Source organism: Rutidosis leptorrhynchoides, chromosome 6 (assembly GCF_046630445.1).
Source record: "Rutidosis leptorrhynchoides isolate AG116_Rl617_1_P2 chromosome 6, CSIRO_AGI_Rlap_v1, whole genome shotgun sequence".
Taxonomy (NCBI): domain Eukaryota; kingdom Viridiplantae; phylum Streptophyta; class Magnoliopsida; order Asterales; family Asteraceae; genus Rutidosis; species Rutidosis leptorrhynchoides.
In genome coordinates this window covers 414,786,721-414,930,899 of record NC_092338.1, presented here as the reverse complement: position 1 = coordinate 414,930,899, position 144,179 = coordinate 414,786,721, and the positions used below count along the sequence as shown (strand labels likewise).

The 144,179-nt window shown below is 35.0% G+C and overlaps 2 protein-coding genes across 2 annotated transcripts; both read right to left on the bottom strand.

Moving 5' to 3' along the window:
* Nucleotides 1–32,079: 32,079 nt before the first annotated feature.
* LOC139855124 (cysteine-rich receptor-like protein kinase 25) lies at nucleotides 32,080–41,338 on the bottom strand. The gene is made up of 7 exons (XM_071844373.1): nucleotides 40,531–41,338; nucleotides 33,872–34,056; nucleotides 33,271–33,469; nucleotides 33,066–33,175; nucleotides 32,721–32,947; nucleotides 32,492–32,641; nucleotides 32,080–32,308 (listed from the first exon to the last, which is right to left on the bottom strand). The coding sequence occupies exons 1-7, from the start codon at nucleotides 41,336–41,338 to the stop codon at nucleotides 32,080–32,082; spliced, it is 1,908 nt and encodes a 635-aa protein (XP_071700474.1).
* Nucleotides 41,339–42,438: 1,100 nt separating this feature from the next.
* Nucleotides 42,439–94,306, bottom strand: LOC139855123 (cysteine-rich receptor-like protein kinase 15). Its single transcript, XM_071844372.1, has 7 exons — nucleotides 93,496–94,306; nucleotides 92,502–92,621; nucleotides 44,672–44,856; nucleotides 44,356–44,566; nucleotides 44,010–44,247; nucleotides 42,875–43,025; nucleotides 42,439–42,765 (listed from the first exon to the last, which is right to left on the bottom strand). Exons 1-7 carry the CDS (start codon nucleotides 94,304–94,306, stop codon nucleotides 42,439–42,441), a joined length of 2,043 nt encoding a protein of 680 aa, XP_071700473.1.
* Nucleotides 94,307–144,179: the final 49,873 nt, after the last annotated feature.

Below are 144,179 nucleotides of genomic sequence, written 5' to 3'. Positions count from 1 at the left end.
AATTGCCATTCTTCAATACTTTGAAGAATTGCTTAAAGAAAAAAGACTTTGTATGGACTCAGGAGGCGAAATCAGCTTTTCAGGAGATGAAGAGGGTGCTTGCAGAATTACCAACACTCACCGCACCAGTAACAGGAGAAACGCTTACGCTGTACCTTGCGGCATCAAAAGAAGCAATCAGCTCAGTCCTTATCGCAGACCGCGGAAAGGTAATCTACTTTTATTTACATTATTTATTTCGCAGAAATTTAACACTGAGGTTTTCTCAGACGCAAATGCCGGTCTACTTCGTGAGCAAGACGCTGACATCAAGCGAAGTAAACTATTCACTAATAGAAAAGCTAGTATATGCGCTGGTCCATACGGCGCGGCGTTTGCGCCGATATTTTCAAGCACATCCAATTGTGGTTCTAACTGATCAACCAATCAAACAGGTTGGTACATGCAAATTTTGCGGCAATGTTCGAGGTTACCACATTGATTAACGCAATCATTTTTCTTTCAGGTGTTGTACAAGCCTGAGATTTCTAGCCGAATGGCTAAATGGGCAGTCGAGTTAGGAGAGCATGAAATAAATTTTTCTTCGCGAAGCGCAGTTAAGGGTCAAATACTTGCGGATTACCTTGCAGAGTTACCTGCGGATGTCGAGGCATCAGCAGAACATCAAGATACGCCTGCGTCAACTTTGTCACCATGGGAATTATATACCGATGGTGCTCGCAGTGCAGCTGGCACGGGTGCGGGTGTAATTTTAACTGGTCCAGACAGTGAAGAGCATACATATGCGCTACGGTTTAATTTTGCTGTTACGAACAACGAAGCAGAATACGAAGCTCTGTTAGCGGGTATGCGTATTGCGCATAAATTGAATGTTAAAATTCTGCACGCTTATTTGGACTCAAAGATGGTATGTAGTCAAGTCAGCGGGGACTTTGAAGCACACGACATTGCCATGCAGAAATATTTATCGCTTGTTCATAACCTCGCTGACCAGTTTGAAGCTTTTCAAATCACCCACGTAATGCGGGGGCAAAATAAGAAAGCGGATGCGCTTAGCAAATTGGCTGCTTTGGCTTTTGATCATCTGGGGAAGAAAGTTCTTATAGAAGAACTGCATGCAAAATCCATTGTTATGATGCCTTTGGTAGCACCTGTTGAGGAATCCAGCTCAACATGGATGACACCTATTATTGCTTTCCTGCGGGACGGCACATCACCTGCGGATTCCGTTGATGCGAAGAAGGTCCGCATCAAAGCACCACTGTATGCCCTTGAGGGTGATGTCCTATATCAAAAAAATTATTTAGGGCCGCACTTAAGATGTATTGGTCCGAAAGAGGCAGAAGAGGTTATACGCGAGGTGCATGAGGGTGCATGTGCTCTTCATTCGGGGCACAGGTCTATTGTGTCAAAAATTATGCGGCTAGGTTATATTGGCCCACAATGTACGCAAATACTGCACGAATAGTTAAGCAATGCGAATCCTGCCAAATACATGCACCTATCAGCAGGGCACCTGCGCATCCAATGATACCAGTCTCCTCACCATGGCCATTCTGCAAATGGCCAATTGACATAGTCGGACCATTTCCAAAAGGCCGAGGTAATATTATCATTTATTTTATACCATATGCTATTTACGTCAGTATCTTACGCATACTCTGCACACGCAGGAATCATCAAATTCTTGATTGTTGCAATAGATTATTTCACGAAGTGGGTTGAAGTGCGACCGCTGGCAACAATTTCGGGAAAAAGGGTGCGAAACTTTGTATGGGAAGACATTGTTTGTCGATTCGGCATACCAAACGAAATCGTTAGTGATAACGGTACATAGTTTGCGGGGGATCCTTTTCGTAGTTGGTGCGCAGAGCTTAATATTAAGCAAACTTTTACTTCCGTTGCACATCCGCAGGCGAATGGCCAGTGCGAAGTCACCAACCGGGATATAGTGGCCGGAATCAAAGCTAGATTGGGCCATGGCAGAGTTGGTTGGGTGGATGAACTACCAAAAGTTTTGTGGGCACATAGAACAACGCCGAAAGCAAGCACTGGTGAAACTCCGTTCAGTTTGGTTTACGGGTCTGAAGCTGTTGAGCCCGCAGAGATTGGGGTACCAACATTCCGCATACAGAATTTTGACGAACAAAATAACTCAGAAGCTTTGCGGGAAAATCTTAATCTGCTTGAAGAACGCAGACTCTCTGCGGCGGTAAACGAAGCCAATAACAAGCAGAAAATTGCAAAGTACTACAATCAGCGTGTGTGTTCGTGCTCTTATAAGTGCGGGGACTTAGTTTGGCGTCAGAATGATGCAAGTCATGCGGAGGATACTGGGAATTTGGGCCCCCGCTGGGAAGGTCCGTATAGGGTAGTGAAGGCAAGCAACACCGGGGCATACCATCTCGAGACATTAGATGGAAAACCAGTGAAACGCACTTGGCACGCGACATTATTGAAAAAATGTTATATGTAGCTGGATGGACTTGATCACTCCAATTTATTTTAGCGCATTATTTTTTCTATGTATTTTCCGTCCATTTGGATGTGTCGCGGTTGTAATCATGATTAATGCCAATTGAATATTTACTCGCACATACTTTTATTGTTTATTTCTTTTTGTATGCGGTTCCTGCCTACTTAAGGGGTGTCCTCTAGCCCCCGTGTGGCAGAAGCCTGTTTGGTTACAAGGCTAGACATTAACGGCAGGCGAAGGGAATTGGTTTTCCCCTAGCCAAGCGCCACGCAGACTAGATGGCTGCCAAGTCGACTTAAAAATATAAGCATTGGTTTGCTTGTGCGTAATTACTCTCGCATTGGTTTGCGTGAGGAACTCTTAAGTGTAAAAACATTGGTTTGTTTTTAGTTGCGTTGCTTACCATACAGCTAAAGTGCACCTCTAGCACATGACAAAGCAATAACGCAGTAGCTTTTGAGTCTAAAATGTTAAAGGTAAAATTGCTAAAGTATTGGTTTTTTTTTACGCAGTACCTGCGCATACGCATAAGTTTTGGTTAACTATGCGCATGGGCGTGCGGTTAGTTCTTTGTTTTGATTCGCAATATATAAACAATTAATACATACCGCTTGCAAAAAATAATATCATATATACAAAATTAAGATATTACATATCTTTTTCATATTGCCTGCCTGAACATAGGACTTACGGCGCAAACAATTACAAGCTATCACTAGTAATCCTCCTTGAGGAACCCGTCAACTGACATATTCGGGTCCGCAGCAAAAGCATTGATCAGGGGGATTGGGATGGCTGTGATGGCTTCTTCCGCCTCCATTACCACCACGGCCGTACCCTCCTTTAGCTTCTTTTGTACGGTGTCAGGGTACGGCGGTGTCAGACCGCAAGCTTGATTCACCTCCAGCACTGCCTTATTGATTTCGTGGTCCTTCACTGCATCAACGTAGGCGTTAAACTTGTCGGATACTGGCCCGGAATCCATCACCTTCAGCACAATGGTAGGAAGAGCGGTGCGAAGTTTTGTTAAGTCCGCTTCTGCCAATTCACGGCAAGTCACCGCGTCATCCTTCTCCCTGTTCACCCTTTCCAGCTCTACCCGCAGACGCTCAGTCTCCCCCTTAGCTTGGTCAACCGCACCAACCAGCTCGCGGTTTTTCTTCCTCTCCTCAATCAGGGCAGCTTTGGTTTCGGCCGCAGTCGCCTCCGCCGTTTTGCGCGCCTCCTCTGTGGCATCCCTGTCTTTTTTGACCTGGTCGGCGCCCGCTTGCAGCAGTCTTAGCTCTGTTTCTTTACGCACGGCCACTTGATATAAGTTAGAGGACCGGTGGGCTTGATCCGCAAACATGCCAAAAAAGACGAGGCCATTTTGGATGAAAGCGTTGTGCGCTTGATTAAAGGGCAGTAAGGCTAGTTGGTTGCGGAACTCAGCCGGGAAGATTTGTTGAAGGAAAGTGGATTGCTCTGCGGCGTTTTCCGCTGATGACTGGGTGAGCTGTGCCAAGTTTTCCAAACGGAAGCTACCGTGTGGCGGGGTTGGTGTGGACTCGGAGTCCAGGTGTATCGTCTTGTCTTTTGACTCGGCAGTAGCTTCGAGCTCCGGATTGACTCGCGGTGGGGTGTGATGCCTGGTCGACGGGGACAAAGTTGCGCAAGGAAAGATAGCACGAGGTAAATCGTAAGATGTTGCGCAAGGAAAGAGATGCTTACCGGTGATAGGAGGAGGGAGATCTGCGGATGCCTGGTCGACGGGGACAAAGTTGTCATTCCGCATGTCCTCCGCCTGTTTGGGAGTAAGCCTCTTCTTTTTCTGGTTGGCTTGGGTAGTGTCGACAGCTTTGCGTTTGTTGCCCGAGGTGGCAGGTGTTGGCTCCTCATTCTCACCGGTCTTTTCCTGCTCAAGCGGCTCATTGACATTTTGCATGCAGAATGAAATGGCTGCAATATCCTCCACCGTGAGCACTTTCTTCATCTTCATCTCTGTAAACATGTATGCAATATTAGAACCTGTCCGAATGCGCTAGTGGTTTTATATTTATATGCATTTGTACTATTCCTACCCTTGCCATTCAGTGCGACTATGGCCGGACGCAGGTTCTTCCATGGCCAATGCGCGGATATGTTTCCTAACCACAGCATCACATTCCCATACGAACGGTGCACCAGTTGTGCGTTGGCACACTCCGCCAACAGCTTTCTTTCGTCATCATCAAGGGTGGGGGTTTTGTTCACATCCTTTGCCATATTTTCGCACCAGATAAGAGTTTGTGGAAAACTGGCCACAACAACAGTTTGGTCAATGAAAAAGAAAGTTTCTTTCCATTGACCCGCATTCGATTTGGGGGTTTTTGTGAAATTTTGACGGGCGAAGAAGGTAAACCACAATTTGTGGTGGTTGGCTAGACGGTATAAATGGCAGAAGACCTTCACTAAGGGAACCTTGTTAAGTGCAGCGCACCACATTTCAAACAGCACAATCTTTCCTATCGCATAAGGGTGTAGTTGCCCTAACCCTACGCCGAAGTGATCTAAAACGCCTAGAAAGAAATCTGACGGGGCACCTTAAAATTACCATGCTTAAACGCATGCTCGTATATGGCTACCATCTTTTCTGGTGGTGAATGAGCACGTTGGTTAGGCAACGGTGGCACCGGATTATACTGTGCTAGTGGTGGGTATTGTTTCACTAACGAATCAATGTGCCTCTGCTCTATAATGGACTCTACACTATCTACATAAGTCTCGCTAGCCTTAGTCATTTTCTATTGAGTGTTTGGAGAATTACTAACCTTCGGGAGTAGGCCGGAGTATTCGAGATTTGATCGGAATTGACAAAGGCAGCGTATTGGAGAAGCAAATGGCAAGAGAGTATAAATGAAGGTAAAGGGCGTCTATTTATAGTGTGGATTGGAAGTCTTGGGGTAACAAGGTCTCATCCTGGCTGTACACGTGTTACGCGATCAACGGGTGGCATTTTAAGTGCGCGCGTGGATGTCAGTTGGGTAAGGTTACCTATGAGCGCGTGGCTGACACGAGCCTGCCAACTGCCACTTTACGTCTTGTCAGCCGAATGGTCTTCTGCGACAGTGACAGGCAATAAATGACCTCGAAACGCACGCGGAACATTAAATGCTAGCGGTTTTCTTGTTTTTTCCGCTTAATAGTTTGATGTCATATGTCTTACGTCATATAACATCAAACTGGGGGGACATAATGATACCACAACCCGGATGCACACCTCATATGTATGTGGACGCTTAATAGTGTGCGTATGCGTGTGCTTGTGTGCGCTATGCGGTATGCGGATTTGTATCTGATGCATTTGTTCTCGGTACATCAATTGCTTGGCTAACAAGTAAATATCTTTTCCATAATTACATCCGTGATTCGGGGGAGTTCGTTATGGAAAGGATTGCCATTATCTCGGATGGTTTTAGAATTAGGGTTTGCCTATATATACAAACCCTAACTATCATTCTAAACATCATCACATTACGTAACTACCATCTGCCACACGTCTTACGTAATTAAGCATCATTCTCCGTCTCTTCAAGGTTAACAGGTTAGTTCTTCATTAAGCTAGCACCTACAACCTTATTTGGGGCCTTCTGATCAGTGACCGCTATCGAAGGTGGACTTAATCACTTGGCCACCCCGCCGACATCGTCATGTCAGCCAGGGTTATTTACGGTAGCCGGACCGGAGAGCCTTGTTCTAAGATCCTTAAACCCCACCAACGTATTGAGCAGGCATGTTAAGCCCTATGGTGAAAACATGCATGATCAGTTACAAGTCATTTACTAAAGAGGTAGTCATTTCCATCGTAAGAACGACATCTTGATGACCATTTTGAAAAACATACTTCCACTTTGAGTTTAACCATGATTTTTGGATATAGTTTCATGTTCATAAGAAAAATCATTTTCTCAGAAGAACAACTTTTAAATCAAAGTTTATCATAGTTTTTAATTATCAAACCCAAAACAGCCCGCGGTGTTACTATGACGGCGTATGTCCGGTTTTACGATGTTCTTCGTGTTTCCAGATTTTAAATCATTAAGTTAGCATATCATATAGATATAGAACATGTGTTTAGTTGATTTTAAAAGTCAAGTTAGAAGGATTAACTTTATTTGCAAACAAGTTTAGAATTAACTAAACTATGTTCTAGTGATTACAAGTTTTAATCTTCGAATAAGATAGCTTTATATGTATGAATCGAATGATGTTATGAACATCATTACTACCTTAAGTTTAGTAGGTAAACCTACTGGAAGTTACAAGAAATGATCTAGCTTTAAAAGATTCTTGGATGGCTTAAAAGTTCTTGAAGTAGAATCATGACACGAAAACAAGTTCAAGTAAGATTTCTGCTCGAATTAAGATTGTTATAGTTATAGAAATTGAATCAAAGTTTGAATATGAGTATTACCTTGAATAGAGAGATAAACTACTATAAGTAACAAATGTTTCTTGATCTTGGATGATTACTTAGAATGGATTAGAAAGCTTGGAAGTAATCTTGCAAACTTGAAAGTGTTCTTGATTTTATGAAACTAGAACTTATAGAATATATGAAGAACACTTAGAACTTGAAGATAGAACTTGAGAGAGATCAATTAGATGAAAAAAATTGAAGAATGAAAGTATTTGTAGGTGTTTTTGATCGTTGGTATATGGATTAGATATAAAGGATGTGTAAGTTTGTTTTCATGTAAATAATTCATGAATGATTTATAGTATTTTTTGTAATTTTGTGAGATATTTCATGCTAGTTGCCAAATGATGGTTCCCACATATTTAATGACTCACGTAGGCTGCTAAAGAGCTGACCATTGAAGTGTATATACTAATAGTATATACATCTAGAAGCTGTGTATTGTACGAGTACGAATACGGGTGCATACGAGTAGAATTGTTGATGAAAATGAATGAGGATGTAATTGTAAGCATTTTTGTTAAGTAGAAGTACTTTGATATGTATCTTGAAGTCTTTCAAAAGTGTACTAATACATCTAAATACACTACATGTATATACATTTTAACTGAGTCGTTAAGTCATCATTAGTCGTTACATGTAAGTGTTGTTTTGAAACCTTTAAGTTAACGATCTTGTTAAATGTAATTAATTCATTGTTATTATACTTAAATGAGATGTTAAATTGTTATGTTAACATGGTGTATGAATATATCTTAACATCATATATATATGTTAAAATACTATTACAACGATAATCGTTACGTATATATATATTGTTTCAAATTCTTAAGTTAGTAGTCTTGTTTTACATATGTAGTTCATTATTAATATACTTAATGATATATATAATTATCATTTTATCATGTTAAATATAGTGTAACAATATCTTAATCTGATACATATGTATTTAGTAAGACGTTGTTATAACGATAATCGTTATATATATCGTTTCGAGTTTCTTAACTTAGTAGTCTCATTTTTATGTAAATAACTCATTGTTAATATACCATAATATCATGTTAACTATATATATATATATATATATATATCCATATATATATATATATATATATATATATATATCATATAGTTTTTACAAGTTTTAACGTTCGTGAATCGCCGGTCAACTTGGGTGGTCAATTGTCTACATGACACTCATTTCAAATAATAAAGTCTTAACAAGTTTGATTGCTTAACATGTTGGAAACATTTAATCATGTAAATATCAATTTCATTTAATATATATAAACATGGAAAAGTTCGGGTCACTACAGAAAAGATGCATATAGAATATCCCCATCATTCCGGGACAACTTCGGACATGATAAATTCGTAGTACTAAAGCATCCGCGACATGGATGGGGCTTGTTGGACCCGATAGATCTATCTTTAGGATTCGCGTCAATTAGGGTGTTTGTTCCCTAATTCTTAGATTACCAGACTAAAAGGGGCATATTTGGTTTAATAATTTAACCATAGAATGTAGTTTCACGTACTTGTGTCTATTTCGTAAAACATTTATAAAAGTAGCGCATGTATTCTCAGTCCCAAAATATATATTGCAAAAGCATTTAAAAAGGGAGCAAATGAAACTCACAATACGATATTTTGTGGCAAAATATGCATACGACGAAATTGTACAATGCAAGGTTGGCTTCGGATTCACGAACCTATACCATTTGTATATTTATTAATATACATAATTGTAATCGAACACATAAATATATATATAAATTTATTAGTTATATCCTTTCTATTTTAATAGTTTATATATATGTTTCACATATTCATTTTGTATATAAAAATATTAATTTTTGTTATGTTATATGTATTAAATACACCATTTTTGTATTAATAATAATAATTATAATAATACTGAAATAATATTAATAGTAGTAAAAATGATAATAATACGTAATATTATTAATAAGATAATAATGTTAGTAATTCTATTAATAATAATAATAATAATGATATTAATGATAATAAATGTAAATATATCAATTTTATTATTAATGATAATTATGATAATGATTTTAGTATCTACATAATAATACTGATAACAATAATAATGATAGCTTTAGTGATATCAAAATAATAATTTTAGTAAAAATGATAATAGTAATAATAATAATAATAATAATAATAATAATAATAATAATAATAATAATAATAATAATAATAATAATAATAGTAGTAGTATTTTTTAATAATAACAATACTAATAATTGTAATCATATTAATAATAATGTTAATATTTATAATAATACATATATTAATAATAAAAATAATAATAACTGTAATATTTATATAATGCTACTAATACTAATGTTTATGAAAATAAAAAGTAAATTTTATTATATTCCTAATAATAATAATAATAATAACCATAATTGTAGTAATGATAATAATACTAAAATGATAGATTAATAATGATAACATTAATAATACTTATAATAATAATAATAATTGTTATAATACTTATAACTATGATAATAATAATAATTCTTACAATAACAATAATAATAACAACACAATAATAATAATCATGGTAACAACAACAATAATAATAATAATAATAATAATAATAATAATAATAATAATAATAATAATAATAATAATAATAATAATAATAATAATAATAATAATAATAATAATAATAATAATAATAAGAATAATAATAATAATAATAAGAATAATAATAATAATAATAATAATAATAATAATAATAATAATAATAATAATAATAATAATAATAATAATAATAATAATAATGATAATAATAGAAATAAAAGTAAGAATGTATACCCTTCAAAAGCTTTTTCTAAAAAATTTTTTTGCCCCAGACCGGGCTCGAACCCTCAACCTCTCGCTCACACTTCCAACACCCAACCATTCGTCCAGTTCAATTTTTCTGAGATTATATCCCCCTAATTATTTATGACACGTATACCTCCTCCTTCTTATTCCTTCTTCTTCTACATCTTAATCAATTCAACCATGATCTAACATACTTAATAATCAATTATCTAGATGATTTTAGACTTTAAAATAATTTAAAAACCAATAATAAGTGATTAAATAGATTGAAAAAAAATATGGAAGAACTCCCCTGCTGCCGTCGCTGTATACTTTTAAAAAAAATGATTTTGCAATTGAGAACATTTTGGACAAAGTTTATAACACGAATTGTGTTTCAAATGATCCATAAAAGCTTTCTCAATCATTAATTTCAACAAAAACGATCTATAAAACTTCAATTTGATTGATGAACACAGGTTTGACTTTTGTCAAAATAACTTTGACTCGCAAATTCGAATTCGTTTTGAAGAATTGGATCGTAAAACTTTGCAGAAAGATTGAGTAAAAGATTCCTAACACTTCTGCATTTATAGTTTTTGAAAATTCGATCGGATTCGAGTTATGGTGAAAAAGATCAACAAACAGGTGTCGTGCTTTTTTTTTTTATCTGTTTGTTTTATTTTTCCATCTGAAATGAAGGTTTATATAAATAATGTATCAATGACCAATTATGTATCAATCAAGAATCAATTGTATATGGATTCATTATAATATATATGTATATATATATATATATATATATATATATATATATATATATATATATATTCATTTTAATAGTAACTTTTTTTATTCTAATTATTATTTTACATTTTAATTCCAAATAACTATATTATATTTTTATTATTTCAATTTATAATATACATATATATATATATATATATATATATATATATATATATATATATATATATATATATATATATATATATATATATATATCTACACACATTGTTCGTGAATCGTCAGGAATAGTTCAAGGTTAAAAGATTCCATATAAATAATTCAAAAAAAAAAATTTGAGACTCAACTACAGACTTTGATTATCGTGTCGAAATCATATAAGAATAAAGTTTAAATTTGGTCGGAAATTTTCGGGTCGTCACAGTACCTACCCGTTAAAGAAATTTTGTCCCGAAATTTGATTGGGATCGTCATGACTGACAATAAATATGTTTTCATGACTCATATGAGTTGGAAATTAGAGTTTTATCATCAATAAGTAATATGAATAAAACAATTCGATTATTCGAAGAGTACGAATGAAGCTATCACAAAAGAGTGAAATGTGGAGGATAAAGATTCGTCTTACTTTTGACGTAGTCACTGTTGAATTCCAGAATTCAAGGAATTTAAAGAAAATCTTCGTAATCTATAAAAGATTTGATTCTTCGATAATTAAGGAAATTAAGATTCTCTTATTAAATACGATGATCTGCCTTGATTACTCTATCTGATATTTCCATTATAAATTAAACCTTTTTCGTTCCATTATTTTCACCATTCATATACTTTCTTTCTTAGTTCATACATCCAAAAGATTGTGAAAATGCTTAATCCAGTTCTAATCCTTGATATTTTCCTAATTATCATTTCTGTCATCCTTCTTTTCAATCTTCCACTAGAAAAATCTGTTTACTTCTACTATTACCTTGGGGTGATACTATTCTTAATTATACCGTGTCTTTATATTGCTATTCGTATTAATATCCACGGTTTGTAACCTCGGTGTTGTTATTAGGCTTTATATTTTCTCTTATAATTTGGAGCTCTTTGCCTTTTTATTCTCTTCTCGACCTCTAGTAAAGCGAGTAATGGTTCAGAATTCGTAGGTATAGAGTTTCGAATGACTATAATATTCTAAGCAGAGAGAAACGTATTAGCACTATTTGATTTGTCAAATTACCAGAATATCCGGGAAAGATAGAACTATCAGGAAGATATGTTCTCGATATGTTTGGAGATTAGGTAGAATATAAGAGTTGTGTAACATGGCACATGATGACGTTATAATCTGTGAATCATCACGTTCCACTAGAAACTCAGCATGACTTACTGTAATATAATCACGTTGATCAAGTGTCATTATATTATACTAACTCATGCTTCAGTTCCCAACACTACTTCAAAAACATTCAAATTTTAAATTCGAATTTTTCAGAATTTAGAAACTAAAATAGTTTCCTTTCTGATATAACACTGATATCGCGAAGAGATAAATGATTTCAGATAAGAATAGTTATGAAAATATCTTCAGAAATTTCGAGGATATTTATAATGAAAGATATGATGATATTTTAGAATTTCTAATATCGATGGATGATGAAGAAAATTTATCCGTAAAGGTTTAGAATCAGGAGTAAGGTATTCGTTAACGACTTTAGCAGATACTGAATCATTTGGCTTCTCTGAAGGTAGGTTTAGTCTCTGTGATTTGTTCACAGCCTCCCTCGTGGTTTGCTCAATCCGTTTTCGAGTTCTAACATTTCTGGACTTTGTCAACATACAATTCTTTATCATCAAACTTTTGGCTGTTAAGTTCGTTAACAGTTTTTGTTGCTTCATTCAACTTTTCAAAATTCAGAGTATTAATTCGCAGACTGGGTGCTTTTCAGAATTTTAGAATGGAAGATCATAATTCTAAGAGATAACTGTTATATGTATACATATAACTGTTGATGTAGAAACGTTGTGAGATTCAAAATACTGATTGCAAATTCTCTATAATTGGTATGGTAATTATCATTACAAGATGCCGATGAGTTCATGATAAGACTTCAATAGATAAATATAGTGATTTGTCGGAGAGACTTAAGCCAAAAAGCAACGAGGTTGCTGGTACGTCTGCTGGTAATATGGTGGAATATAAAAGGTTCTCCGGTAACAATAAAAGAGCACGCGTATATATTAAGGTTATAATAAGGTTGTTTCGAAGGAAAAGTCGAAGTTGACTTGCCTGAGTTGTGACAAAACTGGCTATCTCGAACAGGAGTTGCAAAGTTATTTTCGGTAATAATAACGCTAAAGGAATTAGCACAGCTACGTGTTAAACGTTTACTCAGTTTCTGAGAGTTTTTCAGGTGCATAACTATATGCATAATTCTTTCCTTCCGTAGATGAAGTGCGGTTGGTTCATCCTCTAGATTGTGGTATTTTCAAGAATCATGAAAGGTTTGAACGCAGTTTGTAATCATCCAGATATAAATGAGGTTTAAGATGAAGTCAAGTGGCAAACTTGAAGAAATATTTAGTTTCATATGTTATAATCAATATTTTAATTCATTTTAATTGTCCAATGTTGGTAGTCCACAGTTAGTAGTCCACAGTTAGTAATTCAATAATTCATATATATATAATATTCGAATTAATTAATACGTATCGTGACCCATTTTATACATGTCTCAGACTTGATCACAACTCAAAGTATATATATTATTTTAGAATCAACCTCAGCCCTGTATAGCTAACTCGAACATTACCGCATATAGAGTGTCTATGGTTATTCCAAATAATATATATAGATGCGTCGATATGATATGTCAAAACCTTGTATACGTGTCCCGATATATAAAATGCGTAAATAACAGTATTTAAATAACGATAAATAAAGTGCGTAAAATAAATAACAGAAATTAAATGAACATAAATAAAATTGCGAGAATTAAAATTGCGATAAATAAATGTAATAAGGAATTAACAGTTAGCTAGGAACAATTAGCTAAGATTTTGTTAGCGTAGATTCTTAACAAAATTTCTAATAGTTAATTTATTTGTTTCTAACAACTTGTAACAACCCAACCCGATAACCGACCATAAACAGTCCCAAAAAAAAAATTTAAAAGCTGCTGGACAGGGGAGTGCGCGGCGCGTATCCCCTGTAGTGCGCTACGCACACAGAGCACTCCAGCTTCTGTCCGAACTGTTTTTAACACACAAAAAGATGGACCACTTCCCGACATTTTTAGACCGAACGCTTTTCACAACAAACTTATATATGTAAAACTAACACGAATCAAACATAAAAATGATGTTTTACAAGCGGGGCCCACACGACCCAAAATACAAGTTTAATACAAGTTTAGAGTTTCGACCACCAAAAAGTTTAAGTTCCAAACTACACAATGAGCATGGCGTTTGGGATTAAACTACCCAACTACCGGTCAAACTCCAAGAGCTACTAAAGCCAAAAGCGTCCCCTAGCATCAAGCGGGATCTCTAGTCCAATACGATGCCCTTACCCTTGTCCAAAACCGAACCTATAAAATGGTAAACAACGAGAGGGTAAGCAAAGCTTAGTGAATGCAATAATTATATGAATACATATATAATTATACCTACTTGCATACACTTACACAAACCGCAAACATGCTAGCAACACAATTAGCTTATCGTCACATTAACAAGCTATAATCTCCAATACCACAAGCTAGCAACAACCGCATAATAATATAACTCGAAATGATATAATATGCTTACAACACAAGTAACCATGGTCGACCAATAGTACAAGGGAACGGCGCTCGCGAAAACGCCATCGGTGTTCATAACATCCATTAGGGCACTTAACACCTCGCACCACTAACCCCTAGGGTGGCACCTTAACACCTCGGCACATCACCCCGAGTGGCATCTTAACACCTCGATGCAACACTCATTATTTTACGGAGTGGTGTCTTAACACCTCGACACTACACTCCTAGGTGGCATCTTAACACCTCGATGCTACACCCGAGTGGTATCTTAACACTTCGATGCTACACCCTTCACGTGAAACGTGGTGTCTTAACACCTCGACACTACACCTTTCACGCTACAACAAATAGATACATTATATACATACGCATATAATTATTCCACTCACCTTAACAATTAGATGACGATTTCAACCTCCACAAGCTTCAAAGCAAAGTACCTAATATAATAAGTACTTGATCAACACACAAGCTAAGTAGACTCAATACTAACACTTACACATGAGCATTTAATGACTTAATGTATTAAATCGCCCATTTATACCAAAACCGCCCAATTAAAGTCAAGACCACCACTAATCATTTAAAAGCTAGTGATTAAGGTCCAACAACACCAACTAATACATAATTAGGGTAATTCATACCCATCTTTCCAAACTAGGTCAATTTATTACCCAAATAACCATTTTAAGACAACACACCCATTTCGGGTCATCCACTAACTAACCAACACCCATTTACTAAATAACTAGGTGTGTTAGCAATTAACTCACCAATTAGGGTTCATAAACATCATTTAATACTTTGAAACCCTAGACTAGTCACCAATTAGTATTCAAGACTCAATTTTACCCAAGAACACCCAAAATCACCAATAATGGGTTTTGTGTTCATCATTTACTCAAACCCAAACCCTTACACTAAATCAAAGTAAGGAAAATAAAATTAGAACATACCACAACTACCACAACGAAGCTAGAGATAAGATGAAGGACTTTAATGCTTGAACTTTAACCCAAAACAAGCTCCTTCCTCTTGGATTTAAGCTTTCTCTCTCAAAAATCACAATCTCTCTCTAGAATTAAAGTTAAAGTGATAAGGTTGTTGATAATGGAGTAATGGTGCTCCACAAACTGACCTATCTGTCTTTAACCCATCCATAAGTGAATTTACCAAAATGCCCATCAAAATATCTGATTTAAAAAGCTGGAACCCTGCTACAGTAAGGGTGCGCGGCACGCTCCCTTTAGTGTGCGCGGTGCGTACTAGGCTCAGCTCACTCAGTGACTCCTGTTTAACTGCACAACATCACCCACACTCTATGTAACATATTTACACTGCTGTACAAACTGATTAGGGTCTTACACAAATTTTATTTTGTCCAATGTTTTCTTCATTATGCCACTTGTTGGATTCTGATAGGTCAAAATCCAAATATGAAATTGAATGAAACTGGTTATTCTGCGGTGAACGGATACGTATATCTGTGGATGTAAGTAGGATAGTAAATGACTGTTGAATCAGATTGGAAGGATGTACAGTGTAACTTATTAATGTGAAATCTAAACATTCCTCGGGTATTACCTACCCGTTAAAATATTTTCACCATTAACAGTTTGTACAAAAGAATTTTTTATTACAATCTTTATGAAAATATACTTACATATATATATTTTCTTCAGATGTAATCGTGGATTTAATGAGTCAATATGATATTAAACTCATTTGATTTGCGGTTAAATCTAGAGTACATAATCTTTAAAACATTAGAGATTACATAATCATCATGTCGAACGGAGATAAATGATGTAGATCGATTCGTAGAAAGATGATTATGGTCGAGATACATAATGAGATGTTGAGGCGTGTGATGTTGAAAATTGGGTTGTTGGTGGTGCTGGTATTGATGTTGGTGGTACTGTTGGTGCCGGTGATGTTGCTGAAGCTGGTACGTTTTGCACCATATTTTCCAAGGCTACAACTCGGGCGCGAAGCTCGTTGACTTCTTCTATTACTCCGGGATGATTGGCGGTTGGAACGAGCGAATGAATAAGATTCAGAATTTGAGATAGTATATAATCATGACGAGATATCCGGGGAATGAGGGTGAAAATGGTGTTTCGAATTGGTTCGCCGGTGAGTGCTTCAGGTTCTTCACCAAGAGGTGAATTTGGTTGGTGGATGGGATCGCCTTCTTCACGTCTCCATTGATTAATTCGACTATGAACTCATCCCTAATTCATCCAGAATTGGTGATGACTGATTTGTTGATCCATTCCGGTTATACTGCTTTCGGAGCTCAAGTGTGTTTCCATGTCTAAATAGCTGTCGGAATCCGAGGGACTTGAACTAGTGACGAGTTCCATTTCGTACAAGTGAATAAAGGATTTTTCGATATGAAATGATTTTCGAATATTAAGTGATATTCTAACTTCATAGAATATCTATATATATCTATATATATATATATATATATATATATATATATATATATATATATATATATATATATATAGTACTAAAGATTTCGTATATTACGGAGGAATTTACGGAATATGCCAAGCAAAGTTTACAGTAACAGATACGCTAAAACATGAATTAGCAGATACGCTAAAATATGAATTTTGTCTATACACTATTCATGCAATCAATGCAGTAAGATGTGTCTAGACTAAGAATGATAAGCAAGTAATTTTTGACACGAAATGATAAGCAAAACTTTTGACATGCTGATACGGTCGAAGTCCAGACTCACTAATGCATCTAAACAACTATCAGTTAGACACACTAATGCAAGACCTGGTTCGCTAAGACCACCGCTCTGATACCAACTGAAAAACAGTTGGGGACAACCACTGTCTCACCCAGTACCTTAACTATCCGAAGACCACTGAGTGTACCTCAGATACTAATTTTAGGGCCTTCCTCTCGGCTACTACCAACCCTCGTAAGGGATCGCGAGGAGTAAGAGCCAATTCTTCACCACATGTCACACTGTGAGAACCTCCTTTACGACTAACCCGCACCAACGGCATTAAACTAGCTCTGATACCAACTGAAAGGACCCGTTCATATACATTATAAATGATTCACAATAGTTGATTACATCGCGAGGTATTTGACCTCTATATGATACATTTTACAAACATTGCATTCGTTTTTAAAAGACAAACTTTCATTATATCGAAAGTTGACAGGCATGCATACCATTTCATAATATATCAAACTATCAATGACTTAATAATAATCTTGTTGAACTCAACGACTCGAATGCAACGTCTTTTGAAATATGTCATGAATGACTCCAAGTAATATCTCTAAAATGAGTAAATGCACATCGGAAGATTTCTTTCATACCTGAGAATAAACATGCTTTAAAGTGTCAACCAAATGGTTGGTAAGTTCATTAGTTTATCATAAATAATCATTTCATAATTTTAATAGACCACGAGATTTTCATTTCCATTTTTCATAAACATCATCTCATATCAAGCATTTCGCAAAAACTGTATAGAGATAAAAATCATTCATATGGTGAACACCTGGTAACCGACCTTAACAAGATGCATATAGAATATCCCCATCATTCCGAGATAACTTCGGACATGATAAATTCGAAGTACTAAAGCATCCGCGATATGGATGGGGCTTGTTGGGCCTGAGAGATCTATCTTTAGGATTCACGTCAATTAGGGTGTCTGTTCCCTAATTCTTAGATTACCAGACTAAAAGGGGCATATTCGGTTTAATAATTCAACCATAGAATGTAGTTTCACGTACTTGTGTCTATTTCGTAAAACATTTATAAAAGCAGCGCATGTATTCTCAATCCCAAAATATATATTGCAAAAGCATTTAAAAGGGGAGCAAATGAAACTCACAATACGATATTTTGTGGCAAAATATGCATACGACGAAACTGTATAATGCAAGGTTGGCTTCGGATTCACGAACCTATACCATTTGTATATTTATTAATATACATAATTGTAATCGATCACATAAATATATATATAAATTTATTAGTTATATCCTTTATATTTTAATAGTATAAATATATGTTTCATATATTTATTTTGTATATAAAAATATTAATTTTTGTTATGTTATATGTATTAAATACAACATTTTTGTATTAATAATAATAATTATAATAATACTGAAATAATATTAATAGTGGTAAAAATGATTATAATACGTAATATTATTAATAAGATAATAATGTTAGTAATTCTATTAATAATAATAATAATAATAATGATATTAATGATAATAAATGTAAATATATCAATTTTATTGTTAATGATAATTATGATAATGATTTTAGTATCTACATAATAATACCGATAACAATAATAATGATAGCTTTAGTGATATCAAAATAATAATTCTAGTAAAAATGATGATGATAATAATAATAATAATAATAATAATAGTATTTTTTAATAATAACAATACTAATAATTGTAATCACATTAATAATAATGTTAATATTTATAATAATACATATATTAATAATAATAATAATAATAATAATAACCGTAATATTTATATAATGCTACTAATACTAATGTTTATGAAAATAAAAAGTAAATTTTATTATATTCCTAATAATAATAATAATAACCATAATTGTAGTAATGATAATAATACTAAAATGATAGATTAATAATGATAACATTAATAATACTTATAATAATAATAACAACACAATAATAATAATCATGGTAACAATAATAATAATAATAATAATAATAATAATAATAATAATAATAATAATAATAATAATAATAATAATAATAATAATAATAATAATAATAATATAATAATAATAATAATAATAATAAAAATAATAATAATAATAATAATAGAAATAAAAGTAAGAATGTATACCCTTCAAAAGCTTTTTCTAAAAAAAAATTTGCCCCAGACCGGGCTCGAACCCTCAACTTCTCGCTCACATTTCCAAAACCTAACCATTCGTCCAGTTCAATTTTTCTGAGATTATATCCCCCTAATTATTTATGACCCGTATACCTCCTCCTTCTTATTCCTTCTTCTTCTACATCTTAATCAATTCAACCATGATCTAACATACTTAATAATCAATTATCTAGATGATTTTAGACTTTAAAACAATTTAAAAACCAATAATAAGTGATTAAATAGATTGAAAAAAAATGGAAGAACTCCCCTGCTGCCGTCGCTGTATACTTTAAAAAAAAAATGATTTTGCAATTGAGAACGTTTTGGACAAAGTTTATAACACGAATTGTGTTTCAAATGATCCATAAAAGCTTTCTCAATCATTAATTTCAATAAAAACGATCTATAAAACTTCAATTTGATTGATGAACACAGGTTTGACTTTTGACAAAATAACTTTGACTCGCAAATTCGAATTCGTTTTGAAGATTTGGATCGTAAAACTTTGCAGAAAGATTGAGTAAAAGATTCCTAACACTTCTGCCTTTATAGTTTTTGAAAATTTGATCGGATTCGAGTTATGGTGAAAAAGATCAACAAACAGGTGTCGTGCTTTTTTTTTATCTGTATGTTTTATTTTTCCATCTGAAATGAAGGTTTATATAAATAATGTATCAATGACCAATTATGTATCAATCAAGAATCAATTTGAAGTTGTTTTGTAGCTAGGATTCGTCGACAGAGAATATATCAAGAGCAAGAAGTTAAGAAAAAAAATTAAAGCTGATTATGACCTACAACAGAATTTGTATTTGTATGCTTAATTTTATAAGTAATTAATAAATATAAATATATATTAATAATTAAAATACTAAAATATAAATATATATTAATAATTAAAATACTAGTAATATTAATAATTAATAATAGAATTTATAATAATAACATTAATATTGTCAAAAAAAAAACTAATAATAATGATAATAATATGGATAAGAAAATAATATAGTAATATTATTAATAACAAGAATGATAACTTTTGATAAGTTTGATAATAATTAATAATAAAAATGATAATAATATTATTAATGATAATAATATTATTTTATTAATGATAATAATAATATTAATAATATTAGTGTTAATATAACAATCAAATTTTATGTGTGTGTGTGTATATATATATATATATATATATATATAATAATATTAATAATACTGATGTTAATATTAATAATAATAATGAAAGTAATAACATTAGTATAACATTTATATTTTAACTTATAATTACATATAATATATTAATTTTAAACTATATTACATAATAACTTTTATTAAATATTTAATATTTATATATCACAATATGTTAATAACTATTAATAGAAATTGTATATGGATTCATTATAATATATATGTAGTTACATATATATATATATATATATATATATATATATATATATATATATATATATATATATATATATATATATATATATATATATATATATATATTCATTTTAATAGTAACTTTTTTTTATTCTAATTATTATTTTACATTTTAATTCCAAATAACTATATTATATTTTTATTATTTCAATTTATAATTATATATATATATATATATATATATATATATATATATATATATATATATATACATGTTATCTACACACAATGTTCGTGAATCGTCAGGAATAGTTCAAGGTTAAAAGATTCCATATAAATAATTCAAAAAAAATTTTGAGACTCAACTACAGACTTTGCTTATCGTGTCGAAATCATATAAAAATAAAGTTTAAATTCGGTCGGAAATTTTCGGGTCGTCACACGTATGTTATTTGAGTTTATGACACGTTGGTTTGCGTGTATTAAAACGAATAGGGTAATTATCTAGCGTTAAGTTTAGTTACCAGGGTGCTCTGTTACGTAGAATCTATTGATAAACTTTTGATAAAATCTTGTGGTCTATCTTTATATACTTATGACTCGAGCAATTAAACCTATAACTCACCAACATTCGTGTTGACCTTTTTAGCATGTTTTATTCTCAGGTCATTAGACTGCTTCCGCTGTGATGTGCTTGTTGCCTGCATGGAGTCTCTCATGCTTTGTATAAAGTTTATTGCATTCGAAACAAAACCACATTGTGTAATAAATAAATTGACTGTGATGTCAACCTGTAAAATAAAGACTTATGTATTTTGGGGATTTGCTTATACCTAAGCACTCGCCCACATGCTTATAACTTTCTATGTTTAGAAAGTCACTTATTTTAATGAATGCAATATTTTATCAAAACGTATCATATTGAGGTCAAAACCTCACTGTGGAATCAATGATTAACGTGCCGCGTCAATAGCGATTTTGACGGGTCGTTACACTTAAGAAAAAATATGCTAAAGAATTGGCACCTCCCGACGACGACGCGTAGTTTATAGTTTTATAGTATTTTATTATAATGTATGTCGCATTTTAATTATCGTCGTAATGTTTTCTATTTTAATTATTGTATTTTTTAATTATCAATGAAATTTTAGTTTTATATTATTAAATACTCCGTATTTATTATTTATAATATATGTAATTAAATTAATTTAATTTTTGAAAAAATAAAATTTAAAATAAAAAGGGAAGGAAAGAGTACATGGTTGAGAGTGTTTAGTACATGGTTGAGAGTGTTTAGTCCTGTGTTTAGTCAGGAGAAGAAAGTGTTGATGTGGCGCTGATGTGGCACTGAATGACTAAGATGGAGGAACTTCTCCATTGGGAGCACTCTTACTACACCATGCATTAACTTAGGGGTATAGACCTATAGTTGGTTCTCATTTTTACCAAAAATGATTTTATTTTATTTATTATTATTTTTATCAGCATGACATTTGTATAAATTAATAATCGATAACGTTAATATTGATATTATCAAATGTATAATACAATTACAATAATTTTTTATTACTGATAACATTTGTATCGACAACATTAGTATTGAATACTAACACATAGATTATGAACTCGTACGTTGAAATCAACTTCAATTGACAAATAATTGATAAAACATCAAACCCCTAATAAGTTTTAAAACCGATACTTAAGAATAATATTTTATGTGCATCTCTAATTATATATGTTTTTAGTACCAACTAATTGTATTATGTCAGAATTTTAAACGAATCAGAGTATGCATACATCTAAATATCTATAAGAATTATCAAATAAGTAATTTAATTTTAATTTACAAACATGAGCCTGTGCATTTATATAATATTATACATATATTATATTGACATAATTTTTAAATTTATGTGCAAAGTGTATATATATATATATATATATATATATATATATATATATATATATATATATATATATATATATATATATATATATATATATATATATATATATATATATTTATATTTATATTTATATTTTAAAAGCAAATAATTAATTTTATATTATAAAATATCATTCATAAATAATATTGTAATGTCAAAAAATAAAGAAATATCTGTTTTAAAATTTTTTATAATAATAATATAATAAATATTATTAATAAAATTATTATAATATTTATTGTTGTTAACATTAATATAATATTTTATGGTAATATTATATAATATTTTAGGTAACGAATTCTATACATTAAATTAAATTTAAAAAATCTACTAATTCACTTAATATATGGAAATAATTGATAGACTGACATGTAGTAGAAATAAAGGAGGTGTGACATGTGGTAAGAATTAATCGGGAGTTGACATGTATGATTATTGCCACGTATTTAATATAATGTAATAGATTGTAGAAAACAACGAGTGTTGTAAGGTCTATGGATAAAAAATGAAAATAAAATATAAAATAATGAATGTTTATCTTTATTTATTATAAGAAATTTTTTAATGCATTATCTTCATAAATTTTACATTGCATACCACTACCCTTTGGATAAAAGAATACTTTTAATCCTAATAATTCCTTCCATCTATACGTAATTAAATGTGCTTAAACGTCATCGGCAAATGCAAATTACTTTAATAACCCTACTATACCAAAACATAATCTGTAATCTTTTCGACATTTCACATCCCCTAAATCCTTGAAAAACGATGAACCACATATTCCTTATAGAAGGAACCCTAACCATAAGACCATTTCCAACCCTCCGTTAGTTTCCCCCGTCAGATGACGTGTAAAAGATTGACGAAAACTGACGGCCCTTGACAGAGCGTCAATTAGTTTTGTCTCTATCCGTCAGTCACCAAAGTGACACAAATGTGAAGGTGCGTTTGTTTTCTCCCAACCAATCACAATTTTTCATTAATTATATTTTTATTATAAATTAATTATTTTTCAATCAATTTTCAATCAGATTTTACCACATCACCCTACTCAATGTTTGACAAAAAAAAAACAAAAAACAAAAAAAAACTGACACTGTTATAATTCAGTAGGCTTATAACTACCTTTAGTGGTTTGATTCTTGATTAAGAATACTAATAATGAAGTGTAAGAACAAAGATGATAATGGAGAGAAAGAAATATAATACTTGTTGTAAGTATATTAGAATGGTGTGTTTATCTTGTACATATTGATGCATATTTATACTACAAATAGTGTTACATATTTGACTTTTGTGAATTATATAAAATTGTTAGCCACCATTTCTTGACTTCTACTTTAACAATTGATGTATTATAACACTTCCCCTTGGATGACAATTTTAGTAGCGAACAACTTGTACTGCCTCGTTAAAAACCTTGCTAAAGAAAAACCCAGTGGGATAAAAACTTTAGCTAAGGGAAAAAGAGTGCAGTATAAGGTTGACTCCCCCTCAAGTAGACATCAATGAGTCGTCACATCTTTTGAACTTGACTCATGTCAATATTGTGAACGTGTGTTCTGGAAATAGCAGTTGACAGTGCTTTGGTATAAAGATCAGCAGAGTTGTTGATTGAACGTATCTCATTTCAATCTGGTTGGCCTTAATGAGATTTTGAGTGTATGAGAAGAATCTAGGAGGTATGTGTTTTGTTCGGTCACTTTTGATATACCCTTCTTTCATCTGTGCTATGCAAGCTGCATTATCTTCATAGATAGTTGTTGGACTTTTATCGCGTTCTAGTCCACAAGAATCAGTAATGAGTTGTCTCATTGATCTCAATCAAAAACATTCCCGAGTAGCTTCATGTAATGCAATCACTTCGGCATGATTCGATGATGTTGCAACAAGTGTTTGTTTTTGAGAACGCCATGATATTGCAGTACCTCCATTTAGGAATACATATCCATTTTGAGATTTAGCTTTATGTGTATCAGATAAATAACCTGCATATGCATAACCAACCAAAACTTGTCTTGATTCGTTAAAATAAAATAATCCTAAATCAGTAGTTCCTCGAAGGTATCGAAATATGTGTTTGATCTTATTCAAGTATCTTTTGGTAGGAGCAGAGCTGAACCTTGCCAATAAATTAACTGTAAAAGAAATGTCAGGTCTTGTACAATTTATAAGATACATAAGAGCTACAATTGCACTAAGATATGGTACTTCTGGTCCTAGAATATCTTCATGATCTTCACAGGGACGAAATGGATCAGTTTCAACATTGAGTGATCTAACAACCATAGGAGTACTTAATGGTTTTGCCTTGTCCATATTGAAACGTTTCAAAATCTTTTCAGTATATGTTGTTTGATGTACAAGTAAACCATTAGGCATATGCTCAATTTGTAAACCAAGGCAATACTTGGTTTTTCCGAGATCTTTCATTTCAAATTCTTTCTTTAGAAGTTGAATGGCTTCATAGATCTCTTTATTTGTACCTATGATGTTAAGATCATCAACATAAACAGCTATGATCACATATCCGGATGTTGTTTTCTTAATGAAAACACAAGGGCAAGTAAGGTTATTTGTATACCCTTTGCTTATCAAGTAATCACTTAATCGGTTATACCACATACGTCCCGATTGTTTTAGCCCATATAAAATCTTTGTAATTTAATCGAATACATTTCTTTGGGTTTTGCATTTGATGCTTCTGGTACCTTAAATCCTTCAGGTATCTTCATATATATATCACTATCAAGTGATCCATATAGGTAAGCAGTCACAACATCCATGAGATGCATTTCTAAATTTTTAGAAACTGCCATACTGATTAAGTACCTAAAAGTAATTGCATCCATAACATGGGAATAAGTTTCTTCATAATCAATTCCCGGTCTTTGAGAAAAACCTTGAGCTACAAGTCTAGCTTTATACCTTGTAACTTCATTTTTCTCATTTCTTTTTCGGACAAAAATCCATCTGTATCCTACAGGTTTCACATCTTTAGGAGTGAAAATGATGGATCCGAAAACTTTTCTTTTATTGAGTGATTCTAATTCAGCTCGTATTGCTTCTTTCCATTGAGCCCAATCATGTCTATTTTGACATTCAACCATAGATGTTGGTTCTGGATCATCATCATTATTCATGATGTCATATGCAACATTAAATGAAAATTTCTCATCAAGATTTTTCATTTCATTTCGGTTCCATAATATTTTTGAATATGCATAATTGATTGCAATTTCTGTATTGACATCATCAATCTCCTCTGCAGTAGGAGTACTGATTTGTGGTTCTTCTTGAACACTTTCTTTTACTTCATTATCAGCTGATTTTCTTTTTCGAGGATTTTTATCCTTTGAACCAATTGGTCTTCCACGTTTCTGACGTGGCAAAGATTCATGAGTGACGTTATTGCCAACTTTTAGAATTTCAATTCGAGCTGGAGTATTTACTGCTGGTATATATGATTTTGTCACCGTTTTTGTATCTGTAAATGCATCAGGCAATTGATTTGCAAGTTCTTGTATATGCATTATCTTTTGAACTTCTCTCTCGCATTCTTTTGTGCGAGGATCAAGATACTTTAATTGAGGTTCACACCATGAAATATCATTTTCTTTATTTTTCATTTCTCCCCCTAATCTAGGGAACAATGTTTCATTAAAATGACAATCAGCAAAACGTGCTGTAAAAACGTCACCTGTCATAGGTTCAATATACTTTAATATTGACGATGTTTCATATCCAACATATATTCCCAACCTCTTTTGAGGACCCATTTTTGTACGTTGTGGTGTCGCAATTGGAACATACACTGCACAACCAAATGTTCTAAGATGGGAAATATTTGGCTCTTGACCAAAAGCAAGTTGTAGGGGGAATATTTTATGACTTGCACTTGGTCTGATGCGAAATAATATCGCAGCATGTAAATTTGCATGTCCTCATATATATCATCTTGAATTCTTTCAAGAAACATTGGTGATTCTTTCTCAATGTGTTTTTCATTAATCACCATATGTGCTTTTTCATTAATCACTATATGTGCTTTTTCATTAATCACCGTATGTGCTTTTCATTAATCACCATATGTGCTTTTTCATCATATGCACTTTTTTTTATCATATGCACTTTTAATCATATGCGCTGCGCTTTTCATCATATGCGCTTTTTATCATATGCACTTTTAATCATATGCGCTGCGCTTTTCATCATATGCGCTTTTTATCATATATCATTTTAATCATATGTGCTGCGCTTTTCATCATATGCGCTTTTCATCATATGTACTTTTAATCATATGCGCTGCGCTTTTCGGTGCTACATAGATATTTTTCATTTCCGGTTATCATTGACTGATAATCATATCCATTATGATATATATCAGAGAAACTTAACAAATTTCTCTTTGATTTGGGAGAAAACAAGGCATTGTTTATCAGAAAATTCGTACCATTTGATAATATGAATTTTTGCCTTTTTCGTTCTTTATATCAAGTTTGCAAGACATGATATAGTATTTATAATTCCTTCATTTGATTTAAATCAATGAAATATTTCTTAGATTTGATCATAGTGTGTATGTTATCACTATCTATAATACATAGATCTTTACCATTTAATTGATGTTGTATTTCAGAAGGATTCATACTAAAACATTTAAATAAGATAAACAAATAATGAGTTATATTTCAGCAAGATAATCAAATTATATTACCTGCAAACAAGTTACAATTTGAAGTACATAAAAGATAACACTTAATAAACATATGCGTTATGGTCTAAAATTATTTATTTATGAGTGATACATAACAAGCTAGGCATCTTAGAAAATTCAAACCATTCAAGTCTCAAGGTAGCTCATGGTTTATTTAATCAAGATTTTTCAACAAATTCACTCTCGTTTTCTTTTCTTTTGGGACTTATTTGTAAAGCTAAATAAGATGTTTATGTATTCAAGAAATAGTTACGCACAAAGAATTCAAATGATTCCAAACTTTAATTGCGCTCACAATTTGAGTATCATCTTCCCTTTCATTTAACTTGGGGAGTGGTTCAACCAAGAACCTCGCAAGGTTCAGTCAAGTACCTCACTAGGTTCAGCGTAGTCAGACAAAAGAACATCTTTTGATGCCAACACTTAAAGTTTACATAAGTGAACTTCTCAGGTTTTTCAGCTTGAGTAAGAACCGCATCATGAAGCGGTTTTAGTTAAGAACCTCGCAAGGTTCAATGTGGTTAGGCAAAAGAACGTCTTTTCCAAGATTCTCAACATGAGAAAGAACCACGTTATGAAGTAGAAGAAAATTAGTGAAACAACATTGAACTTTGAAAGAACTTGATGAATCACAAATTATTTCAGTCCACAAATTAAATCCACAAATATGTTAATCAATCAGAACATTAGGTTTCACAATTCAGTCCATAAATTAAATACGGTAACCCGTATGTAATATGCAAACAGTAAAATACAAATTTTAAATTGAAAATAGATCAATTCTATTTACAACCACTAATAGGTTTTTACATATGCCTCACGTATACCTATTCAATAAATTTGTGCCAAATTCTGTTGACAACATTTATCATCAAACGGATTTTACTATATAAATCGTTAAATAATCGAAAATATTAACAAAATATAAAAGCAAGCAATTATGTTAATTTAGAACCATGGAGAAAGTAACATGTTTTAATACGGAGTATATAATACAAACATGTCAACAATTAGATAAGGAACAACACCATATATAAGTAGTATACTCGAACTATAATTAAAACAGACATATGGATCAGATCGCAATGAAGACGCATCAGTTTATATAATCAATTATGTTGACAGATGGCAGCAGATTAATCAAACATATAATTAACATTTATATGCAGAAAATCAGCATAAGTATATATATATATATATATATATATATATATATATATATATATATATATATATATATATATATATATATATATATATATATATGTAATTCAATTCAGATTATAATAATCAGTAAAGGTATTCGACGATTAAAATAATTAAAGGTCCTATATTTCTCATAGTAATCATGATCATGTCATATAATAAACTAATAACCATATATGTGTTAAAGCATCGGTTATTTAATTAACCAATCGAATCAAACAGTTTTAAATAATTCTGTCCATTTATCAAATTATACACAAATTATATAGAAGTCACGGATTATATTGAAAGTTACATAAACGTGTTAGTTTATTTCAACTTTTATTGTAACTTATATAAACGATTTAGTTTACTTTAATAACATATACGTAGTATTACAAGTAGCAACAAAATATATGAATCAATAATACATAAACATATAAATTTGTACGAAGAATATGCGTAATCAAAAGTACGGTCAACATATCATATGCAGAGTAATATATTAAAAATCTAGAACTCATCATAACATATTATGTTGGAGTAATATAATATGCTAAAACAATTTAATAGGACTAATAGCCTATCAGTTACAGTTCCTATAATTTAATAGTCCGTAATGCAATTTTTAATCCTCAACGAATCAATCAAACAAATTAAATTAATCACTTACCACATTTAAATTTAAACACACTCTGTTACGAATTCATCAGCATATTAACATTCAGTTTCGTACAAGAATATGTTTAAGTTTGTACTAAAATATATACGAAACTGAAACGAGTATATAAAATCATAACAGATTACTCAATAAAATAATCAGATCATAAACATAAATAATAAATAATCTGAATAATAACGGAAAAAGATAGAATGATCTAACCGATTTGAAGGTTGAACCGGGCTTGTGTTTGACACAATTCCCTTAAACAGATTATGCGTCTGTTCTCAGGGTACACCGGTCCGAAACAGCGTACTGCCGGACTTGAACACTTGCCTTGATTAGTGACTCGTGCTTACTTAGATAAACCTTGATTATACGGAGCACTTCGTGCTGATAACGTGTTATAATTCAGTAGGCTTATAACTACCTTTAGTGGTTTGATTCTTGATTAAGAATACTAATAATGAAGTGTAAGAACAAAGATGATAATGGAGAGAAAGAAATATAATACTTGTTGTAAGTATATTAGAATGGTGTGTTTATCTTGTACATATTGATGCATATTTATACTACAAATAGTGTTACATATTTGACTTTTGTGAATTATATAAAATTGTTAGCCACCATTTCTTGACTTGTACTTTAACAATTGATGTATTATAACAGACACAATAGTTATAAAATGACATTGCTAAATCACAGTTGCACTTTTTGACTACCACTTGACTGTTAGAAATGGTCTAACAATGAAACATTTAGCGCGCGAAACTCTATTCCCCATCTTGTGCATCCCCTAATACTCTTTCAATACCAGTCATGTAACAACGATGAACCCTAACCCTAATACTCTTTCATCTTCCATTGAAACGATATGAATTTTGCGTCAATTTTTTTGAAGCATCTCGTGCCCTATATTTTTAATTGAAACGCTGTTCGTGTTTCATATCAGTGTTATAAATCTGAATTTTTCGTCTCGAATTTGAATCCTTTTATTATATTCATTAGTTAGGGTTTATAATTTTGAAATGTTTGTATCCATTTTAATTCTTTTACTATATTCGATTTCAACATCGTTTGTTGTATTATGATTCATGTACAAGTTCTCTGTATATATATGTTGTTCAGTTTAATCGTCTGTTATTACAACTATTATTTCTATATGATTGATGCTAAACAGATTTAGTCAAATAATGACTTCTAACCAAGAAGGTCCATTGAAACTGTATGGATTTTCAAATAGTGATAGTAATGTATATTTTTTGCAGGTACAATATGTGTGCCATCCATTGATATTTGTTGCCATCTTTTCATTGAAATAGCCTCCAGATATTGAAAAATAGCGGGTTATGTGTATTATCGACATTCTCTCTATTATGGTAAGAATTTCATGTTATCTTCATTCAGGTTAAAGTATTTGATACATTTCATTGCATATTAATGACTTAATATCTTAGTGCCTAAATTGCAGCCCTTTAATTTTAGCTGCAAACAGTTAGACAGTATCACTAAAAAAATGCTCAGTGGATAGTCACTTTATGTGTCACTAACAGTAGTCAGCTTTAAGAATTCGTGTTGATAATGGAGGACGTTCTTAAAAAGGTTTCGAGGATCTTACATGAACCGAGGTAATTGGATTATTATTCATGTTTATCTTATTTAACCGTGTCTTCGTTTTATGTCTTCTAATGATACTTTTAAACTCCAATTTAAACAGTTATTTATTATTTATCGTTATTTCTTATGATTATCAATTAAATTTTAGTTTGGTATTTAGTTGACAATTTTGAGTAGGTATTATAAAGATGTCAATATGATCAATGAAACTAACAATGACAAATGCACTTAAAAGTGCCAATTTGCTTTCAACTAAAATTCTTCACGTCATTGCATCTTAAAATTCACCATTCGAGGATTGTACTAATGTTGACCAGTTAACCCTTTCATTTAGCTACTTTGTTTATACTTTATACCTCAACTGTTTTATTCGTTGTCATACAAAAACAGCCTGTTATGATGTTTTTTTCTCCATATAAATGGGTTGAAGTAGTTACCTTTTGTTATGTGCTTTTTTGAATGGTATGCTGTTATGCACTTAATTGTGTTTGAAAAGATTGTATGCTGCTATGCACTTAATAATAAGTATTACAGACAAGTATTTAACTGTATTATGTTGAAACTGTAATGTGTTGAAACTGTAATGGTTACAACTTTTTTATATGACCTGCTAGTGTTGCTACTGCTTATTATATGCTGCTTTTGCTACTGCATAAAAGAGAGTAAACATAAACTATACATGTAGCATGTTTATTGCTACTGCTTATATGCTAGTGTTGCTACTGCTTTTATATAACATTGATGTTTATTGTTTATATTGCTTATATATGTTTATAATCTGTGTTTATATATGTTTCTGGATTTAAACAACAATATTGAAAACAACTCTATTGACTCTGGAGATGAAAGAGATGATGATTTTGACAACAATATTGACTTTGGAGATGAAAGAGATGAGAATGAATTTGATGGTATTGATCTTGAATTAGATCTAGAAGAACCAAATGGAACTAGAGGCATAACCACTTTAACCAAGCGAAAGGAGTAAGGGCAATTGAGTTCAATGACATAGGTCAACCAATTGGACCTAACCAAACTACCTTTGTGAATTACTGCGGTGTGGTGACAAAGAGAAAGGTTTCAATTGGTAAGAGTACTTGGAAGCAATTGTTGAATAATGAAAGAGATGAACTTTGGGTCGTGATCGAGGTATAATATATAAACAATTATTGTAGTGTTTATTATATTAGTTTATAAATTTAGTTTCATCAATTCAATCAACAAAGGGCCAATTCAATTACTTATTATTTGTTACAATTTTCAAACATTTTAACGTTGAATAAAATACACAGAAAGTAAAATAATCTCACGAATCAAAAAGCATATGTTGTTTACTTAACAAAAACTAGTGGTCGAACCACCTAGTTAGATTGATAGATACGTGTTCACTTGCACTACCTGTGGTTGTGGAATTAGTTTGTTCAGAAGCTGTAGATCTGGCAAAGGACGTCGGAGGTTCTGATGGTGTGGGGAGTTTCGCAGACCACAGACCTTCGAGCATGACAACAACTGCTGACATGGGTGGACGGTCTTGAGGGTCTTCTTGAACACATAACAACGCGATATTAATCCATCTAAGAGCGTTGTTAATTGGACACTCTTGAATTAGGAAATGATCTATCAACTCTACTCCTTTGTTATCTTGCCACAAGCACCAAGCCTTTCAATAATCAGACTATTAAAAAAAATTTAAATGTTCTATAGACAACATACTCTAAAAGTTATATAAATCTATGTAGAAATCGTGATATGCTTACTGTTGTGAGGAAGTTTGGGGCTGCTCATTGTAAATAAATTTGTTGTTACGTTGCCCTGAAATGATTTCTAACAATAACACACCGAAACTGTAGACATCTGATGCGGTCAAGAATAGTCCTTCCATTGCATACTCTGGTGCCATGTATCCACTGTCGCAAGCGTTAAGTGACCTCAGAAATTAGTAGTAAAAAGGGTTAATTTACATGCTTAAACATATTTGTAACTTACTGTGTTCCAACAATTCTCATGGTAGCGGCTTCCATCTGTTTGCCTTCAAAAATTCTAGCAGTGCCAAAATCTGAAATTCTTGAGTTCATCTCATCGTCCAAAAGAATATTGCCCGCCTTCATGTCCCGATGAATGATTTTGAGCCGCGAGTCTTCATGTAGGTAACGCAGTCCCTTTGCAATGCCAGTGACAATATTGGTTCGCTTACGCCAGTCCAACTCTTTACTCTATCTATGACATTATAGTTATAACGATTGAATTAAGTAAAGCTCTAATATGTAAGTTGTGACATTTTTCTTGTTCAGGTTATCCAGGAGGGCGAGTATTTTGAATTCTGATTTGTACACGACCTATCAAGAATAATCCGTAATTGTTTCTCAAACCTTCACTGGCCACCCCAACATTTGAACTTGCAACCTCCCTCAAGGAGTTCAAGGGCCCAACCGCCAAGCTATCTTTTGGTGGTTTAAGTAAACTCTATGGTTTAATTAAAGCTCTATGAGAGACATATATAACGAAATATTCTTGTGATGAAAGAACAAAGACTAACCAAAAAGAAAGGTATCGAGACTACTGTTAACCACATACTCGTAGATGAGAAGCCGTTCGGATCCTTTTTCACAGTAACCCAAAAGGCGAACCAAATTCTTGTGCTGAAGTTTTATAATTAATTGTACTTCGGTCTTAAACTCCGCAAGACCTTGCCAAGAGTTTCCAGATAGCCGTTTTACAGCTATTTCATTTCCATCCTATTAATAATAATGAAATTGTGCAAAATGAGTGGCAAATCCAGAATCTCAAAATTCAAAGGGTCCTAAAATAAATTTCACAACTAATTATAACTGAAAGGTACTTTAAAGGTTGTTTACCTCCAAAAAACTAAAATCCTAAAATTATATGGGGTCATGTGGTCAAATTTGTTGGTGTCATATACACTGAAAAGTACTTCGTTAAAAAATTTCCAAACTAGTGGGGTCACCGGACCCCATTCGTTATAATGTAGACTCGCTACTAAAATCCAGTCTAGCGGGGTCATGAAACCCCACAGGTTATATTGTAGACTCGTCACTGTGCAAAATCTACATTGTTTATAGAATGAAGTAATATAAGTTATATTTAATGATCGTGTTTAGTTATAGTCTGTTTGTTACCTTGTAAACGGGACCAAAACCACCTTCTCCGAGCTTATTATCTATTGAAAAGTTGTTGGTAGCAGCCAATATTGTTCTTAGATTGAATGAATTCATCTCCCCCGTGTCGTCATCTTCCCGATCATACTTACTTACTTCGGGTGAATTGTCACCGGACCCTACTTGAATCTCTGGTACAATCGAACCTACTGTTCACATTCAACCTATCAGATTAACTATTTCACACTCAAAAAAAGGTTGGGAAGAAAGCCCAGAATTCTGGGCGCGCAGATGCAAATGCAGCAAAATGTTGTTTGCTTACAGTACCTTTTTGCGGCGAGTCTCGCCTCAAAAGGTTGACGCAAGAACAATGGTTTTCGTCACTAAAGAACGACGCCCAAAATTGGTCCGAGCAAAACATAAAAAAGTTGGTTTTTTATTTCCGACGCAAAGCGCCTCCAAAAAGTGACGCCGAAAGTGTTAAGAGCAAAAAATAAAAAAATAGTTTTTTATATGCGACGCAAAGCGCCGCCATAAAGCGACGCGCAAAGTGTTTTTTACTTTGTTTTTCCTTTTCAAAGAACAAGTGTGACCCACTCAAACACGCCGCAAAAACTGTGGCAAAAGAGTTATGACGGCAAACTTTTGGAGTCAACCTTCAGGTGGCCATATCTTGCCGCAACAACTTACGGCGAGATAGGGGGGTTTATAAGGAGAAAAATCTCGCCACAAAAGGCAGTATTCTTTGTAGTGTGAATCATCACCAAACCCCAGTTGAATGTCCGGTACAAATGGACCTATTGTTTAGAGTATTTGTGGGATTTTTCCTAGGAACGGGTGGCTGCTTCATAATTTTCACCATCACAACTTTATTCTTACTTTAAGTCCAACCTATCAGATTAACTAGTTCGTATGCAATAAAAACAATTAGTTAAATCCTATATATAGACGTAGATTTGTTTAACTTATCATATTCATAAAACTCTTTGATCATTAAGTACTCGGGTTTAAATGATCACGTCGTATATTCTTTGTCTGCAGTTGATGCGATTTACATGTATATCTATAAGATTAATCGATAAAATAATAGCAAAAGGATAATATGTTGACCTGTATCCCGCTTCAATTTATGGCGTGGTCGCAAAATAAAGTAGAGGATTATCATTGAGATCACAGCTAACACAACTAATACTGGACCAACTATGAATCCGATATTGATTCTTTTCGTATTTCCTGAAAACACGAATGGTAGAGCTTGAAACATTTTGTAACCGGGTGAACATGACATGTTTTATGGTGAAGATCAAATGATTTCAGCCTAAAAATATAAATGTGTAATGTGTTAGAAGTCATATATATATATATATATATATAGGGGGCAGGATCAATGGGGAAGTAACCAATCGGGGGAAGCGGGGGAAGCAAAAAAAATTTTTTTTTCGTTTTTTTTTTAATTTTTTTTTTCCGGCATCAAGATCACACAAAAATATGAACATTTTGAAGAGACACTTCGTGATGAATGTTATTATTTAGGCGGGAAAACGATCGTCAAAAATAACATTCAAGATAATATTGTTCGTGAAGAATATGAACGTTTTTTTTCTTCATGTTTTGTGAAGTAAAATTTAGCCCGGTTTAGAGTTTAGGGTTTAGGGTTTAGGGTTTGGTCCCTAAACCCTAAACCCTAAACCCTAAACTCTAAACCGTTCGTGTTAAAAACTCAATCTAAATCCTAAATCTAAACCCTAAACCCTAAATTTCTAAACCCTAATATCTAAACCATATAAACCCTAATATCTAAACCCAAATATCTAAACCCCTATAGCTAAAATCTCAAAATACGCTCGAAAAACACGATAATTGTTATATATTACTTCTTCGAGCGTTTTCCCGCCAAAATAAAAACATTTATCACAAAGTGTCTCTACTAAATGTTTATATTTTCATCTCATCTATAATGTTCGTGAACAAAGTTTTTTCAAAAAACGAAAAAAAAAAAGTTTTTGCTTCCCCCCGTTTCCCCCCGAATGGTTACTTCCCTCTTGATCCTACCACTATATATATATATATATATATATATATATATATATATATATATATATATATATATATATATATATATATATATATATATATATATATATATATATATGGAGAGGATCCAGTGAGAACTTTTTTAGTGTGAGAACTCTAGGAACTCCAAAAAACACCTAAATACACTTAAATTCGAGAAAAATACAAAACACGGACGAACAAAAAATTAATTGTCGAACAAATTTTTTTTTTTTTCCAAAAAAAACCATTTTTTGTTCGAATATCAAATTTTTTGTTCGACTACCTATATGTTCTACATTTTTTTGTTCGAATACAAAAATGTAGAACACTTTTTTTGTTCTAATTCAAAAATTTTTGTTCGAATTTCTTTTTTTTGTTCGGCCGTGTTTTTTTTTCGTTCGACTTTCCCATTTTTTGTTCGACTACCCCATTTTTTGCTCGAATTCCCCCTTTTTTGTTCGGCCGTGTCTCATTTTTGCCCGAATTTCCCTTTTTTGCTCTAATTTCAGTGTATTTTTGAGTTCTCAGGGTTCTCACACCAAAAAGTTCTCATTTGATCCCTCTACTATATATATATATATATATATATATATATATATATATATATATATATATAGTAATGTAAAAAACCCGATTACTCGCCGATTGATCCCCGATTAATCATTTTTAAGAGCAATCCGTTCCGAATTCCGAAAATCCGTTTAATTTAACGGTCAACGTCAATTGATGGGTCAAAATCAAATTTGATAATCAAAGTCGGTCAAAGTAAAAAATGATTAATATTTTAACATGAATTTAAACTAGAACTTTATAGTTTTGAGCAAAATGAGTAATTTTAGACAATTATGTTAAATTTTATTTTTATATTTATGAATTTTTTCTATATTACACATATAATTTTTAAAATTTAATACTTAAATGTATAAAGTACAATCCGATTAATCTTCGATTAATCCCCGAATTACCGATTAATCTTTTTAAAGTCCCGACCGATTAATCCCCGAATAGCAAATTTTGCAACCTTGTATATATATATATATACATATTTATATATACATATTTATATATATATGTATATATGTATGTATGTATGTATGTATATATATATATATATATATATATATATATATATATATATATATATATATATATATATATATATATATATATATATATATATATTAGAGGGACCAAATGAGAACGTTTTTGTGTGAGAACCCCGAGAACTCAAAAATACACTGAAATTCGAGCAAAAAAGAGAAATTCGAGCAAAAAAAGGAAATTCGAGCAAAAATGGGACACGGACGAACAAAAAAAAGCAATTCGAGCAAAAAATGGGACAAGGGCGAACAAAAAAAGTGATATTCGAACAAAAAAAGGTGGGCGAACAATTTTTGTATTTTACATTTTGATATTCGAATAAAAAAAATGTAGAACACACTGATATTCGAACAAAAATACTGATATTCGAACAAAAAAGTGTTCTACATTTTGAAAATTTTTTTTTTGCTAGACTATGAATTTTTGTTCGTCCGTGTTTTTGATTTTTGCTCGAATTTCTTTTTTTTGCTCGCCCATGCACCTTTTTTGCTCGAATTTCAGTGTATTTGGAGTGTTTTTGAAGTTCCTAGCGTTCTCATACTAAAAAAAGTTCTCACTGGATCCTCTCCATATATATATATATATATATATATATATATATATATATATATATATATATATATATATATATATATATATATATATATAGTGAGAGGATCCAGTGAGAACTCAAATTGAGTGAGAACTCTGAGAACTCAAATTAGAGCGAAAAAGTGGCGGACGAGCAAAAACAAGGGAAGTCGAACAAAAAAACACGCGGGCGAACAAAAAAAGGTATTCGAGCAAAAATTTAGGTTCATTTTATCACATGTTCTACATTTTTTGTTTGGTTCTACAAAATTGTAGAACGAAAATGTGTTCGAATAGGGGCAAAATTCAGAAGGGCGAACAAAAATTCGGGCGGGCGAACAAAAATTCGGGCGGGCGAACAAAGAAAAGGTATTCGAGCAAAAACAACATGGGCTACATGTTGTTCTACAAAATTATAAAGCATGCATTCAAAATTTTCGTACGTCGGCCCCTATATTCTTGTTCGCCCGCGTCTGTTTTTCGATCGTCCGGCTGTTTTTTTTGCTTGCCCGCGTGAGTTCTCAGGGTTCTCACACAAAAAGGTTCTCATTTGATCCCTCTACTATATATATATATATATATATATATATATATATATATATATATATATATATATATATATATATATATATATATATATAGTAGAGAAATCAAATGAGAATCCTGAGAACTCCAAAATACACTGAAATTCGAGAAAAAAGTGGCGAGCGAGCAAAAAACAAGGAATTCGAGCAAAAATGGAGAAATTTGAACAAAAAAAAAAAGGCGGGCGAACAAAAAAATGGCGGGCGAACAAAAATTATGAAATACGAACAAAAATGTGTTCTACACTTTTGAAATTCAAACAAAAAATGTAGAACACATGATAGTCGAACAAAAATGTGTTCTACATTTTTGAAATTCGAACAAAAAAAAGGCGGGCGAACAAAAATTGTGAAATTCGAACAAAAATGTGTTCTACATTTTTGAAATTCGAACAAAAAAATGTAGAACACATGATGGTCGAACAAAAATGTGTTCTACATTTTTGAAATTCGAAAAAAAAAATTGCTCGACTATGAATTTTTGTTCGTCTGTGTTTTTTATTTTTTGCTCGAATTTCCTTTTTTTTGCTCGCCCGCCACTTTTTTGCTCGAATTTTAGTGTATTTGGAGTTCCTAGAGTTCTCACACTAAAAAAGTTCTCACTGGATCCTATATATATATAGGGGCAGGATTAATGGGGAAGTAACCAATCGGGGAGAAGCGGGGGGGGGGGGGGGGGGGGAGCAAATTTTTTATTTTTTTCGTTTTTTTGGAATTTTTTTTAGGCATCAAGATCACACGAAAATATGAACATTTAGAAAAGACATTTCGTGATGAATGTTATTATTTAGGCGGGAAAACAATCGACAAAAATAACATTCAAGATAATGTTGTTCGTGAAGAATGTTAACGTTTTTTTTCTTCATGTTTTGTGAAGTAAAATTTAGCCCGATTTAGAGTTTAGGGTTTAGGGTTTGGTGTTTTGGGTTTATTCCATAAACTTAAAACACCAAACCCTAAACCATAAACTCTAAACCGTTCGTGTTAAAAACTTAATCTAAATCCTAAATCTAAATCCTAAACCCTAAATTTCTAAACCTTAATATCTAAACCCTATAAACCCTAATATCTAAAACCTCAACATACGCTCGAAAAACACGATATTTGTTATATATTAGTTCTTCGAGCGTTTTCCCGCCAAAATAAAAACATTTATCACAAAGTGTCTTTATTAAATGTTTATATTTTCATCCAATCTATAATGTTCGTGAACAAAGTTTTTTCAAAAAACGAAAAGAAAAAAAAAGATTTTGCTTCCCCCCGATTGGTTACTTCCCTCTTGATATATAAAATTAGGGAAGCACTTTTTTGGGGGGAAGTAAATTTTTTTTAAAAAATTTTGGTTTTTTTCGAAATTTTTTCAGACATTAAAATTAGGTAAAAATATGAACATTTAAAAAAGACACTTTGTGACGAATATTATTATTTTGGCGGTAAAATGCTCGAAGAAAAAACATGAAAACATTAAATGCATTGAATGTTTTGATTCTGAGTTTATTTGCATCGTTTTGTTTTCATCTTGTGTGAAGTGTTTTATTCGAAATTTAGGCCGATTTAGAGTTTAGGGTTTAGGGTTTAGAGTTTAGTGTATTGTGTTTAGTCCCTAAACCCAAAACCCTTTACCCTAAACTCTAAACCCTAAAGCTTACACTATAAACCATTCGTGTTAAAATATTCAATTTAAACCATAATTTATAAACCGAAACCCTAATTTCTAAACCCTAATAGCTAAACCCTAATTTTTAACTCCCTAATTTCTAACCCCTTAAAAAAAAACTCGGAATTAAAACATTCAATGCATTGAATATTTTCATTTTTTTCTTCGAGCGTTTTACCGCCAAAATAATAACATTCATCACAAAGTGTCTTTTTTAAATATTCATATTTTCATGTGATCTTGATGTCTGAAAAAAAAATTCGAAAAAAACGAAAAAAAATTACTTCCCCCCTAAAAAAATATATATTGGACGGGAGGCTGTGAATTTCAAAAAAAGCATAAACTAAAAATCTGTAGGCCTCTGAGTTACGAGCGCTTAGACTTTTAAATCAACTAAATCAGAGTTCGTACATATAAGATATGACTAATACGGTGACAGATTACAAATTCTGCTAACTTTCAATATTTTGATCATATCTCTTTTATACGAACTCGAATTTAACTGATACAAAAGCCCAAACGTGTTTAACCAAAGGGATACAAACCACATTAATTACTCAAACTTTGGGGGGGCAAGGCTCCTCCATGCATATATAAAGCCCTCCATGCATATATAAAGCTCCGCCATGAGTACATGATAGTATGCATGACATTTCTAGGATTTTCATTCCAAAGAAAACAAATAAAAAGAAGATAGAAAGAAAGGTACTCGCCTGAAGGTACTGCAGAGAAAACATCTGTATCACTCGAAGGTGACAAAGCTAGAAAAGGTGTGGTGCCCGGACTCTGTACCCGAGCCGGTGGAAACCATGTTGAATTGAAAAACGGCTCAATTTGGTAATCAATAATACAATTAGGCGTGTAAAATGATACTCCTAAACTTTTAGGGTACTCTCGAACCAAGCTTGTACCATATACTAAGCACTGATCACAATCTGTCTCTGAAAAGTCAGGAGTACATTGCATGAACCCATATATTGTTATCAATATAGATTCCGTTACGTTTGCAGACGCGTATTTCCGTAGCTGTCCACCACGTGCAGCTTCCATTCGTAACGTTTCAAGAAACATCACCACGGTTTGATTCCATCGATCATAACCCGCATCCACTATATCTTCTAAATTGTAGTAGTATATACCTCTGTTTGGCATAATTCGATTTGAGTACCTAATGAAACATTTAGGGTACCATCCCACAGCCTCCATTTGATTTGGACAAACTTTTCTTATCTCACGAGTAGCATCATCCACGCATCTCCAACAACTTTCTGGCTCGATATCTCCACGACAAAATGCAGCCGCCTTAACTTGTCCAAAAGAGGAGTTGTAGAACCCGAACCCGTTGTTTGTTAAAAGGAATGAAGAGCTAAGTACGGAGTCCAGAGCTAGTTTGTAGTCGGAATCAGGTGTGTAGTCGCCGGTGAAACCACATTGGTAGTCCCAGAAGTCGGTTTGGCAGGTGATAATATGAATATTGCAGATTAATATTGAAAGAAATAAACTTGATAGAGGAAAATTCATTTTATGATAGTATTAAATTTGAACTACTACATGATTTGGAAGAACTGAATTAATGAAATTTATGGGAGCGATGAAAGCAAGTAAAATGGTCGTTGTTGTTAGGAGGAGAACGTGGGTTTAATATAGATTATAGTTAGTTTTTAGCATGTTGTTAGTAGTGGGTTAGTAGTTAGTTATTTATTGTTTAGTATTTAAGCAAGTTGTAATTGGAAAATATGCATAAGCAGAGAATTAGAAATAGTCTGTTCTTTTTACTCTCTATATTTTGTTCTTTGTATACTTTTCATATTTTGAGTATGGTGGGCATGTTCCAACAAGGCCAAACAGGCTGAGCATAAACCACCACAGAATGTACTCAACAACCAAGTGAACCGAATCACCAATATTAAAATAGTTGTCGGTTTCGCTCCTTTCCATATGCCATACGAATTCATAATTGTGACTTGACTTTGACCGGCCACATCGGATAACTTTCTAGGGTCAAAGTCATAACTTGATATCATATCGAGTCTCCTTCCATTGCTTGTTCCATACATCCTCCTCTTGCTAGCTCCAACTAGTTCGATCAGACTTGTTCCAATAGCCATTTTCACTGACCCGAAAAAAATGGAATTGATTTCTTCGAAATTCAAGATCTTGTCTTATCTCAATTGAGATTTCGTGAACATAAATAATAGCCTATTACTTTGTATGGCATATGGGTTTCATAGTATAGAACTTAACTTTAACATAATGACTTATATAACTAACCCTTTTGGGACTTCCATATTGCCTAATTGTGTGGCGGATTTATAGTTATTGCTTTTAGTTATAAGGCAGATATTGTATAACTGTACGTGCTTTTTACAATTTTTTCCATACCTCCGAGTAATTATCCCAATATTGATTGATATTAAAAAAAAAACTGAAACTAACCTATATACGAGTAATATGCTAATACTTCGTTTCAAATACACTGACCAAGTCACTAACATGAAATGATGTGTACAAATAAAAACTCAAAAATACAATTCTACAAATTTTCATATATTTTAACGTTACATAATATACACGAAAGTAAAATTATCACACCAATCGAACTACATATATGTGCTGCTTACTTAACAAGAACTACTAGTAGAAATAGCTAGATGGACAGAAAGGTGTTCACTTACATCACCTGTAGCTGTAGATGAGGAAGTAGTTTGTTCGGACGCTTTAAATATAGCATAGGATGTTGGAGGTTCTGATGGTCTGGGAAGTTCTGTAGACCATTGGCCTTCAAGCATGAAAACAACCGCTGACATTGTTGGACGGTCTTGAGGGTCTTCTTGGACACATAACAACGCAATATTAATCCATCTAACAATGTCGTTAACTGGACACTCTTGAATTAGGAAACGATCAATCAACTCTTCTCCATTATTTTCATTCCATAAGTGCCATGCCTTTAACAATCAGATTCAATAATATAAAAAAATTGTTTAAACATTCAATAGACAACATAAACAGTACTATAAGTTACCCAAATTATAGTAGAAGACGTGATACGCTTACCGTAGTGACGAAGTTTCTGGGCTTGTCATTGTAAATAAACTTGTTGTTACGTTGTCCAGAAATGATTTCTAACATTAACACACCGAAACTGTAGACATCCGATTTTGCCGAGAATAGTCCTTCCATTGCGTACTCAGGTGCCATGTATCCACTGTTGCGATAAAAGAAATTTAATGGAACTTACAATGAGTATGTGTTAAGTGACTTCAACGATTTGTAGTAAAAAATGGTTAATTCAAATTAGGGTACTATTAGACCAAAACACCTTTGCATTGCTAACGCTTTAGAATTTAGAAACACAAAATACACCAAACAGATAAGGTTTTCCCTGTTATGCTACGTAGTCTAACCGAGTTATCTCGTGTCAGAAACCCTTTTCAGGCACCACATGTTGGATGTGCAAAGAAGATCAAAACAATGAAACAGGTATCTGGTCGCGTTCGGGTGTGGTTTGTCGCGATACGCGACAGTTTCGAACGCGACACATGAAGCTGGAACGCGACAAATGAGGCAGTGGTCAGACTCGATGGCTATCGCATTTTGATCAAGTTGGTCGCGTGTGGATGCAGTCTGTCGCGAAACGCGATGGGGTGTCGCGAAACGCGACATTGTTCGTGGCCAGCAAGTTATTTAATTTGTTTCCTAATTTTGATTAGCACTATAAATATACCCATTGTATTCTGTAAACTCATGTACGAAAAATCAATAAAAAAGCTCTCTAGTTGCCCGTGGACTAAAGCAATCATACCGATTGCATATAACCACGTAAATTCTTGTGTCTTTTACTTTTCTTGCATTTATTCTGTCCGTTTGTCGTTTGTGAGATCACAATCTATTGATTGGTGATCGTTGTTGGGTCCATAAATTCCTAACACCACAAAATATGCCAGTGAGGGTTGAACCTCAGAACTATGATGAGGATACACAAAACACACTATATATCTCACTACGGAGAATAGAAAAAAATATATGCGTTCGCAGAGGAAACCTCCCTAGCGACAACTCCATTGGGCCCCCACTAGCGAGTACAACCCCTGGGTGACGAGCCCCCGAGCGACGAGACCCGTAACCGGGTGAAGTGCGCATAATTCTAGCGGTGCGCATAATTACATGCTAAAACACATTTGTAACTTACTAAGTTCCAATAATTCTCATGGTTGTGGCTTCCATCTGTTTGCCTTTGAAAATTCTAGCAGTGCCAAAATCTGAAATTTTTGGGTTCATCTCGTCGTCCAAAAGAATATTGCCCGTTTTCAAGTCCCGATGAATAATTTTGAGCCGTGAGTCTTCATGTAGGTATCGTAGTCCCTTTGCAATTCCAATGACAATATTGGCACGCTTAGGCCAGTCTAACTCTTTACTCTTGTTTGGATCTGTATCATTAGTTCATTAACGATCCAATTAATTAAGTAAAGCTCAAGCTATGAGAGACAAATGTGACAATATATATTCTTGTGATGGAAGAACAAACTAAGACTAACCAAAAAGAAAGGTGTCGAGACTATTGTTAACCAAAAACTCGTAGATGAGAATTCGTTCGAGCCCTTTTACACAGTAACCCAAAAGCCGAACCAAATTCTTGTGCTGAAGTTTTATAATTAACTTTACTTCGTTCTTGAACTCTACAAGACCTTGCCCAGAGTTACAAGACAGCCGTTTTACAGCTATTTCTTTTCCATCCTCTAGTATACCCTATTAATAATATCCAAATTGTGCAAACATATACATATACTTGGTTCAAAAATTGAAGTGAAGTAATATAAGTTATGTATAAAGATCGAAAATATAGTATGTTACCTTGTAAACGGGACCAAAACCACCTTCACCGAGCTTATTATCCAGTGAAAAGTTGTTGGTAGCTGCCAATATTTTACTTAGATCGAAAGAATTCATCTCCCCTGTGTTGTCATCTTCACTATCATGTTTACTTCCTTCGAATGAGTTGTCACCAAACCCCACTTGAAACTCGGGTACAAATGGACCTATAATATGACAAAATAAACCGCTAACAAAATTGATTTCCTTGTAATGAGGATTTTGTTGTATATATGCGTTTCAATTAATCTGTCAACTGAAATTCTTCAAATGAACCACAATGGCGGCGGCAGAGAAAGACCGGGCACTCAGGCGAGCCGCCCGGTGGTGTCGTACGGTAGTGGGTTTATGCTTTGCTCCATTTCTCTGAACATTTTCATCATCATTTTTCTTTCCTCTCTGCTGTTATTTTACTTTACGTTATCAGGTACTATTGTTTACACTTTATTTTTAGCGTTTCACTTCACCATTTTATTTATTTCGATTTTGATGATCTATATTTTGTAAATTTTGGTTGTTTTTGTTTCTTTAAGTCGGTATTTGCAGATTAAGAAACTGAATCGTAAGGAAATTTTCAGGTTAAACATTTTTTTGTTCTGTTTTTACATTAACTATGAACATCTTATTTTATATAGATTTCTTTTGTAATGTTGAGGTTATACAGATTCGGAACTGCAAATAAGAAATGGGCTAATAGAGGTTTGCATATTTATGTTGTATTTGTTACTTTGGTTTCGGCTCTATTATTTGAGTCAACAACCATCGCCGATCGATTTATTGGCGACTTGACTACAACTTAGAGCCTAAATTGAATCCAGGCATGATTTAAGACCCATGAAAATTTGATTCTACCATTTTCACGGCATCTCTTTTTTTTTATATATTTTATTTTATCTTACAAAATTTTTTCCTACTTATTGGTCGTAGGTCCTCTTTGAAGCAATTTCTTTATCAGTCAAACAGAAAAAAGTGAGAACTTTCTCTACTCTTAGAGTGTTTCACTCTTGTTGGTGCATTATAAGTCCCTAGTTCATGTAATGTCGAGAATAAGTTAAATTGTAATGAACATTTGTGATTACTTATGGTTTGTATTGCGTTAATGTTAATATCACAAGTTCTGAGCATCCGCAGGGATGCAGGAAGCATCCGTACAGATACAAGTGTAACTGCACGGTTACATAGTGTAACCGCAAGGATGCAGAATGCATCCGTACGGATACATCAGCTGGGTGTATATATAGTCCATTACGGGTTTCTTGTTAGGGTTACGTACTATAAACCCTTTGAGCCGTATCCAATCGATGCTAGCAGTTCCCTACATGTTCTAAACGATCTAACACTTATTCTAAGTCATTCATACGACTAGATCATCATTAGGGTTATTTGTTTTGACATAAAAACCCAATATCGAGATTTTCGCACTCGATATTGTTGATATTGATCAATTAATACTGGTTAATCGATCCTACAAGTGGTATCAGAGCGTTGCGTTAGGTGTCTGTTAATCGGATTAATTTTGTGTCAAAATTGTTTTTGGTTGGTGGGTTTTTGGTTTGGGTAATAAATCATCAAAATTGCAATTTTTTGTATGATAAGATTGTGTTTTTGGATTTGGTTGGTGTTACAGAAGGTCTAAACGGTGTCTTGAACATAAAGCATTAAAGGTTTAGGTTTGGATTGACTACTGGATCGAATAAACCCCAAAACCCTATTTTTCGTGCTATTTTCTGACATGCAACCTTAAGAACTTCAACCGTACGGATACACTTTGTAACCGTACGGACACAACCACCCGGATACTCAAACCGCAAAGATACCACATCCGGACACTGCAACCGGAAGACCCTGCATCCGTGAACCCTAACCGTACGGATAACGCATCCGTACAGTGTAACCGTGAACTTTAAGTAACCGTGAACCTTAAGATACCCTATCCGCGCATTGCAACCGGACTACTTTGCAATCGTGCATTGTAACCGTATTTCTTTTGTAACCGGGCTCCTTAACCGTACGGATACTTTAACCGTGTGATATAACTGTACGGATGTAATGTCAGACAACGAATTATCATAAACTCAATCAGCCATGGTTGGTGCTTCAGTCTCGGGTTTACATAAGCTGTTGAAATCAGAAAATGAGTTAGGGACTATTTCTAGGGTTCCGAGATTAAACAATTTAGATGATTACGCAGAATGGAAGCCTAGATTCCTTATCACACTTGATGGAATCAACACCAAGATGTTTAACTGTCTTAAAACTGAGTATAAGTTTCCAGAAAAGGAAGGTGGATAGGTTAAAACACCGGAGGAACTTGGTGAAGGCGAAAGGGATGATTATGCCATAGAATGCAAAACTTACAGTCACATAACACAAGGTCTTAGCAAGGATATTTTCCACCAATTTGAGCTTCACACTACTTCATATGGAATATGGACCGCTATAGAATCTGAGTTTGAGGGTAGTAAGGAGTACAAGAAAAGAAAAGGGAAAGTTGCTAAGAAAGAATGGAAAGATTTTGCAGTTCTTGCTGATGAGAGTTTGGCGTCTGCAGTTGCTAGATATAGGCATTTGTTGACTAAGATGAAGAGATTTGATATTGTCCATCCGAATAAGAAGGTTGTTCAATGTTTTAGAGAAGGTTTACCGATTGAAGCCACGTGTTCAATATTAGATAAATCATTCAGCAGCATTGTCACTATGCTGCAAGATAAGGAATTAGAGTTACATGAACGAATGAAGAGACTCGAGGCACCACAAAAGACCCCTTCTTCGGGAAATTCTAAGACCCATGCTCCTCTTCAAACTGCATTTACGACTACTAATAAATCTAAGACATTCAGTGATTCTCCTCAAAGAGTTGTTGCACATTCAACTTCCAGCAAAGATGATAGTGCTGAGTTACTTAGAACAGATAATATTCGGACAAGAACACTTAAGGGAGTTGAATAAAATATGGCTTTAGTAGCTATGATGGTTAATTCTTACAATGATATGCTGAGTGGACATATTGGTAATAGTCATTTGAATGCACAAGATTATGAACAGATTGATAAGGATGAAATAGAGAAGATGGATATTCTTTTGGCCATGGGCAGTGTGATTAGGAGAGCCAATAAATATCTTCAAAAAACGGGAGAGAAAACCTTGGGTATTAACAAGGAAACAAAATTTGGGTTTGATATGAATAAGGTGAGGTGTTTCAACTGTGATGAGCTGGGTCATTTCAAGAAAAATTGCACTACGCCTAAAAAATCAGGTTATAAGAATCCGTTTCCCAACCAGAATAGAGAACCCAAGAACAAGGTTAATATCCCGATAGTGGATGAATCTTCAAAAGCTATGGCCGCTTCTTACGAGGAGGAAGCTTTTGATTGGTCTATCGGTGTGACATATGCCTTTGATCTTCATGCTAATGTGACCATTGCTAGGAAATATGAGGAGGAGTCTGAAAAGATGAAAGCAGAAAGAGAGAGAGTAGGTTGTACGAGTGATTTAAAGAGCTGCAAGTGTTATGTTTGTATCATGGATAGAAGGATTGATCGTGCATGGTATTGGACAAATTACTTGCGACGTGGGTATGTGAACAAGAGGGTTACCCAGAAATTCATGTGGGCAAATCATAATGATGGTGAAGTATGGAATGATGAAAGTGGTTCTTCTTCTTCAGATGATGAATCAACTTCTAAGTTCGACTGGTGCTCGTATGGAAAGGGTAGTTCGTCGTGTGGTAGTGATTCAGAGAGTCAGGAAGTTTCTAATGTCGTTGCTGGTCTGGATAAGAAAGTGAACTGTGTGATGGTAAGGTCAGATAGCTCTAGTTCAGAATCGAAATCAAATGGTGAACCGTCTCATCATTATGCATTTATGGCTGGATCTTCTGACAAACCTAAGGTACGAACTGATTTGAATTCTAATCTTAATACTGTTTGTTAGTACTGTGTTAGTTTAGAACAAGAACTGAAGTATCTTATGCATTCTACCCCTGTATGTGATAAGTGTGCTGCCTTAGAAGAACAGGTTAGAGAGTTAACTAGTATTTGCCTTAAATGTGATAAATGTGTTGCCCTAGAAGAGAATAATGCTTTCCTTAAGAAAAATTGTGCAACTCTTAAGCAACAATATGAGGATAACATGTACTATAGGATTAGAGAGAAAAAGCTTAGGGGTATCATCCATACTTTAGAGAATCAGGTGATAGATTTGAAATCTACTGTAATCTTAAACACCTAGACCAATATGAGACACATTGCAAAGATAGACTCCCTGAAAAGAGAAAAAGAATCCCTTAGGATAGACTTTGAAACTGAGAGGGAAAAGGTAGTTATGTTTAAAAGATCTGCATTTGTGCTAGAGTATTATCAACCAAAGGTGGAAAAGGTGGGCAGGGTTGGGTACAATGAATGTCCTCCTCCGTTTAATAATGATTACATAGTTGTGCCTCCTGAGAATCCTTTTGATGAGGATTTCCTCAAGGAACCCCAACCTGTGACTAATAAGGATAAGGGAAAAGATGTGGTTGAGCCTAAGACTTCTAAGAGTGTTAAAGAAGATGTGAATAGTACTGGTAGTTCAACTCCTAAGCCTGTTACAATCTTGAAAAACCCACTGAATAAGAAACCTGTTAGGATTTTTAATAAGTCCCCAATTAAGTTTACTAAAGGACCTAACCTAGAGGATGATGATTACATGAAACCACCTAGTGAACCTAAACCTGGGAATGATGATTCTCCTCCTAGGTATGTTCCTCCTGTACGCAGGTCACCAGTTAAGGCTCCTGCTAGGACTAGGACACCCCCTACGGTGGATAGACCTAGACCTCCGAATAAAAGGAATCTTAGATTTGATTATAACTGTAATAATGGCTCTCATACGTGCTTGCATTGTGGGGAAAAGGATCACTGGGCTTGGCATTGTTCTAAAAGGTTTTCAGTACCCCGTAGGGGAATTGAACTGAGTCCACCTAAACGTTTTCAAAACAAAAGGTCAGTTTCTCCTAAGAGAAATCAAATGTTTTTTAAACCTGCGTCTAGTAAGTCTGAAAAACAAGTGAGTACTCCCATGTCTGATAAGAATAAGGTTGCTCAAACTAGCTTTTATTATAGGAGACTTATGAATAAAAATCAGATATGGAAAACCAAAGGGGATGTGAATGGTGCTAGCAGTTCTGGAACTGCTGAGGGTTCTAAGGGATGTTGGAAGGATGAGGGCATTACTAACATTAACGGGAAACCCATTGCTGCTAAAGCATGGGTATCCCATGAAAACTAATCTTTTCAATTTATTTTGCAGGTCGCCTAAAGTCCACACAACAATACCTGGATTGTTTACAGTGGGGCGTCCCGACGCATGACAGGGAATATGACTTTTCTTTTACAGGTGATCAAGGTGGTCATATTACAGCTCAAGGCATGATTACTAACAATTCAGTTAGTTTTGACAAAGTGAATTACGTGAAAGAGATGTCGAATAACTTGCTGTCTGTTTCACAAGTTTGTGATAAAAAAGCATAAATTGTTGTTCGATGATCATCTGTGTTACATTTTGAAGAAAGAATATGAAATCCCGGAGAATATGATTCTTATGACAGCACCAAGAAGTCAAGACCTTTATATTCTGGATATGTCAAAGGCTTACGTTAATGCTGCTACAGGGCATCAAGCATCTGTGACCAAAGTAACTGAGCAAGAGTCTGTGTTATGGCATAAACGAATGGGTCATTTGAGCTTCAGGAAGATGAACCATTTAGTTCACAATGGGTTGGTTGAAGGTAATAATGTAAAAGGTTTTCATGTTCCAGAAGGGTGTTTGTGATGACCCGGAAATTTCGACTAAATTTAAACTTAATCTTAAATGATTAATGATTTCGACACGATAAGCAAAGCGTATGAAGTTGAATCTCAAAATTTTGAACTATTCAATTACCCTTCGGTTGTTCTCAACGATTCGCGAACCATTATATGTAAATAGATACATATATATACTATAACTTGAAAACGTAACAAAGTTTTAATTGCATGATACCATACATTAAACTTATTGGTTTATATATCTATTTGAATATATATGATTTCAAGTTATTTAGTAAACGATAGTAACATTCGTTTATTGATTCGATTGATATTTAGATAAGTTAACTAAAGCGTTTAAGATGAACCAGTAAAACACTAATTTGCTACAGTGTTTTCAAATTGCCACATTACTCAAAATGGAACAGTGTTTTCGAAAATCACTATTTGCTACAGTGAAATTGACTTTGCTACAGTGAATTGCTACAGTAAAAATTGACTTTGCTACAGTAACTTTGCTACAGTAAAACACTATTTTAAAATGTATTTTAACAAATAGCGAGACGATGATTTATAGAAGTAAATGACCAAAACACTCAAATGTATAAGTTATAATTTGAGTGATATAATTTAGGGATAATTTAAGTTTATATTGTGACAAAGGTACGAGTCACAAAACGAAAAGTACTAGTTTCCTAAGCGTACGAAAATGCGTTCGAGAAACCGGAACCGGGACATAAGTCGAGTGATGACGTACCACTTATCGGAACGAAAATTTCAAATCAACTATGCACGTGAATTTAATATAATATATAATTAATTATATAAATTATATATATTATATTAATATTTAATTATGTCGACGAACTACAAAACAAATCAAATTTGAGCTGTCATTTAAGCTCATGCGATCGCATGAGCATACCAAAGAAACTCCATGCGATCGCATGGAAGCTGGATCCAGAAAACATCTATAAATTCAGTCGAATTCGTTCCATTTTTTTCACATATATTACTCCGTATAATATTTATTATTATTATTATTATTATTATTATTATTATTATTATTATTATTATTATTATTATAATTATTATTATTATATTATTATTATTATTATTATTAATCTTATTATTTTTATTATTAGTGTTATTATTTTTGCGATACAAAAATAATAATGTACATAAAATATTACGACGGAGTGCTGTCCAAGTAATTTTCAAAACGAGTTTCCAAGCGAGCTAGAGCTAGGGAAAATATGGGTTATTACCAAGGAGGTTATGGGTAATGTTCGGGGGTATTTTTGTGAAGCAAACCTCGTGTTTATCATCTCCGATGCGTCTACGTGCTTTCCTACAATATTGTATATCAATATTAAACAGTGAGTTTCATTGATCCCTTTTTAATTGCTTTTACAATATATATTTTTGGGCTGAGAATACACGCACTTTATTTTAAACGCAATGGATACAAGTACATACTAAATTCTACACTGAGTTTGAACCGAAAATCCCTTAGCTTTGGTAACTAGTAACTGCCGGTTATAAAAACTGGTGGGCGCGAGTAGTTATATATGGATCCATAGGGCTTGATATCCCCGTCCGAGCTAGAGCACTAGCCTTTTAACGAACGTATGCTATTTGAGAAGCGTACACGTTGGTTTGCGTGTATTATTAAGATGATTATACAAAGGGTACAAATTATATAAATATTAAAGTTTAGTTACCAGGGTGCTCAACTTTGTAGAACCGATTGATAAACGTTTCGGATGAAACAACTGAAATCTTGTGGTCCACCTTTTATTTAAAACATATTGATAAACGTTTTGAATGAAACAACTGAACTTTTGTAATCCACATTGATATACGGATTATGTGTAATATTAAAACTATGGACTCACCAACCTTTGTGTTGACACTTGAAGCATGTTTATTCTCAGGTTTCTAGAAGTCTTCCGCTGTTTGCTGATACGTGATACAAGTTATGTGCTTGGAGTCATACATGCTATATACAAGAAACTTGCATTCACCAAACCATTACCATGTACCTTATTTTGACTGTATTGTCAATAGATGTATTATTGTAAACCATTTAAATGGTGATTGTCTATACGTAAAAATCATCAGATGTTAAAAACCTAGAATTTATATATTCATTTATGAAATACCTTTTCAAACGAATGCAATGTTACAAAACGTATCACATAGAGGTCAAAACCTCGCAATGGGACCAGATGTTGATGTATTCGTCCAGGTGGATTAGGACGGGTCATCACAGTGTTTGTAGTGCAAGCAAGGAAAAAAGTCAAAGAAATCACACAAAGCTAAGAAACATCATTCCATTGATATTCCTCTTGAGCTTCTTCATATGGATCTCTTTGATCCAATTAACAAGAAGAGTATAACTGGTCACTCATATTGCTTGGTGGTTACGGATGAATACTCGCGTTTCATGTAAGACCCGAATATTTATCTTGCTTGTTTGTGTATTAAGACGTTCGAGATTGGGTTTCGCGGATTATTTATATAAAGTTTAAAATGCAAAAGAATCTGTTTCTGTTATGTCGCGCGCCGCGCGGGGATTCGGCGCGCCGCGCCATTTGCTGCTGACAGAATCCCTTGTTTTCTTAATTGGTTTAAATGAAGGGCAAATGGGTAATTTCACTTGAGGCCGGATTTGTGAGGCTTATGAGCTAGTTTGGATCAGTTTTGGATCCCATTCACATCCACTCATCATCTTCATCCATTTTAGAGAGAGAGTAAGAGTTTAGAGAGAGATTGGAGGTTTTGGTGAGGAAGAAGCTCGAATCGTTCAAAGTCTCGGGTTTTAAAGTTGTTCCTTTCGTTCTCGGCTACACGGTGATAGTATTGGTAAGCTCAAACTCCGAATTTCATTTGTTTAAATTGATATAAAGTTAGGGTTTTGAGTTAATTAGTTGTAAAACCCTTTTATGTGATGAAATGGATTTATGGTGACTAGTTATTCTTGTCACTTGGCGGGTTTTGGGTTGATTGACGATTTGGCCTTGATTAGGCTTTAATCTTGGGATTTATCACTTGGATTAGTGATTATGGAAGTGTTGAAACCTATTTAGGGTTATTTGATTTACTAACTTTGACTTTGGGTCAAATTAGGGTTTGGTGGTGATTATGACCCATTTGGTGACTTAATGAGGTTTACGAACTTAAAATGGATTAAGTTGAAGTATAAGTCCGAGTTAAATGTGTTTTGGTGTCAAAACTTATAAAGGACGAGATTTTGACCTTTATGGGTCAAAATTAGGGTTTAAGTGTCAAAATGGGTATGACACGTGTTTGGCACTTGTGTCCGGGTTTAATTGGCTTATTAGGACCATTCTCACTTGTGTTAGTGATTTTTGGTTAGTTCGGGCACGGTTTGTGCTTGGAAGTGCAATTGGGTCGAAATTGCACTAAGTGTTGAATTGGGTTGGTTTGTAAATCCATCCTAATTGTATTGTTGTAATTGTGATAATGGAATAGGTATTTTCCATTGGCAAGTTGCGGATTACTTGGAAGCATTCTTCAAGACTTCAAGGTGAGTGATATTATCCTATGTACATATGTATGTGTAGGATGGGTGCGGGTCGGGTGAAGTGATTCTCGGCTATAGAGCTCACTTCACATGTAGGTGGACTTGATGGACTTTTGTATAAGTCCAATTGGCACGGTTGTGCGTTTTGGTTGACCATCTTTGGCGAAGTACACGTTCGTGTGTACATTATCACACGTGATTGTGATTTGGATGTTGTGGCCCCGATGTGGTGGATTTTATAATCCCGTGACCGTGGGTTTGAGTTGGAGAAGTGAATCGCGTGTGGTTTCGGATTCACGATGACGCGTGTGGTTTCGGTCATCTTATCAAATGAATCTCGTGTAGTTCGGATTCATGGTGACTCGTGTAGTTCGGTCATCTTATTGAGGTAGTAATCTCGTGTGGTTTCGGATTCCTAAGGCTCGTGTAGTTCGGCCAACCTCGATGTTGTGAAGATAGTAATCTCGTGTGGTTCGGATTACTAAGGCTCGTGTAGTTCGGCCAATCTTCATTGTGGTATTTGGTTCTCGGTATGGGGTTAAGGTGTTAACCTTGTTCGTTTAAATTGTTATATATATTAATGTATTGTTGTGTTGTAGCTAACCCTCCGGGTGTAGCCATTTGGAGATGTTCACTTTGTCGTTGGTGGACTCATATTTGTTGTTGTACCTTTAGCTTGATGCTTAGAGATTGTACGGTATGCTTAGTGTAGTTGCTTTATATTTGGATGCTACGGTATGCGGTATTTGTTTGTGTGGCGTATTCATTTTATACATATATATGTATGTAGTATATTATCATTCACTAAGCGTTAGCTTACCCTCTCGTTGTTGACTCTTTTTATAGATTGCATGCGGATGGTGGCTCGGGTAAGCGCGAGGATTAGAGGACTTGCATAGTTTGCGTAGAAGGCTTGCTTTTGGATTTATTAGGATTGGGTAGTGTATCCCCAATTGCCATGCTCGGCTTTGTTTTGTATTAAGAGTTTTATGGTCTAAAATTGTATTTTTATACTTAAAGGGTAATTTGGGCACGTGTGGGCCCCACTTTGTAAAACTCGCTCAAACCTTAGTTATGTGCTAGTTTTACATATATTAATGTACGGTTAAAAGCGTTTTGGCTAAATGTGTCGGGAACTAGTCAAACATTTTCGTTAAATTGACTTCCGGGGACAGCGGGCTGTCCAGGTGATTTGGCGCGCCGCGCGCCCACCTGGCGCGCCGCGCGAGTGAACTGCACCAGAAAATTTTTTTTTTGTTGTGAAATTTAACGGGAATCGTCGTGGTTTGGTTTGGGTCGTTACAAGTGGTATCAGAGCATGGTCTAAGGGATTTAGGTGACTTGAGATAGGTGCCTAGACTTAGACTTGTGTGTGCTTAAATTGTTGCGGGACTTGTAGGATTACGGGTCGGAATGGGTTTGGTTAGTGCCTTGGCTATAGGTTGACTAACGTTTATATTAGTAATGCGGATATTATTAATATGTTGTTGTGTTGTGATAATAATTCTCGCGTGTGTTTGTACCGCGTAGAATTTTGGTTGTGTTTGTGTATATCATCGAGCGAGACGGTCGTTGTACTAACGAGTCGATGCGGCATGTGTGCGTAATAAGAACTTGCAAACCTTATTACGGGTGCAAATCGTGTCTAACAAGTGATGTACGATGAGTGTTTAGCAAGATAGGGCTGTGTCGTGCGTACGGTTTTACACGTTCGTGGACTAATCGTTTTGCATTCTTTAGAATGACGACGCGAAACGAGACCGAGGCGAATGACGTGGAGTTTAACGCTAGGGTTGCGGCCGCCGTTGCGGAGCGAATAAGTGCGTTAGAAGAAAGAATGGAAAGGAGGTATTCCGAACTTCAAAGTAGTAGTGAAATGGAGCGTTATCTTAAAAGCTTCATGAGGACTAAACCCCCGATGTACGACGGAAAACCGGATCCTTTGGTGAGCACAACTTGGATTTCGGATGTCGAAGGGTGTTTTCGTACTATTGATTGCCCTCCCGAGAGGAAGACGAGACTCGCTACGAGTTTGTTGCGTGGTAGGGCAAGGGATTGGTTGGATGGTAAGATTGATCTTGTCGGTGGCGAGACGTTTATGGCCTTATCGTGGGACGAGTTTAAGGAGGAATTCTTTGAGGAGTTCCGGACTTCGGCCGATTTGTGGGAATTGCGTAATGAGTTGCGAAATTTGCGACAAGGATCTATGGAATTGAGTACTCTTAAGGCGACCTTTATGGCAAAGGCTCGTTTTTGTCCGGAGTATTTGGGGAATGATCGTTTGTTAATGGGGGATTTCTATCGGACCTTGAATGATGACTTGAAAAGTAAGATTAGTCGGGGTCAAGCGAAATCGTTTTCGGAATTATTCGACTTGGCTAGAGGTTTCGAGTCGTATTCACGATCGAATAGGGGTGAATCTTCAAGTGAGAGAAGAGTTGTTTCTTATGGTGCTCCGAGTAAGAGGACTAAGGGTCCGAGTGTGAGCACGGGTGGTACGCGAACGGGTATATCGGATTCTAGTACGGCTAGATGTTACAATTGTGGCGTGAGGGGTCACAAGTCTTGGGAATGTTCGGTACCAAAGGGTGGTAGTATGGTGTGCTTCAATTGCCAAAAGGAAGGACATCGTAAGTCGGAATGTCCCAAGTTAGCGGGGACGGGTGCGGCGAGGAGACGTTAAGGTACGTTTAATTTTGATAAATATGTCTTTCGATTATTTATTAAATGCCGTTTGAGTTTGAGTTGCATGCCTTTGTTGTGTATGTTATGCTATGGGTGACGTTCCTAATGGAAGTACCCTAAGGTGATGTTTGATTGTCGGGTGAAGGGCGTAAGACTTGGTGCAACCAAGCATTCCTTAGTATTTGGGGTATGTTTCTACCAAGCCACGGAAATGGTTTTGGTGTTCGATTGTTAAGCGCGTGTTCACTTGTGTGTTGAAGTTGATGAACCACGAGGTTCGTCGGTTGATTGGAACCTTTGAGTTCGAGTGTTTAAAATCTCGATGTGTGTTGGTAATGGAGTCTTTATGACGCGACATTAGGTGCCTCTTTTATACCTACTAGCGTGGTGTCGACTCCGATTGTGTTGTGGTTACATTGTACTTAGGGTCCCGGGAGAAACCCTTAGGTACATGAGTGACTAGGTGAAACTTGACAAACTAAGCAATTGGATGATTGCGAGAGTATGGTTTGCGAAATCGTGGTACACTTTTCGTTTGAAGTGTCTAAGGATCATTTGAAATCCTTTGTGTGCTCGAGGTTAGAGCAAGATGTAGGATGGGTCGCGTGTACCCAATTGTTGGTAAAGTCTACCTTCGGTAGCATTGTACGGTTGTACGAATTGTGTTATAGGAACGTGGTTCCAAGTGGAGGAGTCGCACTCCCGCATGAGGAAGTTTTAGTGTGATATTTCGGATGATGCTTTTGGTAGATCCGGAAATTTCGTCGAGACCTAGTTTTGGTCAACTTGTGGTAGAGTACAATTTTGGTTAAATTGTACTTATGATATTGGATTGGAATTACCACTGAGGTGGTAATGTGGTAAATCTCGTTGAGAGATAATGGACGTGTTTGGTGAGCAAGGTGAAATCCTTCGGTTAAGGGAGGTGTGTGTCGGATTCTCTTTTGGGGAATCATTGTTTGGTACCTATGTTTGATATAGGTGGTTCTTGCTCGATTGTGGGGATGGTTAGTGGTATCCGTTAGGATTCACTATAGTGTAGCAGGGCGCGATGTTGCACTACTCGTTGTTTGAGGCCGAAAGTGCGTATGTGATCGATGAAGCATGATCTTTAGGGTCCGCTGACTTCATCGTGGTATTGATGATTTATGAAGCATGACCTTCGGGGTCCGCTGACTTCATTATGGTACGGTTGAGTGATGGAGCATGATCTTTAGGGTCCGCTGACTTCATCACGGGAGTACGTGATCGGTGAAGCATGATCTTCGGGTCCGCTGACTTTATCCGGTGTTGAGATTTGGTGAAGCATGATCTTCGGGTCCGCTGACTTCGCCATAGTAGTGGATCGCGTGTGGTTTCGGATTCACGATGACGCGTGTGGTTTCGGTCATCATATTGTGGAAGTGGATCGCGTGTGGTTTCGGATTCACAAATGACTCGTGTGGTTTCGGTCATTGTATTGAGGAGTGAGTCTCGTGTAGTTCGGATTCACAATTGACTCGTGTAGTTCGGTCATTCCTCCGGGATAGTGACTCTCGTGTAGTTCGGATTCACTATGGCGCGTGTAGTTCGGCCATTCCCGATTGTTGTTGTGTTGAAGGTAGTGAGTCGCGTGTAGTTCGGATTCACTAAGGCGCGTGTGTTTTCGGCCAGCCTTCATGTGTTGTGTGATCCATTGGTTGTTTGATACACCGATGGTGGGGTCGTAAGGACCGTATTGTTTGATCTATCGGTTGTTTGATACACCGATGGTGGGGTCGTAAGGACCATGTTGTGTGATTAGTGATGCGATAGCCGTGTTTCGCTCACGTGTTGTTACGGGTGTGACAATAGTCGATTTTGTACACCTTGGGTTCTAGCGTTGCCATGATTGTTTTGGGCGTTATCGGTTTTAACCGTTGGATTACAATGTTACGGTAGTTGCGTATTGGTCGTATTGCGCACTACAATGGACGTTATCGATTGGTGTTATCCGTAAGGATTAGTTTGGTTCGGTCTTCATCGTTTTGGGTTGTCGACCATAGGTTGAGACTTGGTTACTTTTAGCATGGTACTCGGTAACAGTACGCTGAGGGATTGATATCTCGGTACGAGATTGGATGAGTTTTCCCGATGTTAGGGAATGAGCATGGTTTTAGTGCTCGGATGGTGATTTGAATAAATCGCGGGTGACGATTTAGTTGTGGAAGGCGATTCGTTGGAAAGGAATTGCTTAGGAAAGTCGGATTGGGACTTATGTCGAGGACCGTAGGGTGAGGTCCACTTGGTTAAGTGACGAGGATCACGAGGACGTGATCGAGTTTAAGTGGGGGAGAGTTGTAAGACCCGAATATTTATCTTGCTTGTTTGTGTATTAAGACGTTCGAGATTGGGTTTCGCGGATTATTTATATAAAGTTTAAAATGCAAAAGAATCTGTTTCTGTTATGTCGCGCGCCGCGCGGGGATTCGGCGCGCCGCGCCGTTTGCTGCTGACAGAATCCCTTGTTTTCTTAATTGGTTTAAATGAAGGGCAAATGGGTAATTTCACTTGAGGCCGGATTTGTGAGGCTTATGAGCTAGTTTGGATCAGTTTTGGATCCCATTCACATCCACTCATCATCTTCATCCATTTTAGAGAGAGAGTAAGAGTTTAGAGAGAGATTGGAGGTTTTGGTGAGGAAGAAGCTCGAATCGTTCAAAGTCTCGGGTTTTAAAGTTGTTCCTTTCGTTCTCGGCTACACGGTGATAGTATTGGTAAGCTCAAACTCCGAATTTCATTTGTTTAAATTGATATAAAGTTAGGGTTTTGAGTTAATTAGTTGTAAAACCCTTTTATGTGATGAAATGGATTTATGGTGACTAGTTATTCTTGTCACTTGGCGGGTTTTGGGTTGATTGACGATTTGGCCTTGATTAGGCTTTAATCTTGGGATTTATCACTTGGATTAGTGATTATGGAAGTGTTGAAACCTATTTAGGGTTATTTGATTTACTAACTTTGACTTTGGGTCAAATTAGGGTTTGGTGGTGATTATGACCCATTTGGTGACTTAATGAGGTTTACGAACTTAAAATGGATTAAGTTGAAGTATAAGTCCGAGTTAAATGTGTTTTGGTGTCAAAACTTATAAAGGACGAGATTTTGACCTTTATGGGTCAAAATTAGGGTTTAAGTGTCAAAATGGGTATGACACGTGTTTGGCACTTGTGTCCGGGTTTAATTGGCTTATTAGGACCATTCTCACTTGTGTTAGTGATTTTTGGTTAGTTCGGGCACGGTTTGTGCTTGGAAGTGCAATTGGGTCGAAATTGCACTAAGTGTTGAATTGGGTTGGTTTGTAAATCCATCCTAATTGTATTGTTGTAATTGTGATAATGGAATAGGTATTTTCCATTGGCAAGTTGCGGATTACTTGGAAGCATTCTTCAAGACTTCAAGGTGAGTGATATTATCCTATGTACATATGTATGTGTAGGATGGGTGCGGGTCGGGTGAAGTGATTCTCGGCTATAGAGCTCACTTCACATGTAGGTGGACTTGATGGACTTTTGTATAAGTCCAATTGGCACGGTTGTGCGTTTTGGTTGACCATCTTTGGCGAAGTACACGTTCGTGTGTACATTATCACACGTGATTGTGATTTGGATGTTGTGGCCCCGATGTGGTGGATTTTATAATCCCGTGACCGTGGGTTTGAGTTGGAGAAGTGAATCGCGTGTGGTTTCGGATTCACGATGACGCGTGTGGTTTCGGTCATCTTATCAAATGAATCTCGTGTAGTTCGGATTCATGGTGACTCGTGTAGTTCGGTCATCTTATTGAGGTAGTAATCTCGTGTGGTTTCGGATTCCTAAGGCTCGTGTAGTTCGGCCAACCTCGATGTTGTGAAGATAGTAATCTCGTGTGGTTCGGATTACTAAGGCTCGTGTAGTTCGGCCAATCTTCATTGTGGTATTTGGTTCTCGGTATGGGGTAAAGGTGTTAACCTTGTTCGTTTAAATTGTTATATATATTAATGTATTGTTGTGTTGTAGCTAACCCTCCGGGTGTAGCCATTTGGAGATGTTCACTTTGTCGTTGGTGGACTCATATTTGTTGTTGTACCTTTAGCTTGATGCTTAGAGATTGTACGGTATGCTTAGTGTAGTTGCTTTATATTTGGATGCTACGGTATGCGGTATTTGTTTGTGTGGCGTATTCATTTTATACATATATATGTATGTAGTATATTATCATTCACTAAGCGTTAGCTTACCCTCTCGTTGTTGACTCTTTTTATAGATTGCATGCGGATGGTGGCTCGGGTAAGCGCGAGGATTAGAGGACTTGCATAGTTTGCGTAGAAGGCTTGCTTTTGGATTTATTAGGATTGGGTAGTGTATCCCCAATTGCCATGCTCGGCTTTGTTTTGTATTAAGAGTTTTATGGTCTAAAATTGTATTTTTATACTTAAAGGGTAATTTGGGCACGTGTGGGCCCCACTTTGTAAAACTCGCTCAAACCTTAGTTATGTGCTAGTTTTACATATATTAATGTACGGTTAAAAGCGTTTTGGCTAAATGTGTCGGGAACTAGTCAAACATTTTCGTTAAATTGACTTCCGGGGACAGCGGGCTGTCCAGGTGATTTGGCGCGCCGCGCGCCCACCTGGCGCGCCGCGCGAGTGAACTGCACCAGAAAATTTTTTTTTTTGTTGTGAAATTTAACGGGAATCGTCGTGGTTTGGTTTGGGTCGTTACATTTCACGTGGGTAGTAATGTTAAAAAATAAAGCTGATATGTTCGAGCAGATTAAGTTATTGATCGCTAGACTAGAAACTTTATATAAGTTGAAGGTTAGAATAATTCGAACAGATAACAGGACAGAGTTTAAGAATTGGTTTTGTAACGAAAGCGGGATTCAACAACAGTTTAGTTCTTCTTATACTCAACAGATGAAAGGAGTGGCTGAGAGAAAGAACAGAACTTTAATTGAAATGGCCAGAACTATGCTGGCTCAGAATTGCCTGTTACATTTTGGAGTGAAGCGATTTCTAATGCATGCTACACAATGAATAGAGTTCTTGTTGTTAGACGACACGGCAAGACAAGTTATGAGCTTTTAGTAAGAAGGAAACCGAATATCCAGCATCTTAAACCTTTTGGTGTGATTTGTACAATTATGGTCACGGATACTGGTGGTAAATTTGGTCCAAAGGCAATTTTAGGTAGATTTTTGGGTTATGGGAATGCGTGTAAGCGGGTTTTAAATCTTGATTCTAAATATGTTGAAGAGCATACTAATGTAGATGTCTAGAGACATGCTCGTATTCCGGCTAGCAAAGGTTATTCTTGGTAATTTGATTATGACGGATTGGTTGATTCATTCCACCTTCCTGATGAAGACTCTGAGGATGAGATTGTTGCACAAATGATGTATAACATGCGTATTTTGTCAGAAAACGCATCTGATGTGTATGTGCAAACTAATATTCCTTTTGAATCTGAGACCGTTACTCCTACTGCAGAAATCAATAATAATGACTCAGATTCTGATATTTCTATTCAAAATCTAGAGGAAACTGCTAGTCTGAGGGGGAGGAAGAATTGTTAGAGGATGTAGTGGTCAACCAACCCACGGTGACCGTTACAGAAGAACCTACTGAAACTGGGGAACCGAGAAGTTCCAGTAGAACTGTGTCCCTCCCTAAGCGGCTTGAAGATTATGTGATAGATCCTGCAGGCGTTTCAGGTGCTTCAGTTGAAAAGGCTTCTACTTCAGATGAAAGAGTCACACCCTCTGCAAACGTTGTTGTTGCATATTATACTCAGTTGAATAAGACCGGAACTATCTTCAGAAATGCGTATTCGTGCTTTGTTTTGCAAATTGAACCTGAAGATGTCAAAGAGGCTCTGCAGTATAGTGAGTGGGCTACAATTTCATCATTTGGGTGTATGGCGTTTTGTTAATCCACCAAAAGGCTATAAACCGTATGGCCTAAAGTGGGTTTTAAAAAATAAGAGAGATGATCAAGGTATAGTGATTCGTAATAAAGCTCGTTTGGTTGTAAAGGGTTATCAGCAGATTCTGGATATTGATTATGATGAAGTGTTTGCTCCAGTAGCTAGACTGGAAGCGATTCGAATGTTTTTGGCGTTTGTCTCACATAGAGGTTTTCGGGTTTTTTAGATGGATGTAAAGAGTGCATTCTTGTATGGTACTCTCAAAGAGAAATCAATATATGTTACGCAGCCATCGATTTTTACTGATCCTCATCATCGATTTTTACTCTCAAAGAGAAATCAATATACCTGTTGACTGTGTTAGGTGTGAAAGATAGAGTTGAAGTCGTGTCTGAAAATGAGCTTTTGAAGTAAACTAAGTTTCTGTAATTTTCTGTATATTTCTGCATCTGCATGTTAAGTTAGATTTGCATGTTTACTTATTTTTGTTTGCATGTTAGTTAGATTTATTTTCTGCTTTGCATGATAAAATCCAAAAAGCTAAAAAGATTTTCGGTTTTAGAATTTTAGGGGGAGAAAAAGGCTACATCAGAAAATACAAAAACATTAGAAAAACAAAAAAAATACAAAAACATTATAAAATCAAAAAAATCATAAAAAGTAGAAAAACATAAAAACGAGTAGTTGATATGTGAAATGGGAAATGACTGTATTACTGAGCTTGCATGTTTACTGTTCGACGCATACAGTAAGTAGTACTTACAGCTTAATTTGACGATTATTTATATGATGAACTGTTATACCTTGTTGACTTAATCATGGAATGAGATGATCACATTCACAATAAGTAAAAATCTTGATAAGGAAATCATGGAAAGATTTACAGCGGTTAAGGGTAATCACTTAACTACCACATGTGCATATTCTAGAGTAAGTTGTTGAGGAAATCGACAGGAGGTGAGGGTATCCCCTATCTGGACGTATACTCTAGAGAAAGTTGGTGTTGGATATCCCCAAGAAAGAATCAAAATTGTTGCACCATTGAGTCTTACGACTAATTGGGATATTCAATTGATCAATAATAAGTTGAGGATGTTCTAACTGATTGTACACACCAACTTCTATCAGCTTTTAATGCCATAATTGTAACTAAACCCCAAAAAATAGGATTATGTCAAGGGGAACGTCTTTTCTGTGAACGGGTTGAAAAGTACAGTTTTGTATCACAGTCCATGAATAAATGATTTGAGTTACACGTTATACAACTGAAGATAAAAGATCTTCAACGTGAGGAAGTTAATTCGAGATATCAGACAAAATCAAGACAGCGGTGTGTTGCCATGAAAGAATGAAAAATGAAATAATAAAATGAAAAAGAATGAAAAAATGGAGAAAGGTGGCACATTGCATATCTAATTTATCATGAAATCAGGAGTGAGATCGTGAAACACGAAGATATCAAAGTCAAGATGTTGATTGAATCAAGAAGAAGTTTTTTCCAGTATGATGTTAAATTGTGAAGATTCCAGAGAAGAACTTAAATCATTCATATTACATCGATATCATTTATATGGACTCATCAATATTTGTAGTATGGGATTATGCCTATTAAGACTTAGACAGCGAAAGAGGTTTTCTGCGAGATATTCTGAACACTCACTCCAAAGAAAGCTTCGACTTTCACTTTCCGTTTACTCCAATAACTTTAAGATAAAGGGAGTATGGGGTTGATAGCGGTTGGTATCCAAAAAGGTTGCGCAATTGTCAGAATGTTCAAAATACTATGAGATCCACCAGAGCCATCAAGATTGAAAAGTATACGTCTACGGTAGACGCTTATGGCTGCCAGGGATATTCCAAAATTACTATGAGAATTTCCTGATCAATGGAGTCTAAAGTATGAGCTCGTGGTAACGGAAAGTGTCAATAGAAATAAATCGTGCAATCTGAAGTGAAGACCAAGTCTATGATCTAATCTAGCACAGCAATGTGTTAAAGTAATTAATTAGCGTGATCATCAAAAAGTCTTAAATAAATCGGCAGCGGCGCCAAGAAAGTGTGATGCGTACGTGACAATACATCTTTTACCCTCAAAAATTTATATATGATTCAAACACTAACAAATAAGTGCACACAACTAACGAGCACTTAGAACCTGATTTTTATAGCACTTCAATGTAAGTATTCTTATCAAGTTCATCCCAAGAGAGCGGTCTAAGTCGGATATTTGAAACTATCAATTGTTCTAGGATTTGTTTGATTAGGGGTTTTGTAAGACCCGAATATTCGTAGTGTACATATGTGTATATGAGTTACTCAAGTTTGGGGTTTTGTTGCACATAATTAAAAAGACAAAAGATGCTGAACTGGGAGGGTCGCGCGCCGCGAGGCTAGGTGGCGCGCCGCGCCATCTGTCTGTGACAGATTCTCTCTTTCTTTTAAATTGGATATTTTGAGGGTATTTTGGTAAAATCACTTGGAGGCCGAATTTATTACCCTAGATCAGTTTTGGGGAGCTCATTTACTACTCCCACAACAACCCCATCTTCTCCAATTAAACTCTAGAGTGAGAGTGCAATCCTTGAGAGAGAAAGCTCCATCAAAGGGTGAAAGGGGTTGAATCGGGTCTTAGTGCGAGTTCTAAAGTCGTTCATCTAGTCGCTAGCTACGTAGTGATTGTGTTGGTAAGTTCTAAAACCTAGATTCTTACTTTAATTGCATTAAGGGTTAGGGTTTGGGTTAGTGATGCACACAAAACCCACTTGCTAGTAATTTGGGGGTTTTGGGTGAATTTGGGTCATGTAGACTCAAAGGTAACTAATTAGGGTTCCAAAGTGTTAATTTATGTTTATGAACCTAATTAGTTAGTGAAAGTACTAGAACACTTCAATGATATGTAAATGGGTGTTAATTGGGCATGGATGACCCAAATGGGTGTGTTGACCTTGAAATGGGTCAAATGGGTCTTTAATGACCTAAGTGGCCTAGCAATTATGAAAATGAGTTAGCCTTGTGACCTAAATGTGTTTTAAACCCATCTTGACGAATGATTAGGGTTTTGGTGTGTGTTGACCCAATTTAGGGTTAAGGGTGCAAATGGGTTGAAATTGCACCTTGGGTCAAAATGGCTTAGAATGGTGAAAGGGATGGTTGACCGACTTGAGTTTGCATTTGATAATATGTATAATGTGATAGGTACGTTACTTTGAGGTTTTGCAAGCTCGGGTATCTTTTCACAAGACTTTGAGGTGAGTGGAATAATTATATGCGTATGTATATAATGTATCTATTTGTTGTAGCGTGAAAGGTGTAGTGTCGAGGTGTTAAGACACCACGTTTCACGTGAAGAGTGTAGCATCGAGGTGTTAAGATGCCACTCGGGTGTAGCATCGAGGTGTTAAGATGCCACCTAGGAGTGTAGTGTCGAGGTGTTAAGACACCACTCCGTAAAATAATGAGTGAAGCATCGAGGTGTTAAGATGCCACTCGGGGTGAAGTGCCGAGGTGTTAAGGTGCCACCCTAGGGGTTAGTGGTGCGAGGTGTTAAGTGCCCTAACGGATGTTATGAACACCGATGGCGTTTTTGCGAGCGCCGTTCCCTTGTACTATTGGTTAACCATGGTTATTTGTGTTGTAAGCATATTATATTATTCGAGTTATATTTATATGCGGTTGTTATGCTAGCTTGTGGTATGGGAGAATTATAGCTTGATATTGCGACGATAAGCTAATGTTGTTTGCTAGCATGTTTGCGGTTGTGTAAGTGTATGCAAGTAGGTATAATTATATATGTATTCGTATAATTATTGCATTCACTAAGCTTTGCTTACCCTCTCGTTGTTTACCATTTTATAGGTTCGGTTTTGGACAAGGGTAAGGGCATCGTTTTGGACTAAAGATCCCGCTTGATGCTAGGGGACGCTTTTGGCTTTAGTAGCTCTTGGAGTTTGACCGATAGTTGGGTAGTTTAATCCCAAACGCCATGCTCATGGTGTAGTTTGGAACTTAAACTTTTTGGTGGTCGAAACTCGTAAATTGTATTAAACTCGTAAAACGGCCGATGTGGGCCCCGCTTGTAAAACTTTAATTTTATGTTTGAAACATGTTAGTTTTACATATTTGGTTGTATGGTAAAAAGCGTTTTGTCTAAAAGTGCCGGGAACTAGTCAATCTTTTCGCGGTTAAAAGTCCCGGGGACAGCCAGATATGGCGCGGCGCGCGGGCCATATGGCGCGGCGCGCCGATGGTCTGCAACAGAAAAATTTTTTTATTTCGTATTTTTCACAAGGTTTTGTCGGGTGTTGGTTTGGGTTGTTACAAGTGGTATCAGAGCATGGTCTAAGGGATTTAGGTGACTTGAGATAGGCGCCTAGACTTAGACTTTTTGTGTGCGCGTTTATGCGAGACTTGTAGGACTTTGGGTCGGATCGGGATTGGTTTGTGCATAAGTTTATGTAAACTAATCATGTGCTATTTGTTATGTATGTTTAGCGAGCATCGAGCGAGATGGACGTTGTACTAGCAAGTTAATGCGACGTGCTCGCGTAACAATGATTAGCTACCATTGTTACGGGCGCAAATCGTGTCGAACGAGCAATGTACGACGATTGTTGAGCAAGATGGGGTAGTGTGGTGTATATGTATATACTTATGTGTTAAATCCTTTTCGTCTCGTTGTTTAATCTATTCCGTCTTATAGAATGAAGATGAGAAACGGGCATGATATCAACGGCGGAGGTACTAGTGAAGAAGCCGAGTTTACGGCCAAGGTTGAGGCCATTTTGAAAAGGCATCATGAAGCTTTTCTCGAGGACGTTAAGAAGATGTTCCTAGATACGATTGACGAGCAATTAGTCAATGTGGTAAAGGAGCAAGTTAAGGCCGTTCTTCGCGAAGATAATGTGGGAAGACGGGACTTTTTCTATAAGAATTTCAAAGACTCTCAACCTCCCTCTTTTGATGGTGAAAGAGTTCCTCTTAAGAGCGCCCGTTGGATCTCCGATATGGAGGGGGCCTTCCGTACTTGTGAATGTCCTCTCGATAAGAGGACAAGGTACGGGTGTAGTATGTTGAGGGGCGATGCCAAGTTGTGGTGGGACGCAAAGCTCCAAGTTTATGGTGAAGAGCAATGCATGGAATTCACTTGGGATGAATTCAAGTCCGAATTTTTCAAGGAATACCGAACTTCGGCCGATCTTACTAGGCTTAAGGACGAGTTACGTTCCTTGAGGCAAGGGTCGATGGATTTGAACACTCTCAAATCCGTGTTTTTGTCCAAGACCCAATTTTGCCCGGAGTACGTCAGGAATGATAAAATGTTGAAGGAAGATTTCTATCGAACCTTGAACGACAACTATCAAGATAAGATTAGTGTGAACGTAGTGAAAAGCTTTGATGAGTTGTTTGACATGGCCAAAGGTTTCGAGTCGCTCATCTTAAGAAAGAGTGGTTTTACTTTTGGCAAGAGAAAAAGTGAAGGTTCGAGCTATTCAAACTTTTCGAACAAAAAGAACAAGAAAAGTTCCGAAAGTGTCAATAGCGGGAAGAAGGGCGCTTCCGGTGGTTTTACTTTTACGTGCTATAATTGTGGGCAAGCGGGTCATATGGCTCGTGATTGTCCAAAACCATCTTCCGGAAACAAGCTCACTTGTTTTAATTGCGGTAAAGAAGGGCATAAGAAGCCGGAGTGTCCTGATTTACGCAACGATAATGTTAAGCGTCTAGAGAAGGCGGCGGGTACGGCTAGGGGTTGCAACTATTTGATGACCAATGATGAGGCCAAGCAATCCAATGAAGTCGTCTCAGGTACTTTCATAGTTAACTCTAATCCGGCACGGATACTTTTTGATAGTGGGGCTAATTTGTCCTTTGTGTCGCCTCGATTTGTGCCTAAGTTAAATAAACCGCTAGTTAAGTTAAGTCATCCGGTAGAAGTTGAAATAGCGGATGGCAAGACGGCGCTAGTGGTTGATGTGTGTAAGAATTGTAATGTTGTATTTGGTTCCGAAACGTTTAAGATCGATCTTATTCCGATGACTTTGGGTGATTTTGATATTGTTATTGGTATGGATTGGCTCGATCTTAATAGAGCCGATATTGCATGCCATGATAAATTCATTCGGGTGAAGACCCCAAGTGGGGGAGAATTAATTATTCATGGCGATAAGCGAAGGAGACTTGTACCGATATGCACTTTTGCACGGGCACGTCGTTTCCTTGTTAGTGGTGGCATGGCTTTTCTTGCCCATGTTGTTGATACTCGTGATGAGCCACCAACCTTTCGTGAAATCCCTGTGGTTAATGAATTTGAAGACGTTTTTCCGGATGAGTTACCGGGTGTCCCGGCGAAAAGACAAGTTGAATTTCGCATTGAGTTGGTTCCGGGGGCTACCCCCATTGCTAAAACTCCTTATCGTTTAGCACCAACGGAAATGCAAGAGTTGTTAAACCAAACCCAAGAGTTGCTTGAAAAGGGTTTCATTCGACCGAGTGCTTCTCCATGGGGCGCTCCGGTTTTGTTTGTGAAAAAGAAAGATGGTAGTATGCGGATGTGCATCGATTATCGGGAGTTGAATAAAGTGACGATCAAGAATCGTTATCCATTGCCTCGGATTGACGATTTGTTTGATCAACTCCAAGGTGCAACGTATTTCTCTAAAATCGACCTACGGTCCGGCTATCACCAAATGCGGGTCCGTGAGGAAGATATTGAGAAAACGGTTTTTCGAACGCGTTATGGGCATTTTGAGTTTGTGGTAATGCCTTTTGGTCTTACGAATGCACCGGCGGCATTCATGGATCTTATGAACCGAGTGTGCCAACCTATGTTGGACAAGTCGGTAATTGTGTTCATTGACGACATACTCGTTTATTCGAAGAGTATGAAGGAACATGAACATCATTTGCGGTGTGTGTTAAAGACGTTGCGGAAGGAGAAGTTGTATGCAAAATTCTCAAAATGTGAATTTTGGCTAAGGGAAGTTCAATTCCTTGGCCATATTGTGAATATGGACGGTATTCAAGTAGATCCGGGGAAGATAGAGACGATAAAGAGTTGGGGACGACCGACTACGCCTACGGAAATCCGAAGTTTTCTCGGATTGGCCGGGTATTATCGTCGGTTTATCCAAGACTTCTCTAAGATTGCTTCTCCATTGACGAAGTTGACGAGAAAGAACACGAGATTTAATTGGGAGAACGAGCAAGAAATTGCTTTTCAATTGTTAAAAGAGAAGTTGTGTCAAGCTCCGGTGTTAGTGTTGCCGGAAGGTGTAGAAGACATGACGGTTTATTGTGATGCTTCCTTAAATGGTCTCGGGTGTGTTCTAATGCAAAGAGGTAAGGTCATCGCTTATGCCTCTCGACAATTAAAGGAACATGAAACGAGGTATCCGACTCATGATCTTGAGTTGGCGGCGGTAGTGCATGCGTTGAAAATTTGGCGCCATTACTTGTATGGTGTCAAGTATACGATTTATTCGGATCATAAGAGTTTGAAACATCTCTTTAATCAACGAGATTTGAATTATCGCCAACGTAGGTGGATGGATGTGGTGAAAGACTACGATTGTGAAATACTTTATCATCCGGGTAAGGCGAATGTGGTCGCGGATGCGTTGAGTCGAAAGAGTCAACATCCGGCGATAAAAGTGGGGTCGTTACGTTTGATTATTACCAACGATTTTCTTGAAAAGCTTGGTGAGATTCAAATAGAGGCTTATGTTCACAACAAGCATACGGAGCGAATCGTGGGCCAATCGGAGTTTATTACTATGGGTCCGCGTGGGTTGTTGTCCTTTCAAGGAAGGGTGTGGGTGCCTAAGATGGGTGATTACCGACGAGTGCTACTTGATGAAGCACATAATGTAATGACCCGAACTTTTCCATGTTTATATAAATTAATTAAGATTGATATTTACATGATTAAATGTTTCCAACATGTTAAGCAATCAAACTTGTTAAGACTTGATTAATTGAAATATGTTTCATATAGACAATTGACCACCCAAGTTGACCGGTGATTCACGAACGTTAAAACTTATAAAAACTATACGATGACATATATATGGTTATATATATAGTTAACATGTTTTTATTATAAGTATGTATCTCATTAGGTATTTTAACAATGAGTTATATACATAAAAATGAGACTATTAATTTAAGAAACTCGAAAACGATATATATAACGATTATCGTTATTACAACGTCTTACTAGGTACATATGAATCATATTAAGATATTGATACACTTGGTTAATTATGTTAAATGATAAGTAAATATATTATTAAGTGTATTAACAATGAAATACATATGTAAAAATAAGGCTACTAACTTAATGATTTCGAAACGAGACATATATGTAACGATTATCGTTGTAACGACATTTAACTGTATATACATCATACTAAGATATATTATATATCATAATATCATGATAATATAATAATTTAACATCTCATTTGTTATAATAAACAATGGGTTAACAACATTCAACAAGATCGTTAACCTAAAGGTTTCAAAACAACATTTACATGTAACGACTAACGATGACTTAACGACTCAGTTAAAATGTATATACATGTAGTGTTTTAATATGTATTCATACACTTTTGAAAGACTTCAAGACACTTATCAAAATACTTCTACTTAACAAAAATGCTTACAATTACATCCTCGTTCAGTTTCATCAACAATTCTACTCGTATGCACCCGTATTCGTACTCGTACAATACACAGCTTTTAGATGTATGTACTATTGGTATATACACTCCAATGATCAGCTCTTAGTAGCCCATGTGAGTCACCTAACACATGTGAGAACCATCATTTGGCAACTAGCATGAAATATCTCATAAAATTACAAAAATATGAGTAATCATTCATGACTTATTTACATGAAAACAAAATTACATATCCTTTATATCTAATCCATACACCAACGACCAAAAACACCTACAAACACTTTCATTCTTCAATTTTCTTCATCTAATTGATCTCTCTCAAGTTCTATCTTCAAGTTCTAAGTGTTCTTCATAAATTTCAAAAGTTCTAGTTTCATAAAATCAAGAATACTTTCAAGTTTGCTAGCTCACTTCCAATCTAGTAAGGTGATCATCCAACCTCAAGAAATCTTTATTTCTTACAGTAGGTTATCATTCTAATACAAGGTAATAATCATATTCAAACTTTGGTTCAATTTCTATAACTATAACAATCTTATTTCAAGTGATGATCTTACTTGAACTTGTTTTCGTGTCATGATTCTGCTTCAAGAACTTCGAGCCATCCAAGGATCCGTTGAAGCTAGATCCATTTTTCTCTTTTCCAGTAGGTTTATCCAAGGAACTTAAGGTAGTAATGATGTTCATAACATCATTCGATTCATACATATAAAGCTATCTTATTCGAAGGTTTAAACTTGTAATCACTAGAACATAGTTTAGTTAATTCTAAACTTGTTCGCAAACAAAAGTTAATCCTTCTAACTTGACTTTTAAAATCAACTAAACACATGTTCTATATCTATATGATATGCTAACTTAATGATTTAAAACCTGGAAACACGAAAAACACCGTAAAACCGGATTTACGCCGTCGTAGTAACACCGCGGGCTGTTTTGGGTTAGTTAATTAAAAACTATGATAAACTTTGATTTAAAAGTTGTTATTCTGAGAAAATGATTTTTATTATGAACATGAAACTATATCCAAAAATTATGGTTAAACTCAAAGTGGAAGTATGTTTTCTAAAATGGTCATCTAGACGTCGTTCTTTCGACTGAAATGACTACCTTTACAAAAACGACTTGTAACTTATTTTTCCGACTATAAACCTATACTTTTTCTGTTTAGATTCATAAAATAGAGTTCAATATGAAACCATAGCAATTTGATTCACTCAAAACGGATTTAAAATGAAGAAGTTATGGGTAAAACAAGATTGGATAATTTTTCTCATTTTAGCTACGTGAAAATTGGTAACAAATCTATTCCAACTAAAACTTAATCAACTTGTATTGTATATTATGTAATCTTGAGATACCATAGACACGTATACAATGTTTCGACCTATCATGTCGACACATCTATATATATTTCGGAACAACCATAGACACTCTATATGTGAATGTTGGAGTTAGCTATACAGGGTTGAGGTTGATTCCAAAATATATATAGTTTGAGTTGTGATCAATACTGAGATACGTATACACTGGGTCGTGGATTGATTCAAGATAATATTTATCGATTTATTTCTGTACATCTAACTGTGGACAACTAGTTGTAGGTTACTAACGAGGACAGCTGACTTAATAAACTTAAAACATCAAAATATATTAAAAGTGTTGTAAATATATTTTGAACATACTTTGATATATATGTATATATTGTTATAGGTTCGTGAATCAACCAGTGGCCAAGTCTTACTTCCCGACGAAGTAAAAATCTGTGAAAGTGAGTTATAGTCCCACTTTTAAAATCTAATATTTTTGGGATGAGAATACATGCAGGTTTTATAAATGATTTACAAAATAGACACAAGTATGTGAAACTACATTCTATGGTTGAATTATCGAAATCGAATATGCCCCTTTTTATTAAGTCTGGTAATCTAAGAATTAGGGAACAGACACCCTAATTGACGCGAATCCTAAAGATAGATCTATTGGGACTAACAAACCCCATCCAAAGTACCGGATGCTTTAGTACTTCGAAATTTATATCATATCCGAAGGGTGTCCCGGAATGATGGGGATATTCTTATATATGCATCTTGTTAATGTCGGTTACCAGGTGTTCACCATATGAATGATTTTTATCTCTATGTATGGGATGTGTATTGAAATATGAAATCTTGTGCTCTATTATTATGATTTGATATATATAGGTTAAACCTATAACTCACCAACATTTTTGTTGACGTTTTAAGCATGTTTATTCTCAGGTGATTATTAAGAGCTTCCGCTGTCGCATACTTAAATAAGGACGAGATTTGGAGTCCATGCTTGTATGATATTGTGTAAAAACTGCATTCAAGAAACTTATTTTGTTGTAACATATTTGTATTGTAAACCATTATGTAATGGTCGTGTGTAAACAGGATATTTTAGATTATCATTATTTGATAATCTACGTAAAGCTTTTTAAAACCTTTATCTATGAAATAAAGGTTATGGTTTGTTTTAAAAATGAATGCAGTCTTTGAAAAATGTCTCATATAGAGGTCAAAACCTCGCAACGAAATCAATTAATATGGAACGTTTTTAATCAATAAGAACGGGACATTTCAGTTGGTATCCGAGCGTTGGTCTTAGAGAACCAGAATTTTGCATTAGTGTGTCTTATCGAGTTTGTTAGGATGCATTAGTAAGTCTGGACTTCGACCGTGTTTATTTGAAAAATGATTGCTTAACAAATTTTGTTGGAAACTATATATTTTTAACATGTGAATATTATGTGATATATTAATCTCTTAACGCGTTTGATATTATGTGATAGATGTCTACCTCTAGAACAAGTCTCATTGACTCACCTAATAATAATGAAGAGTCAAATGTAAATTGGAATGATTCGTGGACTGATTCACAAGTTCCCGAAGAGGAACCGGAAGAAGAGTCGGAACCGGAAGAAGAATCGGAACCGGAAGAAGAATCGGAACCGGATGAAGAAGTAGAACCGGTGGGGGAAATAATAAAACGGTTAAGTAAAAGAAAATCCTCAACCAACCGACCAAGGTTAATTATGGTCAATGGTGTTTCCGCCAAGGAAGCAAAATATTGGGAGGATTACCAATTCTCCGATGAATCGGATTCTGACGAGAATTCCGATGATGTTATAGAAATTACCCCAACTGAATTTAAAAAGGCAAAAGAAAATAATAAGGGAAAGGGCATAAAAATAGAGAAATCTAATTCCAACCCCGATGAACTTTATATGTATCGTCAACCCCCGAAGTCCTTAAGTTGTAACAATGACCCGGGAACCTCTAAACCACCAGGTTTTTCTAAACCAATGTGGATAACGACGGCTCGTATTAGGGGAACATCATATATCCCTAGAAACTTGGCAAAACGAACCAAAACCGAAGAAGAAGAAACAAGCGAGTCGGAATAAGATAGTTGTATTCGTGTGGTGTAATATATGTAATATAGTGTGCTTATGCTTTATGATATATGTAAAAATTGCTTGTATTAATAAGTATTTTTTTTTTATGAATCTAACTCTTGTCTATTTTACAGTATAAAAACACAAAATGGATAGACAACCCAATATTTTAAGAGACCTACCCGGAGACATGATTGATGAAATCTTGTCTAAAGTCGGTCAGAATTCTTCGGCACAACTATTTAAGGCGAGATCAGTTTGTAAGACATTCGAAGAACGTTCCAAGAATGTCTTGGTTTATAAGAGACTTTCATTTGAAAGATGGGGGATATCACATTGGGAAACCCATAAGTTACGATGTGTTTACTTTGACGCATATATTGCGGGGAACCCAAATGCTATTTTACGCAACGGGTTAAGAAATTATTTTGACTCAATATATCCGAATATTGGACTTCGTGATTTAGAAAAAGCGGCTAACATGCAACATAAAGAAGCATGTTATGCTTACGGATTAGTAATGTTCCCTTCTCACCAAAGTGAGAACAAGAACATCGGGCTACAACTATTAAACAAAACGTTTCCACAAGTGACGGAGTCGGTAATTGGGGTAAGAAATGAGATTTTTAGATTGTTACGGGACTGTTGGACATTACGTAACCCTCGTCCCTTTGACGACGTTACAACACGCTGTCTTATCAACGGCCATAACGGTTATGTTCCACAAGACCAAGGATGGGAAGTAGTCCTAGTAAAACCAGAATGCATGACTTGTTTCTGGACGTATGAATTACGTGTCTTTATTGCCTTTGCTGAACGACTTGTGTACTAGCTAGAATTATCTTCACAACTATCTTGTATCAAAGTTATTGTGTGCTATATTTCATGCTTTATGTAAAATAAGCGGTATTGTAAGTTTGTAAAATATTGTATAAAAGTTTGAACGCGAAATATTATTATAATCAGTTTTTCATATAGAATTGTAGTAGTTGAATTGTATATTAGCTACTAAGTATGAACTTAACGGGTAGGTACTACCCGAATTTAAACTTATAAAATGCTAATATGAAGAAAAAGCTTTTATAAATGAGTTCATATTATGCTACGAAATACTATTAACTACTCTTAATATTCTGTATGATTAACTTGTTCCATTTAACTATTTTGAAGGAAATGGCACCGACTACTCGACACACCGTGAATATGAATGAAGAGGAATTCCGTACTTTTCTAGCTTCAAACATAGCCGCAGTACAGGCTGCGCTACATACCAACAATAGCCTTGGATCTAGCAGTACAGGAAATCGTGTAGGATGCACCTACAAAGAATTCACTGCCTGCAAACCTTTGGAATTTGATGGAACCGAAGGACCGATCGGATTGAAACGGTGGACCGAGAAGGTTGAATCGGTGTTTGCCATAAGTAAGTGTACTGAAGAGGACAAAGTGAAGTACGCTACGCATACCTTCACAGGTTCTGCGTTAACATGGTGGAATACCTATCTAGAGCAAGTGGGACAAGACGATGCGTACGCACTACCGTGGTCAGCATTCAAGCACTTGATGAACGAGAAGTACCGTCCCAGAACCGAGGTCAATAAGCTCAAGACAGAACTTAGAGGGTTACGAACCCAAGGATTTGATATTACCACGTACGAAAGACGATTCACAGAATTGTGCCTATTGTGTCCGGGAGCATTCGAAGATGAGGAAGAGAAGATCGACGCGTTTGTGAAAGGATTACCGGAAAGAATCCAAGAGGATATAAGTTCACAAGAGCCCGCCTCCATACAACAGGCATGTAGAATGGCTCACAAACTAGTGAACCAGATTGAAGAAAGAATTAAAGAACAGACTGCTGAAGAGGCCAATGTGAAGCAAGTCAAAAGAAAGTGGGAGGAAAACGGTGATAAGAATCACCAATACAACAACAACAGTAATTACAACAATAATCGCAACAATTATCCCAACAATCGCAACATCAATCGCAACTACAACAAACGGCCCAACAACAACAACAACAACAACAACAACAACAGCAGCTACAACAATCATCCCAACAACAATAATAACCGCAACAACAACAACAATCAGAAGCAGCTATGCCAAAGGTGTGAAAAGTATCACTCGGGGTTCTGCACCAAATTTTGCAACAAGTGTAAAAGAAATGGTCATAGCGCGGTGAAGTGTGATGTCTACGGACCAGGGGTTAACAGAACGAAAGGAACAAATGGTGTCGGAACGAGTAATGGCGGAGCAAGTAGTGTCGGAGCAAGTTATGCCAATGTAGTTTGTTATAAATGTGGAAAACCGGGCCACATTATTAGAAATTGCCCGAACCAGGAGAACACGAATGGACAAGGCCGCGGAAGAGTTTTCAATATTAATGCGGCAGAGGCACAGGAAGACCCGGAGCTTGTTACGGGTACGTTTCTTATTGACAATAAATCTGCTTACGTTTTATTTGATTCGGGTGCGGATAGAAGCTATATGAGTAGAGATTTTTGTGCTAAATTAAGTTGTCCATTGACGCCTTTGGATAGTAAATTTTTACTCGAATTAGCAAATGGTAAATTAATTTCAGCAGATAATATATGTCGGAATCGAGAAATTAAACTGGTTAGCGAAACATTTAAGATTGATTTGATACCAGTAGAGTTAGGGAGTTTTGATGTGATAATCGGTATGGACTGGTTGAAAGAAGTGAAAGCAGAGATCGTTTGTTACAAAAATGCAATTCGCATTATACGAGAAAAAGGAAAACCCTTAATGGTGTACGGAGAAAAGGGCAACACGAAGCTACATCTTATTAGTAATTTGAAGGCACAAAAACTAATAAGAAAAGGTTGCTATGCTGTTCTAGCACACGTCGAGAAAGTACAAACTGAAGAAAAGAGCATCAATGATGTTCCCATTGCAAAAGAATTTCCCGATGTATTTCCGAAAGAATTACCGGGATTACCCCCACATCGATCCGTTGAATTTCAAATAGATCTTGTACCAGGAGTTGCACCAATAGCTCGTGCTCCTTACAGACTCGCACCCAGCGAGATGAAAGAACTACAAAGCCAATTACAAGAACTTTTAGAGCGTGGTTTCATTCGACCAAGTACATCACCGTGGGGAGCTCCTGTTTTGTTTGTCAAGAAGAAAGATGGTACATTCAGGTTGTGTATCGACTACCGAGAGTTGAACAAACTTACCATCAAGAACCGCTACCCACTACCGAGAATCGATGACTTATTTGATCAACTACAAGGCTCGTCTGTTTATTCAAAGATTGACTTACGTTCCGGGTATCATCAAATGCGGGTGAAAGAAGATGATATTCCAAAGACTGCTTTCAGAACACGTTACGGTCATTACGAGTTTATGGTCATGCCGTTTGGTTTAACTAATGCACCAGCTGTGTTCATGGACCTTATGAACCGAGTGTGTGGACCATACCTTGACAAGTTTGTCATTGTTTTCATTGATGACATACTTATTTACTCAAAGAATGACCAAGAACACGGTGAACATTTGAGAAAGGTGTTAGAAGTATTGAGGAAGGAAGAATTGTACGCTAAGTTTTCAAAGTGTGCATTTTGGTTGGAAGAAGTTCAATTCCTCGGTCACATAGTGAACAAAGAAGGTATTAAGGTGGATCCGGCAAAGATAGAAACTGTTGAAAAGTGGGAAACCCCGAAAACTCCGAAACACATACGCCAGTTTTTAGGACTAGCTGGTTACTACAGAAGGTTCATCCAAGACTTTTCCAGAATAGCAAAACCCTTGACTGCATTAACGCATAAAGGGAAGAAATTTGAATGGAAGGATGAACAAGAGAAAGCGTTTCAGTTATCGAAGAAAAAGCTAACTACGGCACCTATATTGTCATTGCCTGAAGGGAATGATGATTTTGTGATTTATTGTGACGCATCAAAGCAAGGTCTCGGTTGTGTATTAATGCAACGAACGAAGGTGATTGCTTATGCATCTAGACAATTAAAGATTCACGAGCAAAATTATACGACGCATGATTTGGAATTAGGCGCGGTTGTTTTTGCATTAAAGACTTGGAGGCACTACTTATATGGGGTCAAAAGTATTATATATACTGACCACAAAAGTCTTCAACACATATTTAATCAGAAACAACTGAATATGAGGCAGCGTAGGTGGATTGAATTGTTGAATGATTACGACTTTGAGATTCGTTACCACCCGGGGAAGGCAAATGTGGTAGCCGATGCCTTGAGCAGGAAGGACAGAGAACCCATTCGAGTAAAATCTATGAATATAATGATTCATAATAACCTTACTACTCAAATAAAGGAGGCGCAACAAGGAGTTTTAAAAGAGGGAAATTTAAAGGATGAAATACCCAAAGGATCGGAGAAGCATCTTAATATTCGGGAAGACGGAACCCGGTATAGGGCTGAAAGGATTTGGGTACCAAAATTTGGAGATATGAGAGAAATGGTACTTAGAGAAGCTCATAAAACCAGATACTCAATACATCCTGGAACGGGGAAGATGTACAAGGATCTCAAGAAACATTTTTGGTGGCCGGGTATGAAAGCCGATGTTGCTAAATACGTAGGAGAATGTTTGACGTGTTCTAAGGTCAAAGCTGAGCATCAGAAACCATCAGGTCTACTTCAACAACCCGAAATCCCGGAATGGAAATGGGAAAACATTACAATGGATTTCATCACTAAATTACCAAGGACTGCAAGTGGTTTTGATACTATTTGGGTAATAGTTGATCGTCTCACCAAATCAGCACACTTCCTACCAATAAGAGAAGATGACAAGATGGAGAAGTTAGCACGACTGTATTTGAAGGAAGTCGTCTCCAGACATGGAATACCAATCTCTATTATCTCTGATAGGGATGGCAGATTTATTTCAAGATTCTGGCAGACATTACAGCAAGCATTAGGAACTCGTCTAGACATGAGTACTGCCTATCATCCACAAACTGATGGGCAGAGCGAAAGGACGATACAAACGCTTGAAGACATGCTACGAGCATGTGTTATTGATTTCGGAAACAGTTGGGATCGACATCTACCGTTAGCAGAATTTTCCTACAACAACAGCTACCATTCAAGCATTGAGATGGCGCCGTTTGAAGCACTTTATGGTAGAAAGTGCAGGTCTCCGATTTGTTGGAGTGAAGTGGGGGATAGACAGATTACGGGTCCGGAGATTATACAAGAAACTACCGAGAAGATCATCCAAATTCAACAACGGTTGAAAACCGCCCAAAGTCGACAAAAGAGCTACGCTGACATTAAAAGAAAAGATATAGAATTTGAAATTGGAGAGATGGTCATGCTTAAAGTTGCACCTTGGAAAGGCGTTGTTCGATTTGGTAAACGAGGGAAATTAAATCCAAGGTATATTGGACCATTCAAGATTATTGATCGTGTCGGACCAGTAGCTTACCGACTTGAGTTACCTCAACAACTCGCGGCTGTACATAACACTTTCCACGTCTCGAATTTGAAGAAATGTTTTGCTAAAGAAGATCTCACTATTCCATTAGATGAAATCCAAATCAACGAAAAACTTCAATTCATCGAAGAACCCGTCGAAATAATGGATCGTGAGGTTAAAAGACTTAAGCAAAACAAGATACCAATTGTTAAGGTTCGATGGAATGCTCGTAGAGGACCCGAGTTCACCTGGGAGCGTGAAGATCGGATGAAGAAGAAATACCCGCATCTATTTCCAGAAGATTCGTCAACACCTTCAACAGCTTAAAATTTCGGGACGAAATTTATTTAACGGGTAGGTACTGTAGTGACCCGAACTTTTCCATGTTTATATAAATTAATTAAGATTGATATTTACATGATTAAATGTTTCCAACATGTTAAGCAATCAAACTTGTTAAGACTTGATTAATTGAAATATGTTTCATATAGACAATTGACCACCCAAGTTGACCGGTGATTCACGAACGTTAAAACTTATAAAAACTATACGATGACATATATATGGTTATATATATAGTTAACATGTTTTTATTATAAGTATGTATCTCATTAGGTATTTTAACAATGAGTTATATACATAAAAATGAGACTATTAATTTAAGAAACTCGAAAACGATATATATAACGATTATCGTTATTACAACGTCTTACTAGGTACATATGAATCATATTAAGATATTGATACACTTGGTTAATTATGTTAAATGATAAGTAAATATATTATTAAGTGTATTAACAATGAAATACATATGTAAAAATAAGGCTACTAACTTAATGATTTCGAAACGAGACATATATGTAACGATTATCGTTGTAACGACATTTAACTGTATATACATCATACTAAGATATATTATATATCATAATATCATGATAATATAATAATTTAACATCTCATTTGTTATAATAAACAATGGGTTAACAACATTCAACAAGATCGTTAACCTAAAGGTTTCAAAACAACATTTACATGTAACGACTAACGATGACTTAACGACTCGTAAATTATTTCTCCGACTATAAACCTATACTTTTCTGTTTAGATTCATAAAATAGAGTTCAATATGAAACCATAGCAATTTGATTCACTCAAAACGGATTTAAAATGAAGAAGTTATGGGTAAAACAAGATTGGATAATTTTTCTCATTTTAGCTACGTGAAAATTGGTAACAAATCTATTCCAACCAAAACTTAATCAACTTGTATTGTATATTATGTAATCTTGAGATACCATAGACACGTATACAATGTTTCGACCTATCATGTCGACACATCTATATATATTTCGGAACAACCATAGACACTCTATATGTGAATGTTGGAGTTAGCTATACAGGGTTGAGGTTGATTCCAAAATATATATAGTTTGAGTTGTGATCAATACTGAGATACGTATACACTGGGTCGTGGATTGATTCAAGATAATATTTATCGATTTATTTCTGTACATCTAACTGTGGACAACTAGTTGTAGGTTACTAACGAGGACAGCTGACTTAATAAACTTAAAACATCAAAATATATTAAAAGTGTTGTAAATATATTTTGAACATACTTTGATATATATGTATATATTGTTATAGGTTCGTGAATCAACCAGTGGCCAAGTCTTACTTCCCGACGAAGTAAAAATCTGTGAAAGTGAGTTATAGTCCCACTTTTAAAATCTAATATTTTTGGGATGAGAATACATGCAGGTTTTATAAATGATTTACAAAATAGACACAAGTATGTGAAACTACATTCTATGGTTGAATTATCGAAATCGAATATGCCCCTTTTTATTAAGTCTGGTAATCTAAGAATTAGGGAACAGATACCCTAATTGACGCGAATCCTAAAGATAGATCTATTGGGCCTAACAAACCCCATCCAAAGTACCGGATGCTTTAGTACTTCGAAATTTATATCATATCCGAAGGGTGTCCCGGAATGATGGGGATATTCTTATATATGCATCTTGTTAATGTCGGTTACCAGGTGTTCACCATATGAATGATTTTTATCTCTATGTATGGGATGTGTATTGAAATATGAAATCTTGTGGTCTATTATTATGATTTGATATATATAGGTTAAACCTATAACTCACCAACATTTTTGTTGACGTTTTAAGCATGTTTATTCTCAGGTGATTATTAAGAGCTTCCGCTGTCGCATACTTAAATAAGGACGAGATTTGGAGTCCATGCTTGTATGATATTGTGTAAAAACTGCATTCAAGAAACTTATTTTGTTGTAACATATTTGTATTGTAAACCATTATGTAATGGTCGTGTGTAAACAGGATATTTTAGATTATCATTATTTGATAATCTACGTAAAGCTTTTTAAAACCTTTATCTATGAAATAAAGGTTATGGTTTGTTTTAAAAATGAATGCAGTCTTTGAAAAATGTCTCATATAGAGGTCAAAACCTCGCAACGAAATCAATTAATATGGAACGTTTTTAATCAATAAGAACGGGACATTTCACATAAGTCAAAATACTCCATTCATCCGGGCGCGACGAAAATGTACCTTGACTTGAAGAAAGATTATTGGTGGCCGGGCATGAAACGTGAGGTTGTGAAGTATGTTGAGCAATGTGTCACGTGTTTACAAGTAAAAGCCGAACACCAAAAGCCGTATGGTAAGTTGCAACCATTAGAAATCCCGAAATGGAAATGGGAGCATATTACCATGGATTTCATTACAAAGTTACCTAAAACGGCGAGAACCCAATTCGATTCGATTTGGGTTATAGTTGACCGATTGACAAAAAGCGCTTTGTTTCTTCCCATTAAAGAAGCGATATCGTCGGAGACCTTGGCTAAGTTGTTTATCAAGGAAGTGGTCTCGCGACATGGGGTTCCTATATCTATTATTTCGGATCGAGATACCCGTTTTACATCTCGGTTTTGGGAAAAGTTTCATGAAGATATGGGTACGCAATTGAAGTTGAGCACGGCGTATCATCCTCAAACGGACGGTCAAACTGAACGTACGAATCAAACTTTGGAAGATATGCTACGAGCGTGCATCATTGACTTCGGTGGTGGTTGGGATGAGCATTTGCCTTTGGTGGAATTCTCGTACAATAATAGTTATCATACTAGTATCGGGATGCCACCTTACGAAATGCTTTATGGGCGTAGGTGTCGAACTCCCGTTTGTTGGGGAGAAGTGGGTCAAAGAGAGATCGGGAGTACCGATTTGGTTTTAGAGACCAATAGCAAGATCGATTTGATTCGGGAACATTTGAAGAAGGCTCAAGATAGGCAAAGGTCGTATGCCGATAGACGTAGGCGATCGATTGAGTTCCAAGAAGGCGATATGGTGATGCTTAAGGTTTCGCCATGGAAGGGTATTATCCGATTTCGAAAACGGGGAAAGTTAGCTCCTCGGTTTATTGGGCCATTCAAGGTTTTAGCTCGTGTTGGTGAAGTTGCATATCGATTGGAATTACCCGAAGAGCTTGCGGGGATCCATAATACATTTCATGTTTCCCACCTCCGTAAGTGTCTTGCGGATGATTCCTCATGGATGCCTTTAGACGAGATCGAGCTAAACAACAAGTTAGAATATGTCGAGGAACCAATTGCTATCCTTGACGAGAAGGTGAAATTGTTGAGAAATAAAGAGGTGAGAACTTTCAAGGTTCAATGGCGACGAAGTAAAGGTTCCGAGTTCACTTGGGAACCCGAAGAGTTCGTGTTGGTTTATCTTCCCTCGTGTCATGCGGCTTGGATTGCGAGGACGCAATCCGAATAAGTGGGGGAGAGTTGTAAGACCCGAATATTCGTAGTGTACATATGTGTATATGAGTTACTCAAGTTTGGGGTTTTGTTGCACATAATTAAAAAGACAAAAGATGCTGAACTGGGAGGGTCGCGCGCCGCGCCATCTGTCTGTGACAGATTCTCTCTTTCTTTTAAATTGGATATTTTGAGGGTATTTTGGTAAAATCACTTGGAGGCCGAATTTATTACCCTAGATCAGTTTTGGGGAGCTCATTTACTACTCCCACAACAACCCCATCTTCTCCAATTAAACTCTAGAGTGAGAGTGCAATCCTTGAGAGAGAAAGCTCCATCAAAGGGTGAAAGGGGTTGAATCGGGTCTTAGTGCGAGTTCTAAAGTCGTTCATCTAGTCGCTAGCTACGTAGTGATTGTGTTGGTAAGTTCTAAAACCTAGATTCTTACTTTAATTGCATTAAGGGTTAGGGTTTGGGTTAGTGATGCACACAAAACCCACTTGCTAGTAATTTGGGGGTTTTGGGTGAATTTGGGTCATGTAGACTCAAAGGTAACTAATTAGGGTTCCAAAGTGTTAATTTATGTTTATGAACCTAATTAGTTAGTGAAAGTACTAGAACACTTCAATGATATGTAAATGGGTGTTAATTGGGCATGGATGACCCAAATGGGTGTGTTGACCTTGAAATGGGTCAAATGGGTCTTTAATGACCTAAGTGGCCTAGCAATTATGAAAACGAGTTAGCCTTGTGACCTAAATGTGTTTTAAACCCATCTTGACGAATGATTAGGGTTTTGGTGTGTGTTGACCCAATTTAGGGTTAAGGGTGCAAATGGGTTGAAATTGCACCTTGGATCAAAATGGCTTAGAATGGTGAAATGGATGGTTGACCGACTTGAGTTTGCGTTTGATAATATGTATAATGTGATAGGTACGTTACTTTGAGGTTTTGCAAGCTCGGGTATCTTTTCACAAGACTTTGAGGTGAGTGGAATAATTATATGCGTATGTATATAATGTATCTATTTGTTGTAGCGTGAAAGGTGTAGTGTCGAGGTGTTAAGACACCACGTTTCACGTGAAGAGTGTAGCATCGAGGTGTTAAGATGCCACTCGGGTGTAGCATCGAGGTGTTAAGATGCCACCTAGGAGTGTAGTGTCGAGGTGTTAAGACACCACTCCGTAAAATAATGAGTGAAGCATCGAGGTGTTAAGATGCCACTCGGGGTGAAGAGCCGAGGTGTTAAGGTGCCACCCTAGGGGTTAGTGGTGTGAGGTGTTAAGTGCCCTAACGGATGTTATGAACACCGATGGCGTTTTCGCGAGCGCCGTTCCCTTGTACTATTGGTTAACCATGGTTATTTGTGTTGTAAGCATATTATATTATTCGAGTTATATTTATATGCGGTTGTTATGCTAGCTTGTGGTATGGGAGAATTATAGCTTGATATTGCGACGATAAGCTAATGTTGTTTGCTAGCATGTTTGCGGTTGTGTAAGTGTATGCAAGTAGGTATAATTATATATGTATTCGTATAATTATTGCATTCACTAAGCTTTGCTTACCCTCTCGTTGTTTACCATTTTATAGGTTCGGTTTTGGACAAGGGTAAGGGCATCGTTTTGGACTAAAGATCCCGCTTGATGCTAGGGGACGCTTTTGGCTTTAGTAGCTCTTGGAGTTTGACCGATAGTTGGGTAGTTTAATCCCAAACGCCATGCTCATGGTGTAGTTTGGAACTTAAACTTTTTGGTGGTCGAAACTCGTAAATTGTATTAAACTCGTAAAACGGCCGATGTGGGCCCCGCTTGTAAAACTTTAATTTTATGTTTGAAACATGTTAGTTTTACATATTTGGTTGTATGGTAAAAAGCGTTTTGTCTAAAAGTGCCGGGAACTAGTCAATCTTTTCGCGGTTAAAAGTCCCGGGGACAGCCAGATATGGCGCGGCGCGCGGGCCATATGGCGCAGCGCGCCGATGGTCTGCAACAGAAATTTTTTTTTATTTCGTATTTTTCACAAGGTTTTGTCGGGTGTTGGTTTGGGTTGTTACAGGTTTCGATTGATATTGACTAACAACTAAAACTTGCACAATCAAACAAACCTAACTTAACAAGTAAACTAGTAGCAAGAAACAAGTAGCAAAGTATTAAGACTTAAATCAAATTAACTAAGACGTGTCCACTTATCTGATCCTCTCTATGCTTGGCTTGCCCCGTTTTGCCTATTTTGCTATCTCATTAGTTGTTGAACTATTAAATGTTTAGCATCACTACTAAACCTCAAATCAAATAACACTCTGCGAATTCACATAAGCATTGTATCCTAAGATCGAGTTAAGCATGATTTGGTCATTGAGATTGAGCTTAGGTTGAAATCACTTAAAATCCCCAACTATCGAAATCACTTAAAATAATCGGCACTACTATGTTGGCTAGAGGCCAATTGAAAACCAACTTAGATAAGGAACACAATCACTTGCAATTTCTAAGCTAGTTGTCTAGATCACCTAAGGTGTTGAAGCACACATTGATTCACTTCTCAAATCACTAAGAGAGCTACTCAATATATGTAATCAAAGTCAAGGCTAAAACAAACTCATAGCAATGGATCTTTAGCCAACTCAACAACACATGATCATGCGATTCATTCAAACAACAATATTCAATTGATTTGGGGCAAACACTAGCATTAGAGATTCATAGATAAGCAAACACAAGAGATTTAGCCAATCATGGCCAAATTCAAACTAATAATAAGCATAGAAATGTAAACAATCATCATCTTCAAACTATTACAAGTAATAAATGCAACAACAACAACAACAACAATACCCAATTCCACTAAAGTGGAGTATGGGGAAGGTTATATGTAGACAGTCTTTCCTCTACCTTAGAGTAAAAGGGAAGTCATTCCTCCACCCACGGATACCTATCGGTCCGCGGGAAGAAGAAGTCGTCCCTCCCTATACTAGAGGGCAGAGAGGCTGCTTCCTAAGGACCTCCGACCAGAAGAACCATGAAATCCGTTAAGTGAAGTAACTAAATGCAAGTAAAGTAGATAAAATAGAAACCTTACCATGGAAAGTGTAAAGATAAATATAGCATGTAACAAAGTAAAGTAATAGAACATATAGGTGAAATATGTAAGTGTCAAATATGCAAGTATAAACAAGCCATGTATGTATAATATGTGTATGTAAACATGTAGGTATGAAGCATGTAGGTATAATATGCAGTATAAAACATATAAGTATACTATGTAAGCATAAAGACATGTAACATGTAAATACGTGTAATTTAATGCGATATAATGTAACGCAAGACATGTAACGGTATAGTGCACTAAGGCATGTAAGTAAGTATAATGTAATGCACCCAACATGTTGGCATATGCTATAATAAGTATAAGTATAGTATGTGAAAAAAAAACATGGTAATGCAAACATATATGAAGCAGAAAAGCAAGTAGGCAAAAAGGCATACGATAGGAATATATAAAACTAAAAAATAAATAAATAAGAATATAAAATAAAAAATAAAAAATAAAAAATATATACAACCTAGTCATCAATCCTAATTCTACTCCGCCACAAAATTCTATCAGAAGTCATGTCCTCGGTCAATAAAAGCTCCTTCATGTCAAGCTTCAGTCTATCCTCCAACCTACGTGTAGGTCTACCTCTTCTCCTTACGTCACCAACCGTGAGGGATTCCACTCTCCTGACGGGTGCTGTGGGTGGCCGCCTCCTTACATGACCAAACCATCTAAGTCGTCCTTCTCTCATCTTGTTGACGATATTCCCAACTTTTAAGTTCTCCCTAAAAATCTCATTAGGTATCATGTCTAACATTGTCTTACCACACGTCCACCTAAGCATTCTCATTTCTGCCACCTCCATCCTCCTCTATTGGGCCTTCGTCATTGGCCAACACTCTGATCCGTACAACATGGCCGGTCTAATCGCTACCTTGAAGAATTTCCCCTTCAATTTAAGGGGTATCTTCTTGTCGCACAAAACCCCTTTCGCAGCTCTCCACTTCAACCATCCTACCCTTATACGGTGAGACACATCCTCATCTATCCTTCCCGATTTGTGTAGCATTGATCTTAAGTATCTAAAAGAATCCTGAGGATGTAAGACCTGATCCCCAATACGAATATCCACTGTATCATTGTGATCTTCGATCCTCCCATAGTCACATCTAAGATACTCCGATTTAAGTCTACTAATCCGGAGTCCATTTTGTTCCAGGGCATTCCTCCATTGCTCCAGCCTTCTGTTTAGCTCATCCTGGGATTCCGATACTAAAACAATATCATCGGCAAAAATCAAGCACCAAGGGATACTCCCTTGTATCCTTTGAGACAGCTCGTCTAAGACTAAAGCGAAAAGAAAAGGGCTAAGAGCAGATCCTTGATGTAAACCTACTTCTACTGGGAAATATTCTGTGTATCCTACCGTCGTCCGAACGCGAGTTTTCGCCCCCTGGTACATGTCCATAATAGCTCTTATATACCTACTTGGGATACCTCTACCATTAAGGATCTTCCAAATCAACTCCCGTGGGACACTATCATAAGCTTTTTCCAAGTCTAAGAAAGCCATGTGTAGGTTCTTTTGTTTCTCTCTATACTTCTCCATAAGACTTCTAATAATGTGAATTGCCTCCATCAAGGAGCGTCCTGGCATGAACCCAAATTGGTTCTCTGACACCTTTGTCTCGCGTCTAAGCCTAGTCTCAATCACTCTCTCCCATAGTTTCATGGTATGGCTAAGTAACTTTATACCTCTATAGTTACTACACGTCTGCGCATCCCCTTTGTTCTTGTAAATGAGAATAACCTCGCTCAGTCTCCAATCCATTGGCATTTTTGCGCTTCTAAACGTCGTGTTGAAAAGGTTTGTCAACTACCTAACCCCATCATCGCCTAAGCACCGCCACGCCTCTATGGGGATTTGGTCTGGTCCTACTGCTTTGTTTCTCCCCATCTTGCGTAGGACCACTCTAACTTCCTCCTGGTTGATCCTCGTGCAGAAACAATTGTTTTGGTATTGTGGGGCCATATCATAGACATGAGGTTCTCCATTCCTAGTCCTTCCCTCATTGAAAAGGGATGAGAAATATTCCCCCATTGAAAAGTAATAAATGCAAAGTGTGTAAAGCAAAGTGAAGATTACAACCCAAAATGTAAAGAAGATGAAGATCTAAGCTAAACAATGATGAATCTTGAGCTAGCTTCCTTGAATCCACCCTTAAACACCAATGGATGATGAAATTAGGGTTTAGTATGTGAAATTCGGACCCTAGGCAGCTGATTTCTAAAGATGCATATCAAAATTGACCTAATCTCGTTCCTTTTATAGTGCTGAAAATTTGGGCTGAAACAGTGACAGAAGCGCCGGTTTTGGCTCAGGAGCGGCGCTTTTGGCTTTAATGAAGAGCGGCGCTTTTGATCTAGAACAACGCTTTTGGCTCAAATCAGGGACGACGCTTTTGCTGTAGGAGCGACGCTTTTGGCTGGATAAGAGCGGCGCTTTTGCTGTAGGAATGGCGCTTTTGCTCACTAATGAAGAATGGTGCTAAAATGTGCATGAGAACGTCGCTTTTGCAGTTGGTGCGGCGCTTTTGTTCCTGAGGAGCGGCGCTCTTGAATTAGAAGCGGCGCTTTTGGAGCCGATTCTGCACTTTTCATTTTCTTAGCCAATTTTGCCCAAGATTTGGTCAATTTTACACCAAATCAACTCCTTGTCCCTTAGATTACCATTTAGCTCAATAGCATACAAAATAGGCTCCAAAATAGTCAAAACCGAACAAAGTGAGGTAGATATCGCGAGATAAAACATATATAAATGGAGCGATATCAGTGGGTAGATATGTGTTTGATTTAACTAAGACTGGGACTTCTAGTTCCCAATCCGAAGGCCAAACTATAGTTCCTCCTACAACAACACCACCACCACAACAGACTCCACCGACACAACAAACTGTTCCTCTACCTCCTCCAACACAAACAACACAGCAACAGCAATCTTCAATTGTTGTTGCATCCAGTTCCGGCTTAACTACTCATGTTGCCAATTTGTATCAGTTGGTGGTTTCTCTATCCAACAAGTACAATAAACTGGAAGAACAAAACAAGAAAGAAAATAAGAAGATGAGGGAGATGCAGAAGACTATTGATGGTCTTCAAATTGAGCTGGCTGAGTCGAAGAAACATACAGAGGATGCTAAGCAATTATGTTCGACTCAGGCTAAGCGTATCAGACGCATGGATCGTCGTCAGAGGCATTTCAAAGACAAATTATGTTATGATCTTGAAGACGGTACGATTCAGTTGAAGGATATTAACAGAGACATTGAATCATCGGAGTCTGAATTGTCTGATAGTGAATCTGAGAAGGATGAGACTGAGAATGTAAGTCAAATCCAAGTTAGTTTAAACTCTAGGCCTCTTTCTATTGATATTAACAGTCTAACCTTCTTTCTAGATAACCAAGGAGAAGTAAAGAACTCCCTGGACTATGACCTGGAGGAGGGCGAGATTGTACATACATTAAGTAATGAGGAGGTAGCTAGGATGTTTGGTATAGAGGTTGAACAGTTGATAGAAAGTGAACAGGTGTCGAGTTCTTCTGAACCTCATGTACATAAACAAACAGATTTAGAAAGTGATGAAGAAGTGGTTATTGAAGATGCTTCTGATGACGACAACCCAGCAACTGAGAATGTTAATGAAGATCTTCATGAGTTTGCCGACTTGTTCAAACAACAAACTGATGAAGTATTGAATAGGAAAGTAAATGAGAAGAAGAAGACTGAAGAAGTAGGTGAATCTTTAGGTCAAGGCGTTGCTGGTGAGTCTGTTGAGGAAGTTAATGAAATGAGTAAGGAAGAATGGCAAGAATATCGTAAGAGAATGAGGAAAAGTTTGTTTAAAGAATCGCCGCTTGAACCGAAATACAAGGAGTTTTACGACTATACGGGGAAAGTTATTGGCGGTAAAATTTAGAGTTGGGCATTCTTTAGTAATCTCAACCGCTTTGGAGTTCGAAGAGAAAACGGTGTTGACTACTTCAAACACGCCATGGATTTTAAAACGTTACCTGAGTTCGAACTGGAAGAGCTGGCTCGCTTAAAGCTTTTGTACAGTGACACTGGAGGCTGGGGTCAGTGGATGCATTATAAGATCAAGAAAGAGTTCAAGTTTGGTTGGAATATTTTGAGTCCACAGTTGTCAAAGATCACATATCGAACAAATAAAGAGACAGGTGAAAAAGTGAAGACGGTTCGATACAAGCGTGCTAGAGTTATGAAGCATGCTCTGGTTCGTAAGATGCCACAGAACTTTGGGAAGAAGTTTAAATGGTGGTACTATGATAACAGAACGGATGAGGCTGTGATCGTCCTAGAGTCTGAGAGAGAGCTGAACCAGATCAGGATATTCGATCCTAGGTGGATCAGCAACTTGTGCAAGGCTGACATCAAGGTCTTAAGAAGACAACCGATATTTCATGAGCTTTATAACATGGAGCAGGCTATGCAGTTTAATAGAGTTGTTCGTACTTGTTATGCTTATGATTTATGTACTTAAACGTTAGTTGTTTTAGTTGTTTTTTATTTTGTCATGAACTAGATCCTAGGGGGAGTTTGTTGGTGCATTATAAGTCCCTAGTTCATGTAATGTCGAGAACACGTTGAATTGTAATGAACATTTGTGATTACTTATGGTTTGTATTGCGTTAATGTTAATATCACAAGTTCTGAGCATCCGCACGGATGCAGGAAGCATCTGTACGGATACAAGTGTAACCGCATGGTTACATAGTGTAACCGCACGGATGCAGAATGCATCCGTACGGATACATCAGCTGGGTGTATATATAGTCCATTATGGGTTTTTTGTTAGGGTTACGTACTATAAACCCTTTGAGCCGTATCCAATCGATCCCAGCAGTTCCCTATGTGTTCTAAACGATCTAACACTTATTCTAAGTCATTCATACGACTAGATCATCATTAGGGTTATTTGTTTTGACATAAAACCCAATATATCGAGATTTCTGCACTCGATATTGTTGATATTGATCGATTAATACTGGTTAATCGATGCCACAACTCTGAGTGGAGAAATAAATTATTTTTATTCATTCCAGGATAAAGAAACGATTGTCTACATTCCGCCTCCCTCATACCCCACAATGTGGAATTGAATTTTGTTGTTGTTACTTTGGGTATGCTTTTTTGTAAAGTTGCTTTGTTTATGTCTCATTTTGTACCGCACTTCAACTACGGAGTATTTAATTAAATGCTTCTACAACTACAAAACCAAATCAGGAGTTTAAACGGTATTGATTTCTTTGCATGTTGAAAGAGATCTTAAACCTTTATTCAAGGGAACATATCAAATGTTTAAAGATGGTATCGTTCGATTGTATATCTTGCACAATCTTGAAGACACATGTGGTTAACATGACTTGCATTCATCGATTAAAAAGAACTACAAATAATATCTATTTTAGGCTGACCTGCAGGTTGCTTCAATTTCTGGCGTCGTCGGAAAGTGATGAAGACGACTAGGATAATCACTGCTAACACCAATAATGCAGGAATAACAATGACTACAGTATTGGTTCTTTTCATATTTCCTGAAACACCAATGATATTAGTAGAGTACACAAAAACCTAGTAACTCTTAATCACAACAGTCAGCCGTCTCAAATAGTCAAGTATACATATAATTAAAGTCATTCATAAACCAAAGGCAGACTCTTTGCCTTAGTGCCACAACGATATGTGAGTAGGGGTGTAGACGAGTTGAGTCGAGCTCGAGCTTGACAAGGATCAAGCTCAACTTGTTCAAAATTTAGTTAGCTCGAACTCAAAGTCAGCTCCTTTCGAGCTTAAGATATTAAGTTCGAGCATAGCTCATTCGAAATTATCTAAAGTCGAGTCCGCTTCCAGTTCGGCTCATATATACATGTAATAGTTATTATTATAAAATTATATATTGTAATTACATAAAAATAATACGAAGTAATTAATGACTATGAGCTGGTTCGAGCTCGTTTACTAAACAGCTCATTTAGGCGAGAGCACTCGAGTTCTCATTTATACCCCTATAGGTGATCAGTGGCGACTCTACATTGTATTCCGTGGGGTCACGGAACACCGCTAGTTCAAATTCTTTCAGTAGAAAATAACTTTTAAATTCTATATGACACCACTAAATTTAACTGTAGGACCCCATATATTTATCGATTTATTATTTTTCCTTTAAATTGTGTAGGATATCACTAAATGTAACTACTCGAACTCCATATATTTTTCGAATTTGTAATTTTTTTTAAAGGTAAACGATCACTAAAATAGCATTAAAATATAATTAATACTAAAAAGTTTCGGGGATCCCATTGAATCTTGATCCTCCAATTGCCACTATGTATGATATGTGTGACTCTATAATATGTGGATTGCCGTATTAAAAATACTTAATAAAGATGTAAAATAGAAGTCACTCGCCTGGAGGTGACGTTGGCGAAGGGGCCAGAAGAGGAGGCAGCGGGGCAAGAAGAGGTGGCGGGGCATGAAGAGGAGGGACCAGAATCTGTGGAAACCATGTTGAATTGAAAAACTTATCGGTCTCATACCGAATAATACAATTGGGCGTGTAAAATCTTACTCCCAAACTACGAGGGTACCATCGAACCAAACTCGTGGCATTGACCAAGCACTCGTCACATTCTGTCTCCGAAAAATCAGGAGTACACTGCATTGTCCCATATATTGTATACGAGTCGGATATCGTAACGTTTTTAGATGCATACTTCCGTAGCGGTCCACCACGTGCAGCTTCCATCCGCAACGTGTCAAGCAGAGTCACCACGGTTTGATTCCATAGATCAAAGATTGTATCTGGAATATTATTGGGTAGTCGGGCATAAAAACCGTCATAGTTATCCATAGTTTGATATGAGTACCTAAGGAAACAAGTGTGGTACCATCCCACAGCCTCCCATTGATTCGGACATTCTTGTCGCACCCGACTTTTAGCATCGTCCACGCATTCCCGACAAGTATCCGGGTCAAGATCTCCACGGCAAACTGCGGCGGCTTTAACTTCTCCAAAAGAGGAATTGAAGAACCCAAAACCGTTGTTTGTTTTAAGAAAGGAGGAGCTAAGTACTTGGTCAAGATCTTGTTTGTAATTTGAATCCGTTGTATAGTTTCCGGTTTTACCGCAGTAGTAAGCCCATAAATTTGTTTGGCCGGTAGTTACATAAATATTGCCAATTATTACTGGAAAAAACAAACTGAAAAAAAGAAAATCCATTTCTAGCTATAATATACTTCTTGAAAATGTATGATACTAGTATTAAAGAAATGAATTGTCCAAATTTATGAAGAAAGAAAACAATAATGCAGGTCGCTGTTGTGGCATTAATGCAGCCCTATTCCCGAAAGTTTTGCGGAGACTACTTTAAGTCAACGGACAACCCAGTTTAGGTCCACGCAGCTTCTGTTCCTACAGCAAGCGTGTAGTAACAGTGACATGGGTAATTGGTTAGAAATAGGTATGTGGTTACCTTTGCAATTTGCTTTAAAATCTCATGATTAATGTGTAGTCTAAAGCATATACAAAACACTGTTCAAGGGAGTTGATTCCATAACTTTACTCTTTTACCACTTTTTCTTCATCATCTTATTATGGAGTATAATAATAACAAAAGATCACGTTCAGGATCACGTTTATGGAAATGTTATAAAATAACGATCAAATAATAAATCGTGTAACCATTAATATCCTACGATATATATATATATAGAAGTAATTAAATAAACAATTAATCCAAATGTCATTAGTACGTGTATGATGTATCAATTTCAACAAAGATTATTGTATCAGCATTTGAAATTGTTTTAGTTGTCGTAGAAGTATCAACAAGACGTTAATTACCGATATAACCCCAAATTCAACATCTGTAGCACCTTATGACGGTAGCACGCTAAAAATAAAAAATAATAATAATAATAATAATAATAATAATAACAAAAGATCGATTGGTATTTATTAATAATGTAATAAAAAATTAAATAAAGTTTAGCAGCTTGCTACCGTCATAAGGTGCTACAAATGTTGAATTTGGGGGTTATATCGGCAATTAACGTCTTGTTGATACTTCTGCAACAACGAAAACAATTTCAAATGCTGATACAACAATCTTTGCTGAAATTGATACATCATACACGTACTAATGACATTTGGATTAATTGTTTATTTAATTACTTCTATATATCGTAGGATATTAATGGTTACACGATTTATTATTTGATCGTTATTTTATAACATTTCCATAAACGTGAACTGCGTTAATTCTCGCTATTTGCAAGGGTTGGGTCGCGAAACGTGATCCTGAACGTGATCAACAAGTTGTTTCCTTATTTTGTGCGATCAATAAATTGAAACCATGCATTATTGCAAACCTAACACCTACGTAAATAATACGGTGTAATAATTTCTCTGAATTTGACGTTGATTAACCAATTACAATATTAGATATAACCACATTAAATTACTTGTGTTCTTTACATTTCTTGAGTTAATTTTCTTCGTTAATTCGTTATTATCTATTTATGATGTGGTGGATGATAACTTTGAGTTATCAAGTTCTTGTTGGTGCTCGCAAAATTCTTAACAAATAGTAGATGGAAGAAATGATAAGCCTAAGGTTATTTTTTGTATAACTAGTGTGTAAAGCCCGTGCGATGCACGGGTTTAGTTACGATTCAATATATGCATGTTCATGTTGCAAAAATAGTTTCTGATCGACCCAACGTAATAGGTGTAGGTAACATTACCCGTATCCTCTTGCTAACCAACCAACCAACCAACCCCCTCCACCTTTATGACACATCTAGGATAGAAGTTGACTTCGAGTCTATATTATGCTTTCTAAAACAATGCATTTGTTTACAACAAAGAAGCATAAATAATGGAGTGTAATATGTAGGAATTTTTTTTTTTTTTTTTTTTTTTGTAATTTATGAGAAACATAAATTTAGCCAAAAAATAACCATTTGGAAGGAGATCGATCTAATTATATTACTAACAGTGGTTGATAATACTAAAAACGAATATATATTTCATAGCATTATCCCTCAAGAAAGACAAGCTTTTAGTTGCAATTGTTCTAATTTCAAGTAATTATCGTTTAAATAATAAAAGGTGAAGACAAAAGACAGTGTGATGACCCGAAAATTTCTGACTAAATTTAAACTTAATCTTTAACGTTTCCGACACGATAAGCAAAGCCTATGAAGTTGAATCCTAAAATTCTTGAACTACTTTCATATATTCAAATACCTTTCGGTTGTTCTTGACGATTCGCGAACAATTATATGTATATAGATACATATATATATACTATAACTTGAAAACGTAACAATGTATTAATTGTTTGATACCGTACATTAAACTTATTGGTTTAAATATTTATTTGAATATATATGATAAGTTGGAATATTAATTATATGAATAACTTGCGACGTATATTTAAAACGTCTTTATGAATGTTGAAAATATATATTAACTTGGTCATAAAATGATTTGTTATTATATATATATTAACAAATAGCGAGACAATGATTTATAGAAGTAAATGACCAAAACACTCGAAAGTTTAAGATACACTTTGAATGATATAGTTTATTGATAATTTAAGACTATATTTTGACAAAGGTACGAGTCACAAAACGTAAATTGCGAGTTCTCTAAGCGTACAAAAATGCGTTCGAGAAACCGGAACCGGAACATAAGTCGAGTGACAACGTACGAGTCATCGGAACGAAAATTACAAGTCAACTATGCACGAGAATATAATATAATATGTAATTAATTAATATAAATTATATATATTATATATTAATAAATAAATATGTCGACAAACAAGAAAACAAAAGTTTGTGAGCTGGATCAGAGGGCCATGCGATCGCATGGCCTTGAAGCACAAATCCCATGCGATCGCATGGGGTGCTTTTTCAGAAAAGGTTCTATAAATTGCACGATTTCAGTTCTGTTTTTCTCACACTCTTAATATTACTCCGTAAGTATTTATTTATATTATTTATATTATTGTTATTATTATTATTATTATTATTATTAAGATTAATATTATTATTAATCTTATTATTATTAGTATTATTAATTAGTATTATACATAAAATACTATGACGAGGTTATGAGCGTGTCACCTTCAAAATGGATTTTCAAGCGAGATAGAACTAAGGAAATTATGGGTTATAGCTATGGAGGCTATGGGTAATCTTCGTGGGTATTATTCGCAAGTCAAACCTAGTGTTTATCATCTCTGTTACGTCTACGTACTGTCCTACAATATTGAGTCTCAATATTGATACGTAAGCACTCATATTTTATCTTTTATATATTAATTGTGTATCAATGTCTAGTGCTCGAGTATATATATTTGTGCATGCTTGTATGCTAAATTTCGTCGTTAAACAGTTTATGATGAATCACGAATTAAATACATATATTACTGATAAAAGGTATATGATATGCATGTTTTTGGAAAGCTGGCGAAAAATCAATAACTTTTCATTTATATATCGAAAAGTTTCGATGAACGGATTAAAAGATATGATCAACTGAATTATGATTGACGTTAATTGAAATTTATTTTGAATCTGCAATTAAGATTTAAACAACTTGTTTACGAGATTGATAAAATGGATTTTTGAATATTACCAACCGAGTAAATGAATCATAATATAAGGCACGACTCTTTTGTTGAACAATTGTCAAAACTGATTGTTTTATCATATATAAAAGCCTTATAAAAACTATAGTTTAATTTTACAAGAATTGGGAAACTATGTGAAATATTAAAATAGTTTGATTGCCATGATCATTCAACTATTGTATTGAGTCAGATTGACTTTTTGAAACGACTTTGGATAACTTTTGTATGTCGATATCGAGCATTAGGATTGTGATACACTATGACCTGACCTAGCTTGATAGACATTTATTGACCAACATATGATCTCTAGGTTGCGATCTACGGTTATTTGATATTCCGAGTTTCAGTCACATTACGATGAACAACTTTATGTGCTGCTAAGGTGAGTTTCATTTGCTCCCTTTTTAATTGCTTTTGCAATCTATATTTTTGGGCTGAGAATACATGAACTTTATTTCAAACGCAATGGATACAAGTACATACTAAATTCTACACTGAGTTTGAACCGAAAATCCCTTAGCTTTGGTAACTAGTAACTGTCGGTTATAAGAACTGGTGGGCGCGAGTAGTAGTATATGGATCCATAGGGCTTGATATCCCCGTTCGAGCTAGAGCACTAGCCTTTTAACGGACGTATGCTATTTGAGAAGCATACACGTTGGTTTGCGTGTATTATTAAGATGATTATACAAAGGGTACAAATTATATATACGTTAAGTTTAGTTACCAGGGTGCTCAATCTTGTATAATATTTTGATAAATATTTCGGATGAAACAACTGAAATCTTGTGATCCACCTTTATATACAGATTATGTGAAACACTAAAACTATGAACTCACCAACCTTTGTGTTGACACTTGTTAGCATGTTTATTCTCAGGTTCCCTAGAAGTCTTTCGCTGTTTGCTTATATGTTAGACAAGCTATGTGCATGGAGTCTTACACGGCATATTTATTGTAACATCCCGCGTTTTTCCGTTAAATTTATTTTTAACACCGTTTTTTTTTTATATAATAATATCTTTCGTATTTAAATTCGTCGACTCCGTTGACGAACGTTCATAATATTCTCGTTATTTAATTATAACATCACTCGTTTACTCTAACGTTTTAAAATATTTCGTTTGGTTAATTTCCGCACCCGACAACAAACTTGAGGGACTAGTTTCGCCAAGGTGCCAAACATTTGACTAGGTCAAATGGTCAACACCTCCTCTTATCCACTCATTTCACCTCCCACTTTTTTCTTTCTTTTCTCTCCACCATTTTTGAACTCAAAACACCCATTCACTAAATTCATCATCTATTTCCATTCAAGCAATCAAACATCAAAACAAATTATATATTCGTGATCCTCTCTTCATCCTCTTCGATTTGGTACCAATTTCATCACATTTGGGTAACATTTCTAAATCACTAGATTTCTTTAAATTCATGTTCTTGACTTAAAAGTGTGTTAATTAGTGTCTATGGCTCATTGTGATGTTGTGTATGTAATTTGTATGCTCGATTTGTTGTTTTTGGTGTAACTAGCTTGAAAATGAAAAATGCATGCTTAATCTTTGATTTTGGATGATTATATGTTGTTAGATGCTAAGACTTCATGTTTTAATTATGCTCCTAGTGTTACTAGCTTTATTTTGATGTAAAGTTTGATTAAGGAAACCTCCTAAACTTGATTATGAAATTTGGTGAATTTAGTTTAGGGTTTGATGAACTTGAAATGAATCTTAGATGCATTGAATGATTGCCATGTTGTTTTGTTTGCGTTTAGTTGTATTGTATGCTTGATTATCTTCAAAACGGCGTATTATACATGTGCATTAATTTGCCGAATCATAATATGGCATTTATGAACTTGGAGTAATAAATGATGAGCATTAATGGTGATTTTGATATGAGTTTGTTTGGTTTTGATTGAGTAAATGCGTTTAGTTATTCTCCTTGTCAAATTACCTTTCTAATGATATATGATATGCGTTTTAAGTGTTTTCGGTGCATGAGATGTGTTAAATTGTATTTTGGTTCGTGACTTGGACCATTTTTCTGCAAACTGCATGTTTCCCAGGTATTGCGCGCCGCGCATATACCCAGAAATCCCAGATGTTTGCCTTCGTGGTTAAGTTCTGACCAGGATTTACACTTGGGTGCGCGCCGCGCAACCCATAGCGCGCCGCACATACTGCCCAGCTCATTTTGTCTTTGTTTTTCATGTCACAAAAATGTTTCCCGCTTTACTATAACCCCGTTTACCATGAAACTTGACTATTATGCTCGTATATGACTTCTCATCATGAGAAAATTGTCGGACACCCGACCCGACCCCGTTGACTTTGACTTTGACCAAGTTTGACTTTTAGTCAAACTTAACCAAACAATTATACGATCGTTCTAACATGCTTAACTACTTGTATCGTGCATGAAACTTGACTAATTGATTCACATGCTACATAATCGAGTTGTAACGAGCCATAGGACTAATTGAACATCTTTGACCGTTTGTGTTTACCGTTATTGATATAACCTATATGTTTAGGTCAAGACTAGCTTTGTCTTTGCACGCGTTTACTTGTTGAAGTACTTTATTAACTCTTGCACGTAAGGTGAGATCATAGTCCCACTTTTACTCTTTTTGAACTTATATTTGGGATGAGAAAACATAAACGATTCTTTTGAACTAAGTGAACACAAGAACGGAAAAACAAACATTCTACATACGAGTTTAGAACGAAAATCCTCAATCCGATTATCATTAGTTACATCAGATGGTGTAAGCGAGAACTTATGTTATATGGCCATATGGGTTGACAACCCTCATCTCTGACGGTTCGCTACCGTCTACGGATGAAATATATTTTCGAGAATCAGTGTTTGTTCTAGCACTATGGATGGGGTATACAATGGATGGAATGTTAAGCTTTGATAATTGGGTGCTCGTGAATATTAACTTTTAGAATGTATTACTATTATTTCAACTTTGCAAACCTTGTGGTTCGACTTACTTACTTTTACTCACTTACTTACTTAAACCTATGATTTCACCAACGTTTTCGTTGACAGATTTCTATGTTTTTCTCAGGTCTTGCACGATATGTGATACATGCTTCCGCTCATTATTTGATACTTGCATTGGATGTCGAGTATACATGCATTTCATGGAGCGTCTTTTGACTTTACTTTAAACCGTGTCGCCTAGATTTCATTCGTATTATAACGTTGTAACTTAACTATTGGTTGAACAATTCTTGTAAACTTTGAAACAATCTTTATTTTGAAATGAAGGCGACATATTTTGGTCAAAAGTTATCTAAAAGACTTATAATCAGGTAATGGGACCCACGTAGCAGACGCCGTCACTTGACGATTTGTCGGGGTCGCTACAAGTGGTATCAGAGCTTTGGTTGTAGGGATTTAGAGTTCATTTGTGTCCACCCCGAGTCATAGGGTACATAGGTGAATCTAGACTACAACCGGCATATAGACTGAAGTAGGAATTACTTGACTATTTGTGCATTTATACTCGAACTCTTCTATCATATCTAACTCGTATTCGATCTTGATCTTACGTTGATAAATTTTGTTGACGCGCCACCTTGACTTTATAAAGTAATGTTAAATGCACATGTAAATCAGAGTAATATAATTTCCGGGATTATATTACGGTGATTCACATGGACGTTCCGACATTATGACGTAAAGAATTTAAGGCGAGTCAAGGAAAAATTTCCTCTCTATCCTTATTCCATACTCCGGTTAGTATTGTTGAAAATACTAACCAACGATATTCTTGTGTCATGAAGGAACAATGGCTCACCAAGGTCAACACAATACTCCTCTCGAAACTCTAGAACAAGCTCTTCAACGAATGATAACCACCGCCGTGGGTACGGCCGTGGCCGATCACTTTTCTAACAACAACAATCATGGGACCGGTAATTCAAACGAAGGTTGCTCCTACAAGAACTTCATGAAGTACAATCCTTCCACTTTCGATGGAACCGGAGGACCGGTTACCCTCACCCGATGGTTTGAACAAATGGAGACCGGTTTTAACACAAGCGGTTGTCGAGACCAAGATGAGGTCAAGTTTTCCACCCTCACTTTCACCGGCATTGCTCTCTCGTGGTGGAACACGTATGTACAATTGGTGGGAAGCGATGAAGCCCACACACTCTCTTGGACCGAATTAAGAGAAAGAATGATCACCGAATACTTCCCGCGCGACGAGACTCGAAGGCTCGAGCAGGGTCTAAGGAATTTAAAAACGGTCGGGAACGACCTCGAAGCTTATAATCAACGGTTTACCGAACTAGTCACAATGTGTCCAAATATCATGACTCCCGAATCCCTAAGAGTCGAACTTTACATGGATGGCCTCCCTAAGAGCATTCAACACGGGGTAATGACACCTCGACCCACTAACCTACAAGAGGCTTTAACAATGGCCCGCCATACTTTAGACACGGCGAATGAAATGGAAACGCCGGCACCAATGGTCGAGAACCAATCGAGCGGCAATAAAAGAACATGGGAAGCCTCTCAATCAAGCAACCACAACCACAACAACCTCTCCAAGAAGCCTTTCGCCTCCAACGACAAGAAAGGCTATACCGGAAAACTACCTTTTTGTAACGAATGCCGCAAGCATCACTTTGAAGGATGTGGCAGGTTCCGCCACCGGCGCCAAGGAAGTGGTCACATCGCCAAACATTGTGGAAGTGCCACCCCCATCACTCAAAAGGGACCCAACCCACGAAAGTTGGTCACTTGCTACGCATGTGGCCAAACGGGTCATTTTAGGAATGAATGCCCAAATAAGAAAATCAACCCCAACGCACGCCGTTGAACTTTCAACATCAACGCCTAGGATGCCCGAGACGACGATGGACTAGTCACGGGTACGTTTCTTCACAACAAACCGTATGTTTCATACTTATTCGATTCAATTACCGCTAGACGTTTTACAACCAAGACTTTGACTTGTACTCATTACATTCCACCTTTTTCCCTTAGATACTACTTAGGCAATTTAAGCGACCAACGGAAAGATATTGTGTGTCTATAAATTCTATCGGAGGATATACGTTAAGAATATTGACTTGACACCTATAGAACTAGGGAGCTCAGAACCTATTCGTTAAGGAGAAATTGTTTCCCTACAACTAGGTATAGATTATTGTGAACTAAATAATTTTCGGTTGAAAACCGATACCCTCTTCCTCGTATCCATGACCACCTGATTACTTGCATGAATCCCGTGTGCATTCCAAAACGACCTCCGTTCCGATTATCATCAATTGGGGGTTAAGGGAGACGATGTCTCCTAAGCCATTTCCGAACTCGCAACGTTAGTTGTAAATCTCTCTTAGTACCGTTTGATTTATTTAGGACTCCGTCCGTATTCATGAACCTCCTAAACCACGTATGCAACTTATCTAGACAAATCTGTTATCGTATTTATAGATGACATCTTAACTTATTTAAGTAAAGAAGGAAAACGAACAACATCACCATCTTACGCTCGAACTTTTGAGGAAAGAGCAACTTTATACCAAATTCTCCGAGTGAGAATTTCTGTTGAACGAAGTCCAATTTTCTAGACCATGATGTTAATGGTCAAGGCATTACAATCAATCTCGAAATCAAGCCACATGTAATCAGGAAACTCTCCCAACTCAGACTTGTATTCGTAAAATCTTAGATCTCGTCTATTTTTACCGAAGATTCATTTCTGACTTTTCTCGTGTTACACGACTTTTAAACTCGTTAACTCACTAAGGAAAACTTTAAACCTCTCCGTGTTCGAACCTTGAGCGTGATTCTTCACACCAACAATTCTAGTTAAAATCGTATAGCAACAGATGGAACTCAAACATGGAAATATTTCTACTTGAACGCCGAAAGGCATACTCTCTCGTCTCAAAAATCAACATAACTAAAATTCGTTATTTTGCACGAAGAATTCGAATACTAAATTGTGGATCCGATCAATTTTCTCGTCATCCCGTACCACACTACCTACCTCTGTTATTTCACCGTCACCGTCTAATATTACTGGAATTTAAGATAACACACAATCCAACGATACTTCACTCTTCTTTGACTTAACGCCCTTGTGTTTCTGATAATCGGTCAACTATTATTCAACCCCGAACTATACAACTACGTGTACTACCTCGTTTCTCTTTCAGACTTCAACTTTTGACAACTAGAGGCACGTTATGGCAACCCCGAGATGTAAGCTCATCCTATTCTAAGTCCTCGTTTCACTCCTATCTTTATCGCTCGCATTTCCGTTTAAGGAAACTCCTTGTAACATTTCTCCATGGATAGAGAAACTCTTCATATTACAATAGTATTCGCCACGAGGGTGAATAGTTCTAACGAACATTTTCGAACCCTAACTAACTTGTTCAAACGTATATTAAGAGATTCTATTCCAACACGGTGCATCTTTGTCAATTATCACGTATCGAAATACTCGTTTCACTTCTAGTTTTGCAAGAAACCTTGGAGACCCGCTTAGACATGAGTACCGCGTACCACCCACAAACCGACGAACCGAGCAAACGAACGATTTACGTCTTGGAAAGACATGTCACAAACTCGTATTGTCACTTTTAGTAGATCACTCTTACAACAGTAGATACCACTCGTGTGTTCACACGCACTTTCCGAAACCCTATATGACCGCTAATGTCATACCCCTGTTCATTTAACCAAAGCATCAACCACCGAAATCTGAACTCCATCAAGAAACAACAATTGAGATCGTTCAAGTCCGAGAAGGGCTCGAGACAACCCATTGTTGCCAGAAGAGTTATACCAAACTTAGATGAAAACCTCACCAAACCCAGTGTGTAACCGCGTAATATTGAGAAACCGTACCTTGGAAGGGTGTGATCCATTTTGGGAAATCGAGAAAGGCTATATCCGCATTATTGAACCTTTTGAAACCTTGGGGCGTATTAGAACCGCTTCCTACCGTTTAGAACTTCCGACTCAATTAAGTTTCCGTTTACCCTACATTTCGTGTAACAAACTTAGAAACGTGTCCTGTGGAACAGGAACATGCAATCCTGCTAGGTACATCAACTATCGATGACAAACTACTCTTCATAGGAAAACCAGTTGAAACCGGGGATCGTAAAAACCAAACCTTAATACAACGTAAAATCCCGACTATCCGAAATCGTGAAAATGTCCAAGGACGTATCCTCACTTACTTATAGCATTGACAACGAAAGGTCTCGAGCAAGAGACATCGACTATTACTTCCAACTAAATTTCGGGACGAAATTTCTTTTGAGGTGTGGATAATGTAACATCCCGCGTTTTTCCGTTAAATTTATTTTTAACACCGTTTTTTTTTATATAATAATATCTTTCGTATTTAAATTCGTCGACTCCGTTGACGAACGTTCATAATATTCTCGTTATTTAATTATAACATCACTCGTTTACTCTAACGTTTTAAAATATTTCGTTTGGTTAATTTCCGCACCCGACAACAAACTTGAGGGACTAGTTTCGCCAAGGTGCCAAACATTTGACTAGGTCAAATGGTCAACACCTCCTCTTATCCACTCATTTCACCTCCCACTTTTTTCTTTCTTTTTTCTCCACCATTTTTGAACTCAAAACACCCATTCACTAAATTCATCATCTATTTCCATTCAAGCAATCAAACATCAAAACAAATTATATATTCGTGATCCTCTCTTCATCCTCTTCGATTTGGTACCAATTTCATCACATTTGGGTAACATTTCTAAATCACTAGATTTCTTTAAATTCATGTTCTTGACTTAAAAGTGTGTTAATTAGTGTCTATGGCTCATTGTGATGTTGTGTATGTAATTTGTATGCTCGATTTGTTGTTTTTGGTGTAACTAGCTTGAAAATGAAAAATGCATGCTTAATCTTTGATTTTGGATGATTATATGTTGTTAGATGCTAAGACTTCATGTTTTAATTATGCTCCTAGTGTTACTAGCTTTATTTTGATGTAAAGTTTGATTAAGGAAACCTCCTAAACTTGATTATGAAATTTGGTGAATTTAGTTTAGGGTTTGATGAACTTGAAATGAATCTTAGATGCATTGAATGATTGCCATGTTGTTTTGTTTGCGTTTAGTTGTATTGTATGCTTGATTATCTTCAAAACGGCGTATTACACATGTGCATTAATTTCCCGAATCATAATATGGCATTTATGAACTTGGAGTAATAAATGATGAGCATTAATGGTGATTTTGATATGAGTTTGTTTGGTTTTGATTGAGTAAATGCATTTAGTTATTCTCCTTGTCAAATTACCTTTCTAATGATATATGATATGCGTTTTAAGTGTTTTCGGTGCATGAGATGTGTTAAATTGTATTTTGGTTCGTGACTTGGACCATTTTTCTGCAAACTGCATGTTTCCCAGGTATTGCGCGCCGCGCATATACCCGCGCGCCGCGCAGAATTAGAAATCCCAGATGTTTGCCTTCGTGGTTAAGTTCTGACTAGGATTTACACTTGGGTGCGCGCCGCGCAACCCATAGCGCGCCGCGCATACTGCCCAGCTCATTTTGTCTTTGTTTTTCATGTCACAAAAATGTTTCCCGCTTTACTATAACCCCGTTTACCATGAAACTTGACTATTATGCTCGTATATGACTTCTCATCATGAGAAAATTGTCGGACACCCGACCCGACCCCGTTGACTTTGACTTTGACCAAGTTTGACTTTTAGTCAAACTTAACCAAACAATTATACGATCGTTCTAACATGCTTAACTACTTGTATCGTGCATGAAACTTGACTAATTGATTCACATGCTACATAATCGAGTTGTAACGAGCCATAGGACTAATTGAACATCTTTGACCGTTTGTGTTTACCGTTATTGATATAACCTATATGTTTAGGTCAAGACTAGCTTTGTCTTTGCACGCGTTTACTTGTTGAAGTACTTTATTAACTCTTGCACGTAAGGTGAGATCATAGTCCCACTTTTACTCTTTTTGAACTTATATTTGGGATGAGAAAACATAAACGATTCTTTTGAACTAAGTGAACACAAGAACGGGAAAACAAACATTCTACATACGAGTTTAGAACGAAAATCCTCAATCCGATTATCATTAGTTACATCAGATGGTGTAAGCGAGAACTTATGTTATATGGCCATATGGGTTGACAACCCTCATCTCTGACGGTTCGCTACCGTCTACGGATGAAATATATTTTCGAGAATCAGTGTTTGTTCTAGCACTATGGATGGGGTATACAATGGATGGAATGTTAAGCTTTCATAATTGGGTGCTCGTGAATATTAACTTTTAGAATGTATTACTATTATTTCAACTTTGCAAACCTTGTGGTTCGACTTACTTACTTTTACTCACTTACTTACTTAAACCTATGATTTCACCAACGTTTTCGTTGACAGATTTCTATGTTTTTCTCAGGTCTTGCACGATATGTGATACATGCTTCCGCTCATTATTTGATACTTGCATTGGATGTCGAGTATACATGCATTTCATGGAGCGTCTTTTGACTTTACTTTAAACCGTGTCGCCTAGATTTCATTCGTATTATAACGTTGTAACTTAACTATTGGTTGAACAATTCTTGTAAACTTTGAAACAATCTTTATTTTGAAATGAAGGCGACATATTTTGGTCAAAAGTTATCTAAAAGACTTATAATCAGGTAATGGGACCCACGTAGCCGACGCCGTCACTTGACGATTTGTCGGGGTCGCTACATTTATCAAGGAAACGTTGCATTCACCAAATCATCACCATGTATCTTATTTTGACTGCATTGTCAACGGAATTACTATTGTAAACTATTATTTACGGTGATTATCTATATGTAGAAATCATCAGATGTCGAAAACCTTTGATTTAAATATTCATTTATGGTGTGCCTTTTCAAAAGAATACAATGTTTACAAAACGTATCATATAGAGGTCAAATAACTCGAAATGAAATCGATGAATGACGTGTTCGTCCATATGAATTTAGATCGATCATCACAGTTGGTATCAGAGCGTTGGTCCTAGTGAACCAGGTCTTGCATAAGTGTGTCTAACTGATAGTTGTTAGGATGCATTAGTAAGTCTGGACTTCGACTGTGTCTGCATGTCAAAAGTTTTGCTTATCATTTCTTGTCAGAAATTACCTGTCTATCATCTTAAGTCTAAACGCGTCTTATTGCATTGATTGCATAGATAGTGTATAGATAAAATTCATATCTTGGCATATCTATTACAGTAAACTTTGACTGCCATCTTCCGAAAATTTCTCCGTAATTTACGGGATTTTGGTATTATATATACATATGTAAATTATGTATTGAAGAGTACCAATCAAATTCTATAATCTATTTCATATCAAAAATTATCTCTCTAATTATACATGATGGATCCCGTATCTAGTTCAAATTCCTTAAATTCCGACAGCTATTCCGATATGGATATTCACCTGAACTCTGAAGAAAGTGTAACCGAAATGGATCAACCAATCAGCCATCACCTATTTTGGATGAATTGGGGATGGGTTCGTAGCCTACTTAATCATTAGAGACAAGAAGAAGGTAATCCCTTCCATCCACCACATTCACCTCTTGGCGAAGAACCTGAAGCACTTACCGGCGAACCTATTCGTAATACTATTTTCCCTCTCATTTCCAGAGTATCTCATCATGATTATATACTATCCCATATTATAAATCTTATTTATCCGATCGTCCGAACCACCGATCATCCCGGTATAATAGAAGAAGTCAACGAGCTTCGTGCTCGGGTAATGGCTTTGGAGAATATGGTGCAAGGGTTACGAACACCAGCAGCAGCACCCGCAGCATAACCGGTACCACCATCATCCACACCAACAGGATCATTACCACCACCAACAACCACATCCGCATCACACGCCTCAACATCACAATTTGTACCTCGGATATCAACATCATACGCACCATAGGTACCAAGAAGTACTAGTAACGACAAACAATGAAGTATGGATTCATAACTTCATCGGAGAAACATTCTACGACGATTATGTAATTTCTAAAGTTTAGAGATTATCTATTCTAGCCTTAACCCTAAATCAGATAGAGTAGAAACCCTTATCCGAATGGTGTAAGATACAAGCTAGACTTGTTTTACCAACAACATCAACAGTACCCTTAGCCTCACCAGCAAAGTCAGTGCTGTCAACATCGTCAGAATCAGCAGCACCTCTAACATCACAAGCTCCGTCAGTTCAAGAAAGCACCGTGGACATCATTACGAGTCAATAACGAGTATATTGTATCAATGAGTTATGAAGTAATAACTCAATTCGTCTAAAGAATTTATATGTATATCTTATATATATAAATTTTAAAACCATCATGAATCTTTTCGTACTAAGCTATTACGTGTGAATTTTAAGGGGTAGATACTACTCGGTTAATTCATATTACTAATATGCTATGATGTACATCCTTCGTTAACAACTTAACCATCGTTAACTACAAATATCTGTTTTAACTCAATGAATTCCATTTCATAATGAACTTAGTGTATTAATCAATTACATGTTTGATTACACACTTTTATCTTCGATGTACTCGAAACTTTCTAGAAAACATCATTTATATCTTATGAAGTTCATAAGAATTCCACGAGCATCAACATCCTTCACCGAGGAATAAGAATAAATAATGAAGTATTGATTTCATTAGTGAAATACTCCGTGAAGATTATGTAATCCTTAATGTTTTAGAGATTATTCATTCAATTCAAAAATCAAATGTGCTTAATATGATATTAACTCATCAAATCTGTATTACATCTGAAGAAAATATACATACATATATTTTCATAAAGACGGTAATAAAAAAATTCTTTTGTACAAAGTATTAATTGTGAAATCTTTAACGGGTAGGTAATACTCGGGAAATATATAAGTTCTCAATTAATATGTTATACTGTACATTCTTCAACTTTGATTCAAAAATTATTAACTATGCTCACAGCGATATACAATCATTTCCATACAAATTCAATTACATATTCTGATTTTGAAAAATCAGAATCCAAGCCAAGATTTAACAGAAAACATCACTCTTAGATTCTTACATCTTTCAAATGCTATACTTTGACTTCAAAACTGTGCTAGAACATCACTTCTATTCATAAACCCAGAAAAAAAAAGAAAAAAAAATTGTATCGTTCAAAATTCTAGAACATCATATGCATCTTGACAATTACAATCTTCATGCAAACCCTTCAAACTTTTGAAAACACCTCGGATTGATAACCAACTATTCGGTTATGATGACTTTGAATGCTGATGAAGTAGCAAAAACTGTAAACGACCTTAACAGCCAAAAGTTTGATGATAAAGAATAGTGTGTTGGCAAAGCTCAGAAAAAGAGAAGGTTTGGAACTGGAAAACGGATTGAGCAAAGTATGAAGGAGGCTGTGGATAAATCACAAAGACTAAACTTGCCTTCAAAGAATCCAAATTATTCAGTATCTGCTGAAGCCATTAACGAATACCTTGCTTCCGAATCTAAACCCTTGCGGACAATATTCTTCATCATCCTCTGATATTAGAAATTCTAAGATATCATCGTATCTTTCATTATAAATATCCTCCATATTTCTGGAGATAATTCCATAATCATTCTTATCGGAAATCAATTTTCTCCTTGCGATATCTGTGTAACATCATAAAAGAAACTATTTTAGTTTCTAAATTCTGAAACCTTCGAGTTTAAAATATGAATATTTTTGAAGTGGTGTTGGGAACTGAAGCATGAGTTAGTATAATATAATGACACTTGATCAACGTGATTATATTACAGTAAGTCATGCTGAGTTTCTAATGGAACGTGATAAAGGTTCACAGATCATACCCTCATTATAAACCATGTTACATAACTCTTTCATTCTATTTAACCTCTAAACTATTAAGAAAATATTTTCTTAATGATTCGGTCTTTTTCGAGGTATTTTGGTAATTTGACAAGTCAGATTGTGCTATTACCGTTTTTTTTAAAACATTAATTATGTTCATTCCAAAATTCATACCTACGAATTCTGGACCATTATTCGCTTGATTTAAAGTCGGGAAGATAAAATAAAAGTATGAAGCTTCAAAATATCAATGGGAGTATATATAAATCACAGTAAATTGGAGAGAGTATTAACTATGGATGTCAATGATTATGGAAAGACAGAAGCAGAGACATCGAAATATAAGGGAAGATATAAAACCCAACAACCACCCAGAAATTACAAACCGTGTATATCAATGCGTATAGCAATATAAAGACACGGGAGAATGAAAAACACTATAACCCCAAGGCAATGGTAGAAGAAAATAACTTCCTCCGGTGGTAGATGAAAAAGAAGAATGACAGATATGAAAGTTAGGAGTATATCAAGAATCAGAACTGGATGAAGCATTTTTACAATCTTTTAAAAATAGGAAATGAGGAAGAAGATGTAAGAGTGATAAAAATAATGAAACGGAAGAGGTCAATTTATAACGAAATATCAAACATAGCAATCGAGGTAAATTACGCATTTAATCAAAAGAAATCTTAATTTCCTTAAATTCCGAAGAATCAAATCTTATTTAGATTATGAAGATTTTCTATTCCTTAAATTACGGAAATCAATCGTTAATACATCAAGAGTTAAGACGAATCTCTTTTATCCATTTCACTCTTTTACGATGACTTCTCTCATACGCTTCGAATAATCGGATTGTTTTATCCATATTATTCAACGGTGATAAAACTCTATTTATCAACACATATACGGCATGAAAACATTTTTATTGTTAGTCATGACGACCTCACTCAAATTTCGGGACGAAATTTCTTTAACGGGTAGGTACTGTGATGACCCGAAAATTTCTGACCAAATTTAAACTTAATCTTTGTATGAGTAACATTTTCGACACGATAAACAAAGTCTGTAAAACTGAATCTCAAAATTTTTGAACTATTTTCATATATTCAAATACCTTTCGGTTGTTCTCGACGATTCGCGAATAATTATATGTATATAGATACACATATATATATATATACTATAACTTGAAAACGTAACAATGTATTAATTTTTTTGATACCGTACATTAAACTTATTGGTTTAAATATTTATTTGAATATATATGATAAGTTGGAATATTAATTGTATGAATAACTTACGACGTATATTTAAAACGTGTTTATGAATGTTGAAATTATATATTAACTTGGTCATAAAACGATTTGTTATTATATATATATATATATTAACAAATAGCGAGACAATGATTTATAGAAGTAAATGACCAAAACACTCAAAAGTTTAAGATACACTTTGAATGATATAGTTTATTGATAATTTAAGACTATATTTTGACAAAAGTACGAGTCACAAAACGTAAATTGCGAGTTTTCTAAGCGTACGAAAATGCGTTCGAGAAACCGGAACTGGGACATAAGTCGAGTGACAACATACGAGTCATCGGAACAAAAATTACAAGTCAACTATGCGCATGAATTTAATATAATATATAATTAATTATTTAAATTATATATATTATATATATTATATTTAATTATGTCGACAAACAAGAAAACAAAAAAATATGTGAGCTGAATCTGACGGCCATGCGATCGCATGAGAAATAGGCATAAAACCCATGCGATCGCATGGGCATCAGAATCAGGAATTATGGCTATAAATACCAGGTTTCTTGCGCATGTTTTTTTACACATATTACTCCGTAAGTATTTATTTATTATTATTATTATTATTATTATTATTATTATTATTATTATTATTATATTATTAAGATTATTATTATTATTAATCTTAATATTTTTAGTAATATTATACATAAAATATTACGACGAGGTCATGAGCGTGTCACTTTCAAAACAAGCTTCAAACGGGATAGAACAAAGGAAATTATGGGTTATAGCTATTGAGGTTGTGGGTAATGTTCATGGGTATTGTTCGCAAGTCAAACCTAGTATTTATCATCTCTGTTGTGTCTACGTACTTTCCTACAATATTGAATCTCAATATTGATACGTGAGCATTCATATCTTATCTTTTATATATTAATAGTGTATACATGTCTAGTGCTCGAGTATATATTTATACATGCTTGTATGCTAAATTTCGTCGTTAAACAGTTTATAATGAATCACGAATTAAATACATATATTACTGGTAAAAGGTATATGATATACATGTTTTCGGAAAGCTGGCGAAAAATCAATAACTTTTCATTTAGAAATCGCGTAATTTCGATGAACGAATCAAAAGATATGGTCAACTGAATTATAATTGACGTTAATTGGAATTGCTTTTGAATCTGCAATTAATATTTGAACAACCTGTTTATGAGATTGATAAAATACTACTAGCCAAGTAAATGAATCCTTATATAAGGCACGTCTCGTTTTGTTGAACAATTGTCAAAATTGACTTTTTGAAATGACTTTTGATAACTTTTGTATGTCGATCTCGAGCATTAGGATTGTGATACACTATAACCCAACCTAGTTTATTAGACATGTATTGACCAACATATGTTCTCTAGGTTGAGATCTACGGTTAATCTTGCATTCTGAGTTACGGTCACTTTTTGATGAATGACCTTATGTGCTGCTAAGGTGAGTTTCATTTGCTCCCCTTTTAAATGATTTTGCAATATATATTTTTGGGCTGAGAATACATGCACTTTATTTTAAACACAATGGATACAAGTACATACTAAATTCTACACTGAGTTTAAACCGAAAATCCCTTAGCTTTGGTAACTAGTAACTGCCGGTTATAAGAACTGGTGGGTGCGAGTAGTAGTATATCGATCCATAGGGCTTGATATCCCCGTCCGAGCTAGAGCACTAGCCTTTTAACGGACGTATGCTATTTGAGAAGCGTACACGTTGGTTTGCGTGTATTATTAAGATGCTTATACAAAGGGTATAAATTATATATACGTTAAGTTTAGTTACCAGGGTGCTCAATCTTGTAGAATATATTGATAAACATTTCTGGATGAAACAACTGAAATCTTGTGATCCACCTTTATATATAGATTATGCGAAACACTAAAACTATGAACTCACTAACCTTTGTGTTGACACTTGTTAGCATGTTTATTCTTAGGTTCCCTAGAAGTCTTCCGCTGTTTGCTTATATGTTAGACAAGCTATGTGCATGGAGTCTTACATGGAATATTTATCAAGGAAACGTTGCATTCACCAAATCATCACCATGTATCTTATTTTGACTGCATTATCAACGGAATTACTATTGTAAACTATTATTTACGGTGATTGTCTATATGTAGAAATCATCAGATGTCGAAAACCTTTGATTTAAATATTCATTTATGGTGTGCCTTTTCAAAAGAATGCAATGTTTACAAAACGTATCATATAGAGGTCAAATACCTCGCAATGAAATCGATGAATGACGTGTTCGTCCCTATGGATTTGGAGCGATCGTCACACTAATTCTTCTCTAAAATTTCTTTAAATTTCAACGAAAAATTATTTTAAGTGGTTAAATCGATAGACATCCAAAATTTTCTGGTTCGTAGTAATAGTTGGATTTGTTAGTGGCAAATTATGGGCTTCTGATTTAAAGGTTCCTGGCTACCTGCTACATCTTTTGGCTATTCGAAACGTGGGCAAAAGTAGAAAAGTCTATTAATTTGATAACTTTTTTAATTTTTATCTTTTATAACTAATAGGATATTCAGTGAATGCACCGAGCAAAACGTTCACCACCTTTTATACGTTCACCACCTGTAACTCGATCAAGACATCTAGCCAATATTGTCGCCGTTGATTTTTCTTTAGAATCGTCATCCAGTCAACCAAGTACTCCAATTCAAATTTCCGATAATCCATTTTTTGAACCCGACCTCACAATTGAGAATCCGGAGGATATTCAGGGACAATTCAGAGATCCTGAACCATTAATCTTTCTTCCGGAATCACCAATCATTCAAACAGAGATTGTCGAGGAACAAACCATTAAATCAGAATCCTCTAGTGATTCAGACTCAACAAATTCAATCATGGAAAATCTGGAACCTCTAAGTATGGAAGACCGAATGAGAGCTAAATGCACTGGCCCAGGTCACGCAATTACTCAACCTGACATAAATGCCCAGATTATGAAATCAAAGGACAAATTCTACATATGGTAACTAATCAATGCCAATTTAGTGGTGCGCCGAAGGAAGATCCAAATGAACATCTTCGAACCTTTAATAGGATCTGTACTCTATTTAAAATAAGAGAAGTTGAGGATGAACAGATCTATCTCATGTTATTTCCCTGGACTTTAAAGGGAGAAGCCAAAGATTGGTTAGAATCATTACCTGAAGGGGCGATTGATATATGGGACGTTTTAGTTGAAAAATTTCTTAAACAATTCTTTCCGGCATCTAAAGCCGTGAGACTTCAAGGAGAAATTGTTACGTTTACACAAAAGCCAAATGAAACTCTATATGAAGCGTGGACAAGATTTGGAAAGTTGTTAAGAGGATGTCCGCAACATGGTTTAGACACTTATCAAATAGTACAAATATTCTACCAAGGATGCGACATCACTACAAGAAAAGACATCGATATAGCAGCTGGTGGTTCCATTATGAAGAAAACCACAACTGAAGCTTACAAAATTATTGATAACACTGCTTCCCACTCACATGAGTGGCACCAAGAAAAAGATATCGTTAGATCATTTAAAGCAGCTAGAGCCGATTCTAGCCATGACTTTGATTCCATTTCGGCAAAGATAGATGCTGTCGAGAGACGAATGGAAATGATGACTAAAGATATTCACTCAATAAGAATTAGTTGTGAGCAGTGTGGAGGACCACATTTGACAAAAGATTGTCTCAGTATTGAACAAACAATGGAACAAAGAGAGAATGTTTCATACATGAACCAAAGGCCTGGAAATAATTATCAGAATAATTATCAACCGCCAAGACCAATCTACAATTAAAACCAGAATTATAACCGAAATGTTCCATACAACAACCAACAAGGTCCTAGTAACCAACAAATATCCAACAATACTTACAATCAGCAAAGACCTATTTTTCAAAACAAACCACCACAACCCGATGATAAAAAGCCAAATTTAGAAGATATGATGTCGAAGCTAGTTGAATCTCAAACGCAGTTTTTCACATCTCAAAAACAAACCAATGAACAAAATGCTCAAGCATTTAGAAATCAACAAGCTTCTATTCAAAATTTGGAACAAGAAGTAAGCAACCTAGCAAGGTTGATAGGTGAAAGAAAACTGGGAAATCTACCTAGCGATACAAATGCTAACCCCCGGAATGAAACAGCTAAAGCCATTACCACAAGAAGTGGTATTACACTTAAATCACCTGAAATACCTGTAATTTCTAATGACGCTATTCCTATTCCACAAAAACCACAATCTGAGCAAGATAAGGAAACAGAACCGGTAGTTGAAAAGGTTAATGAAGATAACACAGTTAAGGCTAAACCTTATGTTAAACTATACCAACCACCACTTCCTTACCCGAGTAAAATGAGAAAAGAGAGACTTGAAGCCGAGCAATCCAAATTCTTGGATATGTTTAATCAGATAAATGTCAATCTTTCTTTCATTGATGTGATTTCAGGAATGCCAAGATATGCCAAATTCTTGAAAGATCTAATCACAAATAGAAAGAAAATGGAAGAACTCTCGGCTGTTACAATGAATGCTAATTGTTCTGCAGTAATATTGAATAAGATACCAGAAAAACTTTCAGATCCAGGAAGTTTCACAATTTTATGTTTTCTGGGTAGTCTTAGTTCAACAGAAGCATTGGCAGACCTAGGTGCTAGTATAAATCTAATGCCGTATTCACTATACGCTAAACTAGACCTTGGAGAATTGAAACCAACACGAATAAGTATAAAACTAGCCGATCGATCAGTAAAATATCCTAGAGGGATAATGGAAAACATGCTAGTTAAAGTTAGTACTTTAGTATTTCCAGTAGATTTTGTTATTCTGGATATGGAAGAAGATTCTCGAGTTCCTCTAATATTAGGAAGACCATTCTTAAACACGACTAAAGCAATAATAGACTTGTTCGGTAAGAAACTGACCCTAAGTATAGAGGACGAGAGTGTTACTGAAAGGAACCGTTCATATACATTATAAACGATTCACAATAGTTGATTACATCGCGAGGTATTTGACCTCTATATGATACGTTTTACAAACATTGCATTCGTTTTTAAAAGACAAACTTTCTTTACATCAAAAATTGACGGCATGCATACCATTTCATATTACATCCAACTATAATTGACTTAATATTAATCTTGATGAACTCAACGACTCGAATGCAACGTCTTTCAAAGCATGCCATGAATGACTCCAAGTAATATCCTTAAAATGAGCTAATGCACAACGGAAGATTTCTTTAATACCTGAGAATAAACATGCTTTAAAGTGTCAACCAAAAGGTTGGTGAGTTCATAGGTTTATCATAACAATCATTTCAATATATTAATAGACCACAAGATTTCCGTTTATAAATATATGTACACTCGCAAGTGTATAAAAGTATTCTATAAGTTGTAGGCACCCGGTAACAAGCCTTAACGTTCATGTTTTACCCTCTGAAGTACACCAGATCAGGTGTGTTTAAAATAACCTCGAAGTACTAAAGCATCCCATAGTCAGGATGGGGTTTGTCAGGCCCAATATATCTATCTTTAGGATTCGCGCCTACCGTACATAGACAAGTAGTTTAATGTTACCAAGCTAAGGGTATATTTCTGGTTTAAACCCACGTAGAATTAGTTTTAGTACTTGTGCCTATTTCGTAAAACATTTATAAAAACAGCGCATGTATTCTCAGTCCCAAAAAATATATATAAAAGGGAGCAAATGAAACTCACCATACTGTATTTCGTAGTAAAAATACATATAACGTCATTTAATAAGTGCAAGGTTGGCCTCGGATTCACGAACGTATCAATATTGAGATTCAATATTGTAGGAAAGTACGTAGACGCAACGGAGATGATAAACACTAGATTGACCTCACGAGCATACCCATGAACCATACCCATCACCTCCATAGCTATAACCCATAATTTCCTTAGCATCGACTCATTCAAAAAAACTATTTTGAAATCACTCGGACAGCACTCCGTCGTAATATTTTATGTATACTAATAATATCTTGAAATAATACAAAGAAAATATATATATGTAATTCGATTGAGAGAGTTTAGAGAAATATATTTTCAAGTTTCTATGAAATAATGAAACCTATTAAATTCTATTTATAACAGATTTTTGAATTATTAAAGTGAATTATTAAAGTATGAATTATTAAAGTGAATTATTAAAGTATGAATTATTAAAGTGAATTATTAAAGTATGAATTATTAAAGTATAAATTATTAAAGTTAAAGTAAAGTAAAAGTAAAGTAAAGGTAAAGTTAAAGTATAGTAAAAGTATAAAAAACTATGTATGTATAATACGCGTATAAATATATATAATATTAATTTAAATCGTTATATATATTTAATAAAATAAAATATAAATATCATTATCTTTATCATACTGGTTAAGTAATGAGTTGTCAAAAGTGGTTCTAGATATTTATAAAAGATATATATATTTTAATAATAAAGTTCTTTTTAAACTGAAAATGTTTTTTGTACTTTTGAAACTAAATTAATAGAATATTATGGAAACCAATTCTCCACTAACTTTTGTCTAACTTTCGTAAATGACACTTTTTGTTTTTATTTATAAATAGCTTTACAAATTATTCTGAATATCGTTAAGAGGAATAGATTTTCTCAAATCATAGTGGACCTCTCAACAGAGACTTGTAATCATAATTCAATGTTTCTGATAATTCAATCATTTAATATATTTTTTTCGTCGAAAATCATATTGAAACAAATACGTTCGTGTAAAGTATTATACGTTTAATACTTTATTAATATTCTCAAGTTATAATATATATATACATATACATATCTATTTATATATAACGGTTCGTGAATCGTCGGAATTTGGTCGAGGTTATAATGAATGTATGAACACAGTTTAAAATTCTTGAGATTTAACTTAACAAACTTTGCTTATCGTGTCGGAATAATATAAAGATTAAAGTTTAAATTTGGTCGGAAATTTCCGGGTCGTCACAGTACCTACCCGTTAAAGAAATTTCGTCCCCGAAATTTGATCGAGATCGTCATGGCTAACCATAAAAATGTTTTCATGACGAATATGAGTTGATAAATAGAGTTTTATAATCATTGAGTAATATAGATAAAACAATTTGATTACGCGAAGAGTATAAGTGAAGCTATCACAAAAGAGTGAAATGAATAAATGCAGATTCGTTTTAACCAGTGACGTAATCACGGTTGATTTTCAGATTTAGAGGAAATCTTCGTCATAAGATTTGGGTTCTTCGATAATTAAGGAAATTAGAATCCTCTTTGGTTAAATGCGATGATCTGTCCTGATTGTTCTGTCTGGTACTTCACTATAAATCCACCATCTTCGTTTCCTTACACCTTCTATTCTTTCTCCCTTAACTCATATTTTAAAGTATTTGTCAATATGCTCCATCCAGTGCTGATTCTTGATATACTCCTCACTTTCATATCTGTCGTTCTTCTTTTTCATCTGCTGCCGGAAGAATCTATTTACTTCTACTATACTCTTGGTTTTATAGTGTTTTTAGTTCTCCCATGTCTTTATATTGCTATATGCATTGATATATACGGTTTGTGATTTCTGGGTTGTTGTTGGGTTTTATATCTTCCCTTATATTTCAAAGTCCTTGCTTCTTCTATAATCATTGTCATCTACAGTTAATGCTCTCTTCTATTTGCTATGATTTATACTCCCATTTCTAGTTCGGAGCTTTGTCCTTCCGTTTCTTCTTCTTGCGATTAAGCACCGCTTGTAATGGTCCAGAATTCGCAGATATAAATTTCGGAATGAACATTGTTAATGTACTAGGAAGGAAATTGTAATGACACGATCTTGACTTGTCAAATTACCAGAATACCTCGGAAAAGGCCGAATCATCAAGAAATATTTTCTTGATATTTAGAGATCAAAGAGAATACAAGAGTCGTGTAACATAGCACATGATGACGTTATGATCTGTGAATCATCATGTTTCATTTAGAAACTCAGCATGAATTACTGTAATATAATCACGTTGATCAAGTGTCATTATATTATACTAACTCATGCTTCATCTCCCAACACTTCTTCAAGAATATTCCTATTTTAAACTCGAATGTTTCAGAATTTAGAAACTAAAATAGTTTCTTTTATGATATAATACAGATAGCGCGAAGAGGTAAATGATTTCAGATAAGAATAATTATAAAAATATCTTCAGAAGTATGGATGATATTTATAATGAAAGATACGATGATATCTTAGAATGTCTAATATCAGAGGATGATGAAGGATATTGTCCGCAAGGGTTTAGAGTCAGGAGCAAGGTATTCGTTAATGACTTCAGCAAGTACTGAATCATTTGGATTCTTTGAAGGCAGGTTTAGTCTTTGTGATTTGTCCACAGCCTCCTTCATACTTTGCTCAATCCGTTTTTCAGTTCCAAACCTTCTCTTTTTATGTGTTTTGCCAACACACTATTTTTTATCATCAAACTTTTTACTGTTAAGATCGTTGACAGTTTCTGCTGCTTCATCAGCATTTTTTTAAAATTTCGAGAACTAGTTCGCAGTTTAGGTGTTTTTCAGAAACTTCACATTCGAAATATGTAAGTCTTGGAGGTAGACGTTATATGTATATATAACTGTTGATGTAGACATGCTGCAAGATTTCAAAATACTAATTACTGATTCTCAGTGATTGGTATGGCAATTCTTGTTACAAAGTGCGGATGAGTATATGATAGGGTTCTAATGAATATATCGATTTTTCTGAAAATCAAAGATCAGTGAAATTGTTGGTAAGTTTATTGCTAATGTGATGGGACATAAACGGTTCTCCGGTAACAATGGCGAAAGGGCATCGTATATATCGAGATTATAATAAGACCGTTTTAATTGAAAAGTCGAAGTTGACTTGTGGAGCTGTGACACAACTGTCTACTTTGGTAAGGAATTGAAAAGTCATTTTTGCTGATAAATGCCAAAGAGTCTGACACGGATACGTGTTAAACTATGACTTTAGTTTCGAGAGTTTTTCAGGTGTATACTGTGGGTAACATGTGGTTGGATCATCATCTCGATTGTTCATTATTTGAAGCGTCTTCAGGAATTTTGAAGGGTTTGGACACAGATTGTAATCGTTAATATACCTATGATGTTCTAACACAGTTTTGAAGTCAAAGTATAGCTTTGAAAGATGTAAGGATTTAAGAGTGATGATTTTTGGCTATATCTCGAATTAAATTTTGCGATTTCAAAATCAGAATATGTAATTGAATTTGAATGAGTATGGTTATTTTGAATTCTATAAAAGAATGTATATTGTTGTGAAAGTAGGGAGTATAATGGATGATTTGCTGAATCAGATTCGAAGAATGTAATATATTAATTGTGAATTTATATATCTCTCGGGTATTACCTACCCGTTAAAAAAAATGTCACAATTAATATTTTGTACAAAAGAATTTTATTACAGTCTTTATGGAAATATATGTGTATATATCTTCAGATGTAATATTGATTTAATGAGTTAATATTAAATTAAACTCACTTAATTTATGGTTAAGGCTAGGATAGATAATTTCTAAACTTTAGAAATTACATAATCGTCATAGAATGTTTTCCCAATGAAGTTATGAATCAATACTTCATCGTTGTGGTATTCCTTAGTATCTACAGGGCGTATGACGTCGATGCTCATGGGACAGATTGTGAAGTTGAGGTTTGCGATGCGGTTGTTGTTGGTGGTGGTAATGGTACTGTTGATGTTGTTGATGGTGGTACTGGTTATGTTGTTGGTGCTGCTGCTGGTGTTTGTAACCTTTGCACCATATTCTCCAAAGCCACTACCCGAGTGCGAAACTCGTTGACTTCTTCTATTACACCGGGGTGATTGTTGGTTCGGACGAGCGGATAAATAAGATCTAGAATTTGGTGTAGTATATAATCATGACGAGATACTCTGGAAATGAGAGAGAAAATGGTGTTTCGAATAGGTTCGCCGGTAAGTGCTTCAGGTTCTTCGCCAAGAGGGCAATGTGGTGGATGGAAGGGATCACCTTCTTCTTGTCTCCAATTATTAAGGAGGCTACGAACCCATCCCCAATTCATCCAGAATAGATGATGACTAATTGGTTGATCCATTCCGGTCACACTGCTTTCAGAACTTGAGTGGGATTCCATTTCGGAATCCGAGGGACTTGAACTAATGACGAATTCCATTTCGTACGATAGAATAAAGAATTTTTCGATATGAAATGATTTTCCGGCTATCAGGTGGTATTCTAATTATATAGAGCAAAAGGTTTCGTAGATTACGGAGGAATTTACGGAATATGTCAGGCAAAGTTTACAGTAACAGATACGCTAAGATATGAATTAGCAGATACGCTAAGATATGAATTTTGTCTATACACTATTCATGTAATCAATGCAATAAGATGTGTCTAGACTAAGAATGATAAGCAGATAATTTCCGACAAAAATGATGAGCAAAACTTTTGACATGCAGACACGGTCGAAGTCCAGACTCACTAATGCATCCTAACGACTATCAGTTAGACACATTAATGCAGACCTGGTTCGCTAAGACCACCGCTCTGATACCAACTGAAAGGACCCGTTCATATACATTATAAACGGTTCACAATAGTTGATTACATCGCGAGGTATTTGACCTCTATATGATACGTTTTACAAACATTGCATTCGTTTTTAAAAGACAAACTTTCTTTACATCAAAAATTGACGGCATGCATACCATTTCATATTACATCCAACTATAATTGACTTAATATTAATCTTGATGAACTCAACGACTCGAATGCAACGTCTTTCAAAGTATGCCATGAGTGACTCCAAGTAATATCCTTAAAATGAGCTAATGCACAGCGGAAGATTTCTTTAATACCTGAGAATAAACATGCTTTAAAGTGTCAACCAAAAGGTTGGTGAGTTCATAGGTTTATCATAACAATCATTTCAATATATTAATAGACCACAAGATTTCCGTTTATAAATATATGTACACTCGCAAGTGTATAAAAGTATTCTATAAGTTGTAGGCACCCGGTAACAAGCCTTAACGTTCATGTTTTACCCTCTGAAGTACACCAGATCAGGTGTGTTTAAAATAACCTCGAAGTACTAAAGCATCCCATAGTCAGGATGGGGTTTGTCAGGCCCAATAGATCTATCTTTAGGATTCGCGCCTACCGTACATAGACAAGTAGTTTAATGTTACCAAGCTAAGGGTATATTTCTGGTTTAAACCCACGTAGAATTAGTTTTAGTACTTGTGCCTATTTCGTAAAACATTTATAAAAACAGCGCATGTATTCTCAATCCCAAAAAATATATATAAAAGGGAGCAAATGAAACTCACCATACTGTATTTCGTAGTAAAAATACATATAACGTCATTTAATAAGTGCAAGGTTGGCCTCGGATTCACGAACGTATCAATATTGAGATTCAATATTGCAGGAAAGTACGTAGACGCAACGGAGATGATAAACACTAGATTGACCTCACGAGCATACCCATGAACCATACCCATCACCTCCATAGCTATAACCCATAATTTCCTTAGCTTCGACTCATTCAAAAAAACTATTTTGAAATCACTCGGACAACACTCCGTCGTAATATTTTATGTATACTAATAATATCTTGAAATAATACAAAGAAAATATATATATGTAATTCGATTGAGAGAGTTTAGAGAAATATATTTTCAAGTTTCTATGAAATAATGAAACCTATTGAATTCTATTTATAACAGATTTTTGAATTATTAAAGTGAATTATTAAAGTATAAATTATTAAAGTGAATTATTAAAGTATGAATTATTAAAGTGAATTATTAAAGTATGAATTATTAAAGTGAATTATTAAAGTATGAATTATTAAAGTATAAATTATTAAAGTTAAAGTAAAGTAAAAGTAAAGTAAAGGTAAAGTTAAAGTATAGTAAAAGTATAAAAAACTATGTATGTATAATACGCGTATAAATATATATAATATTAATTTAAATCGTTATATATATTTAATAAAATAAAATATAAATATCATTATCTTTATCATACTGGTTAAGTAATGAGTTGTCAAAAGTGGTTCTAGATATTTATAAAAGATATATATGTTTTAATAATAAAGTTCTTTTTAAACTGAAAATGTTTTTTGTACTTTTGAAACTAAATTAATAGAATATTATGGAAACCAATTCTCCACTAACTTTTGTCTAACTTTCGTAAATGACACTTTTTGTTTTTATTTATAAATAGCTTTACAAATTATTCTGAATATCGTTAAGAGGAATAGATTTTCTCAAATCATAGTGGACCTCTCAACAGAGACTTGTAATCATAATTCAATGTTTCTGATAATTCAATCATTTAATATATTTTTTTCGTCAAAAATCATATTGAAACAAATACGTTCGTGTAAAGTATTATACGTTTAATACTTTATTAATATTCTCAAGTTATAATATATATACATATACATATCTATTTATATATAACGGTTCGTGAATCGTCGGAATCTGGTCGAGGTTATAATGAATGTATGAACACAGTTTAAAATTCTTGAGATTTAACTTAACAAACTTTGCTTATCGTGTCGAAATAATATAAAGATTAAAGTTTAAATTTGGTCGGAAATTTCCGGGTCGTCACAGTACCTACCCGTTAAAGAAATTTCATCCCCGAAATTTGATCGAGATCGTCATGGCTAACCATAAAAATGTTTTCATGACGAATATGAGTTGATAAATAGAGTTTTATAATCATTGAGTAATATAGATAAAACAATTTGATTACGCGAAGAGTATAAGTGAAGCTATCACAAAAGAGTGAAATGAATAAATGCAGATTCGTTTTAACCAGTGACGTAATCACGGTTGATTTTTAGATTTAGAGGAAATCTTCGTCATAAGATTTGGGTTCTTCGATAATTAAGGAAATTAGAATCCTCTTTGGTTAAATGCGATGATCTGTCCTGATTGTTCTGTCTGGTACTTCACTATAAATCCACCATCTTCGTTTCCTTACACCTTCTATTCTTTCTCCCTTAACTCATATTTTAAAGTATTTGTCAATATGCTCCATCCAGTGCTGATTCTTGATATACTGCTCACTTTCATATCTGTCGTTCTTCTTTTTCATCCGCTGCCGGAAGAATCTATTTACTTCTACTATACTCTTGGTTTTATAGTGTTTTTAGTTCTCCCGTGTCTTTATATTGCTATATGCATTGATATATACGGTTTGTGATTTCTGGGTTGTTGTTGGGTTTTATATCTTCCCTTATATTTCAAAGTCCTTGCTTCTTCTATAATCATTGTCATCCACAGTTAATGCTCTCTTCTATTTGCTATGATTTATACTCCCATTTCTAGTTCGGAGCTTTGTCCTTCCATTTCTTCTTCTTGCGATTAAGCACCGCTTGTAATGGTCCAGAATTCGCAGATATAAATTTCGGAATGAACATTGTTAATGTTCTAGGAAGGAAATTGTAATGACACGATCTTGACTTGTCAAATTACCAGAATACCTCGGAAAAGGCCGAATCATCAAGAAATATTTTCTTGATATTTAGAGATCAAAGAGAATACAAGAGTCGTGTAACATAGCACATGATGACGTTATGATCTGTGAATCATCATGTTTCATTTAGAAACTCAGCATGAATTACTGTAATATAATCACGTTGATCAAGTGTCATTATATTATACTAACTCATGCTTCATCTCCCAACACTTCTTCAAGAATATTCCTATTTTAAACTCGAATGTTTCAGAATTTAGAAACTAAAATAGTTTCTTTTATGATATAATACAGATAGCGCGAAGAGGTAAATGATTTCAGATAAGAATAATTATAAAAATATCTTCAGAAGTATGGATGATATTTATAATGAAAGATACGATGATATCTTAGAATGTCTAATATCAGAGGATGATGAAGGATATTGTCCGCAAGGGTTTAGAGTCAGGAGCAAGGTATTCGTTAATGACTTCAGCAAGTACTGAATCATTTGGATTCTTTGAAGGCAGGTTTAGTCTTTGTGATTTGTCCACAGCCTCCTTCATACTTTGCTCAATCCGTTTTTCAGTTCCAAACCTTCTCTTTTTCTGTGTTTTGCCAACACACTATTTTTTATCATCAAACTTTTTACTGTTAAGATCGTTGACAGTTTCTGCTGCTTCATCAGCATTTTTTTAAAATTTCGAGAACTAGTTCGCAGTTTAGGTGTTTTTCAGAAACTTCACATTCGAAGTATGTAAGTCTTGGAGGTAGACGTTATATGTATATATAACTGTTGATGTAGACATGCTGCAAGATTTCAAAATACTAATTACTGATTCTCAGTGATTGGTATGGCAATTCTTGTTACAAAGTGCGGATGAGTATATGATAGGGTTCTAATGAATATATCGATTTTTCTGAAAATCAAAGATCAGTGAAATTGTTGGTAAGTTTATTGCTAATGTGATGGGACATAAATGGTTCTCCGGTAACAATGGCGAAAGGGCATCGTATATATCGAGATTATAATAAGACCGTTTTAATTGAAAAGTCGAAGTTGACTTGTGGAGCTGTGACACAACTGTCTACTTTGGTAAGGAATTGAAAAGTCATTTTTGCTGATAAATGCCAAAGAGTCTGACACGGATACGTGTTAAACTATGACTTTAGTTTCGAGAGTTTTTCAGGTGTATACTGTGGGTAACATGTGGTTGGATCATCATCTCGATTGTTCATTATTTGAAGCGTCTTCAGGAATTTTGAAGGGTTTGGACACAGATTGTAATCGTTAATATACCTATGATGTTCTAACACAGTTTTGAAGTCAAAGTATAGCTTTGAAAGATGTAAGGATTTAAGAGTGATGATTTTTGGCTATATCTCGAATTAAATTTTGCGATTTCAAAATCAGAATATGTAATTGAATTTGAATGAGTATGGTTATTTTGAATTCTATAAAAGAATGTATATTGTTATGAAAGTAGGGAGTATAATGGATGATTTGCTGAATCAGATTCGAAGAATGTAATATATTAATTGTGAATTTATATATCTCTCGGGTATTACCTACCCGTTAAAAAAAATTGTCACAATTAATATTTTGTACAAAAGAATTTTATTACAGTCTTTATGGAAATATATGTGTATATTTCTTTAGATGTAATATTGATTTAATGAGTTAATATTAAATTAAACTCACTTAATTTATGGTTAAGGCTAGGATAGATAATTTCTAAACTTTAGAAATTACATAATCGTCATAGAATGTTTTCCCAATGAAGTTATGAATCAATACTTCATCGTTGTGGTATTCCTTAGTATCTACAGGGCGTATGACGTCGATGCTCATGGGACAGATTGTGAAGTTGAGGTTTGCGATGCGGTTGTTGTTGGTGGTGGTAATGGTACTGTTGATGTTGTTGATGGTGGTACTGGTTATGTTGTTGGTGCTGCTGCTGGTGTTTGTAACCTTTGCACCATATTCTCCAAAGCCACTACCCGAGTGCGAAACTCGTTGACTTCTTCTATTACACCGGGGTGATTGTTAGTTCGGACGAGCGGATAAATAAGATCTAGAATTTGGTGTAGTATATAATCATGACGAGATACTCTGGAAATGAGAGAGAAAATGGTGTTTCGAATAGGTTCGCCGGTAAGTGCTTCAGGTTCTTCGCCAAGAGGGCAATGTGGTGGATGGAAGGGATCACCTTCTTCTTGTCTCCAATTATTAAGGAGGCTACGAACCCATCCCCAATTCATCCAGAATAGATGATGACTAATTGGTTGATCCATTCCGGTCACACTGCTTTCAGAACTTGAGTGGGATTCCATTTCGGAATCCGAGGGACTTGAACTAATGACGAATTCCATTTCGTACGATTGAATAAAGAATTTTTCGATATGAAATGATTTTCTGGCTATCAGGTGGTATTCTAATTATATAGAGCAAAAGGTTTCGTAGATTACGGAGGAATTTACGGAATATGTCAGGCAAAGTTTACAGTAACAGATACGCTAAGATATGAATTAGCAGATACGCTAAGATATGAATTTTGTCTATACACTATTCATGTAATCAATGCAATAAGATGTGTCTAGACTAAGAATAATAAGCAGATAATTTCCGACAAAAATGATGAGCAAAACTTTTGACATGCAGACACGGCCGAAGTCCAGACTCACTAATGCATCCTAACGACTATCAGTTAGACACACTAATGCAGACCTGGTTCGCTAAGACCACCGCTCTGATACCAACTGAAAGGACCCGTTTATATACATTATAAACGATTCACAATAGTTGATTACATCGCGAGGTATTTGACCTCTATATGATACGTTTTACAAACATTGCATTCGTTTTTAAAAGACAAACTTTCTTTACATCAAAAATTGACGGCATGCATACCATTTCATATTACATCCAACTATAATTGACTTAATATTAATCTTGATGAACTCAACGACTCGAATGCAACGTCTTTCAAAGTATGCCATGAGTGACTCCAAGTAATATCCTTAAAATGAGCTAATGCACAGCGGAAGATTTCTTTAATACCTGAGAATAAACATGCTTTAAAGTGTCAACCAAAAGGTTGGTGAGTTCATACGTTTATCATAACAATCATTTCAATATATTAATAGACCACAAGATTTCCGTTTATAAATATATGTACACTCGCAAGTGTATAAAAGTATTCTATAAGTTGTAGGCACCCGGTAACAAGCCTTAACGTTCATGTTTTACCCTCTGAAGTACACCAGATCAGGTGTGTTTAAAATAACCTCGAAGTACTAAAGCATCCCATAGTCAGGATGGGGTTTGTCAGGCCCAATAGATCTATCTTTAGGATTCGCGCCTACCGTACATAGACAAGTAGTTTAATGTTACCAAGCTAAGGGTATATTTCTGGTTTAAACCCACATAGAATTAGTTTTAGTACTTGTGCCTATTTCGTAAAACATTTATAAAAACAGCGCATGTATTCTCAGTCCCAAAAATATATATAAAAGGGAGCAAATGAAACTCACCATACTGTATTTCGTAGTAAAAATACATATAACGTCATTTAATAAGTGCAAGGTTGGCCTCGGATTCACGAACGTATCAATATTGAGATTCAATATTGCAGGAAAGTACGTAGACGCAACGGAGATGATAAACACTAGATTGACCTCACGAGCATACCCATGAACCATACCCATCACCTCCATAGCTATAACCCATAATTTCCTTAGCTTCGACTCATTCAAAAAAACTATTTTGAAATCACTCGGACAGCACTCCGTCGTAATATTTTATGTATACTAATAATATCTTGAAATAATACAAAGAAAATATATATATGTAATTCGATTGAGAGAGTTTAGAAAAATATATTTTCAAGTTTCTATGAAATAATAAAATCTATTGAATTCTATTTATAACAGATTTTTGAATTATTAAAGTGAATTATTAAAGTATTAATTATTAAAGTGAATTATTAAAGTATGAATTATTAAAGTGAATTATTAAAGTATGAATTATTAAAGTAAATTATTAAAGTATGAATTATTAAAGTATGAATTATTAAAGTTAAAGTAAAGTAAAAGTAAAGTAAAGGTAAAGTTAAAGTATAGTAAAAGTATAAAAAACTATGTATGTATAATACGCGTATAAATATATATAATATTAATTTAAATCGTTATATATATTTAATAAAATAAAATATAAATATCGTTATCTTTATCATACTGGTTAAGTAATTAGTTGTCAAAAGTGGTTCTAGATATTTATAAAAGATATATATGTTTTAATAATAAAGTTCTTTTTAAACTGAAAACGTTTTTTGTACTTTTGAAACTAAATTAATAGAATATTATGGAAACCAATTCTCCACTAACTTTTGTCTAACTTTCGTAAATGACACTTTTTGTTTTTATTTATAAATAGCTTTACAAATTATTCTGGATATCGTTAAGAGGAATAGATTTTCTCAAATCATAGTGGACCTCTCAACAGAGACTTGTAATCATAATTCAATGTTTCTGATAATTCAATCATTTAATATATTTTTTTTTCGTCGAAAATCATATTGAAACAAATACGTTCGTGTAAAGTATTATACGTTTAATACTTTATTAATATTCTCAAGTTATAATATATATATACATATACATATCTATTTATATATAACGGTTCGTGAATCGTCGGAATTTAGTCGAGGTTATAATGAATGTATGAACACAGTTTAAAATTCTTGAGATTTAACTTAACAAACTTTGCTTATCGTGTCGGAATAATATAAAGATTAAAGTTTAAATTTGGTCGGAAATTTCCGGGTCGTCACAGTTACCTTTTCAGTTGATAGAGCCATGCAATAACCGCAATCTGCAGATGATACATGTTATTATATTCAAACTATAAATTCACATGCAGAATTGTTAGAAGAATTTCCATAATTACAAGGAACTGGAGAATGTTCTTTAGGAGAAGGAACTGAACCAATCAATGAAGCTGAAATGTTAGCTACACTTATGGCTAATAGATATGAACCAACAACAGAAGAAATTCATATGCTAAAAGAAGAAGACAGATATCGATACAAATCATCGATAGAAGAACCACCGACATTAGAGTTCAAGCCACTTCCAAACCATTTGGAATATGCTTATTTACATGGTGAATCTGAATTACCTGTAATAATATCGTCTTCTCTTACTGAAAATGAAAAATCTCAACTCATTTCTGTGCTAAAAGCTCATAAACCAGCTATTGCATGGAAGATTCATGACATTAAAGGCATAAGTCCTTAGTATTGCACACATAAAATCCTTATGGAAGAAGGTCATAAAACGTATGTGCAACGCCAACGAAGACTAAATCCTAATATGCAAGATGTTGTTAAGAAAGAAATTATTAAACTACTAGATGCAGGTTTAATTTATCCAATCTCTGATAGTCCATGGGTAAGCCCAGTTCAACGCGTACCTAAGAAGGGTGGCATGACTGTCATCACAAATGAGAAAAATGAGCTTATTCCTACTAGGACTGTAATAGGATGGCGTGTTTGTATTGATTATATAAAATTAAATGACGCCACAAGAAAAGATCACTTTCACTTACCTTTCATTGATCAAATGTTGGAAAGATTAGCCGGAAATAGTTACTATTGTTTTCTTGATGGTTTCTCTGGATACTTTCAAATTCCAATCGCACCCGAGGACCAAGAGAAAACCACGTTCACGTGCCCTTATGGTACGTTTGCTTACAAACGCATGCCATTTGGACTTTGCAATGCCCCTGCAACCTTTCAAAGGTGCATGATGGCGATTTTTCACGACATGATAGAAGAATGCATGGAAGTTTTCATGGATGACTTTTCAGTCTTCGGTGATACTTTTGAATCATGTCTAGTTAATCTTGAACGAATGCTTATTAGATGCGAACAATCAAATCTAGTACTTAATTGGGAGAAATGCCATTTCATGGTTAAAGAAGGCATCGTTCTTGGTCATAAAATTTCAAAGGAAGGAATTGAAGTGGATAGAGCTAAAGTAGATGTAATTGCTAAACTTCCACATCCCACCAATGTTAGAGGAGTTAGGAGTTTTCTAGGGCATGCCGGTTTTTACCGATGTTTCATAAAAGATTTTTCTAAAATTGCCACTCCTATGAATAAACTCCTAGAAAAGGATGCTCCATTCATCTTTTCAGATGAATGCATCAAATTTTTTAATATTCTTAAAGAAAAACTCACTAACGCGCCGATCATGATAACTCCAAATTGGAATCTACCATTTAAACTAATGTGCGATGCAAGTGATTTTGCAATGGGAGCCGTTTTAGGACAAAGGATTGAAAAACGATTTCAACCTATTTATTACGCAAGTAAGACATTACAAGGAGCACAAACAAATTACACAACTACTGAAAAAGAACTCCTTGCTATTGTCTTTGCTTTTGACAAATTTCGTTCATATCTCGTTCTAAATAAAATGGTGGTCTATACCGACCATTCTGCTCTTAGATACCTATTTTCAAAACAAGATGCTAAACCACGATTAATCCGTTGGATCTTACTCTTACAAGAGTTCGACATTGAAATCCGAGATAAAAAGGGAGCAGAAAATCTCGCCGCTGATCATCTTTCTCGTCTTGAAAATCCTGAATTAGAAGTTCTGAATGAATCGGCTATACAAGACAACTTTCCTGATGAATATCTATTGAAGATAGATTATAATGAAATTCCATGATTTGCAGACTATGCAAACTACTTAGTATGTGGATTCCTTGAAAAAGGGTTGTCGTACCATTGTCAACACATTTCTGGGAAGAAATTCTTTAGTGTTGTAAAACACTATTTCTGGGAAGATCCATATTTGTTTAAAAGTTGTCCCGATGGAATAATATGCCGATGTGTATTCGGGGATGAAGCCAGTCAAATCTTAAACCATTGTCACACAGGACCAACAGGAGGGTATTATGGGCCTCAACTCACAGCAAGAAAAGTTTACGATGCTGGATTCTATTGGCCTACAATTTTCAAAGACGCACACCTTCTTTGCAAATCCTGTGATGCTTGTCAAAGGGCCGGAAAAATAAGTCAACGTGATGAAATGTCACAAAATGTCATTCAAGTATGTGAAGTATTTGACATTTGGGGTATTAACTTTATGGGTCCATTTCCAAAATCTCATAATAATCTCTACATTCTCGTTGCCATTGATTATGTATCTAAATGGACGGAAGCACAAGCTCTCCCGACTAACGATGCACGAGTTGTAGTCAACTTTTTAAAGCATCTTTTTGCAAGGTTTGGAACACCGAAAGCTTTAATAAGTGATCGGGGTACTCATTTTTGTAATAATCAACTTGAGAAAGTTCTCAAAAGATATGGAGTAACTCATAAAATCTCAACCGCTTATCATCCACAAACAAGTGGACAAGTTGAAAATACCAACCGAGCATTAAAACGTATTCTAGAGAAAACTGTAGAATCAAATCCGAAAGAATGGTCCATGAAATTGGAAGATGCACTCTGGGCTTTTAGAACAACCTACAAAACTCCAATTGGAACCACACCTTTTAAACTCGTTTACGGAAAAGCATGTCATCTTCCAGTAGAAATTGAACACAAAGCATTTTGGGCTTTGAAGACATGTAATCTTGATTTACATAAAGCTGGACGTCTACGGTTAAGTCAACTAAATGAATTAGAAGAATTAAGACATGAAGCATACGAAAATTCATTAATCTATAAAGAAAGAACGAAGAAATGGCATGATAAAAGAATCAGAAGTTCAAAAGAATTTAAAAAAGGAGACAGAGTTCTTCTTTTCAATTCACGATTCAAGCTATTTCCTGGAAAATTGAAATCAAGATGGTCTGGACCATTCATAGTCAAAAGAGTTTTCCCGTATGGAACAGTAGAATTAATAAATTCAAATGGGATTGAATTTAAGGTTAATGGTCACAGAGTTAAACATTACATAGATAATTTAATGGAAGTTGAAGATGAAGTTAATCACAATTTTGACACCACAGCTAACTAAGTGTGGGAAGGTTCGAATCTTTTTAGGGTAATATATATTTCTGTTAGAGTTAGATATTCTGTTTTCGTGTAGTTCTCGAGAATGGAATCCGAATGGTCTTTCCCTGGCAGACCCTAAAGAACTAGTCTTCTCCCCCCATTCTGAATTTTTATTTTTTTAGGTTTTACGAGATGAAGAATTCCTTTGATCTAAACCATGGTCTAATGCTACACGCTATGATTACTAAACGTAATAATGACACCCTTCCGAGTGAATTTGTATCATTCATAAGAGGCAAAATGGACGAAGTAAGGAAAGAACTCAGGAAAGATCATCATAAGACACATTTTGGTAAAGGAAAATCAAAATCCGCAACAAAGAGAAGAGCACGACACCTTGAAAGATGTTATAAATATGGAAAATGGTCACATGAAGGTAAATGTTAAAATAATCAAACATATTCAAATACCGAATTTGTTACTCTATGCAGAGAAGAACCGTTCATATGTTTAGAAGAAAAGATATTGAAGAATCGAGGTTATGCTTATGTAGCTATGGAAAATCAAATCACACGACTCTCCTATGAGTCGGGTAAAGCAGGTCTCTGAGAATTCTTTCTCACGGGTAAGTATGTACAGTTTTTATTTTTATTTTTATTGCTTCTAACCTTTTGATAATAAACGGTGAATCGTTCACTATAAAATATTAAATTGGTATTCAATAAAATTAGGTATGCGTAACCGAAATTATTGATATCATACAAAAATTTATTACATCACTGCGAAATTTACCGTTTATTCTTAAGGTATAAATATCTTTAATCAATCAATCCAAAATAATTCAGAAATTCGTCAAGAGTAAAACTAGGTAATATAGCCGAAATTACTTTACTGAAAAAAGGGGCGTATATTTTTGATAATATTTGATTGATTAAAGTGGGATAAAAGACCAAAAAGATTTTTTAATTTTTACTTTGTTTTTTAAAAAAAAATTAATATATAAATATTAAATTAATATTATAAACTTTTTAAAATCAATATATTTAAGTTTGTAAATATTTGAAAAATTAATATTTTTAATATAAGTTTGTATGTATAAAAATATTTATAATATGAATTTTTAATTTTATGCATTTTAAATTTAAGTTTGGTGTGAATTTAAAAACAAAAATTTACTTTATTTCATTAAGTTAAAAATGTGATTTCTAAAAATTCGTCGTGAGTTGAAAACTAGGTCGTTGAACTGAAATTGCTTTACTCAAGGGAGGGACGAGAACTTTTATTATCACTATTTTTAATCTTATTGAATTAAAGTATGCCAAAAACATTAAAAAAAACCCAAAAATCTTTGCTTTTAAAACGACGCTTAAAAAGTAACAAATTTTAAAACTTTGTTGAGAGACGGACTAGGACAACGATCCGAAACGCCCTCATTCTAAAAGAAACAAATTTTTCAAAAATTTATTAATCTATGTTTTAAAAGTATAAGGTTTTTATATAAAAAAAATAAAAATTAAAAAAAAATAACAGACCCCATGCGATCGCATGGGGTTTCCTCCTAAAATCCATGCGGTCGCATGGAGTGAAAAAACTGGTCAGATCATAAAGGCCACGAACTGGTTCTGTCTTCCCATAAAACACACACAAACATACGCAAAATACTCCCAAAAATCGCATGGATTTTATCCAAGTTATTTATATATTTATAGAATGGATATACCTAAACCTTGCTACAACACTTATAGGCAGTGTACCTAATCGTATAGTAGTGTAGTTTTTAGTAAGTCCGGTTCGTTCTACAGGGAGCTAGCCAAGTTTAACGCTATATTTTTAAAACTATATTTGTAATATATATATATATATATATATATATATATATATATATATATATATATATATATATATATATATATATATATATATATATATATATATATATAGTATTATTATTATAAAAGGGGTTTTTACCGTTTAATGACCGATTTGTCGATTTTAAAACTTAAGTCGTAGTTAAAACCTAATGTAAAATATTAAATATATAAAAGACTTAATTTAAAGTGTAAAGTAAATGACAATAATTAAAATGCGATAAATTAAAATGCGATAAATAAAATGACAATAAATAAAATTGCGATAATTAAAAAGTACGATAATTAAAATGACAATAAATTAAAGTGCGATAAATTAAAATGCGATAAATAAAATGACAATAAATAAAATTGCAATAATTAAAAAGTATGATAATTAAAATGACAATAAATTAAAGTGCGATAATTAAAAGTGCAATTAAATATGAAATAAAGGAATTATGCTTATTTAAACTTCCGTAATCATGATGTTTGACGTGTTGATTTTAGTTTATTACCATGGGTTAATTGTCCTTTGTCCTGGATTATTCAATATGTCCGTCTGGTTTTTGTCCATAACAGTCCATCAGTCATAAATATAAAGTGCGAGTGTCCTCGTCAATTCAAACTAATTGGGGACTTAAACTATAATTACACCAATTTTCCTTGTATGTAATTCACCCCTGTTTTAATAAATCCATTAATTATTAATCCATTCCCGTGTCTGGTTAAATGAACGATTATTAATATTTACAAATATCCCGCCCATCGTGTCCGATCGAGTGTATATGGTTATTTATAGGTACGTCTAATTTTAAATCTTTATATTAAATTAACAAACTATCATTTAATTAAACAAATATAAAGCCCATTAATAGCCCATAGTCTAATTTCCACAAGTGTCGTTCTTTTGTCCAACCCCCAATTATGGTACAAAGCCCAATTACCCCGTCTTTAATATTTAGCCCAATATCATGATTACTTCGGCTTAAATAAGCATAATAATAACTTAGCTACGAGACATTAATTTAAAAAGGTTGAACATAACTTACAATGATTAATAATAGCGTAGCGTTACACGGACAGAATTTCGACTTACACACTTACAACATTCGCTAACATACCCTTATTATTAAAATTAAAATTAAAATTAAAATTAAAATTAAAATTAAAATTAAAATTAAAATTAAAATTAAAATTATAATATATATATATATATATATATATATATATATATATATATATATATATATATATATATATATATATATTATGTTGAGATAGAGAGATAGAGAAAAGATGTGTTGAGTTCGACCAAAAACTGCGAAATTTATAGATGTGGCCAGACATTTGCTGCCATGCGATCGCATGGATTTTGCACCTCCAGGCCATGCGATCGCATGGTGACTTTTTACAGCTCACATGCTATTGTTTGTTTATTTGCCGACGGTTTATATATATAATATAATATATATATATATATATAATTTTAAGAATTATTTAAATATTATATTATATTTATGTGCATAGTTGACTTGTAATTTTTAGTCCGTTGCGTCGAGCGTTGAGAGTTGACTCTGGTCCCGGTTCCAGATTTTTGAACGTCCTTGCATACAATTTAATATCTTGTATTTTGCGTTTCGCGTCTTGTACTCTTGTAATTTTGAGACGTTTCTCATCAATAATTTGAACCACTTGGATTATATCTTGTACATTTGAGCTTTTCGGTCATTTGCGTCTTCAAATCGTCGAATCTGTCTTTTGTCTTCACCTTTTATTATTTAAACGATAATTACTTTAAATTAGAACAATTGCAACTAAAAGCTTGTCTTTCTTGAGGGATAATGCTATGAAATATATATTCGTTTTTAGCATTATCAAATATTCCCACACTTGAGCGTTGCTTGTCCTCAAGCAATATGGTATTGAAATAAAAATACTAGAATCACTTCTTTATTCTTCACACTTTGTACATCAGTGATTTCTATATGGCGGTATGAATAATGATAGTAACGTTGTGGTTTATAATCCCACATGACTATGAAAATTTAGATCCTTAAGGAAATTGAATCTTTATGAAAATATTTGATCTTTTGAAAATTAAATCTAGCTTTTACCCTAGATAAGTTTTCCAGAATAACCCTTCACCGGTGTTTGAAAATTGTTTTTGTGGGTTTTGTGGGTTTCAGATTTAAAAATTTTAGCTCAAAACTTGCGGTTTTGTGTCACCCACTTGTAACCTTGTATTAGGAAAGCAACACGTCCAGTATACTTGCTCCGTATATTACCTTTCGGTAAACTACCGTCCGGTTGTAAAGGAAAGCGTTGAACAAGCAACTGTTAAGGCAATGTCCCGTGACATACTTTTAATTATGGTCTATAACGTGTCGGATGTAATTACTATCCTTTGTAGGAGCAATAGTAAAGCTCACCCTATAGTTTTTCGGTCTGGCACAAGGTCCTGTCTTTGACCATGCTATGTAACCACCGTTCTTACGGTTGACACCCGATTTGGTTCAGGTGACCTAATGAATTCTAGGTGAATTCCTAGGATTTTACGTTCAATGGTAATGAACGCATTGAAAATGGGTTTTCAGAAAACAAATTGGTTTGTAATTTGATCAAAATATTTTCCCGTTCAAGCTCGAGTTTAGATATCATCGAATTCTATGAGTTTGAATTCTCAATCTTTAAGGTCAATCTCAAGGATTGAGTAATATCAGTCTTAAAAGCTGATTTTTGATCTTTAAGGAGATTATCCTTTTTGGGGGTCTGATTCATTAGTCTTATCAAGCTAATTTGCACGGCACCCTCCCCATTTTACGAGACAGATCCTCTCATGGTTAGGATAAGTCTGACCAGTTGGCGACCCTGTTTGATGCTGAGGTCCGTGGATTTTCAGTTGATTTTCGAGAAAACTTTTCAAGGTTTTTCGTAGACTCTACAACTGGTCTGGACGAAAACTTCCTGACCTAAATCAAGAAGCGCGTGTCTTTTTCGGAAGACTTTACTTCCTATTAATGATGGAATTGATTCATCGTGTAGATCCATCTTTTCTTTCAAATATATTATAAGAAATTGGGTAAAACTGATAAAATTGTCCAAAACAAAAGTATCTTCAGTTATTTGTACAAAAATATGTGGTATATGTTTTAAATAACTTGGTAAAATTTTCCCACACTTGGCTTTTATTTTCCTTTCTTTGCCTTTTTATTGTCCTCTATTCCATTTTAAATGAATTCTAACATTTTGGATTGTTTCTCAATTTATGTCCTTTCCGAGGTAACAATAATTTCGGTGTTAACACCTAGTTTTATCGTTCATAAATATGTATAAACATGATTTTGAATTCATTTATTTGAAAATTTTGAAAATTTTTACTAGAATTGGGTAGTCAGTATATAAGACTATGGCTGTTCTTTATTATCAGAGAGTACTAGATTCTAATACAACTACTGCGTTACTAGTATTTTTAATGGTAACCAAGTGTATAAGTCAAAAATTTTTAAAAATCCAAAAGAATTTAACCCCTTCCCATACTTAAGATCTTGCAATGCCCTCATTTGCAAGAAATCAGTAACAATTTAAATTATTGAGGGTGATTAGCGTAGAAAAATGATTAAATTTTACCAAAGTTTCCAAACATATTGGCGTTTGTTTGTTGAGTGATAAATGGTGCACATTATTTGTTCATTCCGTCTTGTTGTTACATCACATTTGTTTTTCGTTTTGTCGTCAAAATTAGTAGCTTTTGCTGAACTTAATGCCAGTCTTTGAAAATGCGCTGTTTTACCCTGTTTTGTACAATTGACAATATACATATATACAAATAATAACATGCATGGTAATTTGAAATGGAACTTAAAATCTCACTTTCAAATTAAATATGAAATATTAGTACAACATAATAAAAATGTTAAAACTTACATAAAAGTATCACAATATAATATGTTTAAACATAAATAAATAAAAATAATAAAAAGATAAAAATCACCAACGGAAACTATATCAATCTGGATAGGGGTTCCAGTTCATGTCGTCGGGCGGGTTCCATGGTTGGTTATAGGTGTACTGATAGGCCTGGTTAGGGTCGTAGAGAGTAAATGGTGGTCGCATATCGGGCTAGTGTGGAGGATAGTAAGCAGGTCGGGTCAGTACGTAGTGATCCTGAGGTGATAGCTGGCTCATGATCTGATGCTGATGATAGTGCCATCTATCATGCTGTCGTTTCCTAGAATGCTCGTACACATCCTGGGCGTGCCACTGCTCGTATCGACTATGTCTATCCTCGTTTGTCATTTCTACCTCATCTATACGCTGGTAGACGTCAGTCATAGCCTCCCTAATGACATCCCTAATGTCATCTGCTTCCTCCATTTCCTCATCTGAACCTCTCTCTACCTGAGGATGACTACCATCATATGGTACTGCCTGGTTGCGTCTGCTTTTTAATACCTTAGCACCCTGATAGACCTTCAATCCTAAAGTATCATCCTGTTCCCTACATACCATAAGTGGACCCCCTTGATCCCTATCTACACCCAAATACTCTCTAATGAGAGTAACAAAAATACCTCCACCTATTATTCCCCGTCCTGTATTCCGGCTACTACTTTGGACAGATAAAAACCAACACAGTAAGGGATATTAACAAAGCTTCTATTAGCTAAAAATTAGCTAAAAAGGTCATCTTCTCCTTGTTTTTACCTCTTTGTGTAATCGAATTAGCTAAAAATCTATGTATAATACATAGCTCTGCTTTGTTAATATCTAAATAGGAGTGTCTTCCTCCCAGCGAAAAAACATTATAATTTGACATACGCCTCCAGATGGCGTTCGCGTCAAAATTCCTATTTACCCGCTCCCCATGATAAATCAAATTTGTACAATCGGGTAGTAGTAATTCACCAGGAGTGTAAATATGTAAAGCCCTGGCCATGTCCACCATGGACATTCTATACATCCTACGGCCAAGTATAAATCTAAGAAAACTTCTATCATCTAACCTAACTACATCCGCATTAAGTGAAATAGTATTCATAAGCTCAATGCACCACTCTTTATATACAGGCCTACGAATGGTGAATAAACATTCCCAATCGGGAAAAGAAGAGCTGCCATACCTTTGGATCAGATGCAGTCTAACTGAGTTAACTAGTTGGACCCTTTCCAAAGGCTCCCAATCGATTAACCTCGGCACTTCTACATTTTTCATTACCAGTTTGAATTTGTTACTTTGGTACGTTGGGTAATCTCTCCAACTTCGATCAAATCTCAAATTGGGATGCAACTGTTCTTCATGAATCGTTGGGTGTGCTATTATCGGATGAATCCAAAAAATTACGTAGGCATTAACATATTCTTGTTTTGGATCATAATATGGTACGTGTTGATCAGGTTGTTGTTGTTGTTCCTGTTGTTGCTCTTGTTCAGGTTCTGGTTCATATTGCATTTCTGGTTCAGGTTCTGGAGCAGGTTGCCTAGATGATGATGATGCACCATCAGTATCGGTATTTTTCTGCAAAACACATTAAACACAAAATTTGTGCATCCAAATATGCATTAGTGTTAGCAAAATAACAAATTGAACCAATTACAATAACATGTTCAATCAAAATTAAACTTATACATATTTTCACAATTTTTACAATTCTACACTTTTTCAAATAAGCATATATGAAAATGTTTACAAAGTTCATAAGCATTCAACTTAAATAACATGTTAAAATAACCATTACTAGCAATTAAACAAGTTTCAAATGGCATTTACATCAATTTAATCAAGTTCGTGAATTTTAGACCTAAAAAGTCCACTTTAATTCTCAAAAATTATGTTTAGGATCAAAGTTTGGATCATTTAGCTACCTAAGCATGTTACACTACTTAATTTAGCAATAATTCATGACAAAAATCGGCCATAACCTGTTTATATCAAAAAGTCTCAAATTGCTCAAGAACACAAACACTAGATTCTAAAAATTTTGAGGTTTTTGACTTCAAATCATGTTAAATAGCATCAATCTAGGTTATACATGCATAAAATACTAACAAATTAACTCTAATTACACTAAAAATTGACAAAATCAAATTAGGTAAAATATTAGTAATTATCACAAAAACAAAGAATTTTAAGAGTTTAGGGGTGTAATTTTTACCTTCTTGCTAAAAAATCCGAACCTAGGCATGATTAGAGCGGATTGTAGGACGAAATTTGGTTGAATTTGGTTAAAAATTGGTGATTTTTGGGAGTATTTTGCGTATGTATGTGTGTGTTTTGTGGGAAGACAGAACCAGTTCGTGGCCTTTATGATCTGACCAGTTTTTTCACTCCATGCGACTGCATGGATTTTAGGAGGAAACCCCATGTGATCGCATGGGGTCTGTTATTTTTTTTTTTAATATAAAAACCTTATACTTTTAAAACTTAGATTAATAAATTTTTAAAAATTTGTTTCTTTTAGAATGAGGGCTTTTCGGATCATTGTCCTAGTTCGTCTCTCAACAAAGTTTTAAAATTTGTTACTTTTTAAGCGTCGTTTTAAAAGCAAAGATTTTTGGATTTTTTAATGTTTTTGGCATACTTTAATTCAATAAGATTAAAAATAGTGATAATAAAAGTTCTCGTCCCTCCCTTGGGTAAAGCAATTTTGGTTCAACGACCTAGTTTTCAACTCACGACGAATTTTTAGAAATCACATTTTTAACTTAATGAAATAAAGTAAATTTTTGTTTTTAAATTCACACCAAACTTAAATTTAAAATACATAAAATTAAAAATTCATATTATAAATATTTTTATACATACAAACTTATATTAAAATATCAATTTTTCAAATATTTACAAACTTAAATATATTGATTTTAAAAAGCTTATAATATTAATTTAATATTTATATATTAATTTTTAAAAAAAAACAAAGTAAAAATTAAAAAATCTTTTTGGTCTTTTATCCCACTTTAATCAATCAAATATTATCAAAAATATACGCCCCTCTTTTCGGTAAAGTAATTTCGGCTATATTACCTAGTTTTACTCCTGACGAATTTCTGAATTATTTTGGATTGATTGATTAAAGATATTTATACCTTAAGAATAAACGGTAAATTTTGCAGTGATGTAATAAATTTTTGTATGATATCAATAATTTCGGTTACGCATACCTAATTTTATTGAATACCAATTTAATACTTTATAGCGAACGATTCAGCGTTTATTATCAAAAGGTTAAAAGCAATAAAAATAAAAATAAAAACTGTATATACTTACCTGTGAGAAAGAATTCTCAGAGACCTGCTTTAGCCGACTCATAGGAGAGTCGTGTGATTTGGTTTTCCATAGCTACGTAAGCATAACCTCTATTCTTCAATATCTTTTCTTCTAAACATATGAACGGTCCTTCTCTGCATAGAGTAACAAATTCGGTATTTGAATATGTTTGATTATTTAAACATTTACCTTCGTGTGACCATTTTCCGCATTTATGACATCTTTCAAGGTGTCGTGCTCTTCTTTTTGTTGCGGATTTTGATTTTCCTTTACCAAAATGTATCTTATGATGATCTTTTCTGAGTTCTTTCCTTACTCCATCCATTTTTTCTCTTATGAATGATACCAGTTCACTCGGAAGGGTGTCATTATTACGTTTAGTAATCATAGCATGTAGCATTAGACCATGGTTCAGATCAAAGGAATTCTTCATCTCGTAAAACCTAAAAAAATAAAAATTCAGAATGGGGGGAGAAGACTAGTTATTTAGGGTCTGCTAGGGAAAGACCATTCGGATTCCATTCTTCGAAACTACACGAAAACAGAATATCTAACTCTAACAGAAACATATATTATCCTAAAAACATTCGAATCTTCCCACACTTAGTTAGCTGTGGTGTCAAAATTGTGATTAACTTCATCTTCAACTTCCATTAGATTATCTATGTAATGTTTAACTATGTGACCATTAACTTTAAATTCAATTCCATTTGAATTTATTAACTCTATTGTTCCGTATGGGAAAACTCTTTTGACTATGAATGGTCCAGACCATCTTGATTTCAATTTTCCAGGAAATAGCTTGAATCGTGAATTGAAAAGAAGAACTCTGTCTCCTTCTTTAAATTCTTTTGAACTTCTGATTTTTTTATCATGCCATTTCTTCGGTATTTCTTTATAGATTAACGAATTTTCATATGCTTCATGTCTTAATTCTTCTAATTCGTTTAGTTGACTTAACCGTAGACGACCAGCTTCATGTAAATCAAGATTACATGTCTTCAAAGCCCAAAATGCTTTGTGTTCAATTTCTACTGGAAGGTAACATGCTTTTTCGTAAACGAGTCTAAAAGGTGTGGTTCCAATTGGAGTTTTGTAGGCTGTTCTAAAAGCCTAGAGTGCATCCTCCAATTTCATGGACCATTCCTTCGGATTTGATCCTACGGTTTTCTCTAGAATACGTTTTAATGCTCAGTTGGTATTTTTAACTTGTCCAATTGTTTGTGGATGATAAGCGGTTGAGACTTTATGAGTTACTCCATATCTTTTGAGAACTTTCTCAAGTTGATTATTACAAAAATGAGTACCCCGATCACTTATTAAAGCTTTCGGTGTTTCGAACCTAGCAAAAAGACGTTTTAAAAAGTTGACTACAACTTGTGCATCGTTAGTTGGAAGAGCTTGTGCTTCCGCCCATTTAGATACATAATCAATGGCAACGAGAATGTAGAGATTATTATGAGATTTTGGAAATGGACCCATAAAGTCAATACCCCAAACGTCAAATACTTCACATACTTGAATGACATTTTGTGGCATTTCATCACGTTGACTTATTTTTC

What these genes read in the sequence shown, in the direction of transcription:
- LOC139855124 (XM_071844373.1), bottom strand. Translation starts at nt 41,338, where the DNA reads ATGAATTTTCCTCTATCAAGTTTATTTCTTTCAATATTAATCTGCAAT. An exon ending in TCTCGATACCTTTCTTTTTG is followed by an intron (nt 33,176 to 33,270) that starts GTTAGTCTTTGT and finishes AACCACCAAAAG; the next exon opens with ATAGCTTGGCGGTTGGGCCC. An exon ending in CCCCAAACTTCCTCACAACA is followed by an intron (nt 32,309 to 32,491) that starts GTAAGCATATCA and finishes CAACGCTCTTAG; the next exon opens with ATGGATTAATATCGCGTTGT.
- LOC139855123 (XM_071844372.1), bottom strand. Translation starts at nt 94,306, where the DNA reads ATGGATTTTCTTTTTTTCAGTTTGTTTTTTCCAGTAATAATTGGCAAT. An exon ending in GAAATTGAAGCAACCTGCAG is followed by an intron (nt 44,857 to 92,501) that starts GTCAGCCTAAAA and finishes GTCATATTATAG; the next exon opens with GTCCATTTGTACCCGAGTTT. An exon ending in CCAGAAACTTCGTCACTACG is followed by an intron (nt 42,766 to 42,874) that starts GTAAGCGTATCA and finishes TGATTGTTAAAG; the next exon opens with GCATGGCACTTATGGAATGA.